The 123,733-nt window shown below is 38.9% G+C and overlaps 1 protein-coding gene across 2 annotated transcripts; it reads right to left on the minus strand.

The window, feature by feature from the left end:
- Positions 1–19,637: 19,637 nt before the first annotated feature.
- SEPTIN7 (septin 7) lies at positions 19,638–81,032 on the minus strand. Of its 2 annotated transcripts, XM_056486059.1 has the most exons (13): positions 80,930–81,032; positions 46,650–46,756; positions 39,880–39,980; positions 39,135–39,269; positions 36,099–36,216; positions 34,453–34,545; positions 33,126–33,222; positions 31,063–31,114; positions 30,118–30,243; positions 26,017–26,037; positions 23,592–23,727; positions 21,194–21,333; positions 19,638–20,650 (listed from the first exon to the last, which is right to left on the minus strand). In XM_056486059.1, the coding sequence occupies exons 1-13, from the start codon at positions 80,937–80,939 to the stop codon at positions 20,611–20,613; spliced, it is 1,176 nt and encodes a 391-aa protein (XP_056342034.1). In that variant the 5' UTR covers positions 80,940–81,032; the 3' UTR covers positions 19,638–20,610. The 2 variants fall into 2 exon arrangements, with proteins under 2 accessions (XP_056342034.1, XP_056342035.1); XM_056486060.1 differs by lacking the exon at positions 26,017–26,037.
- Between the last annotated feature and the right edge of the window lie 42,701 nt (positions 81,033–123,733).

The following is a 123,733-nucleotide window of genomic DNA, read 5'->3' on the forward strand; positions in this document are numbered from 1 at the left end:
GAACCTTTGTTTATCCTATCCTATGCTATGCCTAACTCCTTCTTAAAGAAATCGCTAGGAAGGAGTTACAGCTATTAGCACCTGGCAACCCCGGGGTGCTAATGATGGCTTGAGCAACCACCTCCATGCTCCCTGCCTCAGTCATTGATGGGAAACAAGGCCCAACACCTGGAGGCCTTGGGCCTGGAGAGAGGGGACAATATATGCTGGCTCTTGCTGCTGTCTCTGTAGGAACCAGACCCCCAGATGAATCATTGCCCTTCACTTTTTTATTCTTTTTTAAAAGCAAGTTTTTCCTCTGAAGCAGCATTTAGGGATGCTGTTCCCTTTCCTACTTGCAGAAGTAGTAAACCACACCATGGTGTTGGCCAGACATGAGCAGCTCTGCTCATGAAGAGGGGCTGCAATACTCCCTTGAGAAATGCCTCATTCCTCTTCCCAAGTCATGTCATAGTTTGAGTTTGCCTTATACTCAGGAAAACTTGAAGGATGAAATGACAGTTTATTTCACCACCACGGCCACAGAGGAGATGACAAGGGAGGCAGGTGGAAGCAAAAAAAGCAAATTTTCCTCAGCACATCAAGCTTGGTGATGGTTGATACTAAACCCCACATGATCAAAGTCTTGCTGACAGCCGTGACAGTGCATTGCTGCATACAATTCCCCACACTCCCTGCCAGGACTGCCTGGGGGTGTGTGCTTGTCCCTGCATGGGGCTGGAGGTGGACAGGTGCACTCCAGCTCCCTCTCTCTTTTCCTAGAAAGGTTTTTAGAAGCCCCAAATTTGGTTTTGTCTGGAACGACTGAGGGCATGATGTGAGTCAACGAGAGTGAAACAAGTAAATTACATTTGTCAAGGAAAAGAAAAGCCAGGAAGACAGAAACGAAGAGCTTAGTGGAAATGAAGAGAAAGCCTCAGACCAGGCAATAAATTGGTAAATGAGGCACAAAGGACAGGGGAGAAGAACAACTAGCCTGTTGCTGCTAATCCAGTCATAGTTTTCAAAGCAGTACCATGAGACAGCAGCCCCATCAAAGCTGGAACAGAAACCCAGCTTACCACATGCAAAAGTAGAACATTATTTCTTTGGCAAAGCCAAGGGCTCCTGCTTGTGGCATGTGAGAGGCTGAAGGTCTGGAGTCAAGTGCTGCAGGTATATACACATGCTATGGAGACAACAGGAAAGCTGGCTGGACTCACTTGCCGGACCCTCACTGCATAGAGGGATGCTCTGGGGGATTGCAGCTTCCCTGCACTGAGCAATGTGTCAGGTTGGGGGTATGTTATGCATGCTAGGGTTTCAGTCTTCCTAGAAAAAAATTAGGGACTTTTCCTGGGGTTTTCAATTACGTCAGTGTTCATGTTGCTTCCTTCTTGCCCCAGCGAGACTCAGCTCAGCCTGAGCTTCCAACCAGCCAGTGGTTTGAACTCCTTCCACAGACCCAAGTCATGGTGGGGGCTCTGATCTTGCCATTGGTGGCATGGGGAGATCTGTGCACATGCCAGCTCTGTCAAGGCCATCCCACAGGAGCCAGCAACATCTCCCAAATTCTTCTTTACCTATCACAGTTATCTTACAGGCACTTCCAGGGAGCAAAGAGGCCTGTGCAGCTTCTGCCCTGTTTTGACCCATCCTTAAGGAAATTTTGCCCCTGCACCATGTGGAAAACCTAAAAATACATAGGTCATAACACTGCAGATGGTAAAAAGAGGTGCCCGCAAAGATGTTGCCATTCCACTGTTTCATGAACCCAAAAGAAAGCTGTGTGCAAAGAGTGTTGGTCAGCCAGGAGGGTTTTACAGGCTTTAGGCTTGTTTCTCCCCTCCTGTGCACTGCAGGTTTTGGGTTCCTGAGCAGGACAGGGGAGAAGTGCTACCTGGCACAGTGCACAGCAGAAATTTTGGCTTGCTCCAACAAAAGCCAGAGGTCTGGCCCAGAGCCCAGGCTTCTGGGGTGCTTGCTGTTGCAGCAGATGTGTTCATATGCATGTGGAAGCATAGGCATCTGAGAAAGCAGCCTGGCAATGGTCAGGGCAGATAGTCTTTCACTTTTCAGCCACAGACCACAACTCCCAATCTGGGCTCTGCACAGGTGCTGCCAACCTGGCAAATACCTCTTTCCAGCGAGCAAGTTGTACTGAACCATCAAAGCTGTGGGGATGGCTGCCCAGCAGAGCCTGATAGCTTCAGGTAGATCCCTCTTGTTTTAAGCCCAGATATCATCATCAGGGCTTTGCTAGCTATAAACTGGAAACAAGCAGAAGTCTTGACTGTGTGCTCTGAGAGATGCCATTGTGCTTTTTTGGGGGTGAAACAGCAGGACACCTAAAGCTGCCTGACCTCTAGGAAGTAGTGAGGGTGCTCAGCAACATTATACATCTATAGAGTGAACACACACCTGTGGTAGTTGGTGTATTTCCATTGCATGGATAAAGATGTTTCATTTGTTTTCTCACCCTATGTCTCAGAAAAAGCCCTAACCTGAGTATCCCTACATACTTGGCAAAGGTTTTATTTCTGTCCTGGATTATGGCATAATAGTTCCTTCAGATTTTAAAGGCTGCTGAGTGACACAAGCAGAGCTACAAGACCCAGATGGAATCAGTCTCAGCTGGAGAACAAGGAGAGAGATCCTCCAGTTGTGGTTCTGGCACCAGCCTCTTCTACCTGCAAGTATCTAATGGTGCTGTTTGTCACCATCTCTAAAGCAGCTTTATTTAGGATAAAAACACCCCAACTGTTACAGAGCCTTTGGAGACAGGTCTCCACCATAAAACCTTGTCCTTCCCTGGCACCCCAGGGCCAAACTCTCTGCCCCATTACTGCAGGGCAGGCAGGGAGGCACAGCTCCTGCTGCCTGGGGAATGGACAGGCCAGGGAGACCAGCTTGCTTTTTAGAAGTCACCCCATATGTCAGGAGATCCTGACATATGACAGGGTTCATTGACTTATCAAACAGGCAGAAGCTAAGCTCATCTTGCATCACCCACAGCTGGCCAATATCTGGTAGAGGCAAGAGTGGGGAGGATGATGTTTATTCTCCAACCCCGCAGCTATTCAGCTTTGAACAAATGACCTCTCTGAGCAACTCAGCAATAAATTGCTTAAATAAATGCAAAGTTCAGATAGCTGCAAAGAGCTTGTCTCAGTCACCAAAAAAATTACAAAACACCAGTGTTTTCGAAAAGCAAGGCTGTGCAGCTTGCTCATGAGAGAGACAAGATGCCAGGAACCAGTGAGCCGGGTAGATGTGGAAGGGCTCTGGTTCTTGCCCAGACAAGACCTTTAGGAGTGGGGGCTGGTTTTGCTGTTATTGCTCCTTAGAACAGATAAAAAGTCCCCTGGAGCCCTGCACATGTTTGTAGGGAGGAGGGCAGCAGAAGTCCCATGGGCACAGCAGGTGAGGCAATGTTTGATCAGAGTCTCCCTGAACAAATTTCAGGGCAGCTCATTTCATCACCCTCTCAGTCAGGAAGCGACTCACCTCAGCATGGGGTCTTTCCAACTCCCTTGTCCTCAAATCAGTTGCAACTTTCCACACAGTGATCCCAAACCACTTGAAGGAAAGGGCCAGTAACCTGGCCAGCCTCTCCAAACTGTATGAAACAACCTTTATGTGCCCTTGTTCCACAGTGGGCAGGCATACGAGCATTGCCTACTGCAACACCAAGCTTTGACACTGCAATGCTTTAATAAAGACAAACTGCTGCTCCCTTTTCTTTCCATGAAGACTGGGAAAGAGGCATTCTTTTTTTCTCCCCTTTGCACAACACCTCAAACAACTGGTAGCTCTTTTTACTCCAAAAGCAGCTTAAAACCATGACCCCAAGCCAGAGTCTAGGAGCTGTGCACAAGCCTAGTAAGCAAAAACTTTGACAGTCAGAGTCACAGCAATCAATTCTAGCACAAGTGCTTGTGCTCAAAGGCTCAAACCAGTAACAGAATTTCACCTCAAAATCTCACCCACCCTTTACCATTCAAATTACTATGCTGGAAGCTGTTCTTTTACTGGTTTAATGTGAGGAAAGAAATAAAGAAAGAAATAATGAAGCTGCCAGAAGGCTGCTAAGAGTTTGCACAGCTGCATGAATCAGCTGGGCCAGATTCAGGTGAAGCAGTGGCTTCCTGAGTTCAGCTGCACAGAATAAAGCATCCAGGCACATATCTCTTGCACACCCCTTTTTCAGGAGTGCTGCCAAACCCTCTCCAAGTCATCCTCCAGTCAAACTGCATTCCTAGAATTCTATACATCTCCCAAGGCTGTTTTCTGAAAAATTGTTTTCAGCCCCTTTTGCATGCAGAAAATTGTCACCCTTTACATCTTTCTTGAATAGTTTCCAGGTGGGCCACAAAGCATCTCACCACACCATCCCTCCTTCCCAATATCTTCCCAGACAAACCCTTCTAGCCACATGCCAGCTAAATCACTGCTTCATTTTACCACTGGACTTCATAATCTGCTTCTTTTTGTGGTTTTCACTACAGGGATAACAACACACAGGCATATTTAGAAGACAAAGCATACTGTGAGAGGAGCTTTAACACAACAGCTTACAGCACAAATCTTTCAGAAAGAAGCACTTACAGTAAGAATGTGAGTACCTAAAATTTTAGGGCTTAATCTATAGGAAATAAAAATGGGTATTCTTTGTTTAAAACCTTACTTTTCTTTCCTCTCTGGAGCATGACTTACCTACCATGCCTGCTCTCTGGTGCTGAAATGTCTTCTGAGGTCCCTGGTACAATAGCATTGGAACACACCAGAAACATACCCACAGCAACAAAACAACCTCAGACTCCATACCTAGGAAAGGGCCTTCAGGTCCCTATAAAACTTGGCCCCACAACTGGCAGCTACTGGAGATTAAACCCCAGCTGATAGAAATCAGCAGTAACTCACTATTACCACACCAGAAAGGTGCTGGGATCTCTGCACCAGGAGAGGATGTATGCACTGAGCCAGAAAGCAGCAGAACACTCTGGCCCCACCAGGATGGAATGGAGTTGGGTTTCTCTGTGCCCTAAGTCTATCTATTCCTCTGTAGCCCCTAGAGCAATGTCCATCAGGAGACAAGATCAGCCTGTGTTCCCTGATCAGTAAAACCAGTTAGATGGTAAAATCGCAAATCATGACCAATATCATGATACTCTGAAAAATCTGTGTGCTAGGCTGGGAGCTCAGCTGCCCTACTGCTGCCCTCACAGGTTGAGGAGGTATTTGAATGTCCTGTTGTACCAAGGATGGATATATATGAGTTTTCTAAGCCCTGCCAAAAAGGGAGAGGGGAAGCAGAAAGGGCTGGTAGAGGGGGAAGGTAAGGATTGCTATTGCCTGCCAGTGTAGGGAAAGCAGGAACATCATCCTGCTACCTGGTGTGCTCCCTGCAAGCTCTTGGGTCTAAAAGCCTTGTGGAGCCCAGAAAAGGTGATGTACAAGGCTTGTGAATGCTATCCCTTTCCCACTGCTGAGCAGGTTGGCTAATTAAATAGACAGTGCTGCTAAATGGTACTGTAGTTGCACGATCTGGATCAGCATGGCAGATGCCCAGCAGGACCCAACACATAAAAAAATTGCAATTGTTTTTTCACTTCTGCCTGGAGAGAGCATTTTCATGGAGCATCCCCTGCGGTCACCAGTGACCAAGGGCCAGCACACGAGCAGCTCCTGCCACCAGCAATGCTTTGGCTTATGCTCTCATACAGGTAGGTGGGGATGGAGATTTGGGAACATTTACAGTTTCAGAGGAATGATTTGGACTCTTAGCAAAATCTGACTTGAGGAAAGCATCACTGAGAATTAAGCCATTCAGGCATTCATGGGCACATAAAAGATGGAAGCATCCCACACCAGTAACTATGCCAGAACCCCTCATCCCATGTTGTTGGATGCTACTGGGAACCAGGGAAAAAGCAGCCTTGAAGCCTTGCCTTTCTCAGCCTTCACAAGGATAAGAAGTTATAACAATGATTATGTACCTGCAGGGTGCTTGAGAGCCATGTGAGTGTCTCGTGATATTTTGCAGAAGGTATGTTTTCAGAGAGGTGCTGCCTTCTTGGACCAATGAGTCTTTTCTATTTTGTTTATCATGTACTACTCTATAGATATGTGTAGTGTTTCTTTAAATAAAGCTCTCTCTCTCTCTTCTGCTTCTCCATTGCACGAGAAACTATGTTGCATTATCCTTTTTGCTGCTCACCTATAGCCTAAAATGCAACATTCCCACACCTCCCCACAGCCAGGCAAGGGCTTGTTGATTACTTTGCATCTGCTTGTAGGTCATGCTGACTGAAGCTGTAACATCATCGAGAAGGAAGTCAACGGGAACACACAGGAAGAGGCGGAAATTCCCATAAACACCACTGGATACTGCTGCTAAAAATAAATGGGAAGGGTGCTGGTTCCTGATTTACTATTCCTTCCTGTGACTTCCCATCCACCAGGTTCATTCCTGCACTGTGAGAGCTGGGATGGACAACTTTCTGCAGCAACTGTTCCAAGATAGAAGCCAGCTGACATTGCACAGCATGTAGATGGATATTTTTAAAGTTATTTGGCTTCCCCTGTCTATGCTAGTTAAGATAACCAGGTGAGCACTGCCAAGAAACCTCACATCTAAACACAGATCAAGGTTGTGGTGCTCTCATCCATTATGGGTATCTCAGCTACCTCTGCTGGACAAAGAGACCTTTTCCCTGCATGAAGAGCAGGAAGCTGGGCTCTCCAATGGAGAGCAGCAGCACTGCTGGGAGCTGAACATCCCACAGGAGTGCCAGGTATGTTCATTGGAAGGGGAGCTGTGCACCTGTGGGTGAGGGCGAGCAGAGGAGAGCAGCTCTGGTACTCAGTCCAAAGGCAAGTGATTCAAGATACATCTTGCTTCACCTGATGATTATCTAGCAACTGGTTTTCAAAGACATTTTTCATAGGCTGTTTCCTCCCTGAGGTAGTAACTCAAGATTCAGAGTTGCCAAGAATACGGCATTCACTACATTATTCCCTTGGCTGCAGTCCTGCTGGCTGGGGAGAGGGACATACTCCTTCTCCAGGAGTTGATGAGAAGCTGCCTGCTAGTGGCTCAGCCTTCCAATACTTCTCACGGCTCCGTGCTCCCTGTCAAGCCTGGGAAGTGACTGCAGCAGGGGTTCAACAGCCATCACTGTTGGTGTGAGCCAGTACTGTCAAGAGGCACCTCTTGCCCCTGTCCCTGACACTGTGATATCTCACAACAGCCCAGCTTCTTCAGGGCTTATTTGGCTGCACACCTACCAAATCTGCTTGCATTAATACTGTGCAGCAGCCCAGCTGCAAGGCTTTGAGCAACCACAGGCAGGGGGGCAGATTTTTCCCCATTCTATTATGTCCTTGACAATTTCTCTTTGCTTCGTGCATGGGGCAATCTATTCAACCCATGTCTGACCATTAAAATGCCTTTTCTTTTATGATACTCACTGATTTTCTAAACCAGTATGGAATGGTCCAGCCCTGCCTCTGCTCTGCTCCAGCCAGCCTCATGATTTCAGGGCATCATTTTTTGGCTATGAAGATCTTTTTTCAAGATGTATGAAGGCAGAAAGAAATTTGGGAAAAGGCTGCTCCACCCATGCATCCTCCAGCATGTAACCCCAGGGCAGCGCTGCTTTCTCCCAGCCATAATCCCCCACCCCTCCATTCTGGTGCAAAGCCAGGAGGAAAACTAATTGCTGACAGCATTGCCAAGTAACCCAGCATGAAAACCACTGTGCTGTTTTTAGCATCTTCCATCCAGGAATCTCGCAAGCATGTGACTGAGGAGATATTTTTACCTTCCTCCCACAGCATTCCAGGTGGGACAACTGGTCCCTCTGCTGTGTGAGCCAGTCACCGGTGGCTGCTGTGAGCCAGGGCCAGCAGCTGGGCTGCTGTCAGGATTACCGATTTCCAGCTCCCGGCAGCCTGGGACTCCACAGTTGAACCAACCACCCCATTTCCCCATGGGCTTTAGTTTTCGGGGTCAGAGCCATGGCAGCGTGCTTCAAATCTTCCTCCAGTGCTTCTGTAAACAGCATCAGGGAAGATTTGGAGGAACAGCAAATGTGAATTAAGGATAAAAATAGTGCAAAATTGTGTGGGTTTTTTTCAGATAATATATGAAGGCTGACCACTGCTTTTCTGCTGTGCAGAGCCCTTTCCCATACAGGCCTGAGCTCCTATACTCAGAGCTGGGTTCTTATGGATCCATCCAGATTCAGAGCTGGCCAATAAAACAGGAGAGGAACGGGGTCTGACCTCAGCCAGCACTCAGTGCTCCAATCCTCCAATTCCAGCCTCCCTGGCCCTGTGCGGCTGCCCTTGGTGTGACAGACAAAACCATGCATTGCGAGGGTCCTTGCAAGGTTAATTCCTCACAGAAAAATCAGAATAGTGAGGCCAGCAGGACCAGGGTAGTGATCACCATCTGTAGCGGGCACTGGTTAGGCCGCACCTTAAGTGCAGTATTCATTATTCTAGGCCCTTGCACTTTAAAAAGGACACTGGGGTGCTGGACTGTGTCCATTGAAGGACAACAAGGCTCTGAAAGGCTTAGAAAACATGTCTCTGAGGAATAGCGGAAAGAGCTGGGCTTCTTTAGTCTCAAGAAGGCTCAGGAGGCACCTCATTGCTCTCTACAAGGTGGGGGCCATTCTCTTCTACTGAGCCTGGAGTGACTCTCACTCCAAGAGGGAATGGCCTTAAGATGAGACAGGGGAGATTCAGATTTAAAAAAAAATTAACTGTTAGGGTGGTCAGGCATTGGAATAGGCTGTCCAGGGAGATGGTGGAGTCACCATCCCCGGGTTGTTTACAGGGCACCTGGATTTGGCTGTGGGTGATGTGTTTTAGGTGTTACAGTGGCAGTGCTGGTTGGATGCCTGGACTGGATGATCTTAAAGCCTTGATGATGATTCTGTGAGAGTCTCTCTGCATACTATTCCTTGGTAGATACTGCCCAGCCCACATTGGACGCTAGTTCATTCAGACTGATGTGGGGGGAACAGAGGGGTGTAACTCATTGGCTTTTTTGATAGGCATCAAAATAAAGCCAAGGTCTGTGAAAACCCTTGGGGTTTCAATCAACCCAAACCCCTCTTTGACAAAGCAATGATCCTGAGGAAAAGGATGCAGCCTCCTGACTATCGTCCAGACAAAGCCAAATGCCAGCAAGGCTGTGGCAGGAATGATGATGCTTGATGCAACGGTGACTACATATTTTGCTGGAGAACAAGAACCTTTTCTGTCTTTGGGATATATTAAAGATATCTATTTTTAAGACATCAGTGAAAGCTACTCAAAGCACTCAGCTTGAACCAGCAGGGAGTTAATACCTCTGACAGAAATCCCTCCTCTGGGAAATCAGCCCTCAATGAAAACCCAGCACACCATCCTTTCACAGCCCGCAGCATTTCGGCTCAGGGCACTGAAAACTACGCACATCCTCCGGCGCTCATCCGGGGCTGGGGCACAGCTGACACCGCAGCTGGGATGCTGCCGGTGGCACGTTCAAGGGCACAGCAACGGTACCCCGGGACAATGTGCTCTGCAGGGGTCTGAACCTGTGATGATTGTTCCTGCCCTGGCAGCTGCTGCTTTGGGAATGCTGGGAGATGTGGCAGGAAGGGCAGACACCAGCCACCAGATCCTGAATTAGGTCAGTAGAGTTGTAACATCTGGCCCCAAAGCTGCCTTTCTGAGAGGATTAGGCACAGGTGCCACTCAGGCACTGCGACATAAACACACCGAGATGCAGCTTGTGGGGGTTTGGACATCTCTCCCTGTGGCCCAGGGGCTCGGGTGCTGCTCCGAGAAGGGAGACTGCATTCGCCAGTCCCAGAGTCCTGTCCCAGTCATGGCTGCTCGGAGGGCACTGCCTTCCCCCTGGCCAGCGGCTGGTTCGGTCACCTGTGAGCTCTTGCAGCACCATGGGTAGACTTCCAAACGTGAGCAGACATTCCCAGGAAACTGGGAGAAACTGCCAGAAAGGAGGCATTATCCAAAAAAGCTACACAGGAACTCAGGAAACCCGGCTTAGTCATGGGACAAGGCCATGGACAGAGTGGACACCAGCTGCTGAGGGACATTCCCATTCAACATGCAAAACCAGGGACAATTTTTTTCATCCCATATATAAACATAATGTCTCTATATAAATATGTCTCACATAAATAAAGACATACAGGGCCTTGCGCTTGATTAGCATTTTATGCAGCATCAAATTTCCTTGTTTCTCAGTCATGAGAAGGGAATTAGGTTTTCTTTGTGTTTTTTTTTTTTTTTTTTTTGTTTTTTTTTTTTTTTTTTTTTTTTCACTCTCTCCTTTTTTTTTTTTTTTTTTTTTTTTTTTTTTTGTTTAGTTTTATTTTGTTGGGTTTTGTTTGTTTTTTTCTTTGACTGCAGAGCAGCAGAAATCAACATTGTCAGGTGGTCCCCTTCTTGACATTTTGCAATTCTCTTGCCAGCTTGGGCTGCTCTGCGTGGCTGCAGATTTCAGGCCAGTTTAGTTCAGGTTTTTGTCTTTGCCACTTCCATTGGAGCAACCTGAGGGGCACAGAGTAAGATACATGGAAGGATCATAATGGGTTTGATTTCAACCCCCTGCTCAAAGCTCAGAGCAGGGCATTCAGGATGCTCTATTCAGCTGGGCTGTAAAACCTCCAGGGATAGAGCCCTCCCAGCCTCATGGGCACATGCACAGCCACCGTGGGGCCTCCCTGAACTCACTGCAGTTCATTGACATCCATCACATATCTGCAGGAATGTGGCATCCAGATGAGGTCTAACAAATGCCAAGTGGAGGCAGAGAACTCCTTCCCTTGACCTATGGGCCATACTTCTGCACACAGGTGTGGGAGGTGCTGTTCTCCATCGCTGCCAGGGCACACTGGGAGCTCACACTCAGATCTTGTCCCACCCCCAGCACTTTTCACAGTCCTGCTCCCTGGCCAGTCCCTCCCCAGGTTTGCTCTCAGGAGTTAGTCCTTCCTCCTTGCAGCAAGTAGGAAGGAGCAGGTTTAACACCTGCTCCCACCTTTTTTGAATGTGAAAATTAAATTTCTAAATATACAAGACCATTTCTTTGCATGCTTTCTCCATGCAACTGCATTTCTCTAGCTTCATGTGGCTAGGGATTGTCCCTACAAATGAAAAGACAGGAAGACATATAAATCTGGAATTAAGGAAGAATAATGATTAGAGGAGATTTCAAAAAGGAAAAGTTTAAGGCAAATGGAGAAGAGCAGTGTGAACCACACACCAGAAATACAACCACAACAAGAGCAGAAGGTGAAATAGAAAATGGAAGGAGGTCTATTGCCAATGCATATAGCAAGCCTCACTGCTTATAATCACTTTGTGACTTCATAAATTGGCCTCCTCACCCAGACCAAATGAAATCCCCCGAGCTTCCAGGCATCTATTGCTGATCATCTGTCTTTACAGACAGAAATATTTTAGTATCTCTTAAATCATGTGTGTCTCTTCCATAATTTCCAGGAATTTCTGGGCTGCCTTTACTGTCTGCACAGTTACAGACAATAATCTTTGTTGCATCATCATATTGTGATCTGACATAATTTTCTGGCTACTTCTTTCTCCATAATAGACTCACTTTATTTAGCTCCTCTGTGTTCAAAACAAAATATAACCTTATCTCTGGCCCTTGAGATTATCTGTCAATAAGAAGAGTTTGAGAGTAGAGACTGAATATGCTTCACAAGAACACAGATGTAAGATGAAGACAGCACGCAGATTTTTTTGGGGGGCTCTCTTTGATTCATTAGAAATCATACAATTAAACCACTTTGTCTGGACTCTGGGCCTTCCTATACCAGGAATATCATAATTTTAGGCTTCTTCAAGCAGCTTTCATTTAAGAACTAGCTTTAGTCTTCTCCATTTGGAGATAAATCCCAAACGTTTTTCCCCATCCCACCAGACTGAGACTGAGCAAGGTGGTGGATGAAATACACAGAAACAAACAGTGAATTGGGTTAGTAGATCTACAGAAGCCTTTTTGAGAAGCTGAGGTTCAAAAATGCCTAATTTAGGCTGTGGACTATTTATGAGTTTGTAGTCCCAAGGATTGTGATAAAGCCACCATATCTCAGGCCTAACCACTGTGATATCAGAGTGGCGCCAGGATATTTCAAGTTAGGGCTTGAATTCATATTTACAAGTGTTTTGTTTGTGGCCTACTAAGGCCTACACAAGACTTTAGGAGCATACTGAGATTTAGCAGTGGGAGCAGAAAGAATAGCAGCAGCAACACCTGAACAAGACACATGGAGTCATGCTTTAAAATGCCATCCAATATGGGTGTCCAGCTTGCAATCAGATGCATCCTAAACACTTGGGACTACAGCTCTGCTACCTCCCATCTCAGCTTCAGGACACCTCTCCCTGCAGGCCAGACTCAGCCTTGGAACAGCTGAGCAGTCCCTGTGCCCAACAGCTGGAAAAAGAAGGTGGAGAGCTGGAGCGCATGAGCAGCCAATAACAGGAGCATGTTAGGGCTGAGTGCTACTTGCTCAATGCAGCAGTCCATTCCTAAGCAACTTTCCCTCATTATTCCCTTGCTCACTGGAGCAACAGAACCTTCAGTACAAGGAGCTGTTGCAGGCACAGTGAGGAGAGGAAAGATGAGGTAGTGGCAGGAGAGGACAGTGGGGAGGTGGAGGAGATGAGCAGGATGGGTGGGGAGGAGGCAGCTCTGTGGGGCCTTTTTCCACAGGCACATCAGTGAATGTAGGAGCAGGAGAAGAAGAGGCCAGGGCAGGAGGATCAGGGCATGACCACAGGGAAGGCAAGCAGGAGGCTGGGGAAAGAAGGGAAGTATGAGAAAAGTCCTGGAGGTCACAAAGTTGCTCTGCAGGGAAATGCTGGGAATAGGAAAGCAATGTTTCTCTCAATTGCTGATTTGAGAAGCCATTAAGACGTACACCTGCACATGTTCTTGCATTTAGGGAAATCTTATTTTCTGCATCTTTCCCAAACCTACTAAAGCCACCATGTAGGGAAAGTATTTGTCAGTGGAGGCATTACTATGTGCCCTTGCACACACCACTGATTGACTTCAGGTTATGCTCAGTGAAGGCCATTCAACCTACAGGGGAAGAAACACCTCTAAACAGGAGCTATAGCACAAAAGTCAAGACATTTTCCTACTGTGCTTCTGCACACTTTCCTTTGGAGACACTGGCAAGGTGCTCCCAAGAAAGGAAGAGGCTGCAAACAGAGTCTGAGGCTTCTCTTGTTCCAAAAGAAGAAAAAATAAACCCTTCATAGAATCCTACGATGAATTTCATCGGGCAGAGAATGTTGCCACCTGCTGCTTAAATAAGGGCAGACATCAGTTTCTTATGGTTTGGATCATTCCTGGGATTTGAAATTTTGTGCATGTTCCAGGGATGTTGCATCTAAGGTGTTGCTTGGGGTGAAATCAGCAGGAAAGGCCTTTGCAAGGTTATACAAAGATTTTTATTTCAGCCACCGCTCAGCATTGTCCAGCGTTCGGGGAACAAAGGCCCAGAGGCTCAGAGGGTCCAGGCTAAAGTACATGGGATAGGCAAGGCGGGGAAAAGCACCAGGGACCAATTATTAGGTAACACGGGGGTACTACAAGGGAAGGTTCAAAACAGAGAACCAACAGGGAATTAGGGTGGGAGTGACCGAAAGGCTGGGAGAGGGCACTAGGAAACAGAACAGGGGCTGCATTTTTTAGCTGGAAATGCCTTTGGTCTCCATACAGGGATTAACAGATTATTTTTTTCTGCTTATAATTCAGGTACCAGCAACTCCTCTTCCACTGTACTGCTGGCAAACATAACAGACTACAAAACTCCTTTCTCTGCACCCTTCACTGTAATCAGGTTGGCACATCAGATGGGCTACCACAGCAAGTAAACATCACCTGAAAATCCTTCGTATGAGCCCAGCTGTGTACTTAGCTGCCACTTTTTCCCTGCTGCCACCTAGCATGTGGTGCAAACCTTTGGAGAGAGCCAAATCTTGAGCAGCCAAAAGCGAATTTAAAACAGAAAGGATTTTACAAATTATTTTCAAAGAACTGTTAAAAAGTCTATAGCCTAACACACTAGGAATAGGAGTGAAACCACGGCCCTTATTTGCATTTCAAATAATTAGGCTCTAATGTTGAGAATTAGAGCATACATTCTTTGTATGGACTAAATAAAAATGCTGATGTTTCTGTAAGACAGTAGCTTGGCAAAAAATGAGAAATTAAATAAAACGAGCCCGGGTTGCTCTGAAGTCAGAGCTGATGAAACAGCAGCATTGGATTGATATTCCCCCTGGTAAAATGCCTCTGGGAAAAAGTCTATTAATCACAACCATCTGGAAGGGAGCCTCAGCTATAGATGTAGCTGGGGTACTGGGGACAGGGCTGAGCAGCCAGACCAGTGGCTGTGGCCAGGAAGGAACAGCAGGGACTATGCTACACCATCAGTGGGGACAGGGGAGAAACCCCACCAGAGTCCGGTGCACAGGAACGGAGATGCAAAGCCTTGGGAATCACACAGATTTAATATGGATTTAATTTCTGTAAGCTTTCCAGACATGATGAAATTACTCTGCAACTGGTTAGTTTTTTGGGGGCTCAACCAGTTCTGTGCAGGGTCTAAAATCACCAATGCAGCAGCAGAAAGCAAAGGGAGCTCATGACATGCCAGGTAGCAGGGCACTCAGTTCTTCATCTACTTTGCCAACCTGCCTACATCTCCTGCAAATATAGAAAATTTTGCTTCTGCAGAGAGGTACAAGTCTCCATTTCTGAAGGGAAAACTAAGGAAAATTACAATTTTAAGTGACTTTCCAAAGTTCTCAGTGGACTTTACTTGTCATGTGAAGGCCTGAATGTTGTTAACATAGTTCTCAGGCATGGCACATACAAAGTAAGCCTTCCTCTTCACCAGGAACCATAGAATGGGTTGGGTTGGAAGGAAACTTAGAAGTCTATCTAGCTCCACCCCTGTTCCATAAGAGAGGCCACCTTGCACTAGGCCAGGTTGCTCACAGCCCCATCCAGCCTGGCCCTAAACATTTGCAGAGATGGGATCCCCACTACTTCTCTAGGCAACCTGTTCCAATGCCTCACCACCCTCACAGCAAAGAATTTCTTCCTAATACCTAATCTAAACTTACTGTCTGTCAGTTTAAAACTATTATTCCCATTCTCCTATCACTCCATGCTGTTGTTAAAAGTCCCTCTCCAGCTCTCTTGCTGGGCCCCTATGCGTACTGGAAGGTGCTCTAAGATCTCCCTGGAACCTTCTCTTCATCAGGCTGAACATCCCCAACTCCCTCAGCCTGTCTTCATAGGAGAGGTGCTCCATCACTCTGACCATCTTTGTGGCATCCTCTGGACTTCCTCCAAGAGGTCCATTTCCTTCCTGTGCTAGATTCCCACAGCCGGATGCAGCACTGCAGGTGAGGTCTCACCAGAGCAAAGGGTCAGAATCCTCACTCTCTCCCTGCTAGCCTTTCTGCTTTGCATGCAGCCCAGGATACGTTTGTTTTCTGGGTTGTAAAGCCACACTCCTGGATCACACCCAGCTTCTCATCCATTAGCACTCCCAAATCCTTCTCCTTGAGGCTTCTCCTCTGCCCAGCCTGTATTTTGCTTGTGGCTGCCCCAACACATGCAGAATCTCAGATGAGTCAAGTCTGGGGAGAAGTGATTAAGCAGCTCCCGAAGGAGAGAACATTCTTAAGGTTACCAGATGAGAAGGTCTTGAGAGCACAAAAGGGATTCCTCTTGCCTCTCTGTAATCTTGCTACACTATAAAAGTCTAGTCACTGTGACGTGACTGCTTTTTCCATTTCCTTTCATTGTGAAGACTATTGCTCACAGACTGGGGCAGGGGGTGTCTGAGAAGCCAGAGGAATTATACTTAGTAAAGTGAAAGCGCAAGTTTTATCTTGACCTATGAGTCTAGTTGTCCCAAGACAAGTTGAAATATGATTGCCTTCATTAAAAAACTGCCCTGTCTGCACAAAGCATCTTGGCTGCCTCAAAAACCTCTCCAGGTGACAGTGCAGAAGTGATGTATTACAGAACCAGAACTGCTTTTTCAACCAGAAAGGAAATGGATAAAAATTTTTACTTGTTTTTCTGTCCTTCAGTTTCTTATGACACTGCTCAAAAATCTGTTCCCTTTTAATAGTGCAAGGCATGTGCAGCATGCAGGAATTATTTACAGCTGCAGCCATCACAGCAGCACTGCTTGGCACCCCAGGTCACTTGCAGGTCCCCCAAAGCTGCTGCTGGGTCCCCACCTGTAGTCTCAGATGTCCTTCTGCATCCCCCTCCTGCTCATGCAGAAACACCCCAGTCATCTGTGGATACTCAATGAATGGATAAAACTCTCCAGGCTCACAGCTATATATTCCTGGGACCACAGCAAGGGAAGGCCTTCTGTTCATTAGGCTTCCTCTCTATTGTCCAGAGCCAAAGACAACCAATAACCTCCATCAAGCCAAGAGGACAGGAACAGTGCTTTTTTCCAGCACCAGCTGGTGTTTAGATCTAGGTGTGGGGGAGGAATCCCACTGGCACCCCCTGAAGGTGACCTGTGTAATTTTTACCAGGATATAACACACACTTCTAACACAAAACACTTGTGACTAGTTAGAAGCAAGGGAAGCTATCAACAAGAACAAGCTGAGTAGCTCCTGAGAGAAGTAACCAAGAGGTAACAGGAAGGCAGGGGTGGGCAAAGCCACAGCATGCAGCAAAGGTCGAGATGTGCTCCAATCCTTAAGGTGCTGGCAGGCACAGCCCATTTTCAGGAAGAGTAGCACAGTAGAACCTGGTGTGAGGAGCAGGCTGTCCTGATGGCTGGCCATCAAACTCACCAGGCACCTGGAAGAACAGGATATTCACCAGAATATGGGATGAGGTGGATATGGGCTGTGAAGAAGGGAGCAACTGACTTTGCTGAGCTTTAAACAGTGTAAGGTCAAGAAACAGAGATGTTTGCAATGGAGAAACATCAACTGCATTGAGAGAGGCTTGTAAACACTAAGGGCTGGAAACCCAAGATCTTGTGTGCAAAAACAACCTCATCAGGTAATCCACAGGGAAAAGTACATCTTTACTTTGGGCACTAACACAGCCTGCCCTCACTACCCAGACAGATCAGCCTGACAATGCTGACAAACAGGAAGACAAACCCTTCAGATATTGGCTTACTCCACAACTTCAGCTACAGTTCCTGCTTATTGTCAAAGCATAAACCTTAGTCTTGACTTCCACATTGATTTATCTATATTGAAACCTTTAAAAGCATTCTTTTAAACCAATTCTGTTTGAGGGGTTTTCTTGAATCAATGAAGACAAAAGCAATCATCAACAATTAAGAATCTCTTACTGTGAAAATCGTGAAGGGGAAATGTAGATTTGCATTCCCCAAGGTGCCCAACTGAGGAACTCCTGAGAGTTCCTGAGCCTGACCACAAGAGTACTCTGGTGACAGTGTCACCTGAACCAAAGAGGTCCAACATGTAGCCTTTCAAGGAGTCAGAGCATCAGCAGCTCACTGCCTATCAAATGGTAAAATTATAGTGAAAGCAAAAAGAACTACATCACTCCCTCAAAACTTTGTATTTCTTGCTGAAAGCAGCAATTTCAGCATCCTGATACTCAGGAAGCTGAACCTTCATTGTGGTCATTAGCCAGATAAACTAACCCAATGTGGGAATGCATTTTATATCAGAAGAAAAAGTTTGCAGTCTTTACTCACTTCTTCATACATAAAAATATAGGTGCATTTTTATACCTATCTCTAAAATGAAATATTATCTACCACCCATATTTAAGTGCAATTGCACATTCAACAGCTGTTTGCAGTGCCATGCTTGGCAGGAGCAGGATTATTTTCTCTCCCTCACTACCTCTTTCACAGAACATACACTAAGCTGAATGGAGGTCTTCAGTCTCATACAAAAGCGGCAAAATTTCCCTGCACACTTGAAACAGCAGACAAGTCAGCAGTATCCAGTGACACCTGGATGCGACAGGTTTCTGGCTAATCAGCATACACACCACAAAACCTCTGCTGCATACGCTTGGAGTTGTGACACTAATTCAGGGAAATTTTAGTACCCAAATATTAGCAAGTAAAATGAGTTCCGGCTTTGCCGAAATAACACCTTGAAATTATGTTTTATTCAGTAGAAGAAAAAGAATACAAGCCTGGGCTATCCCATAGTCAGCTTCATCAGCTGACATATTTTGTACTGGCTACACAGCTACTGTATTGTAGAGGTTCACATATCATTCTCAATTTATTTTTTTCTCATACAAAAGCTCTGGTGCAGCCCAAACTCTCCATGAAAAGCCAAAGCATTTAAAATAAAAGCTGAGGTGATAGAAGTCTTCCCCAAAAGGGAAATGCTCTATTTCAGAAGAGAACTCCAAACACATGCTCTGCATTTTCATTTAAATATAAATGCCATATAATAGATTATATTGCCTAGAGAAGCTGTGGATGCTCCATCCCTGCCAGTGCTCAAGGCCAGGCTGGATGGGGCTTTGAGCAACCTGGTCTAGTGGAAGCTGTCCCTATCCATGATGTAGGGGCTGGAACTAAACTTAAAGAACCCTTCCAACCCAAACCATTCCATGATTCTATGATAATACAAAAGATCTAAGGAGCTTATACAAATTTCTGATCATCCTGAGTGTGTGTGAGAAGCTAGAGAATAACAGTGGGGAGAATGAAGAAAAGCATAGTGAAATCAAGTTTCCTGATAAATGACATCTCTATTTCAGAGCAAATGGGGATGCTAAAGTACCAGCATATACCCACATAGAGTGCATCCTCAGTTTTGTGGAATCCAAAAAACAGTTCAGAACTCTGTCCTAGATGTAACTGTTACCTGGTTATTAAATAATTCAATTTATTGAATTAAACTGAAACTTGAGGGGTAGATGCAGGCAGTGTATATACCCTGTGAGATGTATCACAGACCAGGTTTTGCAATTCTATTTACTTGCAAGTGAAAGCGATGTCCATTTACTGATACTCAGTATCTTCTTTGAAAAAGAGATAGGCAGAATATTTGAAATTAGTTACAAGGAGGCCTTTGTGCAGACTATTGAAAATGCAATTTCTTTGAGAAACTAGCTGATTAAATTATATTTCTGCAATCATAACTCACATAAAATATAAATAAGCAGAAACAGAGTGATAACAAGGATAATACAGAGAACATCTGCAAAAAATTATATGTTCTTCATTATTCCATAGGCAAATATAGACATAAGAAGTCCCCATAATTTTTTAACAACTTACAAATGTGTTGTTTCCCACCCATCCACCAGAGTTCCTAAAAGCTTGCAAAAGGCAGTAAGAACAGTAGGAAAAGCAGGACTGCTGGAAGGGGAGCTGATGGGTGTGCAGGCACTTGGTGCCCTCTCCTGGGCAAGACAGAAAGATCCTTGTTTAGCCAATTCAGAGTATGGCCATGGAAATGTGGTCTTCTACACCCTAAACTGATTTCTCAGATGAATCAAAGACACAGGTCAATCAGAGAGAAAGTTCACACATTCCCAGAGAAGTACTCAGCTGTTCAACTCCATTACTATTCCTGACACAGCAGGGTGTTACATCACAACATTGTTTATTATGTAACTTTTTACAATACAAACAAAAATACAGAAATGCAGTATATGAATACAGCTAAATGCAAAATGGTGATGTTTTTCCTCGAGGCCATATTCCCATTCCTAGTAAAATAAAGACTGCACACAGGTAGAAACAGGTTGGTAGTTAACTCCACAATTTTGCCTAGAAATGACCTATAAATGCATTTTCCTGCTACTTACCATAAAATGTAAAAAGGGAGTTAAAGGAAAGTTTTACTCACTGGTTCCTACCATATGAAAGAAGCTATATTCTATTTAGGAGGGCCAATATATGGAAAAATATCTAAATTAAATGTTATTACAAAAAAATGAAGCAGTAATGAGATCCTTCTGGCTAAAGAAGTTACTAAATGAGAATAGCATATATTTAAAGAATTCAAAACATAAAAGGGTTGTTATAAAAAGCTTAGGTGCACTGTAAGCTTACAACTTTTGTTTTTCCATGTGTCCTTTTAAACAATGGAAGTGTCAAAAATAGGGTCAACTGTGTTAGACTAAATTACATTATTGTATATGCTGCACTGAATGGAATTCTTGTCTTACAATAATAGAGAAGCACTGTTTGCATCATATTATGGCAATTTATCCTCATTAAAACTGTCTAGAGTCCTGCATTTTTGATATCCTGTAAACCGTCAAACCACCAGTACATGATTGTACAACAGTTAAAGGCTTTCATTTGCACGAAAATGACACCTGTTCAAAAAAAAAAAAAAAGGTACTTGGAGGTGTTATTTTTCCAAGTACACAACACCCTAGACAATTAAAGGAATCTCACTCTCCATCAAAATTAATAAAAATTTGTCATGCTGTTAAATCCATTACTGTGGGTAAGACTGGTGCAAAATTGGTCAAACGGATCCAACAAACACTGATGTCCAGTGTGCATATTGGCAACTAATACATAACTGGTGGTCAAATCGATGCATTTAAAATATCTTCCCTTTCTTCTTATTCTTTTCCAAGGTTCTAAAATGACATTAAATAATAAAAAAAAGGTTTGTTAAATAATGCATATTTGTTCTGATTTTTAAAACAAATTATATAGACATTCTAAAACAGCCATTTTAATAGGGCTTTACTGCTTTCACAATGGATGAAACTTACTATGTACACAGTATTTGCACTGTGTGAATCAAGCAATGCAGTTATCACCAGATTTCCCCTCCAAAGGGATAGGGGAATTAACCATTTTCATTCTCAAAGCTTTAATTCTTCATCTCCCAGAAGTCTGATGCAATCTAGCAATATAAACACTTATTTTTTTACTCAGATATGTTTATGTGTGGGTACCATGTTTTTGCCAGATAAAATCTGCTTTAGAAGCTAATAATCTTCCCACTATTCCTGAAATACGGTCATTTGTAACCAAAAGCAGTTCAAGATTTTTCTTGGCTTTTAAGTGACACCTCTATAGTGGTCAATGATGGACCATTACTGTCTCAGAAATTTTCTTTGAGCAGAAAGCTACAGAACTTTTACCATGAACTGCAGGACAAGACTTCAATTTACCTGGAAGAATTCTGTTGTTCCAAAATACGTTGTTGAGCCTCCCAGTTGGCTTTCTCGTCCTCAAACTGACGACGCTTTTCCTCCAATTCTTTGTGCTGTGCCTCCAAATTCTTTTTCATTTGTTCATGGCGTCGCTGCAGCTGTAGAAGATTACAGAGTCAGTAGGTACAGAAAACACAGCAACTTTTGGAACTGTACTAATAAACACCAGCAACTAAAGTTACTAATGCAACAAAACTATGTATTCTATTTTTCTTCAGAGAAAGTAGCTCAGACTAAAAACTCTAATGAAATAGATGCTGCCAATAACAGAAACCAAAAGGTTATTAATCCCATAGCTTCATTTTAAAGTTAACAGAAAATGGCCCAAATGCTGCCCCAGTTTACAAAGAGGATTTCTAAGCAGCTGCGTTTAGCAAATAAAAGGAAATTTAAAAATACTTTGGTATTTGACACAAACATTAAGCAGCAAATTACAGAGCATTTGGGTATGACTAATGCATAAAAGAGCAGGATCTTTGACTTTCTGTGGGGGAAAAAACCAAAATATTGATTTAATCCTATAGCATTAACTATGTTGTGGATCTATTTAGAAAAAAAATAAATTAAGTGGATTAATTTATTCACTAATAAAATGAATTAGTATTATTGAGGAAGCGAATTGCATACATTCCAAAACAGAGTAAGAATCCTCTCCTGCAAGTTGATGGGACAGACTGACAATCAAAATGTGCTGTCTGTGAGGATGAAAACACTTGTCAGAAGTGATTCCTTTTGGTGTAATGTTTTTGGTTTTTTTTTCTAATTGAGTTAAATCATAGAACAGTTTGGGTTGGAAGGGACCTTAAAGATCATTTAATTCCAACCTTCCTGCCGAGGGCAGGGACCCAGATGCTGAAATTCCAACTGAAAAGCAATTCCAATTCTCAGCCTTCACTCATACAAGGTCCTCTATCCCTCTAATTGTCTTGGTGGGCCTCCTCTGGACTCGCTTCTACACATCGAAATCCTTCCTGTGCTGGAACCCAGAGCTGGATGCACAGCACTCCAGGGACGGGTCTCATCACGGTGGAGTAGATGGGCAGAATCCCCTCCTTTGACCTGATGTCCACACTTCAGAAAAAGTGATGTATGACCTCCTTTTTCCTTACTCTTTTGCAAGACCCTGTTTTACACAAATCCTTGAAAAATGTATTTCCTTTACACATTTTTATGTGGCACTGTCTGTTGTCGACTTTTCTACATTTAGATAAATACAACAGAAGTTTACAAAGCCATGAATGGTGAAGAAGAAAGAAGAATGAATTGCGTGTAAATAAAAACTGGTATCAGAGGATACACTCGGTTAAAAAGTCACCAGATAGTACATGAACACCAGGAATTTTTTTTCCATGTAAGAAGGAGAATGTGGAGACCAGAAGTATGAAAGGGCTCAAAAAGATTCAAGACAGAAATTGAGGAAAGGATATGTCAAGTGACTACAAAAACCATGACCCAGATAAAACACGCATATTTAAAATCCTCAAATTGCTGACTGGTGTATCTTACTATTCATATCCCTATCTATTCAGTTCTCAAAAAGAAAAAAAATCTAGATTGATTTTTTCCTCTCACACAGTATGCCTTGGCATCTTACAGTGCCTAGGCTGCCAAGCATTCCAACTATCCTTTCAAGTTTCCTCATTTTTCCTCAAATTTGGAGACAAACTTTAAGAACTTTGACAGTTCTCTATTAGGCTTCTTGTGAGAAACTGCTTACCCAAAACTTTAAAAAACTCTTAATTTTTAAGTAAAACTTAAACTTTTAATTATAATAGTCCCTTAAAAAGATCATTTTCAGAGACCCTTGAAGCCTGCAAAAAAATTGGTTTCACTGTGAGGACTTCACCTGGAGATGACAGAATCTGGAGCTAAGTATCCATAAAATTTGTTCAAATGATACCAGAACACTGACAAAAACAAATCCCCGACTCTTCTTTAGCCTAGTAATTCTAATTTAGGTGATGTCCTATAGGCATTGCGTCCAATTCCTGAAATACTTTTTCAATACACACAACACATGATCATTATTGCATTAGCTTATGTAAGGCATAAAAGTCTCAAGAAGAATAAGCACAAAATGTTCTGAAGGGAGAAGAAGAGGGTAAGGAAGTTCAGGAGTATTTTAACATACTATGACTGAAAATAAAAATAGAATGCATGTGAACATTAAAATTACATTTTAAATTTAGGCTTATACCATTTCAGCAAAGGCAACAAGCTGAGAAAGAAAAACGGTATTGTCTTTACACATATAAACCAATGTGGAATCAATTACGTTGCAAAGTCTTGGCAAAAAGTCCCATCTCTACACTTGTTCAGCCTCAAGTTATATTGGTGTTTTAAACACTTTGATTACCTCAGCTTCAGAGTCCTTCAGTTTCTGAACTTTTTCTTTGACTTTCATCTCAAACACCTGTTCCATTTCCATTTCCATTTTTTTCATTTTGGCTACATGCTCCCTCCTTTCCTCCTCCATCTGTGCCAACGGGCTCCTGCCATAGATCCAGAAGAAACAGTTAGCTAATAAGAACTCTTTTCCCTGTTTGTTAGATTAGGGTATCTGGAAAAAGCCAGACAAAAATACTAATGCAGTAAGAGAAACACAATGCTGTAGGCACTGATAGCTTAAATTCAATTTGCATTACTGTATTAACTGTTTAGATGAGATTTATTCAAAATGATATTTCATACTGTGTCTTTTCCTCCCACACAATTGATTTATACTACATTTAGGTTAACAGAAACTCTTGACTTTCTATCTGTAGAACCACCTGGTCATAGGAAGAGAGGAAATCAATGTTATAACAAGAAAAAGAAAATCAGCATCTTCCAAGTGATCTTCAGGCATCTTTTCCTTTCCCATAATTCAAAAATATAAAAAAAATTAATGGATATAATAAGAAAATTAGGAGCTCTGCAGGCTAAAGTTCTATTTTCTCTCCAGATCTTCCCTCTTTCCAAGTGAGCCCAAGAGACATTTAACATTAGAACTGTGTTGAATGCTCTGGTCAGTTTTAAAGAGAGATCAGCTTCAAAAGAAAAGTTTGGGCAACTGAACATCAGTACTTCAAAGTGTTAGTTGGAAGGTTTTCCTTCAGAAAGCTATTAATAAATGTAATGTATAAAAATAATGTACATTAATTTTTCCATATACTTTATGGTACAACTTCCTGGATTGATACTTACTGAATTTTTAAAGCTATATAAGCCTGCTACCCATGTTATGGTGATTTGGGTTTTAAACAGTAAGTTTCACTGTATATATCTAATAAAAAACCATGATGATTGAGATCTACTGATGATTTTTTAAAGTCATCTACTGATGAGTTTTTTTAAGACTCTGCTGCTCCACAAAGAGCAATCAAAACCAATCACTGACCACTTGTTTCAGTTTCGAGTATCTATGGCTTAAAAGGACAGAGTTTTAACTATTGTGTTGGCAAAAATGAAGAACTGATTATATTTGGAATTGTTACAATCAATCAGCAGAGGATGCCTAATATATACATTAAACTGAATCTGAATTAATAGTTGCAATGCTTGGACTTGTGAGTAAGATACTGTATAATATGCAAAACTGAAATAGGCCTTCAGTTCAATTTTTTCTTTAGTCTTTCAAAAGGCCAACTGCTGGCAATCTTTTACATGGAAAAAATTTATGGTTAAACACAGGTGAGGTACAATAATGCACAAAAATACTAAGGAAGTGAAAGAAGAGATGAGTAGCAATATTTGTGGAAGTTAAGCATCTGTTAAAACAAGACTATTTTCTTCAAGAGATGTAAAGTTCTCAAATGCATCTGCTCTTCAAAATTAATCTACAAAGTAGAATAAATATTGAGGAATCATTGCTGCAGTTTTAACTTGAAAGGGGTGCAGAACTGTTCTTTTATTGCAAACTTAGTAATCTAATGGGGATGTCATGCAATCTGTATTTAAGAGAGTGGTAAAAGTAAGTCTGCACAGAAAATCTGATTAAACTGACAAGGAAGCATTTACAGAGCTGAGAGCTTTACAACATACATCACAACTGGTTTTGTTAGGTCCTAAGTATGTGACACAGGTAAAAGCACATCACCCTGTATTTCAGGACAAAATTATACAAGGGATTTAAACAACAACAAACAAACAAACAAAAACATACACAAAAAAAGAGCTGAAAGAAAAGAAAAACACATACCACTAAACAAAGATATAAAATGTATAACATTTAACTGATTTCAGAGGACATGTGCTCTAATAACAGTTCTTTACATTATTCTGCAAAAATTAAAAATTATTGTAGATATGTGCAAAGTAGAACCTCTGCAAGCAGGTAGTAAGATAAAATCATGGTCAGAAATTATCAAGGTTACTAAATCCCCAATTCAATGAAGAACTGTAAATTTACAGGTATGGATAAAAATTCCACTAATTCTTTATAAGCATCTATATAAAGATGACTGAGCTATGGACAGAAACCAGGGGAATTCCATAATTTATGTACTTCCAGTGATTTTTGAAATTTGACCAAATTTGACTTGAATCTTAGCCAAAAGTTTTCTACAGAGGATGGGTTTTTACAGAGGTATTTGTCACTGTAAGCATTTATAAATTCCTAAAATTTACAGTAGCACAGCTTTAGGGGAAAAAAACCAAACCAACTGCTAATGGAAAAAACAATGCCAGGAGCAGGGTATCAGGAAACTGTTTTAAATTTGAAACACCGAACAGTGAAATCCTCTTTGTGTTTATAAAATTTTTGTCTTAAGTTTTTTGGAAAAATTTAAATGACCACTTACATGCCTTCAACTGTGTCAAATCTAAAAAACAAAAAATACAGAGGCTTAGCATAGCATGCTTAAATAAAACCACAAAACTAAAAAGCAGTAATTAAAAAAGTAAATTCAATATTATTAGATTCCTAAAGCTAATTATGTGCTCCCCCAAAAGCAGATTTTTCATACTAAAAGGAAAAATTGTTAGTTAAAGCTAGCTATATTTATTTCAAATTCAGTTAGTTGATCACTACATCATGTCAATATTAACACAGGTTTGATGTGCAGATGCTTTCAGGAATAGTTTTCCTACAACACCTATGCTTTAAAAAAGATTTTAAATATTTTAGTGACATGAACAACCACTTGCTCTAAACAAGTTTTCGGAAACCAATGTCACCTAGAGGCTTATCTCCTCGTTTAGAATCTGTCAGCTAGCAGAGTTCAGTGTATTGAATGCCCGGGAATGTTCAGACGCTGCAGAAAGAGCACTTGGCTCCCACGGCCAGCAGAGGTCTCAGCGGCGGCTCGGCTGCAGCACCACCACCTCACCGCGACGCTGCACTCAGCGTGCCTCGGCTCAGCGAAAAACGGGCTGAATACAAGCTCCCATCTCACCATCCTCTCACATGGGCTTCATGGCATTAGAGCCGTTTCACAGAACTCGCCAAGAATACAGGCAAAAGGAGAGCTGGAAGTGGTCCAGGTTTAGCAGTCAGAGAGACTAGAACATTGTGTATTTTGTTACCCTGGATCGACGATAGATAAGACCCATCTTTACGATGTATAATATGACTTTCAATAAAAGTAAGATTTTACATTTAAATTCACTGAAGATGGCAGCTTCATACAGCAAACCAAAAAGATTTCTCAAATTACAACATCTGAATTTTAGAGCATGCCACATAGTACACGTGAAATTACAATTACTACACAATTTAAAGAGACAAGTTATCTACATATGTGAAGACTACCGTGACAATATTTTTTTTTTAATGATTAGGATGATATTGAAAGTTTGAAAAAAACAGACTAAACCTCAAATACAAAAAAAAAAAAAGCTCCATAACCATGGAAAATACATGTTTTGCATTGCCCCTAAGTAAAGAAGTTACTTACAGAACAGACAAGTTTCACCAAATCAAAGGAAGCAAATCAGAGTTAAGATTATTAACTGGACAGAAAAATGTTTCAATTCATCTGCACAGTATTATTAAAATTTGTAGCATATACTTCTATTTGTTTTCACATCAGCATTTTTGCCCAAAGAAATATGTTAACAGCTGCATGAAAAACTGAATCCGCTAGGATCATAAAAATACAGCTGTTTAAAGGTACAAAAGGTCAATCCGGCCTCCAACAGCTGCCAGCAGGAGATACTTTTGGAAAAGTACAAGCACCACTGCATGTCTCCTGGTATGTCTGCCCTCCCAATTTCTCAAAAACCAGCAGAGTTCAGGAGTTTTCAGAGCCAGAGGGTGTATCTGTGTTTAACCAAATGCTTGTAATGCCACCAGACAGCATCACAGCATGTCTCTATTCTCACACAGAGATACAGGATCTATCTCCCATGCAAGAAACAATACTGCCCCAATTTGAGACAAAGACAATTCTTTCAAATGGCCAGCAGGCAAGCACAAAATTCCTAAGGAGAGGCACAGATAAACTGTTAAAATCTGTTCCTCCCCCTCAGTTTCCAGGAGGCACATGGTTATCAGGAAGATGCCTTCTATGCTGCTTCAACTATAGTAGATTAAAAAACCGAAAGCTACAAAACATACTGAAGCCAAAAAAGCATGTTAAAGCTTAAAAAAAAACCAAAACAAAACAAAACAAAAAAAAAAAGCTGCAACTCAACTATATGGTTAAGGTACAAACAGAAAAATAGCACCAGCTGCTTCATAACCAGCACAGGCATTCAAGAATTTCATGTCAGCCTATGTTCTGGGGAATAAACTCTTACAAAATCTTCAAAATAGTCTTTGTGAGTTTGGAATACACTTGGCCATCTTTCAGAAGGCTGAACCAAACTGCAATTATTTACTCACTCTCTTGAACAAAAAAAGCCAAACCAAACAAAACCCTGATAGCAAAGAGCACCAATTGTATTTATTCATCGCTGAACTGCAGTACTGCAGTGTTCCAAGCAAGAGATTTCTAATGGAGAAAATAGTTCCAGAAGGCACATTCACCTGGAAATATTCAAGACAGCACAGTGATCTAAAGTGACAGGAGATGCAAAGTGAGCATGCTTCGGAAAGCAAAGTAATTACAGACCCTTATAGTTGTAGGTTCTGGATCAAAAAGAAGTATCAGGAGTGCTATCGGAAACTAAGTGGGGTGGAGGGGGGAATGAAGGTCACAAAGAGTTTTGAAACCTACTCAAAGATGTATTCTTGTATAAAATAACAACTTATTGTGTCTGCAAGATGGGAAAAAAATAATTTCAAATAGTCACTCTCTTGTTATTTTTAAGAATGCAGAATAATCAGTCCTTATATGGATGAGGTAACATATTGAGCTTGTAGGTGCAGACTAACACAAATCTAAGCAGGCACAAAAACAGTCAAAGTGTTGTCCCTAAAATTCAGATTTTCCAAAACCTAAGGAAAACATACTAAGATTTTGAAAGGCATGTAAGAAACTCCAGTCTTCAATGACACACTCACAGAAAAATGTAAACAACTTCCTCTGATATCCCAAATAACAATGTGGAAAAAAGATTAACTTTCCAGTACAGTAACAGCAAATAATAGTACAGTGAAAAGTATAGTAATAGCAAGTTAGAAGTCCTTGAGAAAATGCAGAATTTTCTCTTCTGCACTCCTATTACTACATTTTCACCTGATATACTTGCTACGTGCACTCATACGAGTCAGGGATAACATGATGGCAAGAAACATGACACAATGTTATGGACACATGTATTTGAAAACTAGTATTTTTAAGACTTGACCTCATTAGAAACTCTACTTAAATGCAAGTACACTTCTGAAGAGTTGCTATAACTGACATAAACTATTATATTTTTTGTCAGTGCTGAGCAGGGAAGTCTCATGTAGACTCACAGTAAATTAAACTAAATCACATCCACTTAAATCTTTCCCTCAACTTCTAAAGCATTAGAAGAGTGTAGAATAGACATTTCTTTAGTAAAAAATGGCATTGTAGCTATCATATGGATGCAAATAGCAGGCATTTCCAACTAATTTCAGGGATCTTTTTCAAAAAGAACAGCTGTAACTGTCCATACCATTAGCTGAAAAGAATAGTACCCTATATTTTGATTGAGAAATTTGTACTTAAAAATAGTACAAAATAAGAGCACCATTAATTATAAATTAATCACTAATTACTATTGATGCAGTTACTACATGCAGAGCAGGATCTTTTAGTGTAGCTATTCTCAAATAGCATTATACAATTCAGAGTATAGTAGAGCCTACTTTTAAATCTTTCAATAACTTCATCAGGTTGGCAAATAACTTCTTGTCAGAGGTAATAAACATGAAATATCAGAGTTTGAAAAAACAGCTACAAAAGCCCCCAAACACTGCATTGCAACTCCCTTCTCACAAAAGATAATGATGTTACAGTAATTCCCCTACCATGATAAGCAGCCATATGAATAGCCAGAGCAGCATTTCAAAGATGACAGTAGCAGGTCTGCTTTTTTGGAGTTTCTAAGCAAATATTAACCCATTCTTCTTAAAAACATCCCTAACACAGAGTATTGATCATTCATGCAGAAGAACCAATAATTCCACAAGGAACATACAAACCAAAATATAAACTAATGCATAAAAACTTTGCAGTACCAGTGAAACACAACTCAGAGTAAATGTAACAATTCTCTTCAAAACTGAATCTATTATTTAATAGTTCAGTGAAACTAGTGTAAACCTTCTTGAAAGAGGAAAAAAACCCCAAATTACAAATAAACAAGAGGCATATAGTTTCAGACACAGCAGAGAGGCAACTGACTGAAGGCTACATACATATAAACCCACTGGCACTTCTCAAAAAATCCAAAACTGAAAATACCACTGCACATTCACAAAACAAGTCAACCAAAAAAAAAGAGTAAAAAAATTAAAGTGCAATACAGCCTTAACAGGAACTTACTTTGTTAGCTGCCCTTTATTTTTGTTGTTGTCAACACCGTTGTATGTAACAGCTGCCAGTTTTCTGCTTCTGTAGTTCTCATAATGTACATTGTTAGTGACATCCTTCAGGTCCTGCATATGAGTTCTGTCAATAAGAGTAATTTATCAGCTTAGTGTACAAATACAAAATACTATCTGAAAAAATCAGTCCCTCTTCATTCTGCAGATTGTCTTGAATTAAATTATATTCCTCCAAAAATGTCCTATTCCCCACAATGTTGTTAACTCTGCCATTTAAATTGGAGTTGTCAAGACAGCAAAGGCACCGAAATATCAGATTATTTTGCACCAAAAGGTTGCAATATTCCAAACACTAACTTAGAGGACCAGTCTTTAGAAAGTTTGAGTTTTGTGGATAAACTTGAAGGTACTTGATAGGTAGATAAGAAAACGGTACATTACTACTGTTGTAGGTGAGAAAAAGCATGGCAAGACACAACAAGCCAGAATTTCCTAGTTTCTATCTTTTAATTCTACAAAAGCTAAAAGTTAAGTTCAAGACTAACTTAAAAGCATTCACTTCTTTTCACAATTTTCCATTGTCAGCCTAGAGAAAAGCTTAAGAATCAAACTAACAGTTTTTACAGCAGATGTCACGTAGTGGACTGGTGGGACCATAGGACTCAGCACCTAACACAACAAAGCACAGGCAATCTTGCTTTAGGTAAATTTTCAGTGCTAAAGTTTTTAGAAAATGCCTACAACTAAGTACATATCAGCACTACAGCAAGCAGTTATCATAAATAACATAAATAACAAGTTATCATAAAATATAAGGTAACTGTTTACAATTAAAAATAAGGGAATTCATATGAACTCACTATCTCAAGTTCTTTTATTTCCAGTATGACTTCCCAATCTCTCAGGTATACCACTAAACTAATGTTACCTGTCAGTTATTTACCTTATCAACATGTTCCTCAGAATTGTGAAGTCACAGTGTTCACCATTTTCAACTGCAAGAAGAGGTAAGCTTTTGTTAAGATGTCAACCGAAATCTGTACATTACACAGAGGTAAGATGTCACCCATCTACATTCATTCCAAACACAAATTACTCCCATAGCCTTTCCTTACTTAAACAACAGAAGGAAAGCATTAATGTGTCTTACTAGCAGAGTTTCTACGTGCCCTAAGCCATATTGGCAAACTGTACTCTGAGTCAGTGCAGCAGAATAAACTACCACAACAGAAGCACACTTTTGCCAGTTTAAAACTGTTTGATCCTTTGGCTGACTGCTAGCACAGTTGTGTAAGGATCAAGACACTCAGTGAAAAAACCTATTTGTCCATGCCCAGTAAATTGCAGAAGTCTTAATTTTAATTTTAGCATGGATTTAGTCCTTTATTAATGAAGCAAAGGAAGGTTGTGTACTGAATTTGATGCACCCATCTACAGATCAAGAGAGAGATGGCGGCTGTCATTAGATGCCACCTATTCTACCGTGCCTACCACCCCACTAAAGCAGGAAAGGCTGATGCTGTGAGAGCATTTCCCTGAGAGATCATGAAATGACACTGGAGAAAAATGCATGCTCCAGAACTCCCTGATGTGCAGACAGAGAAGGCAACACACAAAGCTCTTAGCACACAAAAAAGCAAGGCATAGGGCAGGTTCCAATGTGCCTCTGAAGTAGAGACACACATTTTCACGGCAAGGAGGGGAAAAAAACAGGATGAAGGAATTAAAATAGCCCAAGCAAATTCAGTGAATCCTACAGAAAAATGCAAAACATTGCCACTCTATGTGTTCATTCTTTCATCTGCACTCCTGCATTATTTTATTCCATGGTTTTACACAGACTGATAAATTCTGCTCAGATGGTACGTGAAGTTGTACTTTCAAAAAAGCATCATCTCTGTCATTACCTGATAGACTGAAAGCCACTCCAAGAGGTTCCTTTTAGTTAGGCTAGCTCTTCCCTTCCAAAAGTCATATAATCACAAACATGAAACCTTCCAGAAGTTTGTTTTAAAATAAATGACACCATTTTGCACATCTCCAAATGCCAACAGAAGAGCCTGAAATAAAGCTTGATCTTTTCTGATGCAGCTGGTTTTTACTTTCTGACAAACCTCATTTCCTGCCAGACATGCACTTCAGAATGTTACAGCATTCCTTTTTAAAACACTGGTCCATACACTCCTTGTTGATTGCATTTTTTTGGTCTGTTTTACACTGCATCAAATTTATAGTCCATTGCCCTTGGAAGGCAGAAGTAGTGAGGGAAAAAATAGTCTCTTTATTCAATACAGACACACCAAAGGAAAAAACTCAATGATCATGGAAAAACAGTCCAATAGTGATCGCTTTATTATAGAGCATGGTGCAAGTCATGCCATGTGGCATTTGAACTATATGAATGGCACTAAAGCACAAGAAATGGCTGCCACAAGAACATGCAGTTATCTTCAAGTCTCAACAGCAGTAAAAAATAAGTTTTAAAAAAAATTTTAAAACTAAAAATTAAAAAAAAATTACAAGGACTATTTATTACCACGTACCTTTCTGCTGCTACACCCCTTAAGCATCTAAGCACTTAAGGCTCAGATGTTTTGAGAAAAATTGTATTTATGACAATTTAACTGATCAAATTAATATTTATAACGTGACTGCTCTAGAAAGAAGAATTTAATGCACAGGTTTTAGATGAAGATAATTAAGGTTAAAAGGCTAGAAAACAATGGTAATTTAACAGTTTAACAACTGTAACTTAACAGTAATTTAAATCATTACCTGCGATAAATTACTACAGGTTTTACAATTTCTCACTGAGGCTTTTATCAGAAATCTGCTTACAAAGTTACATGTTGCTAGAACCTTTACCTTGTTCCAATATTGTCAAAATAACAAAATTATATATTCAATTAATTTCCAGATGAAAGACCATTCAGATCAAGCATTTCAAACACAGACTCATGTCTAGTAAGTTTTAAATGGATTTAAAAAATCATAAGAAAGCCTTACCTTCTGCAACACCCCATGGGTACTGCCTTCCTCTAACTCTCTTGCCATTGACTTCAATGATCGTATTACTACCTACCACAGCAAGAGGTAAACGGTCCTACAAGATAAAGTATGACTTTAAAAATCAAAATCTGCTGCCAAAACATACTGAAAGCACGCCCATGTATCAACCTGATGTAAATTAGGTCAGTGCAGTGTAATGCAGCTAACCCAAAAGTGCAAGAATAGTGATGTTTATTGACCTCTGCCTAGTTTAATGACTTATATATACACACACTCCCTCTGAATTCCTTATGCTGCTGGATTCTGTAAATCTAGTTAAGGAACAGAAATAAGTGTTACTTAGTAAGCTAAGCAAGAGGCAAACCATTTCCTGTTTACTCAACTGCACAATTATTTACCAAATCACACACACACTGGCTACAAGGGCTGTTGCTTTGACTGGATCTTGTACCGAGTTTTTAAAGGTTTGGCAAAGAACTACTTTAAGTTCTTGTTTTCAGCTGAACTGAAAATGCCTCCAGTATAACAAGCAACAAAGGAGCAAAGAGCAGCTTCAAGGGGCAGAAAGGGACAGAGTACAAAGCTCAGTATTCTGCACTTTTGTCTTCGCTTTTATTCTGCTCTTCTCTAGGCTTAGTCCCAGAATATCTTCCATTTTTTGTCCTATTTGTATTTATCTCTCCTAGGAGATTTACCGTGTAACGAAAAAATTTAGAAGCTCTTACAAGCTGTTATAGCTACTGAACAAACAGAAGCAAGGCTCAAGAAACATACACAACATGGACTCCAACATCAAAGAACAAATTAAAAACATAAGTAAACTAAGAATAAGCCTTTTAACAGCTTGACAGTCGTTTAGATTTTCTCTAGTCATTTATCTCCATTAAGGTTTCAGTGTGTCAATCAGCCAGAGAGCTATTAGCTGTAATATGTGCGTAGCACACACATCATGCTACTGTACACTTCTGTCTGAAAGGTGTCTTGTCTCCCTCAAAGCTCAGAATCAAAAAAAAAAGTGGTAGTCTGTGAAGGGTGAACAGAAGTCAAGTAAGGATGAATTTTAAAAGGTGATCTTTAAGAGTTCATTAATGAACATGTGATCTAGTGTTCTCATTCTGAATTTTAGCCATTGAAGGACTTATCTGACTTAATAGTATCATTCTTTGCTTCTCATAAGGAACACTGACCCTTAGAACAGCTTTACACCTGATTTCTATCTTCTAAACATTTTGGTGGTCTCTTCATTGTTGACTGAACACTTTTCGAACTCAACCCCCTCTTGCCCCTCCACAAGCACTTTTTCAAAAGAAAAAGTTTAGCTTACCTTTATCTTTTTAACAATCTTATTTTCTTCTTCATCATCTGTTTCTGGAAATTCATATATTTTAATTTTGTGTTCTTGGATTTCTTTCATTATCTAGAAACAAAATTATTATTTGTTTGAGGATTTCATACTTTATAACAGCCTGATTTTTTTTGCTGCAGTCTGATTCTTCTCCTCTTGTTAGATAAGTAAAACCCTTTAGATTAAGGTGACTTAAATTACAACGTAAAACTTGCAGATGTTTAACACCCTCAGGCGACCCCTAATGGGAATTCTACCTGCATAGAATTAGGTGCAAAACCTAAAAAACAGTCCAACCAGTCTTGCAATTTGGTCCCTTAAAAAAAGCCAGGTACTTGAATAGATAATTGCAGGCACCTTTAGTCTTTGAGTTCCCACAACACCTACTGCTGCCACTGATATTCTTTTCTGTTTCTAGCATATCTGAGCATCAGTTGCTTGAAGCAGGATCACCTGCCTATTTTAACAGAGCTTGTAACTGATGGACTAACTCTAGGAGTTTGCAGTGTTGAAAAGCATCTGTGAGTAATAATCAAAATTTAAGAATTAACTGAGAGCATCATCAATAAAGTGACTGTCCTGTTTTGATGCTCTATTTGTCTGAATGGTATTTTTAAAAACAAGCTGATTAGTTTTGTAGAATTTTAAGACAGAAAAATATTAGACAATTTAGCTGACAGCTGCACTGCAAAACCAAGGGGCTATTTCTGGCTCATGGGTTTGCAGTCTTAAGAGAAGTTAAGTTTCCAAATCATGAAAGGACTTGTTTTTAAAGTTTGGTTAGGGAAAGTCCCCCATATTTAACATCCACTTATTGATAAAGCTGCTTATATACTTAGAAATATTCTGTGTTCTACCATTTTTTCCTTTCATATTTTCATCTAATTTTTAATCTTATCTAATTAAATCAAGAGTTTTACACACGCCACCTCTTAATGCCACCTTCTTTTCAGAACTCTGTGTTCTTCTAAACTCGGACTAGAACTAGAGTTCGATAAAACAAACTTTGTCGTATCTTGTTCTGGGTCCTCCTTGTCCTCTTCATACAATACTACAAAGCTGAACTGTTCTACCCTGACCATATAGCTGAAAATAAAACAAACCATCTGTAGACCCTCACAGCAAATATATTCTACAAATACAAAGACATTATATCAGTTGTATCTATGTCAGAATCATCTCAACATCTTTAAAATTTATTACCATGCCCAAGAGTGAACAGGTCTACTGATACCTGAGGTATCTTTAATAATAACAGTGCATCAACATGGAAGTGAATACCACAATTCAATCAGTAATACTGTAATACTGCTGAATACCTTTTGTTTTTTTAACACACTTCTGTTAGGCACCTAAATCTTGAAAGCTTCTTTCCTCCCTTACTGATTTTTATCTCAGCAGTGAATTATTTCACTTGCCAAGAAACATACTATACTTGAAACCTCTTCCCCTGAGGACAGAAACAAGATTATTTCACCAAGAATTATAATTAGATCTAGAGATCTTTGCTGTCTCAAGTTATTGCTTCGGGGTTTAAACTTTGTATGTAAGTTAAATCTCACCATTTCCATAGGGATCAACTTCCTAAATTATCCTATGTTGTAAATACTAATTTTTCAACTCACCTGTTTTTTAAATTGTTGGCATTCCTCAGGTGTAAGTGTGTCTGCTTTGGCAATAAGTGGAATGATATTCACTTTTTCATGCAGGCGCTTCATAAACTCTATATCCAAAGGCTTAAGCCTGAAATACAGCATTAGAGCTTTGCAATTCGTATTAATTAAACGAGATTGTACAAATGATGAAGTTTGTCCTGACAACTACTCTTAGTACATTGATTTATGAGTGACAACGACTGAAAATGAAAAGGCGACCTGTAATTATTACAGGAAATCTTCTAAATTGTATAATACAAGAGGAATAAGTGGCAAGTTAATATTACTAGCAGTCATGATTCTTCTATTAGTTGAAAGTACACTCATTTAAGCAAGAGATAAGAACTCTCCTATGAAGGTAGTAAAATTTGTGTCATTAGCTGGAAGGTAATCCCTCTTAAAGCCTGACTGATAAGAGCTCACAGTTGTGAATTATGCTCTGTTCACACATCCAGTTGCAGGTTCTGAAAGCCATGTCTCAGTATACTTCTTGAAAGTGGGCTAGGAGACTTTTTCTTTTAAGACCTGCAGATTGTTGAAGATGGTAACCTCTGTTGCCTATGTACAAATGAATTAGAAAAATCTCATCTCTAAATTGGTATGTAAAACAAAAAGACAGTTATGAAAGTGGATGACAATGACCATCATATGGGTATAGGATGGCTGCATGGTAGTATATTCACCATGTATATGGATCAAAGTGGTCAGTATTTCCTGTTTCCTGAAGTAAAACTTGAGAGAGGTTTTGATGCATTAATGATAGCAAGTTAATCAGGCTTAAAGGATTCACTTAGAGGATTTAACAAGATTATTCTTCATCTAAAACAAATTAGTATTAGGAACACTAAAACCAGATTAATTTGGTATTGAAATTTCTGAAAACCATACATAAGAATGAAGAAAATGTTCAAGAACACATATTAAACTTCATTTTAATATTTTCTACCCATCACTGATTTCACCAGTTCTCAACATGTGTCCATTAAATAGCTAACATTAAGCACATCTATATTATAAGCACTTTTTTGGTTATCCATTCACCTTAATATGCTTTCCCTCTGCTTGCTTTAAAAAGCTACATAGGGCAACAACACTTAGTTGAAGAGCAGCTGCCAAAGCAGAGTTTTTCATAAGGTCTGCTCACCTAAGGACTTGAGAGTTTACAGTGGAGACTGCAGCAGGAAAGCTTTACATAAAAAAACCAAAACTGCAGAAAGACTGCCATCATCGCCCCAATTCACTTACCTGGAAGGCTCCTCCTGCCCCACCACTCTCTCCCCCCTGCTTCCACAGAAACCAATTCAATCATTTCACATGTTTATGGCAACACTAGCTAAAAAAATGGTGGGTTGCATTACATGGAAGGACCTTAACTGTTGGGGTTTGTTTTTTTTTAATTTCTAAATTTCTAAAGCAGGTTTTTACAAATGCATTAAAAGCACAAGCAGAAGTAAGTTCACCTGCAAATGCTTTAATTCAACGTAAATATAATTATGCATTAAGAGTAAAGAGGACACTCTTTAGATGTGCTGCTGTCTGCAGAAGAAACAGGAGCTAAGACTGCATCACCACAAAAACCAGGTAGGAAGTGAGCTCTGTCCTTTCAGAGAGGGCAGCATCTTAAAAGAGGAAATGAATGCTAAAAGTAGCACCAATTTTCTTCATTAACTTCCTTACTGAGATGACAATTTTAAGCATTTATTCAAGGAATTGAAAAACAGTATGCAAACCTAGCAAAATTTTACACCTTTTTCTCCCCTAAAAATAACATTAAATACCTGTACAAGGAATATACTTTTACAGTTTTTAGACTCACAAATTTAGTGACCAAATCTTAATCCATCAGAAATATTACTTTTCTTTTTCCTTATGAACAATTTATACCTCCCACTAATTTAGGAAATTCTGAGAGATATGGGGGTGTGGAGGGAAGACATGTTTTTTGAAGAATCGGAAAACTAGCTCAGAAATGAATAACACAAGGAATCATCTTCCTTTTATTTTAATTACATTTTGGATTTGCACACTAGTAAAATGGTAGTCAAGAATTCAAGTGTTTGCATTTAAAACTGATATGCATGTTGAACAAAACTGGCACTACAAATGTGCCTGTTGAACAACAGCAAAATACTTAATAAAGGCAAGTCTACATAAGAAAAACTCCACCCTCTGACATTTCTTTCCATATTTGGAAGCATATGTACAGTTCAAAATTATTAGACCCATTCCAATGCTAGCTACAGAAGCCAAGTATAACAGCTGGCATTTTTTACTGCCTGAGGAATACTCTTTAAATTCCTTCAGCACTCCACAAAGTTTTACTGGTTTTGACCTACACAGTAGAATAGACTTATCTTCATCTCCTGGTTTTGAAGGTGTAACTCAAGCATCTTTGACAAATTTAATCATGATACCATGATAAAAAGATACAGTTTCAGATAGTTAATCTGTACCTAATACATCCTGAAAATGCAGTTCTCGCTGTCTACCACTAGATAGAAGTCTGATCAAGTGAAAACTAAGCAGAAATACAAGATAACATAATAACTGAAAAAAATCTGCAATGCCTATAGCAGAATTGCCACTAGACAAAATACTACACACCAAGTGAATTATGGCATGCTTATAAGGAAGCATGACACTTCCCATCTTCAATTTACATTAATGGGAGGAAGAATGGAAAAGAAAAATCCTGTTGCTTGACACGTGAACCAGTTTCTTCTAATGTGATCTAAAGACATACAGATCACAAACAGACGTGGCACTTGTGAATGTCTTTGTATTTTTCATTGCTAAAATTCTATTTCTCTTGTTATGCAGGTAATGTGCACTCATATTTTCTGGTGTTTGGCTTGCTAATATTTGACAAGCCAAAGTAAACTCATCTTTGAAATAAAGCATTATCTGCAGGCCATTAAGAAAATCCGCTTTGGAACTCAGATTGACAAATTTGGATATTTATCTGAGATAAGAGAGAATGAAAACATAAAATACACTAATACAAACCCATGTCCCGAAGGAGCAATGAAGTATAAACAACACTGCACTCTATTATCAGGCATCTGGCGTCTGTTCACTCGAGATTCTGCATTCAGGTAGTCCTCAAATTTACTGTCAATGTAGTCAATAACTGGCTGCCAGCTGCAGAGATTACATGAATAAAAAACTTAAGTTACATTATTTAAATGAAGAAACCTTGTTTTGCTAAGAAATAGATGTTCACAATTTCCCCACAGCTTGGGGTATTCTGTTTTGCTTTTCATTTACTTTTTTTAAATTAAGATACTTCAACACTGCAATTGACCAACTCCTCAATCTAAAATTGAGTTACATAGGTCTGAAGATAGAGCATGTGAGTCCACTGAAAAAACCTTTCAAACACAACCACCTTCATTGTAAAAGCATTAAACAGATTACTTCAGAAGTGTAGCTAAAGGAATATGCTTCACTGATCACGTCTTTTGACAGCACAGAAGACGGTTCTGCACCCTGCATGTGTGGATAAAGAGCCAAATGCACCATTCAGTTTAAGGGCTGACTTCAAACAAGTTATAAAGGTTATATAAAGTTATAAGGGACTTGGAATTACAGTAGTTAGAAGTTTTCAGTTAAATGAAAAGTTTAAAAGTGTTAGTATTTTAACTGAATATCAAAGCCTGCATTTTCAAATATATCACAAGGTATTATATCTCATACACACAAGAAATGCAATGCAAAATTATCATGGGACAACATACAAATAATGTCTTACCAATTACTATTATCCACAGCATCTCCAAATCCAGGTGTATCAACTATTGTAAGTAGTAACTGAACACCACCCTCTTTGATTAAAACTTTTGACTGCTCAACCTGTAAAATGAATACAGTAAGATTAAATTTTTAGCAGTTTAGTCATCTTTAGTCATCTTCAACTATCTTAAACACTGGGAAAAAGCATTCAATTAATAAGAAGTCTGACAAAGAATTGCTAACTTTTCTGCTTCAGAGGTAAACTGTGTCTGTGTTTTGCTTATAAAATCTCAAAGATTTTACAGTAAAAAATATTTTTTAAAGACAAAGGTCATTAATTAAATAAAGTCAGTGATAGAAGAACCTTATAAGTATATGGGACATCTTAATATTTAAATTCCTGATTAAACAGAAGAAACCTTAATCAGGCATTTAACTTGACAGAGTTGCACACCTGGGTCACTTCAAAGAAAATGACACGTTTCAAAACTAATCCTGTCCGCAAGCACCTTAGACATTTCTAGTCCTCTTAATGTATTTTTAAAAAATACATTTATTCTTCAGCTAGCATAATGGCTGGGAATGGAATCACAAAGTGATGGTTTCCTATTACAAACAGAATTATATTGCGAAGTAATACAATCTGGCTGCAATCTGCTGAGCTAGACTTCATGTGACTGCAATGGATTGGGCTCCTGTTAGCTCAAGTCGCTGATGGAAACCTGCCTCAGAAGGCAACTACATCAGCACAAAGAATGATGCAATATCTGGGTGTGACTTCCAGTTGTGACCACCCATCTGCAACACAGTTCAGGCAGCTTGCAGTGAACCTGTCATCAAAAAGATTAAGCATGTCATAACAGACAAGATCTAGGCTAAGCAGCACATGGATTGCTACCCCCTTCTTCCTACTAATATTTCAGTAATTACTGATATTGCCAAAGTCAGGTCCATCTGCCTGAGAAGGTGCTGTACACCACTGTCCTATCAAGTGAGATGCACAGCAGTATGAAATGATGAACTCAATGTTGGCTTCTTTCCAACTGCTCAGACATTTAATGATCTTTTTTTCCCCTGATATTAAAACAATTCCTATTAAAGCATAGTGACACTGTTTTCTAGATATGGATTCAAGAAATCAGCCATGTAAGCCATTTATCCAGAACCACACGAGAGCTGGAAGACTCTAGGTGATGCCACCTTGCTGCTCATTGCTTAACGTTTCTTAAGCCTCACAAACCCTAACTGTGGAGATAAAACAAAGTTCTATTTATAATAAACCATATCTGGATGGTCTCTTCACCAGCTCAAGATTTAAGAAATATTATATTAATGCTTCTTAAGCTCTTGCACGTCCCTAATTGTTATGTAAGTAAAGCAGACTCTCACAGCCACACCTGAACCTTGTTGCAAACACTGCAATCACCACTTATGTGGTGCAATGTAAATCCACAAGATAAACTAACACTGCAGAAAGTCAGACTAAATCTCTCTTGCACAAGCAAAACACTGATTCCAATTAAAAAAGAATATTAGAATTACAGAAAACAGTAACTACCTACAAAGAAAGCTTCATATTTAACCTCAATGTATGCAGGATGCTGTTTTTATTTATTCAGCAGCAGAGATCCTATCCAAGCTTGATCAGTACCTTTTGCTGCTAGTTCTCAAAGAGTTAATGGCTATCAGAATACCAGTCACAGAAGTATCCAAGTTGGGCTGGAGTTCAAGACCACCCAATTCAAACTCCAACATGAACAGGCCTTACTGCACGGTTAGGGTGCTATAAAAAAACAGGAATTAAAACCAACTGAACAAAACTGTACACACACCAGCCTAAGTCACCACCAAGTTACTCTTTCACAAACTATAAAACTCTCACCCTTCCAAAAGTGTGCAGCTGAAAGCCATGAGAACCTAGAAATACATGCACAGCTTTAGAAACATGTATGTTGTAATTATGGCGAGTATACGTCCCCCCCATCCTCAAGAGTTCTGTGAAGGAATTTTATTGTACACAATTGATACCAGAACTCAAGACAGTAATCCCCAGGCATAGTCAACTCAGCCAAGAGCTTACTACTCACAAGCTTTAGCACACAAGAGATTAACTTCTGATTCCTTCCATTCTTTTGGCTATCTTGCATATTGTAACCACACAGTCCTCCTATTACCAAGTTCTCTGCAAGTATAAGAAACCTACAATACCTGCAAGATACTAGAGATGATAACATTAAGAGATGTACTCTTGCAAAGAGCTACGAGGTATCAGCTTTATTCTCCAGCACAAAAATTCCCAGCAAGAACCATTAAATTGTTATGGGCTCATGGTGGAATGCTTCTACAAAAGAAGTAATTAATAATACATTATTTTGAATATATGTTTATAACAAAGGAAAAGAACCGTCAAGAGATCTCAGAAATGTCAAGCCAAGTATTTTCCCTGATTCTGCATGCTTGTAAAATCTAAGTGTGGCTGAGTTTGTGAAGTCACCTTCTGACAAATGGTCTGCAGCAACTAAATCTCTGCAGACAGAGCTAATACTTGGTGGTGAGGACTTAAATTTTTTCCTTACTTTTCATAAATTCATCTTGCTATCAGAGCAGGGTTTTCACAAACCTACAGAACAAGAAACATTAGCTAATGAATTAAATGTCCTGTGCTCGTGCAGTGGACAATCAGACCACATTCAGGATATATTGTAAGCAGTAGATTACACTGGTAGGAAATAGTAAATTAAGATTCTGCTACAAAGCCTCTGCAAAGGTGCATTTTCCTAATCTAAATGGATGTGTCCATACATGGTCAAAGGCACAGAAAGCAACATCTGGAAAAGATCCAGAAAATCACTGTAAACTAGTGTCATTCACAGTTAAGCATTCAACTGCATCCCATCATCTGATTTACAAGTATTCCCAAGGGATTCATGGAAAACATTAGTTCAAGTCTTGGAATTCAAGACTTTGTAAGAATAGTCTCCTCCAAACAGCCATTTTCCCATGCACTCCAGTCAGCTGGGTCACACCAGTCTCCTCAGCAGTTACTATGCAGCGTTCATCAAATGATGCTTATTACAGCTTGACTGCTTTTTATTGGATGAAAGAGGTCTTTGCCATCCTGTATTTAAGGTAGTCAGATAATGATCAGAGAAAACAAATTTAATAGCCTCTCATTTCTGAGTATGTTTCCTGTGAATTCATTTGGCACCAAATCACTTACTCTTAACCATTTTTCTGCATTTTTTATGAGTATAATGCAAAGGGCCTGCCTCACAAAACAACTCCAAACTGCAATGGTTTTCAAACCCAAACCACAGTTCGTGTTTAATTATGCAAGAGCCTATTACAATTCCTGATCAGTAAGTTGTTCCCACCATACAAGAACATGCGACTATTCCAACCTAGATTTGAGAATGCTTAAGTGAGGCGGATTCTCTCATCCCTACCCTACAAAACTAATTCATCAATCCTCAACTTGAAAAGGTTTTCACTGGTGTAATAGGTTGCAATACAGGATGTGACCAGAAATGTGTATTCTATCACCATCTGCTGAAGCTGGGTGGGGCAGTGATCCTTATCTTCGTGGGACATATTATCTGCTAATGGGCCATCTTTAAACCAGGTGGAGCAGTCATCTTTATCTTTTCCACAACCCATCCTCCCTCCAGGAAGATATCATCTGCTGCTGGGCCATTAAGTCCCACTGCATGACTGATAAAATTACATCATCCCATTGGGAGATGTTCCAGCCAGGGGAGGAACCAAGCCTTTCCTACCTAGAATAAAACTAAGATTTTGAACAACCAAGTCCCTTCTTTCCACTGGATGCCAGAGGAAAGCCGGACCTTTCCACATTATCACTGGACCTTCAGAGAAAAACTGCATTCTTCTACAGGACCACTGCTTCAACTGAAACACATCTGTCACTCCAGGAGGACTGTAGCCACCATTTAATGGGACTGCTAACAACATCCTGACTGACGAAGTGTCAGGCTGTATTCTGATTCTCTCAGTGTTTTGGGTTTTGTTCATTCTAATATTGTATTTCTATTTTTAATTTTCCTAGTAAATAACTGTTATTCCTATTCCCATATCTTTTCCTGAGAGCCTCTTAATTACAAAACTAAAATAATTTGGAGGGAGGGGGTTTACATTCTCCATTTCAAAGAGAAGTTCCTGCCTTTCTTGGCAGACACCTGTCCTCCAAACCAGGACAACTGGCAAAGAGTACAATCCAGTCAATCCAAACTGTAACTCCCACTGCTTATTCTTTAATATCTGACAGGAAACACCTCCACATCATACAAATTGCTACCACACACAATTTTCATGCTTGTAGGGGGAAAAATTTTATGCTCACACACAATGAAACAAGAATTTCCGTTTCTTTCTTAAAATGCTACACTGAATTTTCATTCATTCGAAGGCACTGAAAGCAAAGTTGCATTGCAAGCATAAAAAAAAAAAATTCTTATTAGATAAAGTCAAAATTAGTTTCTAGAGGGGAAGATAGCCTTTAAATCTATTTCATTCCCACCATATTATTTTCTAAGTCATGTCAGACCCCAATTCACTACTGAAAATAGTTTTGGCAACCCCTCGGCCTCAAGATTTAGCCCATGCAGTGGAAGTAGGAAGAAAATGCAATGGCTTTTCAGCCTGCGCTCTGTTCAAGCCCTTTTCTTCCCCTCTCCAGCTTTACACAGGAAAAAAAAGAAAGCATTAAGAGAGGCTTTCTGAAAAGTATGTCTTCTTAAACCAGTAAACTAATACAAATCAAACCACCCCGATGGTCGGAATAAACAACAGACCATCTAATCTTGCCACGTAACAGATGAAAGTACTTAACTCAAATTCCAGAAATTCCAGTTTTTCTTACACTGATGTACCTTTAATAAGGATGATAACAAGTTATTTTTGAAAGATGTCTTGGTTTGGGTTTTTTTTCTTGTTAGCTTGTGTACAAATTCTTCCAAAGATATTTCCCAACTGAAAAAACCAAAAGTCTTCCAATGACAGGGAGTCCAACCCACAGTTATTTAAATGAAAATTAAATGAACATAACCTGAATTGGTTTAGTTTCTGCTAAACTAAAATGTAATCACCAGTAATGAGATACTACATCTCTCTTCCAATAAAAATAGTCACCCACCTATTTGGTTTTCCAACACTGATTGACTCAGTATTAAGTACATTATATGAGAGTTTAACTCTGCACACCTCTTCCAATCCCACTTAACATATCTTTCAGGTAAGCTTAATCCTTATTCAAATATTGAAAGAATGGTCTGATGCCCCTCTTAACAAGCTTTCAAGTTCATTATGTCAGTCACTACGGTTTTACATTAAACTGATAAAATAGCCTAACAGATATGAACAAAACTTAGAAACTATTAATATATTGTTAATCAAATTCTGGATGTTCTAAAGCTTTCCTCCAAATAAGAAAAAATTGATATTCTGCAATGAATTTGTTTTGTAATAGTATTCAAGCTTTAACATTGAACTAACTGATAAGCAATGCAATTTAAACTTCTCAATATGGACATAATAACTAACTTTTTCCTTCTACTGTGTTAATTATTCTGATACTGGATCAAGAACTGTCTTACCCAAAACCCCAAACAAAAAAAAACCCCAAGGTCCCAAAAAGCAGTAAGGACAGTAGTTCATGACATTGGAACTTAATTACTTGATTCCAACAAGTAAAAAAGTACGCTATTTTACAATTTCTGTTTAGCACCTTGCATATCCTCCTAACTCAACACAGGGCTTAATCACTTCATGACAACTCCGTAATTGCCCCCGTCACTTCAGCCACAGTCGAATTTTACAGCAGGAGGAACTCTGTTGGACAGCAGCAGCAATGGTGAGCACCCTTGGCTCTCACCTGTATAAAGTAAGATTATCACAAGCTATCTTCACCAAAGTCTCAAGCAAGTGCACATCAAGAGAGGTAAGTAGAGCTCATGCATCCTTATTCAGCTGCTCAGCTGTGGAGGCAGAAAGTACCTAACAAACACAATGATATCCTAAACTACCCATAGCATTATTTCTTAGCATTAGCTAATTTATTTTTAATAATCTTTTATAACACAGAAAACATGCTCCTTTTCTTGAGAGAAAATATAATTGATTAGTAACAACTTATTACACAAAATAAATGGATCAACTTCAGATTTTCAGTCTTTGACTAAATAGTTCAGTTGCATCATGCACTTGCAGGAACATCATCTTTGCCATCATCTTTATATAACTCTTGTTCTTAAAGCCAGACAGCTTCACCCTAGTCCCTAATGTTTCAGAATAACAACTTGTAACAGGTAAACAAGGTACCACTAAGGATACAGTCTGCAGAAGACTCACAGATACTTTTATACCCAGGACTCTGCATTTCTATCAAATCCTTTAATATTTGGTCTCTAAAAGCCTGCCTATACAGACAGGTTTTACTGCACATTTATGTATTTCTACAGATTTACTCTCTATTTTAATGGATAATAAATATTATATTTTCAAAAAGTTCTGCACGTAAATGTGCTTTTTAATCTACAGGCAAAACACAAAATACTTCAGGGCTCCCACATTTCTACAGGCTACAGTTTGGAGAACCTGAAAGTTCTTTTGTTCAGATACACTGAAAGAAACACTGAAAATTTCTTTGTGGTTTACATCATGACTGAATATATCTTGAAACTCAGGTGCTTATGTGTCAACTGTACATCACCTTACATTACTAAATTGCAAGTTACAACATTCAGGCTGCTCCTTTTTTTTCCCCAGACATACCTGTACGGTCTTTTTAATTCTGTGTGAAGGACCTGGATACTCTGGGGAATACAATTCTGTTAAGAATAGTGAGTTGATTAATGTTGATTTTCCCAGTCCAGATTCACCTAGAAGAAAACAGAACAGTTTCAGTAAAACCAGGAGTATCACATCAAATATAAACATTTAAATCTACATTTCAAACGCTCTTTAAACATAGTACCTGAAAACGTGCACTGCATTTTAAGACTTTGAGAATCCATCATCTGTTCCAATTTCAAGGAAAACCTTTAAAATCCAACTGTCACTGTTGGGCTATACAGACATTAATTTTTCTGATTGTATTAAGCACTTTTGTTGACTGATCCCATTACAACACACAAGGATTATATTACATTAAATTTTATACATAAGCTAACTTCCTGGTATAACTCATAATGCCAAAGCAGATACTTAATACAACTTATGTCACCTTTATTTCAAGTATTTATTTCAGAGTCTTTATTAACAGGGAGGGGAAAAAAGAAGAGAGGGTAGGAGGGGGCGGGGGGAGGGAAAAAGACTGAGATTCGTTTGCTATAATTATTAACGCCACAAGAGATAAAATGAACTTTCAAACTACGTGGTTTGCCTAGGAAACGTTGCTGTTGCTGGGGCACAGAAGGGGACTGTATTTTATTTGGGTTTTTTTGGCAATTTGTTTCATGAGCAACAGTAAGTCAGCCTTACTGAAGCACCTGGAGACATTACTGCCATGACAATCCAAGCAAATACAGCTGAACAGCCCACAGCAAAGATTACCCTCCATCTCTACAAAGGCAAGAATTTCAGATCAACTATTTATTACTTCAAAAGAAAAGTCTTTTGCCTAGGTTGTTTCTTTTTGTTAAGAAACTACTTCAACACAATTCACAGAAGCATGAGAACTACAGAAAAAAAGTATAAAAAGATGATACTTTCTTTCTGTTTAAGTTTCATATGCAGTCTTTCAGTACAGTGATCTAAACAGAAATAGACACAAGAGAAATTTGCTTTCACACTAACAAATTTGAGGGCAAACTATGTACTTTCACTGAGGGAAGAAAATGAGCTGAACTGGGCCCATAATTGAAACGTAAAACTTAACCAAAGCACTAATTACTCCAGGCCTAACAAATATGGTGTCAATTTAGAGACTGAACTGAGAAAACTTCTAACCCTGTCTTGAGATAAATGTCCTGGGTTAATGCAAGAGAGTTACATAACAGAATGTAGTGAGGAACTGTCTCCCCTGTAATAGGTACGCTTCCTATTACACAAGGTGTCTCATACACAGCAGCCATCTCGATTATGGTGGTGTACCACCAAGTGGTGTCTGCAGCACCAAGCAGAGCAATCTCATTAGCTACACTGTAAACGGACTAGCAGCTGATAAAACACTGCAAACCAGAGCTCCTGGTGGCTGCCTGCACTCTCAGTGTGCTTGTTCTTCAAACCCCACCATCTTGGACAGATGAGCTAACCCGTACTGTGAGAAGCAAGCAGCGGCTACCCACAAGCAGGCTCATGGGCTGCAGCAGCCAAGGAAAAGGGAGATAGATACTCAAGGTATGGTGCCAAGAATGAACACTCAGCCCACCAGGACAGGTTTATGCAAGGCAGCAGGGATATGCTCGCTGACAAGATTTTATTACTGCCCTGCAGATTTTGCTTTTTTCCATGGTCAGATGCATGAAACACTTATGAACTATGCAGTAAACACAACAGTACCTCCAAGTCTGTTACAAAGGACACAGATTTTCTACTATGCATTTCCAAGACTTTAAGGACAGGGTCAGCTGCAGCTGAGAGGCCTCCCCACCAACTCTGCAACAGAAATAAGCTTCTGAAATGCATAATTTTCCAGTCTCATAGATGCATCCCAGTTAATGTTTAACCTCCATCTCACAACCTTGCTCAAGAGATACATACCATTTCAATTAAACTGAAGGTTTTAATCCACCCAACGGAAGCTGTCAAGAGAGTGGCTCTGGTTTTGAAATGCACAATTCATACCCTTTCAGTGACTTTCACTTTTTAGCTTGACCATAATTTTGCAAAAGGCACCCTACTACAGTACTGAAGAAAGATTTTAGAATCAGATTTTACTTCAGTATACAAAAAGGGTTGCCCCTTCTTCCTTCTATTGGGGTTACTGCTGGTCTTTATACGCTAAAAAATTCCAGGTGAAAAACACTGAGAACAACCACTTCTCCTGAAAATGAGTGCCTGTCAAGTTGTCACTGAAATTCAACATATGGATTTAACATAAGATTTTCAGCTTCAAAAGAATGTGATGGAAAACCAGCAGTTTGCCCTAGATGGATGTCAGCTGTGGCACTCCATACAAAGTAGTCCTTGAATTGCTGAAGCATTACATGATCTTGACAGATTTGAGGTTTGTTCCCCTCCTCACCCTTCATCCCCCTCACAGCTGCAAGAATGTGAAGACAACATTGAGCTGAAATTAGTGAAAAGAAAGTATGCTAAGAATATTTATGCTCAGTCTTGTTCCCAAAGGTGCCCAGCATCCTAGATACCCTTACCCACCATTCTAACTTTAACCAGCCAGTGCAGGTTATAACAGCTTTAACTGCTACCTATAATTGATGTATTACTTGTAAGAACCTGCATCAATGCAACAATCCTGGATGCAGTTGTGCCTTAGACCATGTAAAGGTCAACATCTGCAACAGCAGTAAGAAGGGAGAAAAGCAAATAAATCAATTGCACTGAAACTGTAGGTAAAAACTCTAACTGGAACATTTAATACTGTACTATCAGAAGTCATGCTGCTTCCACTGTAACAAAATAAGAGTTTCTCTGATGACTACAGTGAAAGCAGAATTAGAGATATCAACTGTAATTGAACATTCTAGCAGCCTTTCTGGACATACTGAAATATTCTAATCCTCATAAGAAATATAATAAGGCAATAAAAAAAAAAAAATCCAACCAAAACACCCCCCCCCAAATCCCCAAACAAACACACACAAAATACCCTTAAATCCACAGCCAAACAAAACCCTCTATACTTCCCAAAGTTACATTAAAGGATTGCCCACTGGAAAGGCTGCGAAATCAGTTTCCATGCATGCAACAGACTATGAATATGACTAAAAAACCACAAGGGAGAAGAGAAAACAAGTGAAATTTAATTTGCCTTTACATAAACAAAACGATACATCCCAAATAAAATGCATCTTCCCACTTTCAGTAGGCAATTCTGATGAGATTCTGCCCTTTGACCACTGCATGAACTGGCAAAAGGATGTAATGTAATAGAACCTTTTCAATAGCAGTAAGTTCCAATCACTTAATGAATTATGATGTGGTTAGACCTAGGTGCCTACTTTAGAGAGAGATGTTTTTTAGAAATTTGTTTTAAAACAAGAAAAAAAGGAAAACATTTATATTGCAGGGTAATCCTGAATCCAAAAGGTTAATTATTTTGTGTATCCAGGTACTGCTTTTACCTCATCCTCATTCTCTTACTAAATATTTCACATAGGCTTCAAGTTCTTCTAAATATTGTTATTTTTCTTCATTATTTTGTATCTCACATTTATCAGCAACTTAGTGTTTCCAAATGTTAACATTTTATCAAGCTATTTTTGTAGTAACATTCAAACACATGAAGCTGGCCACTCTTGTTGGTAGAAATAAGCAAGTACTTTTACTAACATACTTATGCAAAGGAAGACCTTTTGTGAGCCCTTTACAGAGCTAACGAAAGTCCACAAATTTCTGAATAACTGTACAAAGAGTGGAACTCTTCTTATACACTTGGGTTAACAATCACCTCATGACCATTAGCATCTTTATAAAGATGGTCCATAGCACATCACTTTAAATTTACCTTGGACAGCAACATTTTTTCTTCTGTCAACAAAACACTGATTAAGTATTTCCTTTTTTTCCTACCCATATAAGACTAGCTGTTAACATGAGAAGGGAAACAAAGCAAAAAAAACCAAAAACCAACACATTCAGTCTTCTCTTTTACATCTCAAGCATATACATCTCAAACTTCTGGAGGTCAGAGGAGACCACTGGAAACCACCGGAATGGTTTGCAAACCATGTCAGTAGTCTCCAGAATAGTATTAAAGCACATAAGTAAAGGAAATGAACAATTAAAACGCTGGAACAAGGGTGTGTAATCCATGTGAATGGGGGAAAGCAGTACTCGGGTAAAAAAATTAGTGAACTAGCTCAACTGAGCTACATAAATCTTCCACCTTCATTTCCAAATCCCTCCCCATAAATGAACCAGAAATCCTAATCTGTGATAATCCATTAGAAAATCTACTCACTCTAACTTGTTTCCATCAGTTCTTACTATGACTTTATTACTACAAAAAGCCTCAATCTGCCAGCATCTACTCCCTGTGATAACAGAAGTGAATTGTTACCCTTAATGATTTTTTTTCACTGTTCATTGCTGTGGCACATGAAGAATGTGGCATATTTCCAAGCTCCCCCAAATTTCCAGCCTCTGCCATTCATACTCAAATACCAACAAGAAAAATGGACAAGAAGTCCAGTCCAACCTAGCTTTTTTCCAGCTTTATTGTAACTTCCAGTGGAGACCGCAGTTTTCTCAGTCATATGCTGCCCCTCTCAATAATGCATCACACTATATCTTCTAGATACCACATCATTCTGAAAATCCAGGATTGGTTTTCTTCTATATTTGTAGGATCTTGTTTTCTAAAACTCAAGCCCTGAAAAAAGCACGACTTGCGTTCTTGGATTTATGACCTCATGTGAAAACTCATTAAACATAGCAAGTGATCAAGGTGAGTAACCAATCTTGAACATTCCCAATGTGCTCTCTGCATGACTTCCTACCTCTTCATTATAAGTTACTCTTGCAGAAGTAACCCGAAGTTTTCTACTCTTCACTAACAATTACGTAGCTATCTACCAGTGAAACAGTATTTCATGCTTATGCCCTCTGACAATCAATTGCACCACTGGGAACAATGACCACAAGAGTACTTAGGAATTTCAAGGTGCTTTCCCAAGCTCCAGGTGGGACTACAAGACTGTTAAGGAATCGCCTACCAGAATGAAAAATGCTTTGTAGCACTGGAAATCAAGACTCCAGTTTAATTGCTCAAAGTGATTTGCTCCATGTATCATCACCAAGAAGATGGCCCAGTCTCTCTATTACTGTCTCTATTAACCTGACACAGCAAGAACTGCAGAGTCAAAAGATGCATTGCTGAGAGAAGGTAACTCATCCCAGCGGGACTTGCAGTTCATTACAGACGAGCCACCAGTAAGTCCCATGGTAACCAGGTTTCCACAAATTGCACAGATTTTTGGAAGCTTCCACTGCATTTTAAGTAGACATCTGTATTTAGAGTTCTTTGATACAGTCAAGCATAAGCTGCAGTTGCTTCACTGCTTTCTCAGAATGAAGATAACCAACAGTATATTTCTCCTGTGATAAAGTGCATTTGACAGCACACTGGATATCAACAAAGAGTTATTACAAGGGGATCAAATTCAACAGAAAAATGCTGTACTTCTCCACAGCCTACTTATCCAGAATGTTTACATTTTATTACACTTTATGTTTACAATTTATTACATTTTATTTTTAGCTGGTGAGCAAGTATTTTAATGGAATTTTTCCATTTTATAAATTTTAATTATTGTGACAGTTTTTGCTTAAAATATAATCCATTAGTTTGATGCTGATGACTTAAAGAAGAGTAAAAAGCTAGTCAGAAGGCATACAAAATAATGCATTTCATCTTCTTTCATCCTTTTACAATTCACAGTTTATGTGCACGACAGCACTGGCAGCTTTATGCAAATGTGCAATGGCTTGGATGGCACTATACATGAAGGTTTTTGCTTTTATACAGAAGGGAAGCTACGTGAATAATCAGAGAGCCTGAACTACAGAAAGTGGCATGATGGAACCATCTTCTTGCCAAGGGGGAATGATGCTCTGCCATGTCATTATAGACAACCACAAAAATGGAGACTACAAGATGCTTTTAATTTTAAGTCTGATTTTAGAAGCTTTCATAAAGGCTAGTTCCTGTTTTCAGTGCTCTACAAAATATAAACCAACATTCCAGCAAACATGTAAGAACATCCAAGTGAAACCAGTCAGGAGGAGGATGGGAGCAGGACCATGCTGCTGCCACTTATCTACTTTTCCATGTAGGATGGTGTCATGTGAAATCTTGCAAATGATCAATTTTGTCTTTTACAGACATTTGTAAGTAGAAGAAAGCCAAAGCTCCCTCATTTCATAACCTGATTGTGAAGCATAAATTATGGAAGCAACGTATGTTAGAGCCACAAAGATGCTCCTAGCAAAACAGAGGAAAAGAGAAGTCTAGCAGCAATAAATTAATTTTGGCCTGTGAGCAACTGCATCAGCAGCAACATAATTTCAGCATTCAGGATACAGACAATTTCATCAATTTTCCTAGAGCAGAACTTAAAGTGCAATAACTGAGGGCAGACTCTTCGCATATTGTTCTTGTCACAAATGACCTTTAAATAATTCAGAAAAGCCATTAGCCAAAGCCATTAGAGGTGGGAAATACCTCAGAAGAATATTGCAACAGATTCTTCATAGCATTTTTCAAGTACTATTGTTTCCTCTCAAAGCAGAAGCAGGTCTAGCTTTCTACAACTGACAGATTAACACTGCCATGAAACTTTGGTTTAACTTCACAGGTGAAACTTTGGCTACTGCCAAGAGAAATGGTCCCTACTCCCAATCCAACTCTTGCCCTAGAATTCACAATGCAGCATGTGAGGCAAGAAGCGATCCAGCAAACCAGGGGACATAGGTCTTCAGGATAGGAAAATGAGGGGGAAATGACACCAGACAGATGAGCTAAGTCAAATACTCTCCTCTCTTTTTAGAAACAAGGCTAAGTGTAAAAATCTGCATTTAAAAAACTGGACCTCTTCCCTGTCACAGAAGAATCACTGACAATTCACAACTCAAAGAATTAGCGACACTTCTTCAAGAAAGTAGTATTTCCTCTAATTGCATATACAGGCTTTGCTCCTGATAAACAGCATATCTTCAAGGCAGCCATTTAAAATAGGACACGTTACCTAATCTAACATGAGGCACGGGAAGCAATCTTTCAGCATTGTGGACAAAACCTTGACAGTCCAGTAAAACCAAGAACCAAATCCACAAGCTTCTCTTCACTTTTAGTTCAACATTACTGCCAATGACAAAAACATCCATGGCATTGGCCCACTCATATCTAGTACCAAAAACAGCTGAAATGCGCTAATCTGAGCTTCAGCATTACAAGCCTACCATTAGCAGCTGCAGTCCAGGCTTGCCAAAGCTTACCTTGCTTTGTTTTCTGTGTTAGGTGAAATAACACTCCTGTGTGTCTGATTAAGCTGTAGGCATACTGTAATGCAGCTTTAGAGACCACAATTGGGTAGGTCAATCAATAAGACAATTTATTAATTCATTGATAAGGAATAGGCAAAGCAGCGCTGGGGACGTGGGAACTCCATGCTCTGCCAACACGTCTGTCTCACCTTTGGTCACTGCCCCTTTTATTGGTGGTTTCTTGGTGGGCTGTGACATGCCCCTGTGCTGGGGTACAAGTCCGTGTAAGCCCGAATATCCTGGCTAGCACTCCAGCAGCATTGGCTACAAGCCTCTACAAGGTCTGATTAAGGCTTGAACATGTTGTCACGTTACACTCCTAGCAAGGAGGTAACAGCAGGGACAAGCCTGCTCTAGTCCAAACAAGATCACATTTTCCTTATACATAAAAGTTGATACACCTCATGATTATAGTGGCAAAATAATAAAAATACATAAAAACAAAAAATAAAAACAAACAAACAAAAAAAATCAACAATTTACAACAAAAAGATTTAAATACAAATTTATAAATATAAATTATATAAATATAATGATTATAAATATAATCATTAGATTTTTCCTGTGTCTTATGTCCATGCTTTACTTTGGATCCCGTATTTTTGTTTATATTGATCCCATGGTGTATTTTCATAATGACATGAAACACTATATAACATCTCACACAAGCAACAGGAAGTTGTCAAAACTGACCTACATGGAAACCTGAATGCACAAGCTCTCTGTGAAGTAACTGGGTTAAAGAATTCAACTGGAAATGATAGAAGCTGCAGAGTTCCAGGACAAATCCTCTACGGTGAAACCTCATAACAAGCATATACCTTCAATTTTCACAGGCTTTTACAAAGCCAAAATAAAAAGCCTTCATAAGAGAAGAAAAAAACCTTATTGCTTCAAAAAATCAAACCAAGAGGAACAGAAATTGTTGTGAAAAATGATAAAGCAGGATGCTCTGTTTAAGGCAAGAAAGCAAATATCTGAGACCACCACTGCTTGGTGTGAAAGAACTATACATCTAGAGAAAGCTGCAGAACTGGACTTACTCTCTGGAGGCAAATACAGGGATAAACAGAATTGAATTCCCTAATTATTTAAAATAAAGAAAGAAAGAAAGAAAAGGGAAATATTATAGGAACATGAAATTTGTCATCTCTACATTACTGCTAACAACCATTTGTACAGCATTTCCAGTAAATAACTGCTAACATTTGCTGACTAAAGAATGAAAGATACATTAATGAACAGAGATCACAGATTAGTCACAGTAGGCTCTTTCATTACTTGGACAGAAACAAAACAGACAGCTATCAAAATGTTAATGAAAAAATAAAGAGTGATGGGATTTACTTAATCTTTAAGATTAAAATACTAGGTGCAGACGGATACAGAGTCAACATCTCAGAGAGCGTGGCATGCAAGCAACTCAAGAAAAGAAGGTCTGCACATCAACTTGAGCAGAAGGAGAGAAAGGTGAACCACTTAAGGCATCTTCCTCAAAACGCCACCCAGCTGATACATCTAAGGCATGAGTATCACGGAAAATTTCAGATGGACAAAAACCAAAATTATTTTTACATGGAACCTAATGAGTCTCTACAGAAGATACAAAGAGCACTTAGATTGAGTTACTCAACACTTCATCAGCTTTTACACTAGAACAAAATAAAAGCTACTGGAAGCATATTGAGTGCTCTCAAAATAACCCAGATGGGACACTCTGCTATTAAACAAATCCACAAAACTCTGTCAGAGGACTTAACTTAGAACGTTTCTTGTGGTAGTAAAAATTTCTTTGAATACCTTATACCTTACCTCTTCTCTCTTTAATATCCTTCCAAGCACTTTTTATAGCTGGAAACTATGTTATGACAAACCCCTTAATTGGTACAAGTGGCAAGAGGAAGATATAGACCGCTAGACAGAATTCTGAAAATTCACCCCAGTGATAAGATTTTTTGGCAATAAGGAATGAGAAATTAGGGAAATGTTGTCTGCAAATTAGGATAATTCTGCTGCATTGATCTGGTGTTAGTCAACCAAGGAACAAGAGGATCACAGAGATGTGCACTCCTGGATACACTTTTAAGCAACCTTGGAAAAACATACTTTTGTTTCCGTAAGACAGCCTCCACTAGAATTGTAAAAATAGATATTTTAGCTCTAAAAAAGGGAGAAGAAGACTGGAATAAGCTTGTGTTGTCAAGACTACACCTCTTTTTATATGGTAACAACTGTTGTGCTGAAGTGCTAAGCCATTGTTTCCAAATTGCTGCCACCACTGTTCAGTTTTCTAGTAATGACTTAGAAGAAAACTGAGCTGCTTTTGCAGCCGACAACAGAAGTACCTGTTTACAAAGTGAAAAGAAAATGGACAGGTCTGATAAGGTGATATCCTAAGACCTGTCCAGAGTGCTTGCTATGTTTTGCAGCAGATAAGCCTGAAGGACAGACACTGGAGGTGAACCATGACTCCTTCTGGAATTCCTGCCAGCTACAGAGCACACAGCCCAGAGGTAAGGACACTGAATCTGGGAAGCTTATCCTTTACAGAAGGTGAGAATGACACACAACGAATTTAGTCAAAAGAGATGCAAAATATAATTCTTAAAATGTTTTTTCACATAAATTCTTAAACTATTCAGTCAGATACAATGCAAAAAAACCCTAACATGTAAGTAAGTGAAACTCTGACATGCTCTTTTCTGTCTCAATGCCTGCTGAGCTGCAGCTGTTTTCTGCTCTGCCTGACACTGATGTAGCAGAAAAGCCGTGAACAAATACTTGTCAATAGTCAATTTCCTTTAAGTTAGCAACTTCATATATATTCCACACTTTTAACAGCAGTCTATGTCTCCAAGACCTAAAAAATGAAGAAATCTTGCAATTTCTCCTTCACTACAATGTAATGGTATCCTTCTAAATTAACCTTTTTAATACAAAACATCAGTTTCACCTCATCCTTTATTTCAATATTTATTTTATGTTAAAGCTGAGTTGCATTGTGGATTTCAAAGTTATTTGCCTCTATAGGGCTAGAAGGACATGAAACAGTCTAACAATTTCTATATTCCTTAAATTAGAATACACAGATACCACTTTTGCAGTACTATGCATTTTTGTTTTATCCAAACTTCAAAATCTGAGTTGAAGAAGTCTAATGTTGCTCTCCCAAAGCATAAAGCTTCCCACACCTCACATACCATCTTTAAAAATTCATTTGAGCAATTATCATATTCCTATTCAAGTTTGTTGTCCAAAATGATATATCAGATACACATTTCTCCTGAAATAGTAATTTTAGTAATGAGACATTAAAAAAAACAAAAAGGAAGTTAAACTTCAGTGAGCCATGGAAGTGAGATATACCTGATAAGTTGAGAAGTGCTACAGGTTGCACTCTTCTCCTGAGTTCTCAAAAATTTCAGAAACATACAGAATTCACAAAATATAGTTTTTAAACATTCATCTAGGAATATTTTTCAATTCTACCCTACATGACAGACTTATGCATAACCTCATTTAGTATTGTTTGTAGGAAGCTATCCATAGGATAAGCTGCTGTTCCAATTAGAGAAGTCAAAATTCTTCAAGGAAAAATATCTCAGACATAAACACAGATCCAAAAATTATGTAAAACTCAAGATTTTTAGTCAAAATATTACTTCAATGCAACCAAGACTCAGTTTGACAACTTTCTGAAACAAATGCCTCATAACTGTCATATCAACCATATCAATTGCCACCAGAAAAAAAAATTAAATCCCAGTCTTCAAGCCATTCCTCTATGCTGACACAAGATTCTCCTTTGCTGGGCTGCAAGCAGACCAAGACTGACCTTCCTTGCAGCTCCCAGAAAATACTCCAGCTGGATTTGCACACTAATCCAATTCAGGCCAAGTGCTATTAGTTCTTTCAGCAACAGCACAGACTTAGGCAAGGTTAAAACATGAACTTCAGCCTAGAGGAATAGCTGCTATTGCTGGATCACAGTTTTTCTAATTAAACTAGAAGGACATTTTCTAAATGTCAATGAGGATATGATGATTTTTCAAGTACTTAAAAATTATGAAGTATCATTTCCATGCACTTATTCATGCCACGGATACCCTCTACATCAACTAAATTTTCCCATCCAAGCATCTTTAAAGGATTGTCCACTACATTAATAATAAGCATGAAAACAGAATTCCAACAACTGTAAAAAACATCAGGGACATAGGGAAAAAAAAAGCTCTACAGAAAAACTAATCAAAAAGAGGCTGACCACATATGGAATGCAGAGTATAATTTTATTCCCCCTTCACTTTTTCATTCTGTTCTGTTTTTCATTAAACAAGCAAACTTTTTATATTTTGGGGTGGGGGGGGTTTTTGTGGGTTTGTTTGTTTTTGGTTTTTGTGTGTTTATTTTTTTTTTGTGTTTGTGTTTTGTTTTTGTAGCTTTTTTTGGCAATGGAAAGTACTGAAGTCTCATTTTCCTAAAAGCCACCATAACCTGGTCTAGAAAGCAGCTGACAAGTGCATGATACTTAAATGAAAATATGCATCCAAGTTTTATAGTTTTTAAAGATGTGCAATTATTCAAAAGCTAGAAGAAAATGAGAACACTTGAAATAAGTAAGTCTAATAGTGAGCCCAGAGCCACAACAAAAAAGCAGTTTTCTTCCTGCACAGTGTTTTATCCATTAACATGTGTGATGCTCATCATCCTTGCCATGTTCTGATGGCAAAACTCTCAAAGGACCCAGCAGTCTTGGAGACACCAGCTCTGCTTATTTTCCAATGGTAACTTTATGCTGGTCACACATTAAAGTTGTAGTTGTAGTAAAGGAAGCTTAGAAGAAGACAGTTTGCCACCATCCCATCGATTGGGGAAAATCAGTCATGTCAAAGAAATCCACAGGTACTCTTTTTTTTTTTTTTTTTTTTTTTAAAAAAAAGCAGCCAAATGATGTATAGAACTCCAAAACAAAGTTGTATCTAAGGCACTGACTGACAAGGACTTTCCACTTGAGAGGAATGTCGGATTTGTCTTTAGAAAAGAGCTGTGAATCTACCAGCAGGTAGATAAGCCTAGCACCTGAGAGATAAAAGAAACAATGGGATGGATTCCACTGACTGATGAATGGAAAAAGATATTTGCCTTTACAAACAAGCTGTAGGTTTGCTGATAAATGAAACTGGATATTTTAACATGAAAGAAGCAATGGGAGAAAACTATTAATTCTAGAAGAATTAGAAAGTAAAAGGGAGGGTTATACATTAGAGGGGAATCTCAGGTATCAGGTGTTCCGGGAAGTCTGTACCTCTCAAGTACCTCAGCCAATGGGGAAAGAGAGAGGGAAATACGGCCAGGAAATTCAGATAAAAAGGAGACTGTGTCCTCCAAAATTTCGAGAGATCCCAGGGGAATGCCTCATGGCCTCCCCCTTTATTCGAATAAAGCAAAAAGGACTCCTTTGTCCTGTTGGGACATAAACCTCTGGTGTTTGTGGATTAATTTTCCTGACATGCCGATTTGAATACTTTTGAAAAGGAAGATCCAAGTCTGGGTTTTTCCAAGCCATTTCCAAATGCTATCACTACTAGTAAAATAGCCTTACAAAAAGAGTGGAGAATAGGGCGGCTTTTACCATTTCAGTAACATCAGCTATTGTTGGAACTTATTATGATGAAAAACCAGGGTTGTTTTTTTATACTTGAATACCTGTAATGTTATTGGGAACCTCATTCTCAAAAGTACATGTAAAACAACAGTCAAGTCACCATCACAAAAATGAAGATGTAACTAAGCAGTCCAAAGGATAAGGAATTAAAAGGATGAAGATGGCCGATTTGGTGACTATGCTGCAATGTAAGGTATCTCAAACATCAATACCCATCCAGAGGTAAACCAGCATGCAGGCAAACACCAGAATCAACAGAAAACCTAGGGCTGGAATGAGGAGAACGGTGAGAAGATCAAGTTGGTAAGTGCTCAAAAAGCACAAGATGGTTTGAATAAAACTGAAAAACAAACTACCAGCTATATGTGAAATCAGCAGTTAAACATAGGCAGCCCAAATCTATGCTGCTTCTAAAGAAGACTTCTCAACAGTGAAGCACCTAAGTCATGCACAGTGGGCAGAGAAAAAACAAGGACAGATTTCCAAATTGAGTATAATACCAGGAGATCAGCGCCAGTCACCCCAGCATCTACTTAAAAGCTGCAGTGAAACAGTCCAGCAGAAAAATCAATTGGAAGGCTGTAGAAAATAGTTTTAGGCAGGATTCAAACTTCGGTAAAAATATGTTGTGCTGAGCTGTGTTACAGTATACATCAATAAGTCCTCTGCTCCATTAGCATTCTTTCCAAAAATAAACTCACCATCAACAACCACAACAAACTTCCTCTTTCTAGAAAGTGTTTCAGGTTAACAACCTTTTACAGTTTGATCTTGTGAAATGTTTCATAGTGATTCGTGTCATTATAATCAATATAAACAAGAATACTAAATCCAAAGTAAAGCATAGACATGAGACACAAGCAAATCTAATTTCATTATATTTGTTTAAATCACTTTGTTGTAAATTGATTTTTTTGTTTTTATGTATTTTTATTATTCTGTCACTATAATAATGAATTGTATCCACTTTTATGTATAAAGAAAATGCAAGCTTGCTTGAACATGAGCAGGCTTGTCCCTGCTTGCTAAGAGTGTAACCAGAAAACATGTTCTAGCCCTGTCCAGACCTTGTAGAGGCTTGTAGCCACTGCTGCTGGAGTGCTAGCCAACATGTTTGGGCTTGCTCGAACTTGTACCCCAGCACAGGGGCATGTCACAGCCCACAAGAAACTGCCTATGAAAGGGGCAGTGACCAAAGGTGGGACAGATGTGTTGGCAGAGCACAGACTCCCCATGTCCCCAACACTGTGTTGTCTATTCCTTATCAACAAACTAATAAATTGCCTTATTGATTGACCTACCCAATTGTGGTAATTTATAACAATCTTAATTTTTATATTCTGTAAAATGAAGAATATACACCTGCAAAACATCATCTTTTCTTCCAGATTTCCCTTAGGATTTATTTTTTCCTCCCCACTCATCTGTAAAAATGCTTCATTTGAATTACAGGCCTACATTGCTCCAGAAGTAATTCAGGTACTGAAGTGACCAGCAGAAATTTTTTGTAGTTGGACTCAACTTGCTATTTATACACCAGAGTAACATTTCACATGTTCTACCCTCTCAACTGGAGATGCAGGGCTGTAATCACTATCAGGATGCAGTACTGTTTCTTTCAACCATACCTGTAAATTCAAAAAGAAATAAAAATAATCCTTCTCTGTTAGTTGACCGCCCTTTTACTGGAAAAGGAGTATCCAGAGGGTCCCTACACCCTGGCAAAAATGAGATGTGTATTCCTGTCCTCCCCATCATGGCAAGTTGTGCCTTTTCTGCTGCTTGAAACAATCCTGAAAGACTGGACACAAAGTTGGCATATTTGAGTCAAAATTTTTCCTAAAACTTAACCAGCTCTGATTCTGAAAGAAGCCATTTAAAAGATAAACAATGAAGATTTAAATTGAAATGTTTATTGAAAAATAAACTACCACTCCTGAAGTCCTTGTACCAAGTGTATTAAAGGTACTTCAACATGATACATATTCCCAGCTTGGGTGTTTTGGGTTTATTTTTTCTTGGTGGGAGGGGCCCACACTGTTTTTAACTTGAAAAGCTTCATTTCAATGATTAAAAGAGATAATTAGCATGACTGGGGGAAACCACAAAGTGACCTGGATGGCATCTTTCAGTCCTAAAGTATGTATTTTGTACACTTCTTATTTATGTATAAATAATCCACAAAGAGCTACATTAAGATCCTTAATGAGATAAACAACAGTGATGTCTGCAGCACAGAAAGATATATAAAAGCCATTTTCTGCTATAGTGACTCTGATACAAGATACTCTTTTAGCATTGAATTTATTTCAAATCAAGTCAGATCTGCTCCAAACTACATACATTTCACAGGATTTGTACAGTAGCACAAAAACATGTTCACATTTTTAATACCAACTAGATTTTTAAGAGCTTTTCACTGTGTTTTTGCTGTCAGAACCAATTTCCTTATCTTAAAAATCATTTTGACTGTAGGCCTTTACTTAACAAATATTTGTAAGTTCCTCAAGTCTACTACAGACACACCACACCTATGTTCCTGCATCTGTCTTTATGCTTACTCAACCATCTTGAAATGTCACAAATGGGAACAAACTGGGGTTGGAGAAATCATTAAAATCCCACCATCCATCAGAAAGGAAACAGAACTATCTGCTAATTTTTTCATTAGGAGAAGCAAACCTATAGCAAAACTTGAAGTGTTAACTTTGTTTCTTTGACATTTTCTCAATCAAGATGAACGAGCTTTAAGCTTTTACCACTGAAAAGTTCGCAACAGTTGACAAAGTAATCTATCAATAAAATTCAGTCAGAACTGCTTTGGCTAATTCAAACTAACTTGAAATGTTCAAGTTATAGCTTACACTCTGCATGTTAAACATATCATGTGTTTTTAAGGTTTCTCAGTTTTTATACATAAAAATCCCCCAGACTTCTAAAGCTTGTACTAGACACCTTGCTTCCTTTCATCCTTTCAAAGAAATCAGCCTCACCTAACAGAAAGTATGAACTACTTCCTACATACAAGAAAAGCCAAACACTGCAAAATTTGCATAAAAAGTTGTACTACAGGAACTAAGAGTTTACTACTACACCTAAGGCCACACTTACACTTTTAATGGAAACAGCTATGCACAGAAAAATTGCCCTCATTTGTAAGTTATTACAGGCTTAATTGCAAGTATAGACTTAGAAAAAGTTTTCTAAATTCTATTACTGCACATGTTCTACAACTGGCAAAACCAAGTTTGGTTTTCTAGACATCAGTGGCCATCCCTTCCTACCCAGGCAGTTAGCACAGGTCTTCTTTTAGCCCTCTTGACACTTTCTCTTCCTGGATGAAAGCCTCAAGGCAGATGGACTGAATGCTTATCAGCAAATAGACCCTATTACCTGTAATCCTTCTGATTCAATATTTTTTCTGAAAGAAATCAAGTTCACATACTTCCAGACTGCCCCATGATGTAACTGAAAGCCCAGTAAATGGAAACAACTGGGAGATCTACTTAAAGAATAAATTAAAATCATAGCTAAAACTGGATTGTGCATGTAACCATCTAGCACACCAGTGAGACTTGCTAGCCAGTGACACTTGTCCTAACTAATTGTCCAACTAACACCAAATGTAGCATAGGAAAAGCTTATTTATATTCTCTCCCAGGGAAACACAATTCTACAAAAAGTGCGCAGTAACAGTGTCTATATAATTACCTGACATTTCTAGTCTTCAGCACCTTTTTAAATACTCTTGAGAGTCATCAAGAGGTGGTAGAATAGAAGGGATCTGAGAATAGGCAGCTTGATTACTGTGACTTCGATCCACAAGGAATAACAACTATTCTGGTACCAGACAAAAGGTGTAGGGAGAAAATAGCTCCTATGCTTCATACAAACATCGACAATCCTGAATTAAGCTATCAAAGCAGTAATTTTTAAACCTGAATGCAGAATACTTCACAGTCTCAAGGAGCTGTTTTGCATGATCACTGTTGCTGGCCTCAGTTATCGCAAAGTTTTTTCATAAAGTATCTAATTATAGGGGAATAATTTACATTCAATCCAGGAAGGAAACAAACATTCCTTCTCTCCTTTTCCTCAAAACTTTAGCATCTGTCTTCCCACACCCAGAATTGGGAGTGAGGAAGTAAGCTTTATTCAACCAAACAGGAACACACCCAAAACAGTTTTTTCCTTATATTCTATTTCATATATATCTGTATTAGTGCTTTTGACTCCAGCTTCCTTAAATGGAGCCTTGCTGTTGCTGTTTACTTCTTTTCCCTTCAGGTGCAGAAACACTGTTTCATCTACAGCAGAACAGCACTTTTTAGTCCTCAACCCCTCAGCCTGAAGTAGCCACCAGTGAGTCAAGAGATACTTCACTGACCCCATCAAAACACAGTGCTTGCCTGCCAACCAAAGCAGCAGCATTCACACAAAATAGCAGAGATGCTCCCATTCCAGAGCCAAAGCTGGGAACTATAACATTAGTGCCTTGGAATGTAATTACAAGTTGCAACTCATTGACTCTGCTATTAGGGAGGGATGAGAAATTGGTTCTATTTGATTATATTAATGAATCCCACTCAAAAAAATAAACCTGAGAGAGTCTACATAAAATTATAAAATTTTTGCAACTGCACTTCTATCCTCAGAGATTTCATAGCCCACTGAATACATTTCACTTACAATCCTAACATTGGTCCATTGACCCAGGCAGCAATATGCTGCAGAATACGGTTATGTTTATTTTGAGTAGTATTTTGGCAAGTATACATGAATGTCTTAAAAGAAACTCAATTTAATATCCCCGGATCTTAAAATTCTGAAAATGAAGGATGACAGTATATAGCAAACATACTCCTACATGAAATGCGTCATTATATAACAGATCTCAGACTTCATAAAAAACAACATATTTGAGCACCCTTTTGCATACAAGTTTTATATAAAAGTAAATATATTAATACTACTGAAAAAATTTAAAAAATCCCACAACATTGCAGTTTTAAGTCATCTTTCTGTTTTTTTGACTTGCTTCTTTCCATAATCACTGCTGGACCTAGAGCATAGGAGAAGCGCTGTTTTACAACTTGAGTACATTTTCCTCAGAAGGATCAACATTAGACAACTACATTTCATATATCCTCAAACAAGAAGTGTCAAGAAAAACATACCTGTGACAAAGCAGAAAGCTTTTTCAATTCATCCTGTTCAGAGCATAAACAGTAGTGCTTAGTTTTGATTTATGGTCAGCAATGACTAATAATTAGTAGGATTAGAACTGAGATATTAAGAAGCCTGTTCTGAAAAGCAAGCTAGAGTAGTTTCGACAAGCCTGAGTAGATAAATTACCAACACAGTACAACTCATAGTCATTATGCGTAAACTCAAATATGGCCAAGAGCAAACAGACATGCTGAAAAAAATCCTAAAAAACACCCAAAAACCTTTCAAAAACACCATTACACAACAACTTACATAAGCAAATAAAAAAGGGAAGGTTTTACTGCCTTTTAGCAAAACATATACTTTATATTATAAAGGCTATCAACAAGTATTCAAAATTTTCTTTGCTATTTTGTAAGACTTAAAAAACAGCCAAAACATAGAACCATAATCTTCATATGAAGATTCCGTTTGTTAAAAAAATACAAAATCCAGGTCCTACTCTCAAGGTCTCTATAACTAAATGACACTGGGATTACATATCTTAAAAGAGCTACTAAGGGCAAAGAGCTTCAGAATAGCTTCCATATACTCTTTTGCATTCTTTTCAGCCATCTGTAGTTTTAGACAGAGACTTCAGATTCAAGCACCGTTTGAAAGCAGAAAACTGAACCAACTTCTTGGCAAGTTACAAAGCAAAAAGTGAGAAAACCCTTCAGAACAGTAGTGATCAACACATCCACAGAATGACCATGAGCCAATGGATCACTACATCTGTGCAAGAAACAAGTCTGCACTTAACCTTTTACAGTGCCTGCCTGTCTTTGTAACACATGAATCACATGAGTTAGATGAAGAGTTACTCCAAGGATTACTGCATGGATTTAGTGGTACTTGATGACAGAAAGTGCAGGACCAAAACACATCTAAAGCTTCAGGAGCAAACACCCACCAGCTTGCCTATATCAAAAGCAGCCAAAAAGCTCCTGATGAAAGTGGTAGAGAGAATTCATGCTTTCAAAAATTCCCCATGATATAATATTCAGAGCATTTCCAAAAAGCTTCAGTAGAATATAGGGAGTTGCATTAATTCTGAACAACGTCTACACACCACGCCCCAGGTACACCTGACCCAAGACAGGACATTAGCCTGCCCCTAACAAATCTGCTTTGTAACAAACTTTAAAGCGGCAGCTCATTTGAACTAATCTTTTAGGGAAACACGGAGCATACCACCTCTACTTCACACAGTTCCACCATTCTGAAGTGATCTCACCTCAAAGTTTGATGAAAAAATGCTGTGGTATTCAGCAGATGCAAGATAACAGAAATCCCTGTGGGATGTGGGGTACTGACAACCTCTTTTGGCATACTGAAAGAGGCTGAACAGAAATTCACCTGTTAGTAGATCCAATAAAGGAAGGTTCTCAGCCACAGTTTTGTGCTGCTCCTGCCCGCCTTATCAGTAGCCAGTCACACGGTTTCCAGCTCTTCAGCAGCACCCAGTGCTAAATCTTAATCATGGGATTCAAACCAAGAGGGCAGCACACAACAGGTATATCGGTCCCAGTCACATTTTTCCTCTTTTCTACCCATGGAAATTCAATTACTAATTATTTTTGCAAATCAAAATTTACATCTCAACTCTAAGAACAATACAAGAAGTTTCCTTTGTCTTCTGTTTTCACCTTCCCCTTTGGCACTTCCCAAGCCTCACACCCAGCCTACTAAGTCCTGACTCTCTAAGAACAGCTCAAAGAACCACAGCTTTCGCTTGCTGCTAGAAGCGGGTAACTCTGAAGCTGTACATATGTTTTGACATACGCAGTCACTTTGTCAGAATATGTGGAAAGAGCTAAAAATTGGTTTTGAACAGTAAATAATAAAATGCCTTCCAGAAAAGGTTCAGAGCGCACTAACAAAAAAGCTGCAGCCAGAAACATCAGAAACAAGAACACTACAATTTACTGGGCATGAAAGAATGCTAAATACACTCAACAGTACTACTATGACACAACAGCTTGAACTAAACAGGTAAAAAGCCCTTGATCTTCCATTCTCAGAAGCATAAACATATTCAAGATACAATTTAACCAAAAAAAGTCACATGTGGACATCTACAGAAAAAAACTTTCTAGTTATCTTAGTCTTAGCTGGAAAATAAAAGTTCCTTGTTTGTTTTTTTTCTTTAGGTTTATTTTTAATAATTATTTTAATGACACTTGATTTAAAAGCTTCTCATTGTACCAAGAAAACCCAGTTAAGTTTAAATCTTTTTGCATCTCCATGTAAAATAATTTACCATATAATTTCATCTACAAAGAGGCTTTATACAAAAAAACAAAAAAGGGGATCAGCAAATTGAGGCTGCAGATGATTACAAGCACATTTATGCTTCTCTGTAATAAACAGGCAACATTAACTGAGTTGTCCGTGGCACTTAGATAATACTATTCGTATATGTGACAGCAATATCTGATATGAAAAAATCCACGTGTTTTAACAGGACAGATACTTTATTGGGAAATATATGGCAATTACTGCCAATCCAAATTGGACATATACACCCACCTTTCTAAAAGACACTGCAATCTGCAGTATTTCTGTGTCTTTTAGCTTCCTATTGACTTAAAAATGCTACAAGGCTCTCCCTTCTTACCCAAGAAGAGCAAGCCTCAAGCTTCATCTGGTTTGTTGGAACAGTATGTTTGAGTTTTTTGCATAAACAAAAACAAGCAGCTTCAGATGTCACTTCTCTAGGATGTGACTCTTCTACTTTACTTGCAAACGTGTAGTTCTCAGCAGTTGGAGAATTAGGAAGGAGTATCCTGCTCCATACTAAAAACATACAAATAACAACATGAAAAAAGCAAAGCAAAAAAAAAAAAATCCCATTGCTTTAATAATGTTTGGATATGGGCACTTTCTCAAGAAGCAGCACAACCTGTAAAAGTGTTCCATAAAGTACAAATCAAGTTGAGGATATCTTGACCTTAGGATGATTCATCTACATTAAACCACTTAGAAATATACAAACAAGTAAAAAACACAACATGTTTAGTGAATCAGTGAAGCATGGTTACTGGGCTTTTCCTTATATTATTATTATTTCATTGAAATAATTTACTTATTTAAATATTAATCACATTCAGCATGTATTAAATTGATTTTTTTTTTTAAAGCTGACAGCAGGAGTTTTAAGGAAACTGGTAAGTACACATATTGACAAATACAGCTTTACTGGACCAAGCAGAAAAAGTTCTCTGTATCTGCCAGCATTTCATCTTGCTAGTAACAGGGTAGGATGAACTTTGTCTCCCTGCTTTCCAGCAACACAGAAAAAAATCCAAAAAAAGATGCAATAATATGTCAGATTTAAGATGCTAGAAGAATAAGATAATCAACTATGGATTTACTCACTAATTTCATTATCTTTTTTGTAGCAGTTTATTAAAAAGACAAACACCAAAAAAGGTCTTCACAATCTGCATATTCAAATTAGTGTAATTCAAATAAGAACTGTAATTTTATGCCATTTAATCAAATGTTAGTTTCTATTCATTTTCATCTATTTCGAGGTAACTCGATTTCATCTTTGGCTAAAAAAAAAAAAAAAAAGTCGACCTTTGGGTAAAATATTTTCACTTTCTCACTAACGTGATACTGTGAGTGGCCTAACTTTACCTTCAGATTAGCAACTTCAAAGCATGTCAGGACACAAACTTAACCACAGACAGATTCTAAAAGGTGTTAGATTCATAAAGATTTCTGACTTCTATCAAACTATCCACATCTTCCATCTTCCTGAGCTCTACTTCTGGTTGAAATGGTATAAAAGCATTTCTGCAGTTCAGCCTTTTCTGAGGCAAAACAAACCATCTCAATGGCTGACAAAACCAAACAGCGAAGATACTTCTGCAGCATCTCATCCATACGATGAATCCCTACATGACAATGCTATCCCTGGAAAGGCTTGGACTACTGAGTCCTTAAATTGATTTGACAGAAACATTTGTCAAGTAATTTTAATAATCAGATTGGAAAGTGTATTTTTCACCACAAGTTCAAGGACGCAATTGATAGCAGACCACTATCATCAACTGTGACTCCAAAATGGGATCTTCCTTATCTCATCTAACTCAGCATCATCCTCCTGAGAGAGGACAAAAAAAAGATATTTAAGAGAAACCACATTAAAGTTCTTTGAACAGGGGCTGGACCAGATGACTTTTGAGAGATTCTATCCAAACAAACTATTTAATGATTTTGTAAAAAGGCATGCAAGCAAACAGTGACGCTTCCTTGAAATACCACTTACCTTGCAAAGTTTATGCTGCCAGTTGACAGTAATCTTTATTTTGACCTCTTTACAACATGTGTTTTTGAAAAGTTATAAATAGTAAACAAGAAATTATCAACAGTCAGGCCCACACACTATTAAACTCAAAATTTATTTCTCAAAAACCAAAAGCACACACTTGAGCAATGAACAAACTCCAAGCACGAAATGGCTGCTTAACATTTATTTGCAGGAGGGCTATTTTGAATCATTTTAAAGGAGCTCTAGAGATGAAGAGTTAAGAAACTGCAGGAGGCGCATAACTGGAGACCTCCTCATCCATCATTACAGAAATCTATTTTCGCCAAATTAGTACCATGTCATGATTTCAGCTACTGTCATCATGACGATTCTCCCTCTGATTTCCTACTTATCCTGCTGTCTAAATCTTTGCCTGGTCTTAGTCAGCTACTCAGCACCATTTAATAGGCACTAGAAATACAATTAGAATGCTCTACACTGTGCCCTAAAAGCAAACTACTTCTTATAAATGAAGTTTATTTATAGAAAAAAGACCAAATAGAAAACCTCAGGTGAGTGCCAAAAGACGGAAAAAGAATGAATACATATGTGTGTGTATATATATATATATACATACACACACACAATACCTAGAAGTTTGTCTGTTGACAAACACCTTTTCAATTAGGCAGGTATATAAAAATGTTATGCAACTAGTTGTAGTATAAATGCATTTACTGTTACTTAAAACAGAAGTTGTTTTTGAGGAGAACCTCCAACAGTCCAATTATCTGCAAAGCTCATAAAATACGTCCTCTGAGTCAGTTTTATTTTATTCTGCTATCTGAATACTTGCCATTTGACATAAAAATCAACCAAAGCAGATAAATTCACAGTCAAATAAAAATTTGGACACTGTCCTCAGTTCAAAACACAGCCAAACAGTGTATAAACCCCACAACCCTTTACCTATTGTGGACTGAAACAGCTGTGATAACTTAAGCCAAACTACTTCAATTTGACGAATATTTAAAGCTAAAATCTGGCCCAATCACCCAGGTCTCAATTTCCCTGCATTTAGTTACTAAAAGTATCTGATCATAGAATTACTTCACTATTTAACAGTGGCTAAAAGGATTAAACTGCACAGAGCAAGAACAGTATTTCAGATACCCAGCATGTTTTTCTTCTTATGAACATGGATTCAGTTTTTCAGCCACTAGACAATGTTAGTCATTAAGTGGATTAGTAAGCGCCATGCATTATTGGATTAAGGTCTACCTGCATTGTAGGAGAAGTGGGTATTGCAAAAAATCACTGAAAGAAGACATTACCCTGCGGTGGTAATTGGTTTAGTTTTTCTGTTTCAGCTACTCAGGAAGAAAGAAGAGATAATATATGCCCTTGAAATAATAATTTAAATAAAAATTTTACATAATGTAAATTATTGATATGGTAACCAACATATAGGAGGAGTTTTGACAGAGCAACCAAGATCACACAAGGTTTGACTTTATGGAGTTTCACTCAAGTTAATCAATGTGCCACAAATAGTGTTGGCATGGAACCTAGGTGGAGTGTGGGACAATCAGTTTCTTTTGTCCTGCTCAAACCAACCAGTTCCATCACATGCTTCAGAGTACATGGAAACAAGGTAGCTGTGCTTTTGTTTAAAGCTACTTTTTTCTGCATCAGAAGATTTGTACTAACAAGGTCATCTCTGGCTTTTTCAGAGCTGGGAGTGTCATACACGGGACCTATATAAAGAGATTATATTATCTCTTTTCATAACTACCATTGCTGAGAACACTGAAGAATGGGTAGTCACAAACCTGTGCAAAACATCAAAAAAGTCTCTACAATCCCGAAGTCTTTGGCCAGAAGTCTGGAGATACAAGGTTAGAGAATCTGGTGACCAAAATGTTCAGAAGGGACATCCCCTTAAAAATAATTACAATAAACTTAAACGTTACTTTATGTTGCTAACCTATCAAGCAAAGCACCACCACACTTCATCCAAAGGCTAAGAAAACTCCTCTTCACATCCTTAAAAATCCAATTGTGTTATTTTTGTTATTCAGTCCTATGTGAAGAGAGGGTATTTTTATTGCAGGTATTTTTACAGCAATATGAATTGCTCAAAGACTTCTTTGACAGACTGTGCCAATGTCATGTAATGCACTTCTGGGATGACAAAAAGAAAACAAAACAAATCAAATCATCTTCATCAATGTCAGCTGAAAACAGCTAATAAGGAAAACAGCAGGGCAAAAAATAACTAGAAACTGACAATAAACTGTCTCACCCATCAAACCAAGGAAAAACAGATGGTAAAAGAGAATTGCTGACTTTTGAGACAAAGAAACCTACTCTCCGAAAACCTACAGCTCCCTTTAAACTCTGCAGTGCGGGACAGGAAACTTCAACCAATATGTCATCAGAAAAATCATGTAGATGTGAAGGCAAATTAATGGATCACAGTTTAACACAGAGTAAAAGTAAACATTTTACAGATTCACATCATAGGGCTAAAGGGGATAGTTATAGATGAAATATCAACCACCTTTTTAACAGATTATTAAATCATAGGTGAACCACTCATATCTTTCATGAGCCAAACTTGGAATATTCCTGAGACTTCTCCCTACCATGCTTGTGAATACAACACATAGTATTTCTATCTTGAAAGACAGAAGACACAGGCAATGTGCAGGAAGGCAAGAACAGCCAAAGGATGTGTGCAGTGAATGCCGTCTCCATGCCATTAGATCTTATCAAGCATCAGCAACCACTTATCTGATAATTATATCAGATAAGTAGTTTGTTTCACACTTGTTCAGTTTAACACAATGCTTATAATCCTGTACTGAAAAGTGTTCCACACACATCCAACAACCTCTTTCCACTTCAGACCACTGAATTAATATTTTTTTCACTATCTGAGCAACAGAAAGAGGACCACAATTCTGGATTATTAGTCCATAAATTCAAATTCAACATATAATAAACTCAGACTGCAGAATTGCTATTTCAAAAGGCACTGCTCTTTGCAGTTTGAGATGTTACCTGGGAACGTTCCAGATTCTTTTCAAAACTACAAGCTGTTACCTTATTCAGAAAGCAACACCATATATCCCAAGCAGTAAAACAGTATAGCCAGATGGTGTTAGAACTGACACTTATGTTTTTATCCAGCCCACATTTATGTGTGTCCTTCTACTGCACTGCTTCTCACTCCACAGAAGGCTTAGTTTAATTCCCTTTAATCAGACCATTTTTGCCCTTCTGAGGAAGCCTCTGCCCCATGAAACACATTTTTTCAGTCTTCACAGGTGAAGTTTCATGAGCAGAAGGACCAGAATTACGCACTTCGCGTTAACTCTGACAGACACAGGGTTCCAGTCATAAGATATCAGCGCAATTCTGACTTAAGGTTCTGTCTATGACCAAAATCAAAGTTTTGCGCATAAACAGCTAGAAGTGACGGTGAAATTGAGAAACCAGGACCCTTGAAAAAAAACTTTCATTTCAAGTTTAACAGCAGGAAGGAACTACACCTAATGGCAGTCTTACAAACTTAACAAAGCTTAAATCAACACTGACAGAAATTTAGCACTATTCCAAGATAGAGTGTAAGAGTCCTCAAATTCGTGCTTTTGGTAAACTAGCAACAGAGAAAAATCAGGATGAAAGTAAAGAAGTAAAGGATGACAAGAACTCAAACAGAAAAAAGTAATTTGATGAAACAATCAGCCTTGGCAGCCTTTCTCCCCTCCAACCACTGATAAATCTAAATAGTCTGCTTTAAGTATTGTATTACGGTAAAAATTACTGGAAAACACCATCAGATACACCATAAGAAGTGAGAAAAAATATTATTAGAAGATGCTTATTCTCTTTAATAAGGGAAATTCAAGACAAGAGTAAGGAATAAACTCTATTTTATTAGTAACTGTGTGCAGAACCTCAACAGAAAAATATCCAAAAAACAAAAATGAAACAGCTGCCATACCACATAAAGAAAAATACTGAAAAAGGAAAAAAACCCAAAACTAACTGTTTCAAATGGATTGACAAGGAAGATCTGAATTGACTGTTTTAAAATCAGCCAGAGGGAAAACAATCATATTGAATCACATTTAATGGGTCACATTACTACAACTGGATATTTAATCACAAATACTCCATCCAAGAGTATCACCTTGGTTACAATATGAACCTATTCCTTAAAAAAGTTGTCAGCATTTCTTGATACAGCAGGCAAGACTAACATTTTCAGCCAACAAAAAATGACAAGCAGCTTATAACTCATACTGCATATTTATTTATACAAAAAACTGGCTCCTACTTTGAATCTCACTCTGGGCTTGTAGCAATGATGGCTTCAAAAACCAGTGCTACAGTATTGTGACACCTGATTATCCCACGCTAAGGCACTGGAAACAGTATTAACATGACTTCTAACAGGTCACTGCTTACAAGAGGCACAACATTTAGTTCACATCCTGCTCATGCACCTGACAGCTCAAGAAAATCTGCTGAGTAGCATCAAAACAAGTGCTGGCCACCTGATAATAAATTTAAGAAATAAAACATCCATTAGTTTGGTACCTTCTCTAGGATGAGTTCAAGTTCACATATTACTAACTATCCTTATTCTAATATCAAAATTCAAGACACATTCATTTCAGCTAAAGTGTGACCTACAAACCCATCATTAATGGGAACAAGGATCAGGTTTAAATGCTGATCTCACCATAATGAAGCTTACTACAAAAAATTAATAATCAACAGAGTAACTGCATGTGCATATGCGCGCATATTTGGATGTATAAAATCAGCAAGCCTATTTTTATTTAGAAATAGATTTTAAAAAGCGGTAAGGTAGAATAAAAATCTGGAGAAAAACACTTATGTATTTAGGAACAGCAAAGATGGCCTGAAGACAGCTAGTACTGTGACAAGACTGATTATGTATGGAACCACCAATAAAAACTTGCAAAGCTTCAAAACTGAAGATGACACCTACACAATGCAGTATTTTTTATTAGATGTTTTTTATGAAATTTGCTGAATTCATCTATTGGAGACCCAATAAAATAATTCACAGCATTTGTTATGAGACTAACAAGAAAACAATATATGGAATAGAAAAAAAAATGGTTTACAACAGAATAATCACTTTTTTTAAAAAAATAAAACCCATTTAGATTACAGGTAGATTTTTTCCAAATTATGGGTTCACATCCACACACGTGGAAATATAACTCTCTTCTCATAAAAACCTTTGCCAGCAAACAAAGAATTTTAATACATAAATTAGGATCTGACCAAAATATTGCCACATAAGAAACAGATCAATTATATTTACTATCACCAAAGCTTTACAAAAATATTTTCTTTGTTTTTTCAAGCTATATTTTAATATAGTAATACTTGGTACTTAAGGTTAGTTGTCAGAACTTGAGCCACATAATAGCAAGCATCCAACAAGAAGTACCTTACTATAGTTGGCTTTCATATAATCTACTCACAATCTTTGCATGCAAACACTTAAAAAAAAAAAAATACAAAGGCTCTTTAGAAGTTATTCAGTAAGCACTACAATTCCAATTCATGTTGTAATTTGAAACAATTAAAAAAAATATATTGAAGATCAATCCCTTTAAATGCCAACGTTAGTTCTGTTCATTAGAACCTTTAAGCTACTGTATAGAGAGGAAAATGTTTAAAATTAGCTTAACAAAAATGAGGATTAATTTTTTTCCCTATTGAGTGACTAAAAGCACTATGCTATAAGAAACTCGTGAACGTATTTGAAAAGCTATGGTTTCTAGATAAGCTCAAACAGATATATTAACTGAATTTTCCTGACAATAAGTTTCAACAACAACTGTAAAAAGTTTCTCTTTTTCATCAGGTTGTAGACTTTGTGCAGCTTTCTTTTCCCAGCAATAGAAAAAAGGAAGAGCAAAATACTATAAAAGAGGCAAGAGAAGCAAGTATGCTGCCAACTGTAGTTCACTGCATTACAAAAGAAAGAAGAGGGGGAAAAAAGACGAAAAAAATCCATCCATAAACCAACAAAAAAATATGAGAGACTATTTTCTAACTGAAGCCAAGTACTCAATTGAATATATATTTCAAACTCCCATCTGAAAGTAAGTCGGTAAAAATCATGCAGGCCAGTAAACTCTCTGTTAAGTTACTGATCTTTCACATCTTGGAGAGACACTTATTTCTTCATTAAAGATTTTCAGAATTCATCTATTCTGCCCTCTGAACAATATTTTACCAACCTCTCCACAAAAAGGACAGGCTATTGATGAGGCATTACTCCAAAACAGAGATTACTCCAGAGGAGCATGTAACCTGTGGGTATACACTGGCTCCATTCTGAGTTCCACCAGTTTCCAATTTCCTTTGGTTTTACCTCTGCCAATTCTTCTACATTCGACCTATTTTGCTTTGGCAGCCCCATCAGGTACAAGCTAAAGTAATCAGTCATCAATTTTTATACTTTGTAGGCATCATCAGTGAAATAAAATATATTACTTCTTTAAAGAATTATGTAACCTTAAAAAAATCCTTTTCTACATCTATACTTCATGGAAACCTCATAATTCTGTAAACACAATCCCAGAAATTTAATTTTTTTATCTAGCTCTCTGAAGGAGCTAGTCCACTATACCACAACAGTAGAAAACGTACCCTGAGAACTGGAAGAGTGCTGTCTAACCCAAACCCAGCCCACCAGCACAGCAGTACCAGATACACAGTCACCATGCAAGTAGCCCAAAATGGGCTGCAGTCAAAGATGTACAGTGGCACACAAGATAGTTTTCAGAGGATGAGAGAATTAGAGGAATCCAGGTATTCTGAAGAAGTGAACTTACAGGGTGAACAGAGGCAGGATACCTGAAAGAAATCTTGCTACGTCTTTTCTGCCAGATACTTTTTCTTTGTAAAAACAAGAGGACTTCAATTGTGTACACAAGACTGTACTCCCCTGATTGTACGCACAAAGCACTGCAAATTCAGCTACGGCAGTGCAGAACCCTAAACAGCTAGAGGTCACACCAAAGGCCAAACACCTATTCAGGTACTGTGGTAGTAGAGACATGACTGAAATCTTAACTAGAAGCAGCTCAAACCACAGCAGATCAAGAACTGGCAACATTCCAAAACTGATCCTACTCAGTTATACTGCACACCCACAGATTACTTTTCATTTAATTATTCTTCCTATCCTGTGATAAATGATTTTGTTCCTGGCATTAAAACTGATGGCAAGTAAAGAACAAGTATCTGTGAGCAGCTGAGTGTCTTGGTACCACTGGTTGGCTTGATAAATAAATTGCTTAAGAAAGGGAACAAGTGAAGAGGGTAATTCTAATCAGAACATGATCCATCACCAGAAGATACAAGTATTAAATGAGCCCAAGCTTTTTTCAGTGAACAATAAAAGTATTTTAAAATCAGGATGAGCTGCTTCTTTAATGCAACTTCAAGTCTTGCAAAATACAGTCCTTTTCTTTGCATCCATACCAAAAAAACATGTTTAAACCAAATCACTTGAGTGTGCATATAATTACAAATGAAGCATACCAACAATATTGCATGGCATTTTCCTTTCAGTTGTAATCTACAGGTGATCTACAGGGCTAAAGGAACAATTTGGAAACAAAACAGGCAATTTGCTACAGGAGAGGTTTCAAAACAACTTTCAAAGTCAAAGCTACCAGTTGCTCAAGAACTAGGAGCTTCATAGAAAGGTCCTCTGGAAAGCCACTCAACTATAAGTGTTCTGTGCTTTGGAAATCAGATAATTTAAAAAAAACCCCAAACTTAGAAGTCCAACTTCTAAGGCAACTCATGAAGCCTGAACACTTTGAAATATACAGCTCTAGGAAAAGTCATCACAAATACATATTCTTATGTGCATAAGGTCTATAGAAGAAAAGGAATTTTTAATTATGACTGCATCTATTTGGGTGTTGGTTCAAATCCCGTTACCAGCATCATTTCAATCCAAGAACAAAAGAGGGATTTCCTGACTCAGTGTTTGGAGGGAAGACACACTGAAAAATAACTATTTGTTTCACACCTCATACACACTACTAAAGCAAAACCACACACCCACTACTTAAGCAAGTATAATTATATTAACAAATAGACAGAACTATAATTCTACAATTAAGACTTTCTTCACTTGCGAGTTACTAACCACAGTGGTGATACTTCTGAAAGTTTTCTTTTCTTAAGCATCTGACTTAAATATGTACTTTCCTCCAAAAAACCCATACAGCAGAGAAATACAGAGAATATGCTTTGGATTTCAGACTAAATATTTATGTCGGGTTCTCAAGTGTTTCAACAACTATCTTATACTTGAAGAGATTACACAAGATTATGAAGGAAGCAGGCTACCAAGGCAAACTTGACATTTTTTCCACTGCTGAGCTTTAATGCTTCAGATGTAGAATTAGTTACTTTAAACCACTACTTATATGTCTCACTTTGAAAGCATCAAGAATGGAGCTCAGATAAAGGTGTATTTCTGCTCACTTTATGTCATGTCCTCAGAGGAGGTGCTTGTGAGTTTTTAATCTACAAAACCAACTTGTTGCAAAAGCATTATTATGAAAACTACTGCTTAGCCTTTGAGAATAACAAATACGAAATTGTCTCATGAAGACTAAAGACAAATCAATGAAACCTGATTAATAAGGAAAACAAATTACTATCTCAATCTTCAGTTTCTAAAGAACAGTTTAGTTTTTTGTCAGTAAACACTAACAAAAGAATCAATATAATTCAGAGAAAACAAAATTTGAGATAGAAATGTCAAAATGTTTATTATGGCTAAATATTAATTAGAAACTGGTGTTACTGTATAAGGTTTACTTTTCAATGATTCTTAAAACATTTTATATAAAAAAGGCATTTTGACATCTTTTTATACTTCTATGTGTGTAATTCATAATCATTTCACTCCTTAGTTATATTTAATGTAAACACCAGAACACCTGGAAATCAGCAACTACACTTACAGAACAGAGCTCACTAACATTACAAGCCTCAAATACATCAATCCTACCAAGTCCTGACTCAAAAAAACAAGTTATGGGACAGAACACTGTCCACATGGGTCCAAAGCAATGCCACCAATCAGGAGGAGAAAACCTGCTCCAGAAGCCATTCTCTAGGTTGTTCAGGAACTACTCGGCCTTATGCATGCCCACATTTAAAAGCCCACTCTCCACTGGCATGAAGAAGAGCAGGGAGCCACCACACACTGCTATAGGCAGCTCTGTCACTCCGGGACAATGACAATAACTGGGGAAATATGCCTTTTATGGAGTACGTTCACACTGTAGGCAAAGGAAATGTTCTGCAAAACTAAACTACTTCCCTGCAAAAATTCTTACTGGAAACACCAGATCTGTTTGATGCTGTACTTACTACTTGCTCAGCCACAAAGATCTTACACTGTTAAACTGAAAAGTAATTGTTTCTACAGCAGTAGAAACACACACAATAGTACAACCAAACTGGCATCTGAATGCTGCTCTGGTGAATTTTAATACTACATATTCCAAAGGCAAAAAAGCTAGATATAACACTGTGCTGGACAAAAAGCTAGGTATCTATTACGTTTAACTGATAATTCCAGACTGAATCCACAACAGGAAAACAGTTTCTATACAACTGCATTAGCTGCAATGTCAAGCCTCACGGAGGCCTAAAGAGAGCTGGACACAGAGATCACAGATCCCAAACATGATTTGTTTTATTCTTTGTACCTGTTTAGCAACCACAAACATTGTTTTTCTCTTTTTTCCTTTCAGAACAAATGGATAACACTAACACGGAGTACCTCCAAATAAAGCAGGGCCAGCAGATCAGTAGTCGTGCTGTCTGCAGTAAAAGGTAGGCATGCACACATGACTTTTACTAGTAGAAAGAACAACAGAATATTTTAGATAATCTCCAAGAGATAATACATTTAGTACTGTTATTTTTCCAGCACTGACCATACACAGATAAACACTACATTCTAACTTTTAAACTTTGCCAAATAGATTATAGATACTTCCATTTACTATCTATCTCAAACGAAGTCAGAGTAACTACCTCACAGGATTAATACAGCAACAAATAATTACAATCCTAGCAATCTTCTTGCAGATTACATTACAGTGTTTACCAACCCAAGTGATCAGTAATACACAAACAATTTCATCTTCATATTTAAAAATAAACATTTTTTCAAGGCATACTATTACCAGGCTCTTAACTTTGAAACAAAGTAATTTCTCTACCCCACCCCTCCCCAATGTCTTCAGAGTACTAAAAGATCTGCCATCATTTTGTTTAAACACTCACTTTCAGATCTGATTTCTATACTTGGAGGTCAAAGGAAGAGAATTAGAGGCATTTTTAATTTAGGAAAATACTGTCACGTCTCCTAGTAAGCTTCCAGACAGTGGCACAAATTTCCATGCAAACAAATGAAGTCTTAGTAGTAAGCACAAAAAAAGTAGAACTAGTCAACATCTCATTTTCAATCAAATTTTGGACCGATTTTTCTTCTTGATGATCAGAATCTTCTACAACTTTCCTAAATATAATTGCTTTGAAGTATACTACAGGGAAACAAGAGAACATAGAGGTAATTTTACAGACTTTCTCCATTTCTAACATATCCCTACATCTACCACTTATGAGGACAGTTTCATCCCTTCCTCCTTTTTTTTACCTGTAGGTAGCAGAAAACCAAATTTTACTTTAGACTTAACAGCTTTGTATCAAATAATAAATCACGTACTTGGATGCTAGACTATAAAGGAACCTGTCATCAAGTTGCAAAAGAAAAAAGCAACCCTCAACTTTTAAAATTATAGCTCACTGTGTCGATGACAAAACACAGCTATCCAAACTACAAAAAATAAAGCTAGACAAAGTGACATATGCCTATTATAAAACACTTTCTAAACTATCATTCTTATTTTGTTGATTAGCATACCAAAACAGGGTCGCATATCCAGCAGCATCAATTACACACAAATGTACCCAACTTTACTAGCAGACTATTATTTTAAAAGTATCAAAAGAGAAACAGAAAGAAAAAAATGAGACTTCCTAGAAGGAAAGATAACAAATTTGGGTCATCAGTGAAGTCTAAACGAACTGTTTTGAATGGTATTGTTCATTCCAACTAACTACAATTTCCCATTTTCTGTAGTCCATAGGGAACAAACTGTTTACATTTGGTTTTCTTTGCAACCATAGAAACTTGAAAGGTTGTTTAAATTAAAGCTTTGATTTTGTAGCATACTATTGTGGCCACAGAAGTGCAGGATTGACAGGATCCTATTGCCTGATTATGTACAAGGTTTGCTGTCTTGCACTCAACCATAAAAACAGTTCTTTTTTTTTTTATTCAAATGAAAATCAAGTTGAAATTACTTCCGTCATACTTGCAAGTAGCATTAGACCAGATCCACACCAAACTGTTTTCCTAAAGACTGTATGAACTATACAGTTCCCATCATTTATTCATCTCCTCATCAACTTGCACACCAGACATGTTCTTTTTAACCAGACTAGATTTATCAGTCTAGCAGGGGAAGATCCATGTTTTCTCCTGAGATAATGCAAAACATACTTACATAATCATCACAGATTCTAAGAACTATGTCAAAATACTTCTAACTATCAACACTCAAAACAAAGAAAGAAACTTACCTACTACCATGAGAGTGAATTCAAATCCTCTCTTTACAGACTTTCGGTAAACTTGATTTGGAAGATTGGCAAACCCCACATATCCTTCAAGGTTCTTCTGTTGCTAAAGCAAGAAGTATTTAGGAAAAAAAAAATTAAAAAGAAAGCATGTAACTTCTTAGCTGCTTTGTATTCTTAGCTATTGAAATGTTCACTTATTTTCACATTTGTAGAAAAGTGCTATCTACCAAACCTCTCAACGATCCAAGCTGTCTACATTCAAGAAAGTATAATAAATTGCAGCAAAAAATACAATTTTTTTTTCTGGATGGCCAAAAAACTGGCATAGAAACTCAGGTACACTAAGAATATTTTCAGTAAATGGAATTTCCATATGACTGTTTGTATAAGTGCAAGAGTGAGCATGTGCAAACAAATTAAAACATAACCAACTTGGTACCAATGCTCATTTGAAACACAGGCCAGCAGCATGAATGCATCTTTCCTATACTTCCAAGTCATGATGGTACTGCCTCAATTTGACGGAAACCAGCTTGACACCTCTGCTTACGTGTCACTCAATTGGAGGCCTTCACGTTAAATCCAAATTTACATGAATGCAGCAAAGCTTGAAACAAATTCTCCATACAGGTATAACTTCAGTTGCCTTGTACTCTGAAAAACTTACCCAAAATAGTGCCTAGTGTGAAACAAGAGAAGAATTCTGTATGTTAGCCATTACTTCTTCTCACCACATTAATGACAATGCTGGAGGTACTTAAAATGGTACAGTATGGTTAATTGAAGTTTGGTATGTGGTTGACTTGCTTATTTTGAATTTTTTTCTTTCTAAAAGTGACAGAATAAGTTCAATGCGGTAAAAAATCATAGAACTTATAAATTAAAAATATTTCTTTAATTAAAGCAATGATATAAAACCACTGTCACCTTTAAAGTATTGAATGCAAGAAGAACTAACCTCTCGGCAGTCCAACAGCACTAGTCAATAAATGACTCTGCTTTATGTCTCCCAACTGATTTCTCCATTTGGCAAATAAACTATTCACCTCAAACAAAGCTACACCATTGCAAAGACTAAGTTAGTAGTTCAAGTTTAAATACTCATAATGTTATTACTTCCCTAAATGTAGGAATCTTTGCATAGTGTCACATAAAGGAACGTTTTTAAAGAAGCTTTTTGTTTCAATAGGGCTTTAGATGCAATTATAATCTCACCTGAAAGGCTTTAAAATATTTTTAAAATCAGCCAGGAATTTAAAATCCAAATATTTGTTTTAATTTTCCAGTCTATTACAAGAAGTAAGGAATGGAATCTATCACAATCTAAAACCCTGAGCAGGAACTCAGAGATAATATATGACATGCAGGTTAGTGCTTTTTAAGATATTTAAGAGCTCCTTAACAGTGCAGGTCCTTAATAACCATTAAGGATGTGGAACTCCTATTCTTCCTACCAAATATGAAATATCTAATCAGAGTCAAACACTCCGAATAGTTCTACTTGTCAACCACCTACATTTTTTAGTATCTACATACCTTCTAATGTGTGCCATGTTTACCAGAAACAGCTCACCCCCTCTTTAACTAATTCTTTTGCTTAAAAGAATTGTTTTTCATATAATTCTTGTTTTGAACAAATGTTATTTCTCTTCCCTTCCACATTATAAAGAGCTACACACTTATGATAGTTCTAACCCTAAGAACTTTTAGATCAATGAGTATGAAATCCTAAAAAAGAACAGATGGCAATTTTGGGGTTGTTTGCTCTATTTAGTGGGGCTACTTTAATTACACCCATGATTTTAGATAATGAAATATAAATGGTAGTAACCAGAAAGATAAAGATGTATGAAATGTTACACTGGCCATTAATGTTGTGTTTAATGCGAGCATTTGCTGTCAATAGGAAAGAGCCTTTCAAAAAACTGCAGCTGGATGCCAGATTCAGATTTCAGGTATATTAACTACAACTGAAGATTTCAACATGCTGTTTTTTAAATGGTTGCCTTTGCTCATAACCTGCTACTTCTAAAGAGATCAAAACATTAGGAATTGAGTTTAATTCCTGCAACAGCTTTTAAAATAATTTAGTACTTTTTTTTTGTAAAAGAATTGACTTCCACTGTTTAAACATGGTGCCAAATGACATCTAATTTTTTTAATATATACAATATCTTCCCCTTTTATCCCTTCCCGATTTTCAACCAGCTGCTACCTAAGCTCAATTTTAGTTCATCTACTAAAAACTTAATGCTGCTCCTATTCCTACATTAGTCGTAAAACATCTGCATCAAATACTTACAGCTACTTTGTAAACAACACATTTCCACCATTTTCAGGATTGAAGATATCAAGAGAATACATCCAGAAGCAGTCCAGCAAAATGATGAATTTGAACCATTGCAGCAATGAGTCCGTACAGATGCAGCCACAATCCAGAGAGAGGAACAGGGGCAGTATGAGAAAGAAAAGAGAAGAAGAAAAAGTTACTTACATTTGATCAAAGTAACCCACAGTATTTTCCACCTAGTATGCTCAGTATGCAGCATTTTAAGCAGAATCACAAATGGTTTGGGATGGAATGGATCTTGAAGAAAATCTACTTCAAATCTCCCTGTCATGGGCATGGACACCTTCCACTAGTTCAGTTTGCTCTAAGCCCCATTGAACCTGACCTTCAACACTTCCAGGGATGGGGCATCCATAACGTCTCTGGACAACTGGTTTTGGTGCCTCACCACCCTCACAATAAAAGAAATTCTTCTTAATAGCTAATCTGAACCTATCTTCTGTCAGTTTAAGGCCATTTCCACTTGTCCTCTCACTTCATACCCTTGTTAGAATTCCCTCTTCAGCTTTCTTGCAGGCCTCCTTAATTTACTTTGTTAGTAACTTTAATTTAGTTTGGATTATACATAAAACAACCTAATTTCTTGGTAATATACTAGATGAACTCCAGCCATTTAACGATCAATACAGGTAGTTATACAATAGCTCTTTTTACTTCATTTATTCAGTGTGGTTTTTGTTTGCCATATAGTACCTGAACCTGTGATGGGTTCAGGGGTATTTCTTCTTTTGAGGTGTTCACTAGAATATACAATCTCATTTCACCAAACTACTGCATAGTATTTTATAGTGTGGAAAAGGTAGGAAGATCAAAGCCATCGTCATAGCGATTGTCTCCCAGGCTTCTGTACTTCTAAGTCACTTTACACATTCAGTGAACACTGTCAATTCACTTCATTTGCAACACTGAGCATGAGAGCACTGCCGCAACCTCAAGCAAACTGCCATGGTTCAGCAGTCAGAAAATAAAGAACAAAGTAGGGAGCACAAGTTAAGTGTCTGTTCAACAACATCTAACTCTGTGCATGACAAGAGGTCTACAACAGTTCTCCAACACGCCATTTACAATACCTTAACTACAAAGCTTTATCACAAAGATCCTTTAAGTTTCTGTTTGTCACTGAACATCTTTCCATGCTTGAGTAGTTCAAGATATTGATACCAAAAAATAAGTAAAAAAAAAAAAATCTTAACAGCAAATTCTAGACCAACAGTTAAGATGCTTCTGCACCTTAATATCTAATAATATCTGAATATCTAATTTTTAATCAATCCCATAGTCACAGAGTCTGAATTCATTTTTAGAAACTTCACACTGTGATGGAAACTGCAGTTCAAAGTAGCACTGAAGACCCCTTCTGCTTTTTCTACCTAATGCAATATAAGCTTTCTGTTTTTACAGCCCCCTTCATGTTCTATTAGCATCCAGAGCCATAACAGTTCGGCACATTGGGTACACTGCTGCTGTACTCTTCTGACAGGACAAAAATGCAAAGCATGCTGATCAACGCCAGTCCTTCTCTGTGCCTTGCAGAAAGGTGGCACAAAATGCTCTGGGAGGAAGCTTTGCTTTGGGAGGAAGATAGATGCATATGCAGCAGAACTGGAGGAAGCTGTAGAGACCAGAATACAACTAATACTGCAGATCCTGCAGCAGTCCCAGTACTATCAGTCCCAGACTAAAATCAAAGATTTTAATATCAACCACCTTAAGTACCATATTACTATCAGGTATCATGTTGCATATCACTACTTTCAACTACGAAACAAGGTAACATCATCAAGCTGTAGTTCACCAAGTGCACACAAGGGCCTCCTTCACTGGACAAAAGCAGTACTATTTCAAAACCTATCACCCAGCATGAACAGCCACATGGGTCACACCAAAGTTCCTGCCTTCAACAGTGGCCAGAAACATCTAAGGTAGCCCATACAATAGAATAAACAGAGAAATGTTTTTCTTAATGCTTCCATAGTCAAAGATCTACATAACATGCATTTAGGATGGGGATATTTTTTCACTTAAATAGCATTTGCCCAATTTCTTTCACACACATTCTTATAATCACAAAAACAGCATCCACAAAAGTCCCTGTAGCAAGGACTCCCTCTGTACATTGTTAAGAGGACTTTATCATTTCAAAATTACCTCCTCTTAGCTTAATTGCTACACAGTAATATCTTCATTGGAAAACGGCTCTAATCATCTAACATACTGCATTCAGAAGAAGCCATTTCACGTCTCTGATCACTTTTGCTGCTCTTACATAACTTTACTCTAGCTCTGTACTCTTCTGAAGAGGCCAGGGCAAGAGCTACACGCAGTATCCAAGAGGCAAAACACGGATGCAATGTCTGATCATGTGCTCTCTTACTCTCTGATCCTTTTACCGATTCCCAACATGTAACTTACTGTACTCCTTCCAAGCACTGAGCTGATGACACTGTGAACAGTACGCAAGATCTCTCTTGTGCTTTAAAAAATGTTCACAGCTTGTCACTGAGCATACAGGACAGCAGTCCACATGTATCACTTTACATTCACCCATGATGCATTCCAGCTATCATTTTATATCAGCTTCTAATATTTTCATGTTCTTGTAGCTGTCAGCCATATCCAATCTAACCTACCACAAATGAAGGCAAGCCATACAATTATAAATTTGGCCTTAGATGACTTTCAGTGCATCCACTCTGTGTACTCAATGCTGTTTTAATGTAGTTCTCCCTCAAGCAAAATGTCACAGTCCACATAAACCAGCTGCAGAGCTGGTGTTTTTGGATCCATCATCTGAATCAATGAATTAATAGCCAGCAGCAAACTGCTCTAACTATGCAAATGAGTGAAAAGAGAAACAAGGCATGAGTGGCTTCCCAAGCAGTTCTAAGAGAGATCACTAATTAAAAAAAAAAAACAAACCAAAGTGACAACCTTTTTTTTTTTTTCTTTTTCAAATAAGTCTATCATCTTTGTTATTGCCCAGACACTGTAATTTACATTTCTCCTTTATTCTGGAATGACCATGTTCTGGAAAGATAAGTTTAAAGTCATTCTTCAGGTAGTACCATCTGGGCCAAAAGGAGAGTCTGTGGTCTAAGGACTAGTGCCTGACAAAAGAGCATACCTTATCCCTCTGAACAAAAGGGGATGGAAGTCCAAGGTGAGCTAAAGCCATTTTTTAGCTCTATGATGTGCAACCTAAGAGTTCAGATTACACTCAATAAAGGTAAGTACAGCTGTTGTACACTGGTAGCAACCAACAGCCTGTAATATGATGTTAGGAACACTCTTCAAGGATTTATGACATAGCCAAACTACCAGCAAATATTAACGAGACAGCTGGAGAGAAAATAGAAGACCAAACAGAAAAACAGCATGACATCAGGGAGTCAATGTCCTTTCCAATCAAAGCTGGCTTTAGTGCTTCTCAATCAAACTTACTCCAAGAGAAATAAATACTTATTTTTTTCCTCTAGTAACCTCCTAGGAAATGTTTTTTAAAGTACCCAGAAATATCACAGAAAACCCAAAAACTGTTGAATCTGGCCTCAACACAGCGATATTAGAAAGGGTGACACCCTCTGCATTTGGCATGTGATAGCAATGTTTGTTGTCAACAACAATAAAAAGAAAAGCTGATCATTCTTCATGCACTTCACACAGCTGAAACCAGGAACACCCTCTGAACACAGTATTTTTTTCTACAATTTACATTTGCTATGGTGCCAATTTATTTCAGTAAGGTAACTAGACATAGGGCAATGTTTTCTTTATAAGAAAATTTACTTTGAAAATATGTCAGTGCTGCTAAAACACAAGAATTTGCACCTGCTCTAACAATGGTTTTCATAATTAGAAAAGTATTTTTAGAACTTTTAATTAAATTTCCACATACTTTTTAGCCACAGTATTTCTATGCAATATCCTACCACCATGCTGTGAATATGACCAGTTTGACAGCTTCTGGTTCTACGCATAAACACTGGTCTATAAACACTGTCTCCTTCTATTTCCTCCACTATCCTTGGCATGGTAACTTTTTTTCTTCTTTCTAACATTGCTAGTTATTTGAAGTCTTCATGTTAATAGAGAAGCCTGCAAAACTTGCAAGAAGGCCTCATCAACATCTTTAAAACCGCTTTAAATTTTCTACAGTTTATCAAACTTTTCATTTTTTCAACTTGTCAATATGGAGACAATACATAAAGAAAATAAGGCATCTCCCTATCTTGTCCTCCCACATCAGAGACAGACAGCAACTGCACATCTAGCAACTTCCAGTTTTTGTTACTGCAATCTTAAAATAGAAGCTTCAGGTAGCAACATTCAATGTAATAATGCTTCTACAATCCATGAGCACTTGTTAAGATAATATGTAGTACCTCCACATTGACTTTTTTCTGCAAAACTCCTTAAGATAAAAATAATCCATATTAAAAAAAATCCAACAGAAAAAAAGCCAAACAACAAAAGAACAAAGTATACAATAACATAAAAGGGAAACTCATCAGATCTATTTGTAAAGTTAAACTTAGGCTGAACATCTATGAAAATGTTTGTTCTTTTACTATTCAAAGTAAAGTAAAAATATTTGCTGGGTCAGCAACATCTGCTGTGATCTGCATGGTGGAAGTCTAGCACTGATGGAAAGGAAATGAGCACTTCTATTCCCTCAAATAGACTTCAGCTGCAGTCTTTCTTTGCAAGACAACTTGATTTCCAAGTGTGAAATGAGGGTATGGCCTACATTAGAAAAAATAAAAAATATTTTCATAAAGGATTGAAAAAAAGATACTTGCATAACCACAATTAAGACATGAGAATATCTTTCAGTCTCTAGCAGCAAGCCAAGTAAGTCAATAAGTAATAATATCAAGCAGTGATCCAGTTATGCCCTAATTCAACTGTTTCTCAAAATCTCACTAGGCATAGTGAGTGAGTATAGTTGAAGAATGAGCTTTAGGCTTCTCTCTTTTTTCCCCATACTAGACATCTGGCTTATTAAAAATAGTGCTGAAAAACATGTGATGTCTAAGAGCAAAAGGACTCTGCACAATAAAGATCAGAAAGAACAGACAGCAGACAGTATGTCCAGGAGGAAAGCAGAAAACTACAAAGAAAAACAAACAGGATATAGTAGGCACACTACTACACCTTAAGTGGTCTAGCAAAAAGAAATCTGAGATACTTCAGAGCCAGCATACAATAAACATGCACAGCAGCTCTAACTACCACAGTCAGTGCTGCACTTCTTTGAGCAGCCAAAGTGCAAGAAAGCAGACAGCTACAGGAAAATGATGCCAGTTAAGTATTTAGAAATTGTAGATAAATGGGGGGAGTGAAGGGACAGAGAGGGAGTGAAGGCTGTCAAACAATAAAAGCAGGCCCATATAACTAAACTACATAATCTTAAAAAGTTCTGCTTATGATGACTACGGAATAATTCAGGCAGCCACACAGGTTGACCAATTTTTTGTAGTAGTTCAACCTCCACTAGAATTAGCTAGGCAATTAATGTCTTGAAAATAAAAACTTTTTTGCATTTTAGATGAAATTTTGAAGTACAATACTATTTTAAAGCTCCTTGAGTGTTTTTGCATTTCCCCCTTCATTCTGGCTTTTAAAAACCCCTTAGTTCGCCTGCAGAGAGCAGTGCACAAACCACCATCACACAGCAAGTTGCATCCAACTGAAATGACCAACTCGAAATCACATTTGACAGTGAAATGACCGATTATCTTCCACTCTATAAAGTCAGGGTCGAAATGGAATTACAGCTGGGGAGCTCACGTCAAGAGCAGCATCAATCACACATCACTTGGTGTGCTGATCACCACTGTTAACCTCCCTAACTCCTCCTCCTCAGTTTTGCTGTCCTTGAATGTTTATTCCAATAGAAACACTGAACCAAAGGCAGAAGATGAAAGATACACAATAGAAATAAAAAATTATTAAAAAATACTGCCCCCCCCCCCCGAAAAAAAAACTCAAAAAAAAAACCCACCCTATGGAAGATCCCTGGAATCCCTGGGTACCCTAGCCTCCAACGGGAAAAAACAAACAAACAAACACACTAAACACAAACAACTCCAACAACAATGAAAACAAACTGTTATTACACTTCATATTTTACATGCCTCATTTCTATTTAGCTTGTGGATATTTCCCAAAAGACATGCAAATAAAATATTTTAAAATAATTTTTAAACCCCAAAAAAAGCCCCAACCAACCAGTACCAAAATGGTAGCATCTTTCAGACAGTTTTATCTCACACAATTTTCATCTCCTATGACATCAACTAGACCATGGTTTTGAAGAGAGTCATTCTTAAGGAAATGGAAATTCTCTCCCAAGTAGGTCAGTGCCTTTGGGTGGAGACCATTTCCAGAGTCTCACTTAGCACTGGAAACACAGAAGGAAAAAAAGCAACAAAGCACAGTAAGTATGAAGAAACAAACTAACAAGTAATGTAATGTATTAATTTAGTTCCTATGTTATATCCTTTTTCAGCTCCTTCAAGATCACCCTAACATGGCATTTTCCTTTAAAATTTGCATAGATTGATCAGTTAACTGAAAGATTCAGCAGGTGATGTTCAAAAAACAAAATGAAAAAAAAAAAAACCCCACCAAAAAAACCAACCCAAGAACAAATCCAAATCAACTGATTCCCACGCCAAATCTCCGGGTGAAGCAGCAGCAACAGCACAGGCTTCTCATATAAGCCCAAGCACAGAAGTGAGTTTCTCAGCAAGAGTAGATTGCAGCAATCCAATGGACAATATTTCAACCAAGGGACTCTGAAAAAGGCATTTACAGGTGCACACTTTACACTTCCTTCTGTTTGATGCCTGCAATCCCTACAGAAGTGACCTCCCCAGCAGCACATCCCATTCTCCCTCCTCATCAGGCAGCTGTAAGGATGGCAGGACAAGAAACAGCATTATTACAGTTCAAGCCCGAAGTGTTACTATCAGATCTAGTAAAATTTCTTGAACATGTAGGTGCAGAAATGCTAATGAAAGGTGAATCATTCATACAAAAATACTCAAGTACATTCAGCATGAAAGAAATTACAGTATTTCATCCTGATTCTTCCATTACATGGACAATTCCCATTTGAGAAATCACTAGGGTGAAGGGCTTTTACCGTACATTTCTGTATGGTGGATGCAACTCATTCCAATATCAAGTCATCTGGTTTTCTGTATATTCATATTTTCCTATACCAGTTTCTATGCTGAACTCCTTACCTTCTGCCATACAGAAGCTTTCAAAAGTCCTGCTGGTTTCACCATGACAGTCATTTTGAGCCTAAATTTTAAGACATGTGTCCCTGTTCCCCCTATAAAAGCATATTTTTATGATAACAAAACACAGAATTTAGGCTTTTTAATTATAAATCTTATGCTATGATGAAATCATATTTTTGTGTTTCAATACTTCTATTACAAGGTTCATCTAACCTTGAGAGAGGTCTGTAGGGATATTATTACATTGCTAATATTTAGAGAATTTTACCTTTTAACTATTTCCACACCGAGTTCTCTATTTAGAACAAAGAATTCTAATGAGACCAAGAGATTTAAAATACACAAATGTGTTATTTCAAAGATTTACACCAAGCCAAGTACCAAAAAAAACTCCATTTCTTAAACTTAGATGTTACAAAACACAGTTGGCTGGCTGCATTTTTTTAAATTATCTTTATTTATTTTAAGCTAGAGAGATACCACAGAAAGATAGCTCCCATTGCAATTACTGTGTAGAGAAGAGAATAAGTAAAAGTTAAGACTGTATGAATTGCAATGGCAACTGACACAAAGACTCATCCACATCTACAGTAAAATTTACCATTCAGATTTAATATTAAGACTATTGCAATACAGAGTTGGTAAAACTACTATTCATCTGTAAAATAGTTTGACATTTAGAAATTGTAAAGTTTCATTTCATTTACTCTATGTTAAAAATTTAATTTTTAACTTGCTGTTTACTGCACATGTTTTCAAAGAGGAAGAGAGCAACCAAATCACGAGCAGTCAAACTGCTTTGGATGACAAATGTAAAGACTGTGAGGAGTGAAGCCACAACTGGATTGCAAATCAACCCAGTGATTAACAGCACCAAAGCTGTTGCTTTCTCAACTTCCCAAATCTTTTTGTTTTTTGCTTTAGTGAGGAAGCTGGCTGTGAAGAGTATGCATTACATGGTCCAACACTTATACTAGCTGAGCAGTTATCCTGCAGGATTAACTCTGCCAAATTTTCAAGTGGGAATTAAATTCTCTCCACACCTTGCTGCCACACCAGAGTACTCAGCAGGCAAGATTCACAACCAGAACACAATTCAAAACAACAGGAAACCCAGGATCATTGTTGATGTCCACAGTGACAAAGAATTAACATACCAAAAAAGAGTCAGGTTTTCCTAGTGGGCCACTGGATGCCTTGCAAGCAGATCACAAGCCCAAGAGCAAGTGAAAATCATTCAGCGACCAGGTTAGAGGCCATCCATTAACACTTCTTTGCAGAAGCTGTGTCTTAATAACTAAGTCTTCTCCAAATCAATTCTCGTGTGTGTTTGGACAAACAACACATCAGTGACCCTTCATTATTAACATACTGACATTGAAATAACTTGGTCTGCATAAAATACTGATTATTAATATAATTTTGAACTCCCCAGCTGAAAATTTCAGCTGTTGAAGAATTCTGAACACAACAAACCTCAAAAGACCTTCTACAAAGTCCCGTTATTAAAGACATGAAAAGAAACACCACCACCCAGCTCAAAAATTAATTTGCCAAATTTGTTAGTGCTGGTAAGGAAAAACTCCCTGCTGAAATTCCCAGCTTTCCTTGCTAAACTTTTATGGGATGGAGGCTCATTACCCCCACCTTCTCCTCCCTTCAAGCATCTAGTCTTCAGCATTGCTTTGAACTTGCAACATTTAGCCATTTTTTCTTTAACTGAAAAGGAGATTGCTTTTATTCACAATCCTCAAATGTACAACTAACAACCACATACTATGGTTTTTGTTCCAGTCTCTTTAAGGTCTTGTTCTTCATTGTTTCAGTCTTTCACATAGAAACTGCAGGTTCTTTCCACTGCTCTGAGAACTTACTGGCTTGCAGATGCCCACAGAATTGCAAGAAAGAGCACGGAAGGTCAATATTTGGCACAGCTGAACAGTAGGAGGTGACCGGGAACTTCAGTACCATACTGCAGCAGTTTGCAGTCAATTCTCCTCTAAGCTCTCTCTCAACAAAGTGCTACAAAAATAAAGAACACAGAAGGCAACTGAATGGCTTCCCTTTACCCATCATCAAGGGATTACTCAGACCTTGATTTCACACCATCTGGCAATGCCTCCCAAGAAGAAACTAAGATAATCTTGAATCTCCTGGTTAGTTAATGCACCTTTACTAACTACAACTAGGACATGTTTGCTCCCTGAAGCAAGGGATGGAGAGAAGTAAGATGATGGGATTCTTGACATGAGTCTACTTTGGAAATTTTCACTGCCCCAAATGTGAAAGCATTAAATTACATTTAAGCCAGCATCTGGAATTTTACTGCAGTGCATATTGGTAAGATCACACATTCAGAAAAGCCCCTGCTGTCAGAAAGCTTCCAGAGAATTAAATTTCTCCAGCAACAGGTTTTAACACCTCAAAACTGTCCCCCTTTTTTTTTTTTTTTTTTTAAATAACAGGAAGTCAGCTAAAACTGGTATGTCAAGATACCACCACAGCCAGGATCTGGCTGGTTATCACAACAAGATCCTCTGCACTGTGAGATTTCTGCAGCAATCATTAATGAGGGCCTTAGCTTTGCAAACCACTCTAGAAAAGTCCTAATGCTAATATAATATTACCATAAACATCATAGACAAAGATTCGACAGCCTGTAATAAAAAGCCTCACCTCACCCATGCAGTGATCAAGGAACAAGCAACAGGAGCTGAAACAAAAGCCATTAAACTTCGCCCACTTGTGTTTATCCTCAAATAAGTCACCAGGTCTCACCAAGGGGAGAATACTACATTCTCAACCACTAGCACTAATTCCTCCAACAGGATATAGTCTTCCTTCTTTCCTATCTCAACCACTGGCAGAGTGGAGATAAACAAGTTGTACAACTAGATCAACTACCAAGTGTCTTTGCTTCCACGAGCACACTAACACAGCAACTACCAGCCTACATCAAGATTCAGCATTTGGGTGGGAATAGAAAATCAAGGTCTCTTTGCACAGTGCCATGTTACAGCTAAAGTCTAAAGCCACACTAAACCAAGGTTGCATGTATCTCTCTACCGCCCAAGTGGTCAGTTGAAGTTCGATCTCTTGCCTTGAGCCCACTTGCATTTCTTTTTCCATGCCAACCTTTCTGTGATCACATAGTATGAAAGGTTCAGGGAGCTCAACTAATAGAAAGAAAAATCATTTTGAGGAAGAAATTACAGGCAGACTCTGTGAGCTGAGCTCCATGAACTGACTCACTATTGGGTTGAAGAGGCATCAGGGTGGGCAGGGCAGCAGAATTGTCTCCTTTCAAGCAGCTGGACAACAGGTTCATCCAGGAACTGCACCACCAGAGTGAGCTCAGGCTGCCCTCCTATCAGTTCTGATAACTACACATGAAACAAGTGAGATTAGCTCACACGCCCAGCTGAAAACTATTCTACTGCAAGGTTAACTTTCCATTACATCAGCAAGCTCATCTAATCACACCACTATTTGAACACTGAAAGATTTTCTACACTGTGAATAGAAAAAACATACAATCAAGACAGGATTTTTCAACTGCAGTCTAGTTACATATCAGTCTAAGCTACAAAATCACATGGTAAGGTTCTTACAAACAAAAGGAAAAGCAGAGGACACTGCTGGGCTAAAATTTCTAAAATTCACTAAAATTTCGTGCACATTGTGACAGAATTACACATAAATGAAATTAAAACACTGCAACTAGCCAAGACCAGAAAAGGTTTGATTTAAGCTTTATGTTAATGTTAACTTAAGTATTCTTGCCAATTTTGACGACCTCACAAGGTCACGTTTCATTTTATTTCAAGTTCAATATGAATCATTACATGAATGGTCTTTTAAATGCACAAGATACATAAACAGGCAATATTTAATGCATTATGCTTCTAAAAATCTACCTGCCCATAATTCAGTGAAAATCACTGGCAGCAGTACCAACATTCATGCCATCTTACATTTTTCTCAGCATCACCTTTTTTTCAGACAAATGTCACTTCGGAAATTCTGCCATTAAGGACTTCAGCTGCCTTTCTGAAAGGTTTCTTCGTAATAACATCACTGTATGATAGACTTTTTGTATATATTGAGACTGTTTTGATAGGAATTTGATAAATTACTACTTCATAGCTCAACATTCACCAACAATATTGAAAAGCACACCTCATATACCTAGTTTGTATTTCTACTTTTCTGGTCCTTCTACTGTCATGCTTTACCCATAGCACTGGAAAGAAGCCTCATATTATCTGCTTTAAGAGCACACTTCTGAAGACCACTGTCATCCTTTGATCTTTTTTATCAAACAAAAGAGCAGTCTAAAGTAATTTTTCTTTTCTTCAGGTCTCACATCTTTTGTGAGTATGATGCAATCTTTCCATTTTAAAAGCTCAATTTTGTAACTGTGAGACCAAAACTGTGTGCTGTATCTTCATATTGATCCCCTTACAGCTACAATAGGTCATGGGAAGCAATCTGTCTAATGTTTTAATCAATCCTCCCCCTGGTTGAAATTCAACACCTTAAGTATTCAGATTAAAAAATAAAAAATAAGAAGCACACAACTATTAATAAAGTAATAAGAGTAGTAATAGCAATAAGCAAAAAAAGGCAATTAAGAAAAGCTGTATCTGGAGGCGTTATTTTCAATGTTGACCAAAAAAAATTTCTAAATCTTCTGTGCCACTAAGAAATAATTCAGTTCTATTTTAGTTTAAGTGCTTCTGAATGTAACACCCAGAGTGATATTGTTCAGCAATACTGCTTCCAAAATTATTTTCAAATGCATACTGAGCTATCACTGCACTAAATGACAGAAATGTGGCATGAAAACAGCCATACAAAGAGCCGTTTGAAAATAAGATACAGAAATATTCTGTTCCCTGTGAGTGCCTTTGAGAAGGGCTGCCGGGCAGTGACTCTGAGCAGCAGCCCTGCCAGCCTGTGCAACCAGTAGTGTCCTATCTGAAGAATGGAATAGCACCGATGCACAAAAAGCAGAAGATTGAGTGGCTTTTGGGGAAAAGAAGTGCAGGACATACATAAGAAGGTTTAGTCAGGCATGTGCTTTACATTGCTCTAACTCAAATTCTGTCTAAAGGAAAGTGGATACATATTGGCTTTTGAAGTGCTTATGAACCTACTGGCTACTTTTTGATTCTTAATGTAAAAGTAAGGATCCCATAGCTTACAGGAGTTTCACAGCCATGTCCCTGCAATGAAGCCAACACCTGGTTTTACAGGGCTATCGTATTAAACTTTCTATTCTTTCCTATTTAAAAACCACACAGAAAAAAAAAAAAAGAGCTACCTGATGACATTACGGAGTTGTCAGTATGCAGCCATTAAACCAGGGCTGGAAAAAAAATTTGACTCATCCCTGACACACATGAAACTCACTCTGGCAAAGTAAAAAGGAAATCACTGGTTTCTGTGAACTGAGTTCCTGGCCCTTGCAGTTGAAAAATGCCTTTACCTTGCTAGTGCCACCATCCCCGCCTCTGCAAGACATGTAGTCTACAAATATCAGCCCAAGATGTTCAAACCCTCCTAGGGGATAATTTGTGACTGCCTACAGTTTAACGATACCCTAAATTTGAATTCTTAATTTAAACGAGGCTTAACTAAACTACTTAAATGGTGACTAAATGCCATTCTAATTACAGAGCATGCATTTGCAATGAACTAGTTCATTTCAGAAGCTGGACTACCAACTTATAGAAAACAGAATGTTGCTCATACATACATATCTCTGGTCTAGACAGATTAAGTGAATAGTTTGGCAACAAACTGAAGCTAAAAATGTGTGTCATACTACAGTCCTCTCTCCTTACACCTTTTCTGAGGCAAATTTTCCTTCATTGACTGTGTGTTTAAAATGAGATTTTTAATCTGCAGCCATTGAATTTTGTAACTATTTGTTGCCTTAGTAGGTATTTTAAGGTAGTAATAAAAACACCACTGCAGCAGCACTGAGATACTGGAACTGAAGACAATAAAGCACATGAAGTAAGAGCTTGCCCTATGGAAGAGACTAAATACCACTCAGTTGACAGCCGGTTAAAGAAAAAAAATTTTTGCTGTGCACATTCAGACATTTCTATGCATGAAAAAAAGCAAAACCTCTTGCATTTACAGCTTAGAAAGTAGATAAATATGACCCTTCATTTCTGCACAAGATAAACAATCAAGTTTGTATCCATATACACAGAAACACACATGCATTAAGTATGTATCTGAAGTTCTGTTTTAACTGAGACTGGTTACTTGTCCTTACGGGTTAATAGAAGGAAATGCTGTGAGTTGTTATCAGTGCATGGATGATATGCACAGTTTTTGCTACATCTCCTTCAATTTCAAAATGACTTAAGAACCCTTTCTTCCATAATAGCACACACAAAACAAGTGATAGTCTTGGATTCCTATTCAGGATTTAACACAGACAAGGTAGTAACTAACCTTTAAAGCAATGGCTTCTTGAAACCCACTCTCCTAAGGTAAAAAATTTCTGTTTATTGGTTTTTGTTATTCATGAGTCAGCTTAAAAGAGAAATGCAGTAATCCAAAACTGGATTGAATTACTGCCCTTATGTTAACAAATCAACAGCTAAAGATACTAGTAATCCCACAAACTAAGCAGGTATCAAGTGAAAGATGTCAAACACTACACAAAAATACATCTTCCCTTATTTCCCACCATTTCAGAGGGTAAAAATTTATCTATATATAGAATTATAAAGAAGAAATAATATTAGTTTGGTATCTCAGCGAAAGTTATAGTCACAAATTATCATTTAGCATTGAGAAGCTATTACTACAAAAATCCTCACTTTCATAAGAAAGTGTGGTCTACCTTTTCAACCCAGATACACAGCAGTGGCCATTTTTAACTTTCATGGGAACTAAACCTGCATATTTTTCATAAACTGACATTTTTTTGGTCATGCCATAGGTATTTCTGCATATAGAAGCATTTCTTTCACTGAGCACAACCTGAAGCCACTGTCAGTCAGAGAGAGATTACAATGGCCAGGAAAAACATTCAGTGAATGGGTAGTTCTGACAGGCTTCAGTGATATTTCATCTGCAGGAGGCGGCGCACAAACTGCACGCAGAAGATTCCTGAATGCTGTCTTTTCTTGGAATTACACTTGCACATAACTGGTTCAGCACAAAGCCAACGACTTCACGCTAAAATCAACTTAGCTGCTTTTCCTTAAGTCACCCATTAAAAAAAAATCTTCGTGCATTATCGTCCCTTTTCCCAGACACCCCCCTGAAACACTAAGCACGCTTCCAATTTATTCTGCAAGACTGATTCGCTAAGCCAGCGGATCAAACAGAAACTGCTCAAAAAGGCGTTTCATACAGACTCCCGGAGAAACTGTTCAAAAACTGTAATTTCTACTTTCTCCCTTTTACAAACGACCGGCCGAGGCTGCATGGACACGAGCTGGGCCGGGGGAGCGCCCGTGCAGGGGCCAATAAAAGCCAGGCTAAAGTGAGATATAGCTCTATAGGGAAGGGGAAAATAAAAAAAAAAAAAAAATAAAATAAAAAAAAAATGCAGAAGGCAGCAAGCGAGGCGAGGAGCAGGCGGCTGGCGGGCTCCCGCTGCCACACACGCTCCCATCCGCGCACGGGCGCCCCCTTCCTTTCTTCCCCCTCCTCCCGCGATTCCAGTCCCACCCGCTCTTCTCCCGCATATTTGAAAGGCTGCTTTAATTCCTGCAGGAGCAAATTCCTCCCTCCCAGATTTGGGCGCAAAAGGAGAAAAAATGGAGGAGGGACCGGGATGGAGGGGGAAGGGGAGAAAAGGGAGAAGAAATATCTCCGGCATTCTCGCCGCCCGGCTCCCCAAGCCCCGCGCAGGCATTATACAATTTCGGCGAGGCAGGAAGTGACAGGGGGGGTGTGGGGGAGAGGCGGCGGCGAGGGGGGCTGGAGCTGCATCTGAGGAGGAGGACGAATAAGGCGGGGGGGGGGGGGGGCAAAGAGACGGGGGGCCCCGCGGCGGGGCCGCCAGGATAGGAGCCTCGGCGGTGCTGCCGTATCCCCCCACCCCCCGCGACATCTCCCAACCCACCCATCGCCGAGACCCCAGGGCCACAGGCTCGGACTGTCACGGCCCCGCCGCCGCGCCTCGGCCCCGGGCTGGAGACTCACCCATGGCGCTGGCCGGCGGCGGTGCGGCTGCTGACGCTGGGCTCCGGCTGGCTGGTCGTCCTCCCGCCCTGCCTCCCTGAGCCGCGGAGGCACCGAGCAGGCCGCCCCCTCCTCCACGAGCGCCTCCCGCCAGCCAACCCGGCGGCGATTCTCTAACGCCCCCCTACGCCGATTCCGCCGAGAGGCCGCGGCCCTTTCGCACACAGCACCTATGCGCTCCCACGGCCGGACGGACTTAGCGGCTCCGCTCCCGCCTCCGCCTGCTCCTCCTCCTTCCTCACCGCCTCCGCCCAGCTCCTCACACACTCCCCGCCCGCCTCTCCGAGCACGCAGCAACTTCCGGCTCAGCCCCTCCACCCGGCTCAGTCCCCCCGTCTCTCCCCCGCCTCTCCCAGTCCGGGGTCAGTCTCGCTATTATTTCCTCCTGCGCCACGCCAGAAAACTGAGCAACCGCTCGGAGGCCATTTTGGAAGCTGGCGTCCGCTGCGGGAGCCCGAAGGCCGTACGGGACGCGGGCTGGGCTCTGCCCTTAACAAAGATGTCCGCTGGGCTGGACGCGCGCGGTGAGGCTGTCGCGCCGCCTCCGCCTTGCTCCGGGGCCATCCTCGGAGCGGCGCTGCTCCGTGCGCGCCTGGCCGGGCCCGGGGCCTCTGCGCCGCCTGCGGCTTCCCGCCCACGCTGGCGGGAGAGCGGCACCAGGATGGCCAGAGCGAGCGAGGAGGGCCTCAGCCGCCCTTACCCTCGGGGGGCCTCGGGCTGCGGCGCTCGGCTCGCTCCCCGCACATAGTCGCTCTTGGGTGCCCAAATGCCCCGTAATGAATGAGGACTCAGTGGAAAAGAACCAAGCGAAACACAACCAAACCATTTGAGGGCAGCTGTTGGCAGGCACTAGGTAAAATCCTTTTAGGGGGCTGAAGGGATGCTTGGGTGCCCTGAGAATCCCACTTCCAAGCCCTACCGCCTGGGCTAGTCTAGTACGCCCCTGAGACCCTGAACTGGCTCTTCGGAAAAGCTGCTGCCAGCCGAGATAAACGCCTACTGCACTACAGAAGTGACATGGGAAAACATGGATTCCAAGAGAGGCAGAAACATGCCTTTTGCCTTTCCTATTGCAATAGAGCTCTTGATGTTGTATTTCCATTTTGCATTTTGGGCAGATTTCTGTCCAAAGGCTCCAAGAGCCTTTTAAAATCTGAGATATTTTATGCCCAAACTGGAATACTGGAGACTTGTATTTATGATGTGTGATTTGAAACTTAGCATACTTTCATGTCAGGGATTTTCAAGTATGGTCCTTTCCTGGCCTTTTCTTTCACATGAGGCACAGTGTGCTTCTCTAATAGGAAAAGGTGGTTAGCAAAAAGATAAAAATACTTTAATTAACTGTTTATTATATAATTTGTTGCTGCCATTATTAAAAGTGCATCCTAATACCATGCCCTGCTACTGGGAGAATGAAAATAGCAACTTTCAGCAACAAAAGGAAATTTTTAAATAATGCAGTATTTCTGTAGGCAGTCATAGCCAGGCAGGCAGGAGCAACAATGAAGACACTAAGTTTGCCTTTGTTTCTCACAGAGTTCTGTCCAAGTCTTTCCTAATGTACTTTTTTTTTTTTTTTTTTTAATGCGTTTGATAAACAAATACGTTTTATGACAACAAGGAAAATGTATAACCTTTTCAGAAGGGTATGCAGCCCTTCACAATGTGGTTCAGCACTCTTTAAGAACTGGAAGTGTTACAATATACTGTGGTTCTTGGGTGCCCAAGGGAAAGAGATTTTTATTATCATTGGTCACAGGATACAAAATGTTATCTCATAAATCTTTTACAATGGATGAGGTAAGAAATAACCTTTCTTTCTTCTGGTTGGTTTAGGTGGTAATGTCCATGGCAGTCAGATAGAAGAGCTACATTGCTTTTGTGGCTATTTGAATACCAAAGAAAGACATTTTACATCACAGAAGTTGTTCACTGAATGCAAAGTATGGTCCCCACAGCTCTCCCATAAAAAACATTGTGGGAAAACAAACAATACGAATACTTGTTTTCTCTCTTGTAGTAAGGGCTTCACATTGCTTAAAAACACTGATCTTGATTTTCAGATATGTAATGCTGAGAAAACAGCACGTAACTGATGGGGATATCTTCAAGTAGGAAATCATGATTTTGGGGAATTCCCTTTTAAGTAAAACATTCCTTTGTGGATTGATTATTGGAAAAACAAAACTGATCTTGCATCTTTGAAACCTACTGCAAAACTGGCACAGGCTTAATGAGGAAGCAAGATGCAAGCCAATAGGTTTTATATGAGGTTAATGTCCCATTTTTCTGGGCTGTGAACAGCAGTGTGGGGGAGTGTCTCTTTCATACAGCAATTCACAGGCTTCAGAAGACTGCAAAATTGTGTTCATTTTGAGAAATAAAGCAAATGCAAATAAGTCCCTGAGGTCTGAAAAATACTGTGTTCTGTCTACAATATAATAAATCCAAACTTTTTTCTTTCCTATAGGGATCTGCTGCTCCCCTTCAAAAGCAAAGGCTTCATTAAATGTCATTGAACTTTAAAAAACTGAACTTGACAAATAAATTTCAGGATTCTGTAGATTCTGTTTATTTTATTTGAGCGTGGAAGATACAATTCTGTGACTGCTTTTTGTGAAATTAATAAAAAGCTCTGCAAACTTAAATGTAGGATGCTACCTGCCATAACTCAACCTCCATCTCTGTCCCTCTTGTCTTCAGATACAGAAACAAAAACCACTCACCTTACTTAGAAAATCTGATAACTAGGGTTGCCTCCAGGTCGGTTCCCAACCAGCCTAGCCAGTTTCAGTCTCTCCTTGCCAGTGAGACATAGGAAGACTATTTTGTTTTTGTATTTCTTTTAATGCAAGCAGATGTGACTCACTAGGGGAATTTGCACATAACATTAGCTCCAGCATGAAATGTGGAATTACTGCACTTGTAATCTGCTGACTTGCTCCTGCATGGCAACTACAAACCCTTCTGGGTTTGTAGGGCACATGGTGCATCTGCAGACTGAATCATGCTTGCTCAATCAGTGCAAGGTATGTAGCATCCTTTGGAGCTGCTGTGCAAGTGTGACAGATGTTTGTGTACCAAGCAATGTCTTGCCAAAAGAAGCAGGTTTTTTACACCAACTGGGTGAAGTCCTAAATTTCTGCTCCTGTCTACAGTCCAACTCTTGCAAGATAGGAGGCTGAGGATGCTCAATGGGGAATAATGAGCACAGCATCCTCCTTCAAACCCATCCTTAAATTTCATTTTTGTAATAATGCCTACCAGCATCTTGACCACTCTTTGACCCCTGCTTGTCATGTTGACCAGAAGTGACTCTTGTCTTTGTACTGTGTTGCCTCTTGGACACCTGTTGCCTCTTATATTGGATGATGATCTCTTTGCAAATGCTGCCATTTTGCTTTGTTCTCTAGCACAAGAAATAGCAGTAATAAAATGCCAACAGTAATGTGAGGCATCAAGTGTCACATCTGTATTGTCCGTTGACCCTGTTCTTTAAGGACATACCAAGTCAGTACGGTCATTTGCCTGAATAAATGTTTTCAGAGTCAGGCCTGTATTTATGAAATTTTTCTGTTTTCAGAGGAGGAGGGCTGTCATGAAACAACCATTGCAAACTTACAAGCAGCATGGTAACTACCTAGAGGGATGGAGCATCTCTCCTGAGAGGAAAGACTGAGAGAATTGGGTTTTTTCAGCCTGAAAAGGGTGACCTGATTGCAGCCTTCAGTACCTGAAAGGAGCCTACAAGAAACAAGATGGACTTTTCACTGGGGCATGTAGTGACAGGACAGGGGGAATGGCTGCAAACAGAAAGTAGGTTTAGTTTAGATATATGGAAGAAATTATTTACTGTGAGGGTGGTGAGGTACTGGAGTAGACGGCCCAGGGAAATTGTGGTTGCCCCATCCCTGAAAGTGTTCAAAACTAGATTGGATGGGGTTCTGAGCAACCCTGTCTAGTGGAAGTTGTCCCTGCTCATGGCAGGCAATTTAGAACTAGATGATCTTTAGAAGTCTCTTCTAACCCAGGCCATTTTATTATTCTATCCTAACTTATTACTGCTGCATCACGCCTGTTGTCTTTGGCTGCAGCCTACAAGGTTATTCTACAGATACGCAAATGAAGCAAGATAAAATGTTCACCACTTGCCCTCCTTTTAAGTTTTGCCATTTGCTTTTTTAAAAATGTGCTCTGCAGCAATAAGAAAGAGCCACATTCACCAGCATGTGCTTATAAAATGCTGCAAAAGTTATGAACACAGGCTTCCATTGAACAATTGCTACAGGAAAAATACAGCATCTCTTGTTTTGTAGTGTGTTTACTGTATTGTCCTGGTATACATCCATTATTTCAATTATCTAAAGAAAGAGGCTTTGATAGATTATGACCCAATGATGTGATCCTTGTGAGAGGCACACACATTCACTTATTGTTTAAGGTAGAAAATGGGTGCTTTGTGCAGTTATAGTGGTGCAGCAGGGAATATAGCTCAGTAGAAGTAGGAAGGCAGCCTAACCCTTAGCCCCACACTCGCACCAACAATGATTACTTCCTTAAGTGAGGTAGGATACAACCTTCATGGCAGTTTCCTTGATCCATGTGAGAGATTTGCGTCTTGGGAGACAGGAGGTTTCCAGTAACGTTAAGCTATTTGAAAAATGCACCATCTAATGTGTTGTTTGTACAAGAGTAACTGATGCAAGCTGGTGAGCTGACAGATTGAAAACGCATTTCCTACACCAGGGAATCTGAGCCTTGAGCAAAGGCCCTCTCGCCCTTCCACCCCTCCGCTTACAGGCAGTAGCAGCAACTACTGGTATGACCAGGAGCAAGGTGATTGTGTGTGCCACGTGTCCTGTAATTCCTATTCTCCGTTAGATTATTTGTTAATAAGTAAACCCCACTGGGGTAGGGCAGGTTTCAGTAGATCCTTATGAGGTTTTCTCTATAGCCAGGTGTGTAATCGTTAATGAGCAGTGCTGCAGCTGAGCGCATGCTGATGGGTTGTGTCTGAGCAGAGCACAAAGTGGCTACTCAGGCTGCCACTGCTGTGAGAACAAGGCCTTTGGGCAGCTGGCTTGCTGCCTCTTTACATTAGCAAGTGCTTCCTAGCCTAGAATAAGGTACTGCTGTCATATTTTGCATATTAGATTAGGGGAAAAAATACTTTGACATGTGCTGCAGTGACATTTTATTGCCTTTTTTTTTTTTTTTTTTTTTTTAATTTCCGGAAAGGAGTTATGCTTTCCCAAAGAAAACTGTTTTTTCTTAATGTGAATTAATGAGCTAAAAATTAATTTCCTGCATAAATGCAAGACAGTGTTCTAGTCATTTTTTAATTCCAGAAGGAAAATACTAGAGAATATTACAGATTCAATTCCGTATGTACAGTAGTCAACTCTTTATTCTCTTTACTCATATGAGGATGTTGTTTCTATAAAAAGTAAAGCAACTGACAGGTTCTGATGGGATGCAAGTACTGTGTACCCTGTGCCACTGAGGCCCTAGCAGTTCGGCTTTGTATTTTGCAGTTGTCTCCTTTTGATTAAAGGACATCTACATCAGCCTAAGAGAATTGAATGACGCTTTGTCTTTGCACATACTAAAGAAGCAGTACATTAGTACTTGACATTAGACTTGAGGTAGCAAATGCTGAACAGTTGAAGCCAAATGTTGCAGATCGTCCCACTTACTGGAATTGTAATCACTTTGTCACTTTGTTCTGTTTCCTTTACCTGTAAAAATGTGACTAGTTACTGTTATAGTTACTAGCATGCCTACAATCAGAAATTCTCTCCAAATTCATTCCAAAGTGACGAGTCTCTCCCTTTGTGCTCAAGTTGGACCAGCCTGGACTCTGCTCCCTCTGGGTAGGCACGTCCTGAGTCTACCAGTGCACTTATCCTTGTGCCACTGTGCTTACTCACCACATGACTTGGCTTCTAGATCTGCCCTTTCAGGCTGCCCCTGGCACTTAAATGAATTGATTAAGCAAAATTAATTGCTTGGCGTGACCTTTAGGAACAAAGGATTTCACACAGAGAAGGACTTGTACCACTACTCCTGTCTAATCTACAATGCAAACACATGTAGTTTGTCCAAGGTAGTAAGACTATAATTCCTGGTTTTTCTGAGTAGCTGCTCTGTATGAAGAAACTTATTGGTGTCTTGTCACCAGACCATAAAGCTTCTGAACCTACAAAACCTCCTGAAAGTCACTTTTCAGATACTCAGTTGCAAATTTCAGTTTCAGGTACTCCTTAGGCATTTCATCTCTAGGTTCCAGCATAAACCCAGCCGTTGACCTTCTGGGCTAGAATCAATGAATAGAAACTTTTATAGTTAACTTGGTTTTGTCTCCTTCTTTTGTCAGAGGATGGCTTATTTGTCCCTGTCTTTTGGGCTTCACTGATAGTTTATCTAGTGGCAGTCATTAAGCTGAACACACCTATGTATATAACTCCAGTTAATCCAGTAGAGCTACTCACTTGTCTTTTGTAACAAAAGGTGATATGAAATACTTATCAGTAAGTAAAAGACAAATTCTTTTTTATTTTTTACTTAAGCCATGTGTTGTTGCATCTGGTGTTGCTTGGGGTGAAATTAAGTAAGAAGCAGGAAGGGCCTTTGCAGGGGTTTTACAGAGGTGTTTATTTCAGCTATAGGTGTGCATCTTCCAGGGTTCAGGGAACAAAGGCCAAGGGACTTTTAGGGTTTAGGCTAAAGTACATGGGATGAGCAGGGCGGGGAAAACATCAGAAACCAATTATCAGGGGACATGGGGGTCTTACAAAGGAGGAGGTAGGGCAGAGGGCCAACAGAGGAACAGGGTGGGAGTGACCAAAAGGCTGACAGACAGGGAGAGGGCACAGGGTTGACCCAGGGAACAGAACAGGGGTTGCTTTCCCTAATTGGGAATGCCTTTGGTCTCCACAATGTGTGACAGTTGGCATCTGATTAAAAATAGGTCTGACTGAATGCTATTGCCATTGGTGATAGTGGGAAGTTTGCAATTTAAGGGTTATACAATCTTGAACAGTGTAAACTTTCTATTAACAGAAAAAATATTCTCAAAACTTGTAAGAAAACCATAAACCGCTAAAATATGAGTATACAATATTGAGTATAGAAATACTCAAAATACATTATGGTTCAATCTACTTAGTTAAATTATTGGTGCATAATATGGAATAAAACCCTAGAAACATAAAACAAGGAAAATGCTGAAACTTAATTCAGCTTCCTTTGTATTTACATTCTGAATTGCTACATTCCAAACTTCTATTTTACATAAGAAGAAAAGTACTTAGTGATTTTGCTATGATGGCTGTGCAATACTAGAAATAGAGCACAATTCTGAAAGAATCAGTTATATAGATATTTGGGATTCATAATGGGAGATAATGGTCTTTTTGATGATGAGTCCACTATATTAGCCAAGAATATTTCAAGAGCTTGTTTCAAAATAGATTCATTAGCATAGCCCAAAACTTAGTCTTCCAGATAAGGAAAGTTCTTGTGTTGTTTTAATAACAGAAAGTTAGAGCATTGGAGAATTTTTGAAGAAATTATGTGCTTGATACAGAGCCAAACTTCAGACACACTCCTTACAGCGTGTAAATTTTAATGCAAAACTCATAGTCACATGGAAGTGTGGAAAATTAAGGGTTGGAGTTATTTGCATGACATCATAAATATATTTTTTGAAACAATTTCTGGATCATGAGCTCATTAACTGTCCTTCTTGGATTAACTGGCAGCATGGACTCTTCCTAGACAGGATGTTTCTAAACTCCTTGCCAACACCATTTTTTCCCCCATAACAGTCCAGTGTAATGCCCAAAGTCCTGTAAAAACCATGGTAAAAAAACTGTGGTCAAATATATGGGAAGAATGTACTGTTTGGTTTTAGATTGATAGCACTGTTTGTAAGTAATCTTGTGCTCATGGAGTGCATGGGAACACCCCTGTAGTATAATATACTAAATAGAAGATAGATAGATAGATAGATAGATAGATAGATAGATAGATAGATAGATAGACAGATGTGAAATGCTTAAATGTATGACTTCATGTTTTATGAATTTACTAGTATTTGTAATGGCCATGCCTGTCTTCAGATACTACTCATCTTCACCAAAGATACTGTGATAGAAATAGTCTATTGGACATGACACTAACATGCCAGCTCCTCTGTGTTCTTTATTTCCTTGAAATACCTAGTTGGAAAATGGAATGTTATCAGGAGAGGGTTCTATTGTGTAGGAAGCAAATACTTGTCCACATTACCTTTCTTTAAAAAGTGTTTTGGCTACCTCATTGCAGAAAGAATTTAGTATTGTTCTCCCTGTAGTGTATTATTAAGCAACTTATGCAGTTAAATTACTGGTTCAAAAATGCAGTGTATTTCATTCCATTTCATGAGCCAGTGATCTCCCATTTTATATCAATTTATTTTTGGTGTTTTTTCTAGTTTATTGATTTATCTCAACTATTTAAAATGTCTGCAAATGTCCCCATGACAATGGAATTCACTTGGCAGCACTATATATTATATGAATCATTACAAGACACTAAATAAATGATTTAAGGCATAACTTAATGCCAAATGGAAGTTGATAGGTTTGGCAACCACAGAAAGGATTTATTGTGAAGATACCTCAACACCATTAATATTTTTTCCTGGAAACCCCTACTTCCTGAAAAAGTTGGTTTGGACAGACTTGAAAGTTTGGTCCTGATGTTTTGGGGGATGTCCCCCAAAAGAAAACCTTCCCTGCAGATGTGTGGATCACCCTATAACTCTGTTGTGCCTGAGTCCGGACAGCAAAGGTGGCTGTTGGAACCTGTATGAAAGAATTGGGAACACTTAATTTTGGGGTCATGCATCTATTAGTGCTATGGTCTGTCCATAGAGGACAAAAGGAGAAGTATTCCATTAGAAAGGTTCTTAGCTTGAGCCTGTGCCTTTGGCAGAAAGCAGTCTAAAGCAGTATTTATGGACTGTCAAAAGATGTAGTGTATGTGCACAAACTTCCAATGAATAAACAAGTCACTGTTTTTGTAATGGCATGTATTGGAATAAGATGGCTGAATATTTGCAGAGCATTTTCTGCAAGAGAACAGTATTGAATTTTATTGGGCTACAACTGGCAAAGCAACGTTTTTCAGAGTTTTCATAATTACCACAGCTAAGAAAAAATTGTCCATTCAACTCAATGTCTTAGATGGAGCCATTAGCCACTGTTGTCTTCTTGCATAAATGCAGTTGCAAAAGTGACAGGATGTCTTAATCCATTGTGATAGCTACATGGCTTCTTCTTTGAATATAAAGGAAGACTGTGCAATCAAGCGTATTTTAATTCCATACCTAAAGTTCAGCAAATGGAAGAAAGAGCTTTGAAAGCCTTAAATAAACCACAATGTGATAAATCATAACAATGTATATAATGAAAACATTCAGTTTATTTAAAGAATGTTCTCAAAGAACAGAATACATTGGTATCGAACTAAAGCATGCATTTATGTAGACCATTAATTCACAGTTTATTTATAAAATTATTCCATTTTTGATAACATCTGTATATGGCAAGGTGCCTAACCTCTGAGGCACAATGGGAAGTTAGCATCCTCTTTCCTCTTGATCTACAAGCAAAGAAGCTGCAAGGAATCACAGTGTTACTCTGCTGACTAAACTCAGGCAGCAACATCTGCTGGGTCTTACTAACTTCCACTCATCAGAGAAAAGACAGAACTGCTCTAAAATGGAGGCAACAGGAAATCCTGGTAGGAGGCTCTCAGAACAGCCAACCAAGGCAAAGTAGGTACAAGGTTGAAGGCCTGTTGTGGTAGAGTCATTTCAGTCATGATGCAAACTCGACAAAATCACACAAAGTGACAAAAATAAATCAGAAATTACCTAACTCCAGCTGTTTACACAAAGCACAAAACTCATGGCTATTATAATTCTGCTTTTCTCTCTGGTAACTTGACTGGGAAGCTACTAAAACATAATTTCTATTTGAGAGAATTTTTGAAAGAACAGTGAGTACTTTTGAATAATGCACCTATTAGGTAAAGTACTAATCTGGATGGAAACAAAGCTCCTAAAACACATATTTGTGTACAGAAATTCCACTTGCTGTACATAACTGAAAAGTTTTGTATGGCAGAAAAATAAATCTGATTTGTCTTAAAATGGTTTTTTTCTGTAATAGTTATGACCTAAAACATACTTTGAATGTTGGAAAAAATAACATACTGTTCATTTTGTCTGATGGATTTTACCACTTCCTGTCTGATTATTGAGCAATTCAGAATGTGTTTTGGCCAACAAGAAGTGTGTCCACACTAGGGAATTTCTTGCTCTCTTTTCAGGAAACACAGCTAAATTATTGCTATTAATGCAGGCTTTCTCGCCACCATTTATCTAATGCTATCTGGCCTCTGCCATTTTTCTGTTCTGCAGTGGGCCTCTACCCTTCAATTAATTCCACTTGGTACAGAGGTGGGCAGTGCTTGCCATGGGGTCCCAGACATTACAAATACCTGTAGTAAACACAGAGGAGATTGCAGTACTTGTGCAGGCAAATACCAAGCCAGCAACATTTCTCACTGGAGATCAGACTGAACTCCTTCAGACACAGTTACACAAAATGTCCATTCACCCCTCAGCATGCAAGCCTTTGCAGCAGGGACCATATGCTTCCAGGGCAATGGAGACCCTGCCCTTGGTAGGGCAATTAATTAGAAACAAGAAGATGAGACCTGGCTGGCCTGCTTTCCATTGCCTGCTCCTGTCTTCTCTGAGCTTGAAATCTCCACTCTCACTTTCTTGTTTCTTTTTTTTTTTTTTTTTCAATTTTAAAATATTCTAAAACAAACAAAAAAAAAATATTTAATAAGAAAAATACATTAGCAAATGGAAGGGTGTTTTTAAGAATTTTCTCCTCCGCAAACTGGCTTTCATTGAGCATTACATGCATCTCTGGTAAATAAATTAATAGCTAAATAGCATTAAACTCATAAAACAATTGCTGTATTCTGCTGATGGTTGGCATCTCTGCAGTACAGCTGCTTCTCTCAGGTTCCTGGAAGCAAAAAAAGGGACAATAGCGAGCTATGCAGTGTGACTGACATCTCTTCCACACCACCAGTCTAAAGACACACACACATATTTACCAATACTCACCATCAGATCAGATCAGAGTAATTTCTATAGGTTTGGTAGCATCTTGAAAGGCTTTCTGTCACCCAAACAGGAGCCAGCAGATGTTCAATGCAGGAGGTCATGCAGGATGGTCTTAACAAAATCTTTTGCCCATGCAATCCGTCAAGGGTCAGACAATGCCTTTGTATTTCTCAGAACACATCTCACTTCTTAGCATTTATTCTAGCAGGTGCAGCTCTGCGTGTCAGCCAGCCCAAACAGCCAGTTGTGCTTGCAGTGAAACGTTACAGTCTGCAGCCAGCAGAGGAGAGGAGTTGTCACTGAAGGCTGTAAATAAAAGGAGAAGAGTGTAGTGGCTTTGGGATTTCTGCCCAAACAGATAAACCTTGACTACTGTTGTGCCTTTGCTTTCTTAAGAATCCCCAAGTACTATTTCTGATCAGAGAAGAAAGAAGTCCTCTGCCATGACCCTCATCAGGGCCAGCTGTTCCAAGCTGGAGTTCATACTCTTCAGTGTTGCCAGGACTGTGTTGCTCAACTCCAAGGGCAATCCCTCATGCTGTATTCCACATGGGTCTCCTAATTCCTCTAGTGGGTCCTACATGTTTCCACCTCCTTTGCTGGTTTATGAAAGTTTTTCATTAATTCCCTATTCACCAGTTCCTGCGTCCAATGAAGAGTCCTCTGCATTAAAGTAGGTGTTGAAAATACAGGGGGGAACAGGAAGGTTATAACTGGGTAATGGGTAATTCCGTTAGTCTTCTAGGGGCTAAGAGACAAGAAGACTTCCTCGAAGGAGAAGTCACTCCTCAGGAAATCCTTATGCATTGTTCCTGTTGAGCAGGAAAACAAGCCTTTCACAATAGAAAATATCTTCCCATCAGCAGCATTAGAAAATGATAGAGCAACCAAGCTCTGGGAGAGTGAGTCATCACTCAGCAATTTTTCTTCAGTGCTTTCGAACTGATTGCTAGCAAAGGTCATGGGTTGCTAAGCCAGAGTCTGGAGGCTGTAAGATGGGAAGGGCCATCAGGAAGCTCTGATGCTGACAAAGATGTTTACTTACAAATTTCAGTCAAGCCCAGAATTAGAGTATTGAGGGAAGATCCATCTTCTTCCATCTAAATTCAAGATTTGCATTTTAGCAAGTCTGAGGGAAGTGTTGTGGTTGCTATGGAAAAGTTATATGTAGAGTCCAAAACTCAGAATTCATTCTTTTAGTGGACAGAGAGCAAAGAAGACAGGAGAAATTAAAAGGGTGTAGTGCTGTCCCATCCCCTGCTGAGACATCCAGTTCAGCATTAGCTCCAGATTATGACACACATAGTCGGTTTGACTGCAGTGTTCCCCTGCCTGTTGTGAAAGAAGTCACTCTGAAAGGTATTCAAGCAATCATTCAGCTCCTTCTCCATTCCTTGTTTGTACTGCCCAAGTAATTAATTTACCACTTGTAAATCTGTGATAGGAGGAGGAATTACATTCAAAAAAGGAAAATCATTGCTTTCTGCTTCATTTATCTTAAAACTAACTTTGTAACGAGGTGTCACATTCCCTTCCTTCCTGCACATGTACGTTTGTTTAAAATAGCTGCCCTCCCCTAACACTAAATTATCTCTGGTGTAGCACCATTGCCTGTAGCAACACCAAAAACAGTTAAGATAATACATCAGTGTTTTATCATTGTTTGGTCTAACCTTTCTTAATGAAAATCTGGATGATAGAATAATAATAAAAATACCAACACCTTAAAGGACCTCTCCTGCCCTAAAGCTATAGTTTCTATCAACAATCCAGCCACAAGAGAAATCTCAACAATGGAAGACATGGAGGAAGGACCCAGGTTTTATGGTTACAGTTTTATGGTTACACTGGGGCAGCAGTATAAGCAGGTATAAGGAGAGGTAAAAAACTGGAGCCAGATTTCATGTCCACTGTTTTCTCATGTTTCTACAGTATCACTGTGAAAAATGAGAGAAAGGTGCTTTGGTAGTGTTAATCAACCATTAGTGACCTCCTGTGCTCTACAAAATTTATGGCCTTCATGGAGGTCCCTGGCTCTTTTTTTCAAGATTGGAGGGAAAGATGTGCTTGGGGTTCAATCATCTTTCTTCCAAGTGAGGTATTTCAGCACTTCAGCAAAATGCATGTCTTACATTAGAGAAGCTTAGCAGGCTCAGAATATGTATATCCCTATTTCTCTTCAGCCTGTGAAGCTACCTTACTACCAAAGCTGAGTACAGTATCTTTATTGAGTCAGTGTAAACAGCTCCTATTCAGCTTTCAGGCATGCAATCACATACTGGCCGATTTTTTATTAGTTGGGTTTTTTTTTCCCTCTGCAGTATTTTTTTTTTAAATAAGAATTTTCTCATGCCTGTTGATTTCATCATACAGGAATTTAATTCAGCAGTTGCCTTAAAAGGCCATTCATTTAGATTTAGGGAGGAGCACATTTGCTTCCTTTGCAAAATGTGATGTAAAGGTTTATATTTTTTCCCCTTCAATTAATCTTAAAATAGGAAATGCAGAAAGAAGAGAGTCCACAGTAGAACACAGCACACATTTATATGGTCACCTAAATGAACAGAGCTAAAAAACTCATAAGCAATTTCACTTTCACTGAAAATGAGTATGCTGGCTGTTCTTTCTTGGGGTCACAGGTATGGAAAAAAGGCACAACCTATTTTGGCAGGGTGCTGATTCAAGCTTCTTAATTAGCCAACTAAGAGATCAAAGAGCAGAAAGAAGTCAGATGAAAGCCAGGTGCTGGTGTGGCTGCAATTCCTTTCCTAACTATCTGTTTCTCAGATTACAATGATGTCAGGCTGTATCTGTCACAATTAACATGGGGAGGAGGAGGATAAAACAAGAGTTTGTTTACTGTAGGCTGTACCAAAACAGTTTTTGTACAGATTTCTCCAAATGAAATCAGTTATTGTAGGTAAGTCTGGTGGCTCCAGGTATTGGTAAAATTGTCTGCACACGCACAAAGCCCTGTTTACAGCCAGTTATGATTTCTTCTGAATTCAGCTCCTAGAACTGAGCTGTTCAAAGCCATCTGGCTCTGCTAGATACACCTACGTGTGTGTGGCTGTAATTTTCAGATACAGCCTAAAAGGCTTGTTCAGGTCAAAGGCATTTGGAGATTTGGCCTTTGCAGTCAGGAGGTGTGGGGGAATGAGGGATAAGTGGTCTTGATGAAAGACCTTTTCTTTTACACTCCTTCTGCAAACGTAGCCACAGTTCGCTTGGTCAGAGGGAGGCCCTTGAAGGTTTGTCACTCATAAATGTTCAACAGAAACCTTCACAGTTTTAGCAGCTAACCTCATTGCTGACTTGCCTTCCCTGAGCACACTCCAATCCAAATTCAAGATAACTTTTCCCCCAGTATGCTTGTTTCAAGGCTGGCTCTGTGGCAGGTCACACCTAATATTGAGATCTGAACTGAGAGAGGGGCACAGCCTGGTTTTCAACCAGCTTCCCCTGGCTAGCACTGTGGAGGAAAGGGGAAGCTGCTGCACAGCAGAAGCCTCAGAATAGTGGAAAATTATCCTGGAGGTGGCAGGAGGAAGGATGAAAGTTTTGAACCAGAATCAAAGATGCGGAAAAACACTGATGATGAAGTAAAGTGCAAAGCAGAAGCTGGAAGACACCATTGGAGCTTGGGAATACTCACAAAGAGAACTTGTGGTTGAACCTGGCTGAGTTGACACAGGAGGAAGGGAGAAAGGCAATGGGAACACTGATGCTGAGGCAAGGAGAGGGGGAACAGTGCTGGTCCGAGAAACAAGCTGTATGTGAGGCTGATGTCTGTGGTCCATTCATCTTGGATTTACTAAGGCCTAGGTTTTGCTGTGCAAGAAGATTAGGACTGGGTGGGAAGTTTGCAGAGTGAAGGTAAGAATTGGATCAATCAGAAATACAGGACTTAAAGCTGAGGGGAAGCAGAAGATGTGGTATGGATAAATGGCCCCTGGGGTTTTAATGCTGCCTTGGACTCTGTCCCACTGCTCCAGAACTCCTTGCATTCCAGGCAAATTTTGTATATGTTTACCTGGAAGCTCCTAATTTCCCTAGTGGTCAATGTGACTCTTGATGTGAGAAAGTTCTGTGTTCAGAGCTGTAACTGAAGTCAATGGGGGCTATGTTTTCTATATATGGGAAAAAAATCCCAAACATTAAGTGCTTAAAAGGATCAGGTTTTAATATCTCACATTGGTTGCCAAGATTATTTTATTTTCCCCCATTTTTTATCCACTCACCTCACAGATTTCCTTAAAAAAATATTTGTGAAATACTCAGATTTTATACTGTTAAATGCCAATAAACAAGCATCTTGGGGAACAAAAAATCCTTCCTTCATTACAAAAGAATACAGCAGAGTAAAGTCTGTAGCCCCATTAAATAACCAGTAGAACACAAGTCATTAAACAGTTGCTAATTACATAATCAGGTCTTGTTCTCTGTACTGGCTGAAGCAAAGATACTCTGAAAATATAATTGTGTATCATGCTTGTAGGAGTTGAGTCATCCCTGGGAATACTAATTGGAAAAATCATCCATTTCTTCTGATGCAATAGTAATTGTATAAATGCAAAGATTTTAAGCTTTCTTCACCTGTAGACCCCTCTAAAAGTCACTGGAGAGAGGCAGATCCTTGAATAGTGACTAGACAACAGCTTGTTCTTTAGTCATTCCTGCTGCAGCCCTTGGAAATAATTTGTGAAATCCTGGGAGTCTGCAGACCACATATTTTAGACTGCTGGCTATGACTATATAGCTTATAAAGGCAAAAAAAAGTGTTAAACCAAGAATCACATTTCCAGTCTATCCAGTAACATGCTCTGTGTCACATGAAAGTATATGAAACCTTCAAAGCCCTTGCTGCTAGCAGTCATCTTAAAAGAAGGGAACAAGTTTGTTCTGATTATGCTATATCAGATGTTCTGCCTAAGACTTGTCTGCTGGTTTTCTTTTTTATTTCCTTCTCCAGTGCCACTGACAAATCTTGCATTTCTCTAGTTGATCATTGTTATTGTACTCAAGCCTGAGTTAAGATCCCAGCATACTAAATCACCTCTGCCAATGCAGTCCAGCTCCTAACATGCATCATCCAGTTTTAAGACTCCCATACTTGAATGTTTCCATTCCACTGCACACTGAGAATGATATTTGATTCTGCAATAACACATTATGAAGGCGTTTCCCCCTGGAGTTTGGGAACTTCTGTCACTGATGTGTAAGAATCTGTAATTACAGCAGTGTTCCCTTCCATCCACCACAGCTGTCTCTGGCAATGTTCCCCCTCATTAGGAAACTATCCTATAATTTAAGATTAGAGTTCAAGCATAAGGCAGTAATTGCTTCTTTTTGTTTGAGTCCTTACAGAATTTACATTGTCAAGCTGAGGTGTCTGTGGTGCTTAGACCTTTCCACCTTTCAGAAGCAGGTCTTTACTTGAGCTTCATTTTGCTTTGTCTGGTTTGCACTAGCAGTTCCCCCAGTGCAAATGCTTGAGAGCCTCCGATTCTCTTGATAGTGTTGAAACCACTGAATATTTTTTCTCACCATCTAGCATTCAACTTTTTGGTGACTTGTACTACTTTCCCATTAAGTTATTCTGGCTGTGAAAATTATGGTAGAAGAATTGAAAGTGATGTGAAACTATAGGTTTATTCAGTTCCCCATTCTGAATAGCTGCTTGTTTCTGGAGTATGGAGTATGACTTAGTAATCTTAGTAATGGATGCTGGGCTGATGGCAAAGGATGTAGCTCCTTGCTCTCTTATTTCTGCTTTTTGATCTTTTAATCCATGAGCCCTGGATGTTCTCCTTTGAAAAACTTGGTGTTTGCTTGCTGAATTTTCACAACACACAGATAAAAGAAATTTGCCAGCAAGTTCCTTTTTGCTATTTATTCATTTTTAATTCAATTTACAAAACATAAATAAGAATTAATTCTGAGCCACAATCACAATTAACAAAGGATTATAAAAGCACACCAACCCATAAGAGCTTTAGCAAACCACTAGCTTTTTGCCACGGCTCTTTGTCACATTTTTCAAGGCTAGCAAAGTGAACAAAAAGGGCTCAGTGTGGGCGGGCTTGGGACAGAGGTCTAACACGTGTGAACATGGACTCAGGGTACTTAAGCTTTCTGTTTCAGTTTTCTGCTTCTGTCTTTCTGCCTCTTGCCTCAGTGTCTGCATGGCGAAGGTGTGTGTGTGTATATACACACGTGAGTACATGTGCACATCTTGCTCCAGGTGCATGTGTAACATCCATATATTGTAAATTATGCTGTGAGTAGCTACTCACTGCCTTCACTTTTCCTGATGTTTCCTGTTCCAGCTTTTCTTCCTGAACCACCAGCATTAACTTACTTTTGCCTTACTGCCAGAACATGACACAATGCAAGAGATAAATTTCAAAGTTCCACAGATAATTTATAATGATTCCTTTCCAGTTACCCCCCCCCCGTTATTGTGAATAAACATTTCCCCAGAAGATAAAACCCTAAACCACATTCTGGTATTTGCACTGACTTTTTGGAGGGACTGACTTTTACAAAGCAATATGCTACTTCACGGGAAGAAGAAAATTCCATTTCTGAAAATCAGGCCTTTGTTTTCAGAGAAACCCATACAGTTTGCATTTGCTGACTCTCTTCATGTGTTGCCAATGAGTGGGGATGGCCTGAGCCTGACTTTTCCTTTCTCGTTATATGTGGTGTCTGTTTGCTTCTTTAATGGGCTGTGTTTTCAGTGTGTTTGCTCAGTTTCTCACTGTCTGCCATACTGACTTCTTTATTCTTTCACTTCTGAGTTTGCTGCATATTTTATTTCTGTCTTGCATCTGCACTCTGCTTGCTTTGCGCAGCTGGATTTAGCATCCTGATTGTATGAGGATTGTATGAGGATGTGCCCTTTTTTGTCATTTTAACCTCTTCCGCCTTTATGGTCTGTTGTAGAGACTGCAGAGGGCAAGTAAAAATAATTAAAACCCTAAAATAAAGTCCTACTTTATTTTAGTCCAAAGAAGAAATTTAAAAGCCAAAAACCAGTCTTTGCAAAGTAATAATTATCAGAACAGAAATATAGTTTTAAAAGATGTGTAATTTCTTCCCACATACATGATCCAGATGTTACTCCATGGAAGAAACACACTTAAATACAAAAGAATCTATTTATTGTGATCACTGTATTTTTTAAGTTCAAGAAAAATATGAAAAAGCCAAGTTCAGTAATTCACAGCTTTCACAAGAATACAAACCTTTCTTAGCATGGTTTATGGCCATCACGGAATATGATCCTCTTATCTCTGGTAAAATTCTGCAAGGTTTATCATCAACTCAACACAAATGAACTGCAGATCTGGCTGCTTTTCTACAGGAGCTATCTGGGATCAGTGGGGCCATGCTATATCTGCACTCCCTGCAGAAATATCTGAGAGAATCATATTGGTTGTCTTCTTGCTTCACATCCCCTCATGGAAAACTGGTGTCAATATTTGTATCAATGAGATGTCACTTGATGAGATATCTCAGATTTCTAAAGTGAACAGTTGTATGTATCTCATAATCTGTAACTGAACATCCAGCTGTAGCCAAGCCTGGGAATAGAGAATGTCAGGAGGAGAAAATAAGCTATCTCAAAATAAGTTTGAAGAAAAGATGAGTAGAGCTGACAGATGGTACAGCACTTCAAGGAAATCACGACTTTCCCCTTCTCCCATCAGTTGCTAAGGAGAGATTATATATAAGAGAGTATCAAGGATATCAGCACCCAGGCAATTCTGGTAAGTGTTTGAACACCCATGAAGCCATCTTACACACTTTCCATCTTAATCCAACCTGCTTCTTGTGGCTGGGGCATCTATCCCTGTATCTATTTCTAAAATGGAAGATGGGAATTTTCTATATTTTGAAATGTCCAGAAAGCTGTTCAGAAGCACTAACCAGTCCACTGTACAGCTATGCATCTCTTGAGTTGCAAAGGCAAATACATACAGCTTAGAACATATCTCCCTGCAGTTTAGTGATTCCCCTTTCAGTTGCTGTTTTAAACCAGAACAATGATCTTTTTCTTTTTGGCTTTCTGCTGGATAGGGTTTAACTCTATTAGTGACTGTATTTCCCTCCTTACCAATCCAGGGATACTTGGCTCAAAGGGGATGATGTAATTGTCTTGCCTGAAATGAAACTCAGATCAGCAGAGGAGACACAGTGTGAAGAACACACATTTGCTGCAGAAATTCATCTGGCAAAGAAAAAAAAATGCAGATCATTGCCTGCTTTTAAAAAAAGATGGCAAGGTCCATATTGTTTATTCAAGATTTAACTGACTGGAGGGTAGAACTGAAAGTGTCATAGGGAATGAGGCTACATCTGAGATCAGTCACCAGCAGTTCCCCTCAGGGTTTAATCTTGGGGACAGTTCTGTTCAATATAATTATCAATTATTTGGGTGCAGGAGTTGAATGCAATATTAGCATGTTTGCTGATGATACTGAACTGGAAAGAGCTGTTGACTATTTTGAAGGACAAGTGGCCTTGAAGAGGGATATGGATAGACAGGAACCTTGAGTTATGCTTAATGGGAAGAAATTTAGCCACCTGTCTTGGGTTGCAATACAGGATGTGACCAGAAATGTGCATTCTATCACAATCTGTTGAAGCTGGGTGGCACATACTATCTGCTAATGGGCCATCTTTAAAACCAGATGGGGAAGTCCTCTTTATCTTTTCCACAACCTATCCTTCTTCCAGGAAGATATCATCTGCTGATAGGCCATTAAGTTCTGACTGATAAAATGACATCATCCCATTGGGAGATGCTCCAGCCAGGGGGAGGAGCCTTTCCTACCTAGAATAAAACTGAGATTTTGAACAACTTCTTTCTTTCTTCTTTTTCTTTTCCTTCCACTGGATTCCAGAGGAAAACTGGACCTTTCCACATCATCACTGGATTTTTGGAGGAAAACGGCACCCTTCTACAGAACCACTGCTTCAACTGAATCACATCTGTCACTACAAGAGGACTGCAGCCACCATTTAATGGGACTGCTACCAGCACCCTGACTGACGAGGTGTCAGGTTGTATTCTGACTCTGTCAGTGTTTTGGGTTTGTTCTTTGTAATACTGTATTTCTATTTTAGTTTTCCTAGTAAATAACTGTTATTCCTATTCCCATATCTTTGCCTGAGAACCCCTTAATTTCAAAATTATAATGATTTTGAGGGAGGAGGTTTGCATTCTCCATTTCTGCCTTTATTGGCAGACACCTGTCCTTCAAACCAGGACACCACCTGAAACACCAGATTCTGCACCTGGGAGAATACTGCTGGGTACAAGTATAAACTAGGAGAGGAGTGGCTGGAGAGCAGCCCCACAGAAAAGGGCCTGGGGGTGCCAATTGACAGGAGGCTTAAAAGGAGTCAGCATTGTGTGCCCTGGCAGCCAGGAGGGCAAACCTCATCCTGGGATGCATCAAACACGGCACAACTGGCCAGCCAAGAGGGATAATTATCCCACTGTATTGATCTGGTGCAACTTAATTTTGAGTATATTGTGTAGTTCTAGGCCCTAAAACTTAGAAAGGATGTGAAGATCCTTGTGTCCAGAGGACACAAAAGATGGTGAAAGGGCAGGAGGGCCTATCCTTTGAGTTGCTGATCTCTTCTCCTTGGGATCCAGTGGTAGGACACATGGGAATGGTTTGAAGTTGCACCAGAGAAAGTTTAGTCTGGACATTGAGAAGCAGTTTTTTACCAAGAAGGTGATCAAACACTGTTATAGGCTTTCTGGAGAGATGTTTGATATCATTGTTGCCAGTGTTCGTGAGGTATTTATTTGGACAAAGCCCTTAATACCATGCTTTAACTTGGTCAGCCCTGAAGTGGTCAGTTGGACAAAATTATAATTTTTAATCTCATCCAGCTGAATTATTCTATTCTATCTTATATATATTCTATATCCAATATTCTATATTCTGTTCTAAACCTTCCTTCAGCAAAAGCAGGGATATATTTCCTGCTAAATTATCTCCCTTGTGTCTTCTTTTAACTACCTTATATCTGCTAATTTCTCAAAAGACAAAAGCTATTGGAAAGACACTCCAGCTGAGGATGAACCAACATAATTATTGGATGTAAGAGAAACCATGTTTACAGCATCTTCAAACAACATGCAGAACCCTAAAAAATGGCCCACTTGTTTTAGTATAGCAGAGTACTTTATGTGGTGGCCATACACAATCATGACAATTATGACGGAATTCATACAAGTTAATGAGGAGCACTCTTACTTGAGAGCCAAGACCCACCAATGGAACAGAATCTGCAGGTGTACAGGATGGAGTCACTCACTATCTCAGAGAAAAAACCTTGTATTTCATGAAGGGCTTCTAGGGAAAGGAAAAGAACCAGGCTTCTACATTTCTGAAATGAAAAGCACCAAAGAGAGTCCAAAGCACCCTTAAGTGTTAGTGGGAGAATCCCTTGGGCTGTAGTGTGGGTCAGGTTTAAATGACTGGCAGCAAAATGTGCTGCAGATTAAGTGCACATGACGGCAATTTCCAGAGTGGGAGGCAGAGAAAAAACAAAGGACTGGTAAAGCTAGTAAGGGGTCAGAGCCAGTGGTGGTATCTGCAGGATATTAATACACTTTATGGCTAGAAAGGAAGATGATGAGAAGCAAAGGCTGTAAAAGTTACTAGTATGATTTAAAGCCAGTAGGTGAGGGATGAAACAGTCACTGGAAGCAAGTTTTTTCACTCAGAGTACAGCAGTGCGGGTGAGGATAGACAAATATCACTCAGGCTCGTTTCCAAGATTTTCCTCAGGTGCATCTCTTATTCCACATAACAAAGACTTAAGAACCTCCTTAAGACTCGTCTTTTTTGGCTGGACTTTGACTTGACTTTAATGAACTAGGTTCTGTAGTGGTGCTGTTCAACATTTGTCTTTCCTTTTTTTTTCGCTGTGTGGTCTTTAACTATCTTAGTCAGACTGCAGGCTCCATGGTAAATCATTATAGTGCTAAACTATAAATCACAGAGAAATACATCACCTATACAGTAACTAAATTGCACCAATGGTATTCTATAAATGATAAACTACCCAGGAGTAAAAATTATGAAAGGGTAAGATGCAGAACTTGAACCAGTTGTGCTGTAGCTCTGGTCAAAAATTAAGATGTCAAGAATTTTAAACATTATACTACATATTTTACCTAAAGCATTTGGTAGCACACAGAAAACCTCTTCACTTGGGGAGAAGCTGTGACATATTTCTAACCCAAGAAACATCACAGACAGAGTTGTCACCAGTGAAAATCAATTTGGACTCAAGTGAAAGAAAGGAAAGAAAGAAAGAAACAGGAAATGTTTATGTAGATAAAGGAAGCCTGCAAAATAACTACAAGAAGGAATTTCAATCGTCCTGTCACTGAAAGGAATTGTATTTAGGAAATATCAAATAAGCGTGAAAAGCCGAAGACTAACATAGCTCTGAATTGTCTTTAGAAAGTTTGTCAACACGCTCTACATATAAAATAAAAAGCCTCAGAAAGCTTTGGCTTTTATCTCCAAATCCAAAATAGTGCAGATCTGAAGGAATCAGTTTATTGACCTTCTGGGTTATACTACTAGCTCTATTTTCTCAGGCCTTCTGCAGATGTTTGGGGGCTGGTATATTCACAGAGGATTTGGTTCATTTAACTTCTGGGGATTGTTTGTCATGTTTGTGGAAGGCATGAGCTATAAATTGTTGGGAAGACAACTTTGCAAGCTATGAGATGGTAAAGTGTCTATACATTTTTACTATCTGGGTTATTTTTAATTAAAAATGGTATAAAAGATAAGCAATTTCTGGAAATCTAGTAATTTCTGGAAATCACAGTATACACTAAAAAAAACATTTAGTTCAATTTGTATTTTAAAAAAATCATGTACAAAATCCATTCTTCTGCCAGCAGTACCATATTGGGTTCTGTGAGGTTTAAATTCTCTGCTGCAAAAGTGCAGTTACGAATGGAGGCATTGGCAAAGCTTCTTTGTGTTTGCAAGAACACAGTCATAAGAAAGAGCAGTTAAGTGAAAATTACCTGATATTTCTCAGGTGATGTTAAAGCATTTGGTAGCATTTGTCTTCTGTCCATCCCAAGCTTTTTTGCTTACCTTCTACTCAGGTTCTTTCTGTCTGCTGCCCCACTATAAGCTTTCCTTTGCCCAGGGTTTCTACCTGGTACTTTCAGTTGAGATTCGAATGCCCTTGCTGCTTGCCTCATCCAAAACCAGTTTTTTTGGCCCTGGGGCCAGCATAAAACAGGTGGCAGTCCCCTCTGATACTTCTAGAGACTCAAGGAACATCATCTCATACTAACGGGACTGCACTCAAGAAATAAAAAGAGTTGTAAGAGTAACCACCAAATATTTATGAGAAGTAATTCAAAGCATGTCCTTTTGAGAAGCTGAAGCTCGGAAATTTATTGCACTAGACACAGTTTTTGCTCAGATTCATCTGAACAAGCTTATGGTATGTTCCAATTCATAGCACATATGTCTGCTATTGTATCATTCTGAACAACAATAATCACTTTAGTATTTAGCTCTGACTTAATTCAGTACTGCTACTATAAAACAGAATTTTCCTTGACATCTTCAAAAAAAGGATAACATAATTTCACAGCATTTTATCTTTACTGGCCTTTATTTGCTCTGGTGAAAGATGATCTAGCTTAGTATTTCTCAAAACATAACTGTTGTGTCTGGAGTCATCCTTGTTTGTGTAACACAGATAGCACTTGTGAGACTTACAGGGGATTAAAACAAGCATTCATTTTATAATGTGATTATAATGTGATTCAGTAAAGTTTTGATGAAACTGTAGGAGATAGTGCATAGTTGATTCTACTTCTCTGTATCTTCTTGTGCATTCTGGCCTCCAAAAGTTGCACAGAGAGTTTTTGAAGAGCTAAGTCTAATCAAACTTTTTCATAGGAAATTTTTACTAGCAGCCTGCATAAATGCCTGCTTTATTTTAATGAGCACTTTCAGTAGTATCACACAACTGTTTTCATAATCTCAAAACTCTTATTTAAAAAGAGTTGTGATAATCAAGCCAATTATGCTCCTATAGACTGATTTTTAGTTATGTTTGGTCAGCTTCCACTAAGAATATATTTGTGTCCCACTGTTGTCAGTTGAAATATTTTTTTGGAAATCAGTATTATTTATCTCACTAATTACGCTTTAACTTGCTTTTGCTTATTTTTAGAAATGTTCTTTTTTCCCCTCTACTAGATAATTTGTTTTTTTAAGGTTTTCTTCTTACTGTTTTTGCTGACCTTTGGATGCCTGAGCCTACAAGGCTCTGGGATATTTTTTCCTATTTAAAAATATGAAAAGGGACATTTTAGTTTGCTTTTTTTTTTTTGGTCTCCCAAACATTTTCTGCCAGCAATTCCCTTTCATATGACTGCTTGATTTAGTTTCCCCAACTCACCCAACTCATAGAAATTAATGTTAAAAAATGAGTAGAAGAGATTCTTTTGGCAGCCTGCCTGCTGAACTCTAGGAAATGCCACTTCACATAGTGCATGCTTTGGATGGTTGAGTGAGCTCCAGAGAATAGAGCTGGGAAGAAAAACCTGTGGAGTGAAGCCTGCTAATCTGAGGAGCGGGGAAGGTATCCTGTAAAATGCTTCATCTTGATCATCACGTTTTATTCTGAATGCTTCACATTGGCAAAGTGATTAATTCTCATCACTGCTTCATTAGTCAGCCATTGTGAGAACTCAGCCAGCA

This window comes from Oenanthe melanoleuca, chromosome 2 (assembly GCF_029582105.1).
Source record: "Oenanthe melanoleuca isolate GR-GAL-2019-014 chromosome 2, OMel1.0, whole genome shotgun sequence".
In the NCBI taxonomy this organism is placed as follows: domain Eukaryota; kingdom Metazoa; phylum Chordata; class Aves; order Passeriformes; family Muscicapidae; genus Oenanthe; species Oenanthe melanoleuca.

Bases quoted from the DNA above. Each gene is read 5' to 3' on its own strand.
- SEPTIN7 (XM_056486059.1), bottom strand. The intron at 33,223-34,452 runs GTAAGCTAAACT...TTTATCTTGTAG, and splicing joins AGATTGTTAAAAAGATAAAG to GACCGTTTACCTCTTGCTGT. The intron at 30,244-31,062 runs GTAAATAACTGA...TCTTATTGACAG, and splicing joins CTGAGGAACATGTTGATAAG to AACTCATATGCAGGACCTGA.